At 49.5% G+C, this 135,549-nt stretch overlaps 9 protein-coding genes, 1 long non-coding RNA gene and 2 pseudogenes across 34 annotated transcripts; 6 read left to right on the top strand and 6 right to left on the bottom strand.

Moving 5' to 3' along the window:
• Positions 1 to 14,402: 14,402 nt before the first annotated feature.
• On the bottom strand, positions 14,403 to 21,367 carry PRRT1 (proline rich transmembrane protein 1). Of its 2 annotated transcripts, none has more exons than XM_035728668.1 (5): positions 21,037 to 21,367; positions 18,575 to 18,752; positions 17,123 to 17,338; positions 16,310 to 16,495; positions 14,403 to 16,165 (listed from the first exon to the last, which is right to left on the bottom strand). In XM_035728668.1, exons 1-5 carry the CDS (start codon positions 21,129 to 21,131, stop codon positions 15,989 to 15,991), a joined length of 852 nt encoding a protein of 283 aa, XP_035584561.1. In that variant the 5' UTR covers positions 21,132 to 21,367; the 3' UTR covers positions 14,403 to 15,988. The 2 variants fall into 2 exon arrangements, with proteins under 2 accessions (XP_035584561.1, XP_027457338.1); XM_027601537.2 differs by having other exon boundaries at positions 14,405 to 16,165; positions 17,123 to 17,661; positions 21,037 to 21,362.
• On the top strand, positions 18,724 to 27,674 carry PPT2 (palmitoyl-protein thioesterase 2). Of its 3 annotated transcripts, XM_027601544.2 has the most exons (10): positions 19,241 to 20,430; positions 21,000 to 21,045; positions 21,381 to 21,574; positions 21,828 to 21,981; positions 22,445 to 22,540; positions 22,630 to 22,737; positions 23,475 to 23,558; positions 23,678 to 23,762; positions 26,634 to 26,688; positions 26,870 to 27,674. In XM_027601544.2, the coding sequence occupies exons 3-10, from the start codon at positions 21,389 to 21,391 to the stop codon at positions 27,011 to 27,013; spliced, it is 912 nt and encodes a 303-aa protein (XP_027457345.1). In that variant the 5' UTR covers positions 19,241 to 20,430; positions 21,000 to 21,045; positions 21,381 to 21,388; the 3' UTR covers positions 27,014 to 27,674. The 3 variants fall into 3 exon arrangements, with proteins under 3 accessions (XP_027457346.1, XP_027457344.1, XP_027457345.1); XM_027601545.2 differs by lacking the exons at positions 19,241 to 20,430; positions 21,000 to 21,045 and adding an exon at positions 18,724 to 19,230; XM_027601543.2 differs by lacking the exon at positions 21,000 to 21,045 and having other exon boundaries at positions 19,240 to 20,430.
• A 146-nt stretch (positions 27,675 to 27,820) lies between these two features.
• EGFL8 (EGF like domain multiple 8) lies at positions 27,821 to 31,123 on the top strand. 4 transcript variants are annotated; one of them, XM_027601540.1, is made up of 8 exons: positions 27,821 to 29,284; positions 29,505 to 29,627; positions 29,731 to 29,843; positions 29,942 to 30,037; positions 30,153 to 30,323; positions 30,395 to 30,471; positions 30,551 to 30,704; positions 30,984 to 31,123. In XM_027601540.1, the coding sequence occupies exons 1-8, from the start codon at positions 29,184 to 29,186 to the stop codon at positions 31,058 to 31,060; spliced, it is 912 nt and encodes a 303-aa protein (XP_027457341.1). In that variant the 5' UTR covers positions 27,821 to 29,183; the 3' UTR covers positions 31,061 to 31,123. The 4 variants fall into 4 exon arrangements, with proteins under 4 accessions (XP_027457341.1, XP_027457340.1, XP_027457342.1 ...); XM_027601539.1 differs by having other exon boundaries at positions 27,821 to 29,627; XM_027601541.1 differs by having other exon boundaries at positions 27,821 to 29,627; positions 30,551 to 30,708; positions 30,984 to 31,054.
• Positions 31,124 to 31,287: 164 nt separating this feature from the next.
• Positions 31,288 to 40,301, bottom strand: AGPAT1 (1-acylglycerol-3-phosphate O-acyltransferase 1). 7 transcript variants are annotated; one of them, XM_027601551.2, is made up of 8 exons: positions 40,054 to 40,301; positions 39,555 to 39,664; positions 34,332 to 34,540; positions 33,965 to 34,098; positions 33,474 to 33,649; positions 33,234 to 33,329; positions 33,041 to 33,113; positions 31,288 to 32,511 (listed from the first exon to the last, which is right to left on the bottom strand). In XM_027601551.2, exons 3-8 carry the CDS (start codon positions 34,529 to 34,531, stop codon positions 32,327 to 32,329), a joined length of 864 nt encoding a protein of 287 aa, XP_027457352.1. In that variant the 5' UTR covers positions 34,532 to 34,540; positions 39,555 to 39,664; positions 40,054 to 40,301; the 3' UTR covers positions 31,288 to 32,326. The 7 variants fall into 7 exon arrangements, with proteins under 7 accessions (XP_027457352.1, XP_027457349.1, XP_027457350.1 ...); XM_027601548.2 differs by lacking the exon at positions 39,555 to 39,664; XM_027601549.2 differs by lacking the exons at positions 39,555 to 39,664; positions 40,054 to 40,301 and adding an exon at positions 39,711 to 39,859.
• Positions 40,302 to 40,959: 658 nt separating this feature from the next.
• Positions 40,960 to 43,386, top strand: RNF5 (ring finger protein 5). Of its 2 annotated transcripts, none has more exons than XM_027601553.2 (6): positions 40,960 to 41,192; positions 42,151 to 42,169; positions 42,265 to 42,377; positions 42,489 to 42,543; positions 42,621 to 42,738; positions 42,818 to 43,386. In XM_027601553.2, the coding sequence occupies exons 1-6, from the start codon at positions 41,053 to 41,055 to the stop codon at positions 42,913 to 42,915; spliced, it is 543 nt and encodes a 180-aa protein (XP_027457354.1). In that variant the 5' UTR covers positions 40,960 to 41,052; the 3' UTR covers positions 42,916 to 43,386. The 2 variants fall into 2 exon arrangements, with proteins under 2 accessions (XP_027457354.1, XP_027457355.1); XM_027601554.2 differs by lacking the exon at positions 40,960 to 41,192 and adding an exon at positions 41,344 to 42,045.
• Positions 43,387 to 43,586: 200 nt separating this feature from the next.
• AGER (advanced glycosylation end-product specific receptor) lies at positions 43,587 to 46,762 on the bottom strand. The gene is made up of 11 exons (XM_027601538.2): positions 46,613 to 46,762; positions 46,322 to 46,428; positions 46,000 to 46,192; positions 45,754 to 45,818; positions 45,339 to 45,426; positions 45,063 to 45,245; positions 44,842 to 44,969; positions 44,518 to 44,656; positions 44,200 to 44,223; positions 43,967 to 44,093; positions 43,587 to 43,845 (listed from the first exon to the last, which is right to left on the bottom strand). Exons 1-11 carry the CDS (start codon positions 46,662 to 46,664, stop codon positions 43,749 to 43,751), a joined length of 1,203 nt encoding a protein of 400 aa, XP_027457339.2. The 5' UTR covers positions 46,665 to 46,762; the 3' UTR covers positions 43,587 to 43,748.
• Positions 46,763 to 47,187: 425 nt separating this feature from the next.
• Positions 47,188 to 52,490, bottom strand: PBX2 (PBX homeobox 2). Its single transcript, XM_027601535.2, has 9 exons — positions 52,024 to 52,490; positions 51,004 to 51,077; positions 50,520 to 50,767; positions 50,232 to 50,422; positions 49,946 to 50,081; positions 49,668 to 49,821; positions 49,194 to 49,282; positions 49,001 to 49,087; positions 47,188 to 48,880 (listed from the first exon to the last, which is right to left on the bottom strand). The coding sequence occupies exons 1-9, from the start codon at positions 52,242 to 52,244 to the stop codon at positions 48,788 to 48,790; spliced, it is 1,293 nt and encodes a 430-aa protein (XP_027457336.1). The 5' UTR covers positions 52,245 to 52,490; the 3' UTR covers positions 47,188 to 48,787.
• Positions 52,491 to 53,093: 603 nt separating this feature from the next.
• GPSM3 (G protein signaling modulator 3) lies at positions 53,094 to 55,157 on the bottom strand. The gene is made up of 4 exons (XM_027601555.2): positions 54,863 to 55,157; positions 54,543 to 54,651; positions 54,124 to 54,323; positions 53,094 to 53,900 (listed from the first exon to the last, which is right to left on the bottom strand). The coding sequence occupies exons 1-4, from the start codon at positions 54,902 to 54,904 to the stop codon at positions 53,763 to 53,765; spliced, it is 489 nt and encodes a 162-aa protein (XP_027457356.1). The 5' UTR covers positions 54,905 to 55,157; the 3' UTR covers positions 53,094 to 53,762.
• Positions 55,158 to 57,132: 1,975 nt separating this feature from the next.
• NOTCH4 (notch receptor 4) lies at positions 57,133 to 79,496 on the bottom strand. Of its 10 annotated transcripts, none has more exons than XM_027601530.2 (30): positions 79,316 to 79,496; positions 78,493 to 78,574; positions 78,016 to 78,164; positions 76,193 to 76,540; positions 75,995 to 76,117; positions 75,641 to 75,877; positions 75,369 to 75,524; positions 74,858 to 75,052; positions 73,309 to 73,422; positions 71,944 to 72,057; positions 71,734 to 71,856; positions 70,737 to 70,896; positions 69,760 to 69,905; positions 69,337 to 69,489; positions 68,998 to 69,081; positions 68,692 to 68,867; positions 68,219 to 68,369; positions 67,176 to 67,360; positions 64,790 to 65,042; positions 64,442 to 64,554; positions 63,124 to 63,647; positions 62,144 to 62,527; positions 61,863 to 62,038; positions 61,127 to 61,346; positions 60,893 to 60,974; positions 60,661 to 60,799; positions 59,839 to 60,134; positions 59,475 to 59,622; positions 58,873 to 58,970; positions 57,133 to 58,685 (listed from the first exon to the last, which is right to left on the bottom strand). In XM_027601530.2, exons 1-30 carry the CDS (start codon positions 79,371 to 79,373, stop codon positions 57,972 to 57,974), a joined length of 5,901 nt encoding a protein of 1,966 aa, XP_027457331.1. In that variant the 5' UTR covers positions 79,374 to 79,496; the 3' UTR covers positions 57,133 to 57,971. The 10 variants fall into 10 exon arrangements, 9 of the variants coding, with proteins under 9 accessions (XP_027457331.1, XP_027457327.1, XP_027457328.1 ...); XM_027601526.2 differs by having other exon boundaries at positions 57,134 to 58,685; positions 78,016 to 78,308; XM_027601527.2 differs by having other exon boundaries at positions 57,135 to 58,685; positions 60,902 to 60,974; positions 78,016 to 78,308.
• On the top strand, positions 58,324 to 70,285 carry LOC113926536. Of its 3 annotated transcripts, none has more exons than XR_003521344.2 (5): positions 58,324 to 58,462; positions 58,852 to 59,003; positions 61,153 to 61,304; positions 65,794 to 65,860; positions 70,130 to 70,285. It is a non-coding gene; the product is annotated as an uncharacterized LOC113926536 (long non-coding RNA). The 3 variants fall into 3 exon arrangements; XR_003521343.2 differs by lacking the exon at positions 58,324 to 58,462 and adding an exon at positions 58,577 to 58,716; XR_003521345.2 differs by lacking the exon at positions 58,324 to 58,462 and adding an exon at positions 58,577 to 58,716 and having other exon boundaries at positions 61,085 to 61,304.
• A 23,617-nt stretch (positions 79,497 to 103,113) lies between the features above and the next one.
• On the top strand, positions 103,114 to 123,351 carry LOC113927698 (annotated as a pseudogene).
• Positions 123,352 to 132,454: 9,103 nt separating this feature from the next.
• On the top strand, positions 132,455 to 132,867 carry LOC113927965 (annotated as a pseudogene).
• The last annotated feature ends 2,682 nt before the right edge of the window (positions 132,868 to 135,549 follow it).

The raw sequence follows: 135,549 nt of genomic DNA, 5'->3' as shown, positions 1-135,549 counted from the left end.
TTCCCCCCCTCCCTCCCTCCCTCCTTTCTTCCCTCCCTTCCTCCTTCTTTCTCTCCTTCCTCCGCCCTCCCTCCCTTCCTTTCTCTAAAGTCTACTGTATTCAGATTTCTTACTTTTTGCCCATTGACCTTTTTCTGTCCCAGGATCCTGCCCAGGATATCACATGCCACTTAATCATGTTTCCTTAGCTCCTCTTGACTTGGAGTTTTCTCTGCCCTATTTTTCAACCTGTTTTGAACTACTTTTCAAGAGATGCTCTTTTACTTAAAAATTTTTAAATTCTTTATTTAAATTCAGTTTAGCTAACATTTACTGTATTATTAGTTTCAAGGGCAGAATTTAGTGATTCATCAGTTGCATATAATATCCAGTGCTCATTATATCACCTGCCCTCCTTAATGCCCATCACCCAAGTACCCCCTCCTCCCACCCCCTCCCCTCCAGCAACCCTCAGTTTGTTTCCTTTTTTTTTTTTTTTAAGATGTTATTTATTCATGAGAGACAGAGAGAGAGAGGCAGAGGGAGAAGGAGGCTCCCAAGGAGCAGGGAGCCCGATGCGGGACTTGATCCCAGGACTCTGGGATCATGACCTGAGCCGAAGGCAGACACTCAACCATCTGAGCCACCCAGGCGCCCTCTCAGTTTGTTTCCTAAGGTTAAGAGTCTCTTATGGTTTGCCTCCCTCTCTGTTTTCATCTTATTTTATTTTTCCTTCCCTTCCCCTATGTTCATCTGTTTTGTTTCTTAAATTCCACATGAGTGAATTCATATGATAATTGTCTTTTTCTGGCTAACTTATTTCGCTTAACGTAATACCCTCTAGTTTCACCACGTCCTTGCAAATGGCTAGATTTCATTCTCTTTGATGGCTGAGTAGTATTCCATTCTGTATATATATCACTTTATCCATTCATCTGTCGATGGACATCTGGGGTTTTTCCATAGTTTGGCTATTGTGGACATTGCTGCTATAAACATTGGGGTGCAGGTGCCCCTTCGAATCACTATGTTTGTGTCTTTTGGATAAATACCTAGTAGTGCAATTGCTGGGTCATAGGGTAGATCTATTTCCAACTTTTTGAGGAACCTCCATACTGTTTTCCAGAGTGGCTGCACTAGTTTGCATTCCCACCAACAGTGTAGGAGGGTTCCCCTTTCTCCACATCTTCGCCAACATCTGTTGTTTCCTGAGTTATTAACTTTAGCCATTCTGACTGGTGTAAGGACATATCTCGTTATGGTTTTGATTTGTATTTCCCTGATGCCAAGTGATGTTGAGCATTTTTTCATGTGTCTGTTGGCCATTTGTTTTTCTCCTTTAGAGAAATGTCTGCTCATGTCTTCTGCCCATTTCTTGACTAGATTATTTGTTTTCTGGGTGTAGAGTTTGATAAGTTCTTTATGGATTTTGGATACTAGCCCCTTTTCTGATAAGACATTTGCAAATCTCTTCTCCCATTCTGTCGGTTGCCTCTTAGTTTTGTTGACTGTTTCCTTTGCTGTGCAAGACCTTTTTATCTTGATGAAGTCCTGATAGTTCATTTGTGCTGATTCTGCATTTCTAACGAGATCTTGGATGGTGATGCTGCTGATCCATGGACCACAATTTGAATAGCATGATTCTAGAATAACTCACCCCGTTCTTGTCACGCTTGCTCTGTGCCCCTTCAGTTTGTACTATATTTTGCATATATAACTGGTAAAACCTGCCCCATTGGGTGTGTGAGTGGAAAACTGGTCCTTCTCCTCCTATAAAAGATGTAGGTCCCTTTTGTGATTCAGCCTGCTTGACCAGCTCCCAGCACAGGCTGGGCCACCACAGCTCTTCAGGGAAGGAGAATCCCATTCTTAGTACCTCACTTTGGCTCCTTATTCAGTTTGCTCTCTGATAACCTGACCTTGTGCCCCAGACTACAAGGACCATGCCAGGACAGCCAGAAGGGGAGGTAGTTTCATCAGTACACACAGAACTGTGTCAAGACAGTCCTCTCCCTGTTTTGTATTGAGACTCACGTCACTAACCTAGACTTTTTCTCAAGTTTTATTTCTGGGTTCTGTGTCAGAATAACCTTAGCCCACTGCCACCTCTTCCCTTATGGCTAAATACTCTGATTCTTGTGATCCTTGGCCTCCTATTGAAAATTAATCCACCTTTTCTCCCTTTCCATTTCAAGGATTTTTGGAAAAGGCAGGATGTCTAGAAGGAGTCACAAAAGGTTTGATTGTGCCCTAATCCTTGGACAAAGTTTGCTAATTAGTATTGTGTGCCTTAACTGAGAGGGCCACTATGATGACCCTTCAAAGATCAGCTTCTCTCAATGAAAAGAAACTACTCTGCTACAAATATATTGCTTTGTCATGTTCTCTTATTTTGTCTGTTTATGTTTCAGTTCCAACAGACTCTGCAGGACAGAGGCCTTGTCTCTATTTCTTTTGTGTCATCTCATTCATTCATTCATTCATTCAACAAATACTTCTTGAGCACCTGCTATGTTCCAGGCAGCGTGCTAGGAAGTGGGGATATGTAGATGAATGAGACTGACACAGTCCCTGATCTCAGGGAACTTCTAGTCTGGCCAAGGGAATACTAATTACAGTGGCACTAATTACAGTGGCATAAGACCCATCAGTTTCTTATGGGTCTGTTCCTGCTCCATGGGGGCATTGTTTTGCTTTCATCAAAGATCTAACCTGATGGCAGAAACCGAGAAGAGGTTCAGGAGCTGGTGCATGATAATTTGTGAGCTGGTGGTTGTTACCCGTTGTCTTCAAACACACATAACATGTGAGATGCTATGAGAGTGGATGAAGGATTAGGGGGTATTTCTTGGGGGTGAGACATTTTTTGCTGCCCTTCAAAGAATGAGTTAGAACTGAATCTCAGTTCTATATAGATCCCATATTGAAAACCACTGAATTAAGTGGTCGACTGTGTCTCTTCAGGTGATCCCTTGTCACCTGACTAGAAACACATACAAATATAGGCACATAAACTCCTAAGAAAAGTAATCCAAATCATCCAAAATGAAAATATTTTTATTTTTAAATAAATAAAATTCGAATTTCATCAAAATGAAAACACAGAATTTAAGTTTTACAAAAGAGGACTCAGAATCCTCAGAGGAGAAATCCGTGGATCTTTAGACTCCCCCAGGTTTCAACTTGAGGAGTAGGAAGGGACCAAGATGTGGAGAGCTCAGAAATGGGGAAGAGCATTGGTTCTTCCACAAAGTGTTGCTGCATGAGTGTTAACTGACTCACTGCTTGCTCTCTTCTGGTTCCCTGCCCCTTGAGTCTCATTATGCTGGGGCTCAGCTCCCTAGAGATAGTCACTGAGGAATCAGGAAGAGAAGCAGGGAAACAAGCTAGGAGGATTATATCCCCAGGCCTGACTAGAGAACATGGGATCTGAGGAGGACATAAAAAGAGGATGACAAGTGAAATTTTGCTTACCTGTTGGGGTAGAAGCTTGGATGGGGGAGTGAGGAAGGAGTAATGTTTCCTTTCTCTTTCCCCTAAAGATTTGAGAATGAACTGGAAGAAGAGCAGCCTTGAGGGGAGGAGATGAAAAGGAACCTTCTCCAAGTGACTAGACTCAATTCCAACCTCCTACTACAAATGTCCTCTGTTCTCTTTCTTCTTTTGGTGTTGCAAGGACAAACCTCACCAACACCTAATTGTATGGATGCTTTGGGACATGACTTACCCTGTGTCTGTCTAAGACATTTCCCCTGCCTCAGGTGAGAAGGATGGGGGCGGGGGAGCAGCACACAGGAACCCCTGGAAAGGGAATGAGATTAAGGAAGACTCTATGTTAGGAAAGTCAACGTCAAAGGGACATCTGGGAGAATGGAAGGACTTGGGTGGTGGGGGGGTCACTGCTTCTGCAATCTGTGATTATGGACAATAACTCCTGTGCTGGAAAAATTCTCCCTTCATCCAAGTCATTACAGGGGGCACTTAATGCTGTTGAAGATCATTCTGAGGGAAAGACCCATATTTGACAAGTTTCTGAGGATTTACCTGTAAATGTTTTTAAATCCCACCTGGCGTCACCTCTGTCCGTCTTTCCTTCTTTCTGAGTCACCTCCTTCCAAGGTGGCTCAGAGGACCTAGCCATATTCTGCTACTCTCCTTGCCCTATTCCATAAGGGCATTTTGTGTGTGGGTTTTTTTTTAATTGAAGTATAGTTGACACACAATGTTACATTAGTTTCAAGCATATGATGTAATGATTGGATAGGTCTATATGTTATGCCATGCTCACACAAGTGTAGAGGTCATCTGTCACTCATACAACACTATTATAATACCATTGACCATATCCCCTATGATGTACCTTTTATCCCTGTGACTTATTCATTCCATAACTGGAAGCCTGTATCCCCTGTTACCCTTCACACACTTTGCCCACCCCCCGGCCCCCTCCCCTCTGGCAACCATCAGTTTCTTATGGGTCTGTTCCTGCTCCATGGGGGCATTGTTTTGCTTTCATCAAAGATCTAACCTGATGGCAGAAACCGAGAAGAGGTTCAGGAGCTGGTGCATGATAATTTGTGAGCTGGCGGTTGTTACCTGTTGTCTTCAAACACACATAGCATGTGACACCTGCCCTGGGTGAAGTAAGATTCTTATTCATTCAATAATCTTTACTGTGTACTCAGAATTTGTTAACGAAACATGGAGATACAAAAAGTTGAAAATAGAGCTACCCTATGACCCAGCAATTGCACTACTGGGTATTTATAAGATACAAATGTAATGATCCGAGGGGGCACCTGAACCCCAGTGTTCATAGCAGCAATGTCCACAATAGCCGAACTATGGAAAGAGACTAGATATCCATCAACAGATGAAAGGATAAAGAAGATATGGTACACACACACACACACACACACACACACACACACACAATTGTATATTACGCAGCCATCAAAAATTGAAATCTTGCCATTTGCAATGATGTGGATGGAACTAGAGGGTATTATGCTGAGTGAAATAAGTCAATCAGAGAAAGACAATTATCATATGATCTCACTGATATGTGGAACTTAAGAAACAAAACAGAGGATCATCGGGGAAGAGAGGAAAAAACAAAACAAGATGAAACCAGAGAGGGAAATAAACCATAGGAGACTCTTAATCATAGGAAACCAACTGAGGGTTGCTGAAGGGGAGGGGGGTGGAGGGATGGGGTAACTGGGGGATGGACATAAGGAGGGCATGTGATGTAGTGAGCACTGGGTATTATATAAGGCTGATGAATCACAGACCTGTACCTCTGAAACCAACAATACATTATATGTTAATTAAAATAATAAATAAGAAAAATGGATATAAATACAGAGATCCCCACAAGCAGTCTAATAAAGGGTAAGGTGTCATAGTTAACAAAAGCTCCAGATGCAATAGTGAAAGTGGTAAGTGGCAGGGAAGTTATTTCCAACTGGGGGTGATCTGAAAAGGAGTCCAGAGGGTTGAGCCTTGGAGGATGGCCGTAATTTTGATCTGCAGAGATAGAAAGGATTTATTGCAGGTGAAGGAAGCAATACAAGGCAGGCGAGATAAGGAAATGAAAGCCACTTTACAGTCAGTATTATTCATCTCTGGCTTGTCAATCTCAGCTTTCCCAGACTGTTTCAATACTCAGTGCAGGCTGCCCTGTCACAAGGCATCAAACTGGTTGGAATTTTTTATACCCTCACATTCCCCTGCATTCCATACTCACCACATGGAACCATATGCTGCACTTACTCTCTGCCATTTATCATCAGCATGAGAGACACAAATTCTAGCTTTCCAAAGGCTAAATAAATTTCTCCTTCTGTTTAGCTTTGGTGGTTTCTGTGGTTTTAGTTCTGCTGGGATTTATGTCAAAATTGTTCCTCCCTCCTCTTTGCTCCCAAAACATTTTGCTTGTATATCCCTTATAGGCAGGGTTTTCAGGCAGGATGAAGCTGTGAAAGGCAGACTTTTCCACAGTGAAACATTTAATGATAAAAGCTGCTCTTTACTGAATCTTGACCATGCATTATTGGTATTGACCACAATACCAGGCATTGTGCTGTTTTTAATCAAGTGATGCGGGAAAGCCTCCTTGTGGTGGTGATATTTGTGTAAAGACATGCATGCTGTAAGGGAACAGGTGCGCAGATAACTGGAGGAAGAGTGTCCAGGAAGATAAAAACAGGAGTGCAAAGGCCCCAAGGCAGGAGGGAATAGGATTTTTATGTTAAATTCATAGGAGTTATGAGAACAGCAAGGAGGCCAGAGTGGGTGGAGCAGAGTAAGCAAGGCAAGAGGCGGGAGGAGATGAAGTCAAAGAGGTAGAGAAGAACAAGTTCAGGCAGGCTTCATAGGCCAATGTGAGTATTTTGGATTTTGTTCTAAGTGTATAAATGGTAGCCATCAGAAGGTTTAAGCAAGGTGAGTGATATCATCTGGTGATTTAAAAGATCACTCTGATTTCTGCATGGGGGAAGGACTGTATCAGTCAAAAATGGAAGGAGAAAATCCAGTTAAGGGGCTAGTCAAGGAACAATGGTAGCATGGGAGCTTGGATTAGGGAGTGGATCAAGGGAAGAGTCCTGAGGCCCTGTAATATGTGGGAGTCTAGAAGAGAAGTAGGAGTGGTCAGTGAAGACAGAAGGAGCAGAAAATAAAGAACTAGGGAATATAATACTTTCTTTAATTGGATCCAGAAAGAGTATTAAAGTGAAGAAAGCATTTCAAAGAGGAAGGAGCATTCAGCTGTGTCAAAAGTTGCTGGTGGTCTAGCCCAGGGTTTCTCAATCTTGGTGCATATATATTACAAAGTAATTTAATGAACATCATGCTGCTTAAGAAATAAAATCTTTGGGGCGCCTGGGTGGCTCAGTCGTTAAGCGTCTGCCTTCGGCTCAGGTCATGGTCCCAGGGTCCTGGGATCGAGCCCTGCATCGGGCTCCCTGCTCAGCAGGGAGCCTGCTTCTCTCTCTCCCTCTCCCACTCTCCCTGCTTGTGTTCCCTCTCTTGCTGTGTCTCTCTCTGTCAAAAAAATAAATAAAATCTTAAAAAAAAAAAAAGAAAGAAAATCTTTCTGGGGCGCCTGGGTGGCTGAGTCTGTTAAGCATCTGACTCTTGATTTCTGCTCAGGTCATGATTTCAGGGTCCTGGGATCAAGCTGTGTGTCATGCTCTTTGCTCCTTTCTCTCTGTGCCCCACCCCCTCGCTCTGTCTCTCTAAAATAAATAAATAAATTTTTAAAGAGAGAAAAGAAAATCTTCCTGTTATTGTTAAAGTTCCCTATGTATACTCCTCTCTGATTGGAATTCCTCTCCTGCCAAGGGGTATCCACTATTCTGAATGTTGTGCTTTCACTGCATAGATGAGTAGAAAAAAATGAGGTGGGCTTTTTTTTTCCTTCTCAAAGACGAGGTATATTATTACAACATCTTTGCATGATGATGGGAATGTTTCAGTAAAGAGAGGGAAACTGATTGTGCAGGAGAGATAGGAGTTAATTTCAAGAGTCCTGTTTCTGAGAGGTGAGAAGGGACAGGATCCCAGTACACAGATGGGGTGGTGGCTGGAAGCAGGTCAGCTTCTCTGCAGTAACAAGGAGAAGGCAATAAATACAGCCGAGATGCAAGTGGCCTAGTAGATTTGGGGGTGAAACCAGGAGGAAGTTCTCTTCTGAAAATTTCTTTCTTTTTTTAATTAAATTAAATTAAATTAAATTTAATTTAATTTAATTTAATTTTATTATGTAATGTTATTCACCATACAGTACATCATTAGTTTTTGATGTAGTGTTCCATGATTTATTGTTTGCATATGACACCCAGTGCTCCATGCAGTACGTGCCCTCCTTAATACCCATCACCGGGCTAACCCATCCCCCCACCCCTCCCCTCTAAAACCCTCAGTTTGTTCCTCAGAGTCCATAATCTCTCATGGTTCATCTCTCCCTCCGACTCCCCCCCTTCATTTTTCCCTTCCTTTTCCTAATGTCCTCCATGCTATTCTTTAGGTTCCACAAATAAGTGAAACCATATGATAATTGACTTCCTCTGCTTGACTTATTTCACTTAACATAATCTCCTCCAGTCCCATCCATGTTGATGTAAAAGTTGGGTATTCATTCTTTCTGATGGCTGAGTAATATTCCATTGTATATATGGACCACGTCTTCTTCATTCATTCAACTGTTGAAGGGCATCTCGGCTCTTTTCAGTTTGGCTATTGCGGACATTGCTGCTATGAACATTGGGGTGCATATGGCCTTTCTTTTCACTACATCTGTGTCTTTGCGGTAAATACCCAGGAGTGCAGTTGCTGGGTCATGGGGTAACTTTATTTTTAAATTTTCTGAGGCACCTCCACACTGTTTTCCAAAGTGGCTGTACCAACTTGCATTCCCACCAACAGTGTAAGAGGGTTCCCCTTTCTCCACAACCTCTCCAACATTTGTTGTTTCTTGCCTCGTCCATTTTTTCCATTCTAACTGGTGTAAGGTGGTATCTCAATGTGGTTTTGATTTGAATTTCCCTGATGGCTAATGATGATGAACATTTTTTCAGGTGTCTGTTAGCCATTTGTATGTCTTCTTTTGTGAAGTGTCTGTTCATGTCTTCTGCCCATTTTTTGACTTGATTATTTGGTTTTTGGGTGTTGAGTTTGAGAAGTTCTTTACAGATCTTGGATACCAGCCCTTTATCTGTAGTGTCATTTGTAAATATCTTCTCCCATTCTGTGGGTTGCCTCTTTGTTTTGTTGACTGTTTCCTTTGCTGCACAGAAGTCCCCAAAGTTCATTTTTGTTTTTGTTTCACTAGACTTTGGAGATGTATCTCGAAAAGACACAAAAAGATGGAAAAACACTCCATGCTCATGGATTGGAAGAATAAAATGTTAAAATGTCTATGTTGGGGGAGCCTGGGTGGCTCAGTCATTAAGTGTCTGTTTTTGGCTCAGGTCATGATCCCATGGTCCTGGGATCGAGCCCCGCATTGGGCTCCCTGCTCTGCAGGAAGCCTGCTTCTCCCTCTCCCACTCCCTCTGCTGTGTTCCCTCTCTCACTGTGTTTCTCTCTGTCAAATAAATAAATAAAATCTTAAAAAAAAAACAGTCTATGTTGCCCAGAGCAATCAATACCTTCTATGACATCCCGATCAAAATTCCAATGACATTTTTCTTCTTCTTTTTTTTGTTATGTTAATCATCACACATTACATCATTAGTTTTTGATGGAGTGTTCCATGATTCATTGTTTGTGCATAACACCCAGTGCTCCATGCAGTACGTGCCCTCTTTAATACTCATCACCAGGCTAACCCATCCCCCCACCTCCTCCCCTCTGGAACCCTCAGTTAGTTTCTCAGAGTCCATAGTCTCTCATGGTTCATCTCCCCCTCCCATTTCCCCCCCTTCATTTTTCCCTTCCTGCTATCTTCTTCTTCTTCTTTTTTTTAACATATAATGTATTAATTGTTTCAGAAGTACAGGTCTATGATTCAACAGTCTTACACAATTCACAGTGCTCACCATAGCACATACCCTCCCCAATGTCTATCACCCAGCCACCCCATCCCTCCCACCCCCCACCACTCCAGCAACCCTTGGTTGGTTTCCTGAGATTAAGAATTCTTCATATCAGTGAGGTCATAGGATACATGTCTTTCTCTGATTGACTTATTTCACTCAACATAACACCCTCCAGTTCCATCCATGTTGTTGCAAATGGCAAGATTTCATTCCTTTTGATGGCTGCATAATATTCCATTTATATATATACCACATCTTCTTTATCCATTCATCTGTTGATGGACATCTTGGCTCTTTCCACAGTTTGGCTATTGTGGACATTGCTGCTATAAACATTGGGGTGCACGTACCCCTTCGGATCCCTCCATTTGTATCTTTGGGGTAAATACCCAGTAGTGCAGCTGCTGGGTCGTATGGTAGCTCTATTTTCAACTTTTTGAGGAATTTCCATACTGTTTTCCAGAGTGGCTGAACCAGCTTGCATTCCCACCAACAGTGTAGGTTGGTTCCCCTTTCTCCGCATCCCCACCAACATCTGTCGTTTCCTGACTTGTTAATGTTAGCCCTTCTGACTGGTGTGAGGTGGTATCTCATTGAGGTTTTGATTTGGATTTCCCTGATGCCGAGCGATGTTGAGCACTTTTTCATGTGTCTGTTGGCCATTTGGATGTCTTCTTTGGAAAAATGTCTGTTCATGTCTTTGGCCCATTCCAATGACATTTTTCAAAGTGCTGGAACAAACAATCCTAAAATTTGTATGGAATCAGAAAAGACCCCGAATCACCAAGGAAATGTTGAAAAAGAAAAAGAAAGCTGGGGGCATCACATTGCCCTATTTCAAGCTATATTACAAAGCAGTGATCATCAAGACAGCATGGTACTGGCACAAAAACAGACATATAGACCAATGGAACAGAATAGAGAGCCCAGAAATGGACCCTCAACTCTATGGTCAAATAATCTTCAACAAAGCAGGAAAAAATATGCAATGGAAAAAAGACAGTCTCTTCAATAAATGGTGTTGGGAAAATTGGACAGCTATATACAGAAGAGTGAAACTCGACCATTCTCTAACACCATACACCAAGATAAACTCAAAATGGTTGAAAGACCTCAATGTGAGACAGGAATCCATCAAAATCCTAGAGGAGAACATAGGCAGTGACCTCTTTGACATCTGTCTTCTGAAAATTTCTATTTTCTCACTGAATAGGAAGAAAGGTCATCATCTTGTGAAATTGTGGTCTCAGATTTGGGGAATGTGAACTGCCTGGGGAAATGTGAGCAGGCCATTCTGAGGACTGAAAGGAAGTGAGACCAGTCAATATGACTGTGTGTTTTTCCTCAGACACACTCAGCTGCTGGGTGCAGGTGTGGAACAGGCAGAGTTGCATTTAACCAGGGCTAAAATGTGTCTGAAGGAGAAGGGCCAAGAATATAGGGCAAGGGCTGAGAGGTGATGGTAGTGTTGAACCTTGGGATCTACACTGGGTAATGAGGGGAATGAAAAATTGAGGGGATCAAATATAATGAAGTGTGAGAGAGTTGATGGTTGGAAGATCTTTCATGGGATTGAAGAATTTTGGAATGGGATGCTGAGTGGAGGAGGGGGTGACATGCAAAGACTGAACAGATTTGGGAGAGGTGGCTGTTATTGATGGTAACCAAGTTGAAGGTATGACAGCGGGAGAAGAGTGGCTAAGGAGTGGGGAAAAACCTCCGTGGAAGTGAGGAAGGCCAGGACCTGACCATTATGCTAGATGGTTATCTACAGGGATATCAAAGCCACCCAAAATAATGAAATGACAGAGGTGGTGGTAGAGAGGAAGACAGTAACCTAGGTACTAAATTTTCAATATGAATTAGGGGGAATGATGACCCAGAATCAAATCATGGGGGAATTAAATCTCCCGTGTAGATGTCAGAAGGGGCCAGAGCCTCTCCCAGAGGATGGAATCTCTGTCCATGGTGGTGCAAGAACCAAGAGCACCATGCTGGGAGGGAATTGAGATAAAGTGGGTGGAGAATCAAATTGGAGTATGCCTTCACTTCACTCCAGAATCAAATGAATATGTCTCCAGGCTCCAGGAGTCTGGGTGAAGTGATCTGGAAGAAGTCATTGTGAGTCACTTCTTCCTCTGCCTAATTCTCTTCCATTCAATTGAGTTCAAAGATTGGTACAAGAGGTTTTATCCGATGAGGATCTAAAAACCAGAGAAAAGCCAAATTTGGCTCCTGCCTTCAAGCAGCTCTCAAAGTAAGACGTGTGCATCAAGATCTCAGGTGGGAAGAGATGGGAAAATGCAGATAAAGTAAACAATGTATAGTGTTAGACCTGCAGAACTTTCTGTTAACGAATGTTGCTCTAGTTGAAGCCACACCTTTTGGGCTTCCCCCTTCTCCCTTTGTGGTCCCTAAACTGCCTTTAAGCCTGTAATTCCCAACCTTAGCTACCCCTTGGAATTATCTGAGGATGTCTAAAGAAATATTGATGCCTGAGTCCCACCTCCGGAGATTGTGATTTAATTGGTTCAGGATGTGACCTGGGCTTTGGGATTTTTAAATGCTCCCAGGTGACTCTAATGTATAGCCAGGGATGAGAATCTGTGCTCCAAGGAATGTCTGGAGCTCTGTTTATAGAAACCACTGCTTTAGTTCAAACCATAGGAGAGAAATTCCTTCTGGCTTGAGTCAGGGGGTGAATTAATCTGAGTCCTGAAGTTTTGGCCAAGTGGAGATGCAGATGTGAAGGAGGAGAACATCATGAGCACAAGCTCAGATGTGGTCTGAAACACCTGACAAGCAGCAAACAATTTGGTTTGTAAGAGATAGAGTTTAGAGAATGAGGTCTAAGATTTGAGAACAGCTGGGCAAGGACCTGGGGGTGGGAATGATGAGTAATTCAGTTTGGTTGGAGATTAGGTTGAAGAGAGAAAGCTGGATGTTTTTAAATTATGGAAGGGGTTGAAGGCCAGATTACAATTTTATAAATAATTGAGTAAGCAATAGGGAATCTTGAAGGGCTTTTGAGCAGTGGAGCTATAAAAGAAATGTGTTTAGGGACAGCAGTGTTGAGGGAAACCGGGAGCTGCAAGAGGCAAGAAGTAGGGTGACCTTTTAGAAGAGCTGTTGCAGCAATCCTAGATGAGGTCATTTTTCAGACAAGGGCTGAGGAAAAGTTACGGATTCAAAAGATATTATGATGATAGAATTGATTTGGCTTGACAGTACACCAAAAGTAAAGGCAGGAGGAAGATGGAGGAAGCCTCAAGTTTTCAGACAAGGGTGATGGGGAAATGGTGCCATTAACAGAAACAGGGAAGCAGGTTTTCCATGGCATTTCATAATTTTGGTTTGGAACATGCCAAATTTAGAGGATCAGCAGCGTGGTCCATGTGGCCATATTCCACTGGCGCTGGAAGAATGCCTACATATATATAGGTTGGAGAATGTCTCAGTCAACTCAGACTGCTATAACAAAATACCATAAACTGCGTGGCTTATAAACAACAGAAATGCCTCACAGTTCTGGAGACTGGAAAGTCCAAGATCCAGGTGCTGGCAGACTTGGTATAGGGTGAGAGCCCCTTCTGGGACATAGAAGGTTGAATTCTCACTGTGTCCTCATGTGGTGGAAGGGGCAACGGAACTCTCTGGGGTCTCATTTAGAAGGGTACTAGTCCCATTCATGAGGGTCTGTTCTCATGACCTAATCACCTCCCAAAGGCCCCATATCACACTAGGATTAGATTCCAATATATGAATTTGGGGGAGAACACAAACACTCAGTCTATGGCAGAGAAACATTTAGTTAGAAATGATATCTGAGTCTGGAGTAGATGAGATTTTTAAGGGAACGTCTCAGAAAAGGAAAAAACCTAGAGATGGATACTTAGGAGAAGGGAGGAGAAAAAAGGAGAGGAGAGGAGGAGGGGGATGATTAGAAGTATGTGCGGAAGTAGATGGGGGCAAAGATTACATGTCCCTGGACCGAGGGAGTGGAGAGTCTAGGGTCAAGGGACAGACCTAGGAGGGTTCAGAGAGGCAGTGTGCACATACTCTGCAAATACCATTGATTTTGGTTCTTGGTAACTTCTGGTCATTGGGTACGATCTGAGAGAGCAGTTTCAGTAGAGTGGGGAGTGGAAGAATATTTTAAAGGGTTAAGAAATTAAAAAAAAAAAAGGGTTAAGAAATAGTGGGTATGAAAGAAAGAGACACAGACACATCCCTGACAATACTTATTTAAGGGGGGGGGGTCAGCTAGTGAGTAGGTGGTGAGGAAGCGGAAGCTGCAAATGTGAATTCTCTTTTCAATCTGTTTGGTGAGCGAAGCACGTAAGATCTGAAACGTCCAAAGGAGAGCTCACAATTTCCCTACTCCATCCCATCCTCCTCCCACGGCTCCTGTCTCAGTGGATGGCGTTCCTTCTAGATCCTAAAACCCATGAGGTCAGTGATCGCATCCCTTGTTTCAGCAGATGTCACGCCAGCATCCTGCAGACTCATGTTGTATGAATGCACAAATTCAGCATAGAACCCCGGCCTGCAGGTGTACAGCTGAAGATACTGAGTCCACTGCTTATGCACCGCCCCCACCCCCACCAGAGGCCTCCCGGTTGACCTCAGGCTAGGAGAGGGCAACTAGCTCCAGCTGGACTTTCAGAGCCTAGTGATCTCCTCCCTGGGGCTCTGCTGTGTTCTGAATGTTTGTGGTCCCTCCAAAACTCATATGTTGAAATCATAATGCATAATTTGATGGTTTTAGGAGGTGGGGTCTTTGGAAGGTGCTTAGGTCAAGAGGGTGGAGCTCACATGAATGGGATTAGGGCTCTTATAAAAGAGACCCTATAGAGCTCCCTTGCCCCTTAACCAGTAAGGATACAATGATAAGTCTGTAACTCAGAAGAGGGCCCTCACCCGACTCTGCTATGCTCTCAGACTTCCAGCCTACAGAACTGTGAGAAATAAATTTCTGCTGCTTATAAGCCACCCAGTCTAGTATTTTTGTTACAGCAACCTGAATGGATTGAGATGGCCTCCCTTAGCACTCTGCTCCCTTTGCTTTTACAGGTACAACAAACCACGTAGGGCTCTAATCGAAATTGTTTGCCACCCTCTGGCTCAAAGGCAGGAACAGCTGTAGGCAGTTGGCATCTTTTCTCTGCCACCCTGTCCCTGACCAACTTCCTCAGAACAGTCTGTCCTTTTCTCCTGATTTCCTGGAGTTCTGGGGATAGATATTGGGTCTAACTGTAAATGCTCTCTCTTCACAGCCCTAAGCCCAGTCTAGTAGGAAGTGGGAATGTGTACTAGGGAAAGAAATCCCCATCAAGAATGGACCTCATACCAGATCTCCCTGGTGGAATTCCTAAGGAGATCCCTGCCCCTGCCCCCAGCCCCCAGGGTTGTGTCTGTCTTTCTGGTGTCTTGGAGATCTGCTCCTCCCACTTTTGTCTCTGTCAGTTTTCTTTATCTCTTTCCCTTGGAAGGGAAGCTAAGGGGAGGTAAAAGGGGCAAACAAAAGAGGAGGGTCTTTGCAAGGCTGCAGTCTTTGGAATTGCGGGTGATAAATCCACTTAGTCTCTTTAATATTCTTTCAGAAATTCACACACACACTCACACACAAATCAGAACAAGGTGGGGACTGCCGAGGGGAGCGGGGAGCAGGCTGGCTCCTCCCGACGCTGGGAGGTCCGTACCCTGGGTTACCTTCTGCCCAGCTGCCCACTGGTTGGGATAGGTGGAAGGGAATATTTACAGAGAACGGGGGCTTTCGTCATCCCAGGGTGAAAGGTCCTAAACTGGGAACCTCCCAAATCTCATTCCAAAAATACCAAAAGTAGAGGTTCTGGGATTAGCAAGAAAATAGGAAGAGACCGGGGTGGAAGAGACAAAACTGTACTACGAAAAGATGAGAGAGCGTGGGGGCGTGGCTACCCCGGGGCTAGGTCCCTGCGCCAGGAGAAGGGGAGGAGTCTGTCAGTGTGGGGAGAAGCCTTATGGCCACAACCCAATCACTGGACTGAATCACCCCGCGGGGACAAAAAGAAGGCGGAGCCTGCCGACCTGGAGGCGGGGTTTTGTCGGAGCCGGGGCGGAGCCTAAAGAGGAGGCGGGGCTTTGGGGACCAGTCTCCGGCTGGGGAGCGGAGACCGAAGGAGCTCGGCTGGGGGCGCTGCATTTAGAGGCGGCGGGGGACTGGAGTGACTGAGGGCCGGGCATTTGGCGGGGATCCTGGGAAGTGGTATTTCTGGGGGTGGGGGTTTTTTCGGGGTTCCTGAGGAACTGGATTCGGAGCGTGCCCGCAAGGCGAGAAGTTCCGTGGAGGCCGAGTTTAGGATGTATCGAAATTTGGTGGCCCCAGAGGCAGGTGTGCGGGGCACCCACTGGATCCGCGGCGTGGCTGCAGAACGCGCTTGGGAGGTTGAGGGGCGCGGGGTGGGGCCGGGCCGGGCGAGTCGTTACGGGTCCCAGTAGTTCTCGTGGTGCTGCGCGGCAATGATGATGACTACGGTGAGGATAGTACAGAGCACCATGGCTGCGATACCCACCGCCAGGGAGATGAAGGAGAAGTTCCGGGCCTCGCGTGAAGCGATCTCGGCAGACACCATGTCTCCGCGGGCCAAGGCCGTGCGCACCTGCGGGGGAAGGGCGGAAGCAAGAGGATCAGAGCTGCTGCGCCCTCTGAGATGCTTCCCCCGAACATCCAGCACTCCCTTAGAACAGGAAAAACCGAGTGAGGCCGCCCTTCCCAAACGCCGCCCTCGACTCCCCCTTTGCACCTGCACGGCCTTGAAGATGGCGATGATGCCCGTCGGCCAGAAGCAGCAGATGGTGGTCAGCACCGCGATGGGCATGTAGTCGTGCGGCGGGCGCCTCGGCTCCAGCAGGGCCAACCCTGGGCCCTGGGGCGGCGGGGGGAGCGTGGAGGTTACTCCTGTTCCCCCCGGGGTCCCGCCTGTATAGGGCTGTGCAGGGAGAGGACAGAACGTCATTCCCATCCTCTCTTAGCCCACCAACGTTCTGCGTCTGGCAGAGTGGTTTTTAAGGCACCATTCTTGCACTTTGCTTCTCAAAGGAACTTATCCACTACCCTTCCAGGACACCCATGAATTCGGCGTAGGTCCCTCTCTTCTCTTGGTTGCTGTCATTACCCTGTATTCTTAGCGGTCTCCACACTCCCTCCCCGGAAGGTATGGCCCCATCAGTGCAGCCCCGGCTCACTTCAGGCCTTGTTTCTTCTCCCCAAGTATCTGCCTTCCCTACTCAGTCAGTTCCAGGTTTCTTCTCCTTTCTCCTCCTTGGTCCCCAGATTTCATTTCTTCTCCCCCTCAATCTTTTCCTTCTTTCAAACGTCCTCTGGACTTCTGTGCTCCGTTCCCCTTCTCAGACCCTGATCTCTGATCCCAACTGACCGCCAGATCCTCCCCCTCACCCCACCACACACACACATTCCCAAGCCTTTCCTCAGTCCCTCCTCTCCCTAGGCCTTGTCCTAGGAACCTGCCCGGTCCCGTGGCCCTGTTTCTCTATCCCACCAGCCCCCAGTGTGTCTCCAGCCCTTCCTCCCGGGACCCTGTCCACCCTGTACTCACCGTGCCCACCGGGTAGACCGGCACGTAGGCAGTGCAAGGCTGCAGCTGTAAGGGGTAGCCGGGGGCTACATAGCCCCCCAGTGGCAGCGTGCCTACCGCCCCCGTGTGCGTGGGCACCACGAAGCCCGGAGCCTGGGCAGTATGAGAGGGCGCTGGCGGGGGCGGCGCGGCGGCGGCTGGCGGCGGCGGGGGCAGTGGGCCCTCGAAGCGAGTCTCCTGCAGGTAAGGGTCGGGTGGCATGCGGGGCAAGGTAGCGCAGCCGGGTGGGGGCGCCCCGGCGGCCGGGCCGGGCGGGGCGTGGTGTGGTGGCCGCGGCAGAGTGGCGGAAGATGAGGGACCGCGCTGAGCAGTGGCCGCGGAAGAAGCCAGGCCGCCTGCCCCTAAGCGCGGGAGGGTGGCGGTCCCGGACTGGTGGTAGTGGTGGTGGTGGTGGTGGTGAGAGGAAGGGGCTGCCTGTGGGGGAGGGGCGGGGGGTTCGGCCGGGGGCTGGGGGGCATTATAGGGTGGTGGAGAGGTGTGGGGGACTGAGTCTGAGAGGCCTGGGGGTGGTGAGCGGAGGAGAGGGTATGGGGACAGAGACAAGACAGGCAGAGAAGAGATAAGGAAGGGGGTAAAGGGGAGACACAGAGGGCCAGGGATGGAGAAAGATAATGGGAGAGACAGAGGAGACAGGTGAGAAGCCATCTCTTGGTCTTGGGGCAGGAAAGGGGTTGTATCTAGGCCATCTGTCCCCCCCCTTCTTTTTTTCAATCTAGTTTTGAGGTCGCAACTCTCCTCCACTCTTCTCCATCTACAGCAATGTGCCCATACCTAGCTTTCACTGGCCACCCAAGCTACGGCTGCCTTGGGCTTGCCCATCTGAGCTAGTCCTGTGTGTGCACATGTGTAGACATGCAACACTGTGTTAACATTTGCTCAAGTCAACAGTTGTATAAACACATGTGCGATGACATATTCCACTCTGCCTTCTTGTCCTGGGGCGGGGTGCCCTAGCCTCTCTGGGAATCCCAGTCAGTTCCTCTTTTGGGGCAGATAAAGAAGGGTCTTCTGGATTTCACTCCCCTGACAACCTCCATCTGATCATATCTTTATATATCTCCACTGGATGTCTCCATGCAAGCCAGTGTCATCTGTCCATCTGTCACTCCCAATGATGCTATCCCTGCAGTACCTGGCTGATGCTAGGCCACTCTGTACTTCCCTCACCCTTTCAACCTGTCCCCTTTCCGTGTTGCTGGCAAGGGGATGAGGGCTGAGATTGGAAGGAGGAAAGGAAGAGAAGGGAGGGATATAGAAAGAGAAGGGGGATGGGGGGTTGAGAGCTGGACAGAAGGGGAGTGAAACAGAATCAACCCCCCCCCCAGGGGTAAGGGAGGGAGGGGGTTGGGGCCAAGGATGGGGGGAAGAGTCTGGAGATGGTGGAAAGGGCAGGTTTTGTTGTTGTTTTTTTACCTGACTTTTCCGATGACATGCCTGTGGTCTCGCTGGGACAGGGTCCCTGTAGCAGGAGTCGGGGTCCCTGGCTGGCGTCGGAGTCTCGGTGTGCAGATTGCGCAGCCGGCAGCAGCACAGAGATGGAGAGATGAAGACAGCGGCGGGGGGCGGAGGGAGAGCAGGGAGGGGGGGGGAGCTTAAAGGGACCGAGGAGAGGGAGGGGGAGAGTTTCCGAGGTACCCTCACTCCGTCTCTCCTCCTCTCACCCCGGCATTCAAGCCCCCAGTTTGGGCTCCCTTGGAGTTGTCATGGAAACAGGGAGGCAAGTAAGACCAGGAAGGGCGGGTGGGACCAAGGGAGGGAAGGAGGGAGGGAGAATTCTCTAGAGTCTTCCCCTCTAAGACTGGCTGTAGTGATTATATCGTGGGAGGAAGTGAGCAGGTGTTCAGTGGATTCAGTACCCCAGTCCCCACCGGATCTGGTTCACCCTAGTCAGGGGCCCCCCTCCTCAGCTTCCCTCAGAGTCCCTGAAAGTTCTCAGGATCTTCTTCCAAATCCTTAGCTCTACTTTCCCCCACTTTAGGAAAGATAACTGTGTATGAGGGAGAACTGCAGAGCTGAGACCTGCGATGGCTTGAAGAGTTCCCAGGGTTATGGCCTGGGGTGAACTGCAGGTAAAGTGGGGGGCTTGGGTTTATAGTGGTTCAGCGGGAGTTGGGCCTGTGGCTGGGGCAGTGGGGGTGGGAGGACAGAGAGGAAGCTTGGGGGATACGGAGATACCTTTTCCTCCAGGGTGAAGGAGCTGAGCACTTTGGGAGAAGGAGGGGATGGATCAGCTCATTTCTGGCAACTCTGTTTTGGGAATATGTGCTTGGTCTCCCTTTCCCCCTTTGATAATTGGGCTTCTTAGAGTTCCTGGGCGCGTCAGTGTTCAGATCTATTTTTTAAAATCCAACCCACCCACCCACCACCCCTGCCAAGACGCGAGGCCACCTCCTGAATCGACAGGAGTGTGTGGTAGTGGTGGGGGGGGGGGGTCGGAGCACAGCTGTAATTCCGGTCCTTTATTTGTTCGTCGTATCTTGGGAGCGCTTATATAGGGAGGGAAGGTGAAGGTAGGCAGTCTACTGAGACTTACAGGAGTTGGGCTTTTTGCAAAAACACAGTCCCCGGCCTCCAGCTTCAGATTAGTCCTCCCCATCCCCCGCCTGAGGCAGTCGCCCTCCCGGGCTGTGTCCTTCCCCTCCGCGTCCAAGCGGAGCCTACAGAGCTGAGGCCCTCGCCTGGACCAGTCCCAGGCTCCAGACATTTAGGTCACGGCCCCAAACTGGTCGTTCTAGTTTCCAAGGCGTTCGGGTGCGCTCCTGACCCCCTACCGCCACCCCACCCTCACATCACATACCCCGGGGCACAAATCGGTTTTATTGAGACTTTAGACCTGCAAAGACCTTGTGAATAGAGGGAGGGATTCAGACAAGCTTCGAAAACCTTTTTCCTCAAGGGAAGCGCCTTTAAATGCTAAGTAAAAGCCCACCCAGGTATCGGGAAGGGGTCACAGGCGGAGGTGCCGGGCGCCTGGAGCTCGGGGGTCTGGACACGGTGCGAGGGTCTGCGTCGGAAGCCGCCCACAGGAGCTCCCAGCTAAGGGCAGATTGTGGGGGTCCCTCAAGTTGAAAGACGGGTGGAAACCACGCGAGCGTGAGTCAGCGCTGCCCCGGGGGCCCTCCGCCCCTTGGAGGTGGGTCGTATACCGGGCGCGGAGTAGAGTAGGCCAGGAGAAACTGGGCCAGGCTGCACTTTTAGCTCGAGGGGCCTCGAGGACTCTTCGCGTCCCTGGACACAAGGGCACTACACGCACTTCATAATGAAGAGTTGTAAGACGCTGACCTGGGGCCGGCCGGCGGGCGGGTAGGGGTAGGGTGGGGTCCGCCTGGGCTGGCTTCAGCCCTGATCCGGCGTAGGACGAAATGCGGAGGGCTGCTTTTCCCCGGTCTATTCCCCAGCGCCCTCCCCCCCACCCCCCACCCCCCACCCCCCACCCTGGGGGAAAGAGAACTTCATGTTCCGCAGCGGAGCTGGACGCCTGAATTGGGGGAATTGGGGCGAATCACGGCCAGGAAATCGGACCCTCGGGTCGCTGGTGCAGCAAGGCCTGGACTGGCCTCTCGATTCCCAGGATATGTTTGCCGCTTCTTCCTCTCCCCGCGGGCCTAAATGGATCGCTCTGCCTGCTTCCTCCCCCGCTCCCGGAAGGCAGTGGAATGTTCCATTGCCCCTCCGGTCCCGGCCTGCGTTACAGGGGACGCGGGCACGGTTGCCAGGGAAAGCCCCGGACGTGACGGCGAAGCGCGACCCCCTAGCAGCCTCCCCTCTCCCATCCGTCATTCCCCTGCGCGCGCTCTCCTTACACCCTTCCCCTCCCCCCCCGCGGGTTCCAATCTAGGGAGAAGTAACTAGCAGGCGGAGCCAGGCTCACGGACCTAGGCCAGGTGGGAGCTTGCATTCTCCAGGAGCCTGCGCTGCTGCTCAGGGGTCTTTTCTTGCAAAACCCAGGGTCGTGCATGGCTGGGATCATGCATTAGGAAGATCCTGGGCCTAGGGACTGAGTCCCCGCTGAGTTGGGGGCGGGGTTTCGGGTGCGTGTCCGTGCGTCGACGTGTAGGGGGGTGTGTTTCTCTGCAGCCCTGAAGTAAGTTCAAAGCGGGCTATTTTGTGACCTGGACCTAGTGTGAGCACGGGCGGGAGGTGTCGAATGCCGGGCGTCTGCTCCGAGGGGAGAGCGTGTTGCCATCTGTCTCACAGGCCCTCATCGCCCCCTTCTCAGGCGGGAGCATGCTGGGCCTTAGGGGGCTGCGGCTCTCCCCGGCGGGGATCCTGCTCCTGTTGCCGTTCCTGCAGCCGCGGCTGCTGCCCGCGGCCCCCGCGCCCCATCGCGCTTCCTACAAACCGGTCATCGTGGTCCACGGGCTCTTTGACAGCTCATACAGCTTCCGCCACCTGCTGGAATACATCAACGAGGTCTGGCAGGGGAAACCCGGTTGTGGGGCGTTGGAGGCGTCTGTAGTGACGGGGGGGAAGGAGAATGGGGAACTGAAAGCTGCCCTTCTGGGCCTGCTCTGTTCCTTGAGGAGCTGGTGCCGGCGTTGGGAGAGTCGAGGGATGAGTTGCCGGGTTCTAGCAGGGCGCAGTAGGCATGTGGACGCTGGCCGGGGGGCGGTGTGGAGGGGATTCATAGTCCATCCCCTGTTGCAGCATTGCCCCCTTCCCACAGACACACCCTGGGACTGTGGTGACAGTGCTCGATCTCTTCGATGGGAGAGAGAGCTTGCGACCCTTGTGGGAACAGGTGCAAGGGTTCGGAGAGGCTGTGGCCCCCATCATGGCAAAGGCCCCCGAAGGGGTGCATCTCATCTGCTACTCGCAGGGTAGGCGCCCTCCCCTTCCCAACTTCTAAGCCCTATCTGAGGCTTGATCCTTATCTGAGGGACACTTCCTAGTGTCCCGTTTTCTGAACCCCGATGTTCCAGCCAGAGCCCTAGTACCTGAGACCTACTTTTCTGACTTCCCTCAGCACCTGGGTCTTATCGCTCTGTGTCCCCAGTGGGAGGGAGGCTTCCCCAACTACTGCTCCCTTTTGCCATTACCCATGGTTCTTGGACATAAGGGATAATGGGACAGTAAAAAGCACCCTACAGTTAAGAGTCAGAAGACCCAGAATCTAATTCCGGCTCTGTCACGTACATGACGTGTAACCTTTTGCCCCAGGGTGTGCCTGCTTTCTCTGGGCCTCAGTCTCCTTACGGACTTGTTGGGGGGGGGGGGGCGAGTGGGGAGGCTGTTGGCCTAGCTGTGCCTGAGTCTCAGCCTAATGTGGCATTCTGTTTCCAGGGGGCCTGGTGTGCCGGGCACTGCTCTCCGTCATGGATGAGCACAATGTGGATTCTTTCATCTCTCTCTCCTCTCCACAAATGGGACAGTATGGAGGTGAGTGGGGATGGTGGGCTCTATAGGGGGCCCCGAGGTTTGGGGACACAGAGGTTTGGGGCCACTGGACACTGCTGTTCTCTTGCCAGATACGGACTATTTGAAGTGGCTCTTCCCTACCTCCATGAGGTCTAACCTCTACCGGATCTGCTATAGCCCTTGGGGCCAGGAATTCTCCATCTGCAACTACTGGCACGGTGAATAGGGGATGCCAAACTGGGGTCTGCATGGAGGGGGCACCCTAGGGGTGGGGCCTGCTGCTTCCCTGTACCATAACCAACAGCGGTGATGCTGAAGATAGTTATTTACATGTATTGAGCACGTACTATGTGAATAGGGACTGTTCAGAACACTTTATGTGTATTACCTTATTACTTCAGAGTGTAGTCTGGGGCAGGGGTCAGCAAACTTTTTCTTTAAAGGGCCAGATAGTAAATATTTGGTTGTGACTGTTTTCCTTACCTGTAAAATAATAATATAGTATCTACCCTATAGGGGGTTGCAAAGATTAAATACATTAACGAACTTAATGTACTTTGAACAGTACGTGGCATCATAGGTGCTGGGTAAAGGTGTTTGCTGTAGTGTTTACAATTATTATTGTTGTTACTGTTATATTAGTATTCACCTTGTCTATTATTGTAGTCCCCTGATTGGCCTTCCAGCCTCTGGTCTTGCCTCTTTGCCCTGCTTCTCTCTCTCTTTTTTTTTTTTTAAAGATTTTATTTATTTATTTGACAGAGAGAGACACAGCGAGAGAGGGAACACAAGCAGGGGGAGTGGGAGAGGGAGAAGCAGGCTTCCCGCAGAGCAGGGAGCCCGATGTGGGGCTCGATCCCAGGACCCTGGGATCATGACCTGAGCCGAAGGCAGACGCTTAACAACTGAGCCACCTAGGTGCCCCTCTGACTCTCTTTCTGTTGTTTGTACCTAGACCCCCACCATGATGACTTGTACCTGAATGCCAGCAGCTTCCTGGCCCTGATCAATGGTGAAAGAGATCATCCCAACGCCACAGGTGAGACCCTAGGCTCCTACCTGGGTCCCATTTTCTGCCTCTCTGACCCCCTATGTTTCCCTCTCCAGCCTGGCCCGACCCCTGTGACTGACTCAAGCTCTTTTCTTCCCACTCTTCAGCATGGAGGAAGAACTTTCTTCGTGTGGGCCGTCTGGTGCTGATTGGGGGCCCTGATGATGGTGTTATTACCCCCTGGCAGTCTAGGTAATAAGGGACTGTGTGGCCTGAAGATGGGCTAAGGACATCCCCCAGCCCCCCACAATTTTCATCTCAGGCCTGAAACTGGCCTGTACCTCCCCCTGTCCAGTTCATGCCCCACCCTCCACGGATCCTGTCACTCAAGACCAAAACGTGGGAGTCATCCCTCAACTCCTTGTATCCAGCCAGTCACTAAGGCCTGCAGACTCTGCTTCCTCTCCATCCCTAAACCCTTGCTTTGTTAAAGCTTTTAACTTTCAGATAATTACAAATTCACAGGAAGTTGCAAAGATAGTTTATTTTTTTATTTTATTTTTTTAAAGTGTTCATTTATTTATTTGACAGAGAGACAGTGAGAGAGGGAACACAAGCGGGGGAGTGGGAGAGGGAGAAGCAGGCTTCCCGCTGAGCAGGGAGCCCGATGCAGGGCTCGATCCCAGGACCCTGGGATCATGACCTGAGCCGAAGGCAGACGCTTAATGACTGAGCCACCCAGGCTCCCGCAGAGATAGTTTAGAGAGGTCCTGGGTATGTATCCTTCATCCGGTTCCCCCCATGAGTGCATCCTATGTAACTACAGCACAATATCAAAACCAGGAAATTCTCATTGTAGGATGTGTGTGTATAGTTCCATGCCATTTTATGTTTCTTACCAACTCTTTTACGTACCTGGGCTTCCGTAATAGCCTCCAGCCCTGTCCTTTCCATCCTGTTCCTCAGGAAAATCCATGGCTCCATTGTGCTATGTGTGGGCCTCTGTTGCAGATCATCATGAGTGATCTGAAATGTCACCTAAGCTACTTTAGTCCTCAACAAGTATTTACTGAGCACTGTATGTATGTCCAGGCACTTTTCTGGGCCATTGGGATGCAGCGGTAAATGAAAGAGAAGTCCCTGCTCTTACGTAGCTTATGATCTAGTAGTGCAGGAGACAGATAATAAATGTAAACATACATGTCAGATGGTGGTAAGAGAAGGCAGGGGAAGGGATTGGAAGATGACTGGAGCCTTTGTCAGACGGTGGCCAGACAAGTCCTGGAAGAGTTGCCATTTGAGTAGAAACTTAAGTGAAGGAAGGAGCTGTGCAACAATCTGGGGGGAAAAACGACTCAGAGAAAGGAATAGCATCCACAAAGGTCCTGGGGCAGGTGTGAGGAATAAGGAAGCCAGTGTGGCTAGAGTGCAGGGAGCTGGGGAGAGGGTGGGAGATGAGATGAAATGGGTAGCAGGGAGCCAATGATGTGTAGCCTTTGTAGGGCAGTCAGGCCCTTGATTTTTCCCCCCTAAAATAAACAACATAAAATTTACCATTTTAAGTGTACACTTCAGTGGCATTCAGCACATTGACATTCTTGTGTAACTGTCACCATCATCCATCTCTAGAACTTTTTTTTTCTTCCCAAACTGAAACTCCATAGCCATTAAACATTAACTTGGGGCGCCTGGGTGACTCAGTCGGTTAAGCGTCTGCCTTCGGCTCGGGTCATGATCCCAGGGTCCTGGGATTAAGTTCTGCATTGGGCTCCCTGCTCAGTGGGAAGTCTGCTTCTCCCTCTCCCTCTGCTGTTCCCCCTGCTTGTGCTCTCTCTCTCTCTCTGACAAATAAATAAAATCTTAAAAAAAATAAACATTAACTCCCCATCCCTGCTTCCCCCCCAGCTCTTGGCAGCCATAGCCCTTGACTTTTTATTTTGAGTGAGATGGGAAGGCTTTGGAGGGTTTTTAATGAAGGAGTCATGGACGCCCATGGATGGGATTTATTCTATCTCATTTTACCTCCACAACCCTCTGAAGATAGTAATATAGCACCTTTTGTATGCCAAGGCACTCTTCTAAGTACTTTTCAAATAAACCTTATTTAGTCCTCATAGAGCCAGTGACTGGTGAAGTCAGGCTATCTAACTTAACCATGGGGCTTCACTTCCTCTCTGCAAAGAAGTATTTTTAGATAGGACAAAGAGAGTAAGTAAGATGCTCGGCCACACACAGTTGGGAGTGTGCGGCAGAGCTGGAGTTCAAATCCAGGTCTGTGTGCCCCTGCTGCTCTCCTACACCCTTACCCAGTAATGTTTGTTCTTCATGGCCAGTGCCCACTCATGGCCCATGTCATTAAATAGTACTTTTGAAAAATTTAAGACCTTTTTACTTTGGAATAATTTCATACTTGATAAGTTGCCAAAGTACTGCAAAAACAATCTTACGTGTTCTTCACCTAGACTTTCTGAATGTTAACATTTTACCATGTTTATGCCCTCATCCATTCTCTGTAAACATACACACGGGGTCTAGGTGTGTTTGTGAACCGTTTGAGAGTAGGTTGTAGACATGAGGTCTCTTTATCCCTGAAACTTCGGTATGTCAGTGACTGTTTCCTGTGTATAGGACATTTCTTACATAGCCACAGTACAGTGATGAAAGTCAGGACTTAACATGGATAGGCTACTCTATAGACCTGATTCAAATATTTTCCAGTTGTCCCCATAGGGGGAAAAAAAGATCCACTGCAAGATCCAACCTGGGATCATGAGTCCCAATTACTTGTCCTGTCTTTTTAGTCTTTGTTTTTTTTTCTGGAATACTTCCTCAGTCTTTGTCTCTGACATTGAAATTTTTGAGGTGTATGAACCAGCCATTTTGTAGAATGTCCCTCAGTTGGGGTTTGTCGGCTGTTGCCTCACGAGTAGATTCAGGTTATGCATTTTTGATGGGACTCTGTAGAAGCCATGCTGTAGCCTCTGTATCACCTCATGAGGTACAGGATCCCCATTTTGAGTGTCTTCCTTGCTGCCATGAGTTCCTGAAGTCCCCTAGCCTACCTTGATTTTCTCCACCTCTCCTGATAACCTCCTCCCCTGCCCACCCTCAATCTCTTTGTAGCTTCTTCGGTTTCTATGACGCAAATGAGACGGTCTTGGAGATGGAGGAGCAACCGGTGAGCCCCCTGGGATTCCTTCCCCTTTCTTCATGCACTGCCCCACCTCTGTAGCCCTCCTTGCCGCCGACCCTTGAGAGCGGAAGGGTTCACCCTGTCGGGAGGGGACCTGGGACACCAGCAGGAACTCATTTTGTTTCTCCGTCTGTCTGTCTCCTGTGACCCTTCGCCCACCCTGAAGGTTTATCTGCGGGATTCTTTTGGGTTGAAGACTCTCTTGGCCCGGGGAGCCATTGTGAGGTGTCCGATGGCTGGGATCTCCCACACGGCCTGGCACTCCAACCGTACCCTTTATGAGGCCTGCATTGAACCCTGGCTCTCCTGAGGATGTCCTCAGGGATCCCCCAGGAACTCCCCAGCCCAGAGACCAAGCGGTGGCCTTGGAAAGCAGATGTCAGGCTCCGGTGTGCCTGTGACCACCCCATTGCTCCCACACTGCCCGCACCAACTGGGGCTCCCAGGATCCCTTCCTCTTCTCCTCTGTGAATGACGCATCCTGGTCTCCCGCACCTCATGTCTGGGGTTTGCTCCGTGCTCTCTCACCCTCCCAAGGCCGAGGCTGGGAAGAGAGAAACCAGGTTTTGAACTTGCGGTACTCTGCTGCTCCTCGGTCTCGGGCTGTACCGGAGGAGAACCCGGCCCCTGCCCGCTGCGGGGGTCTCCTTCCAGGCCACTCAGGTCATTTTTAGCTTCTGTTCTCCCCATGTTCCCTTTTCCTCAGCCCTCCCAACTCCCAGGAAGGACTACCCATGAGAGTGGGGTTCTGAGGCTCCCCTATGGGGACAGTTCCGTTCTTGAAATGTCAGTGTTGGGGATTATCTATGGCCTGTGAGGCCCATCTCAGGTTTGGGGATCCCCCCAGTCCCTATGTTCAGTGTTGGGGTACCCCCTGGGAGCCTAGTTTCTTTGAGGCCCCAGCCCCTCTTTTAGCTACCATTGAATGGGTGTTAACCCTGTATTAATGGAAATAAAGTTCCATTTCTTCAGTGTGGCTTGGCTCATTTCCAGGTGAGGGGGACCTGGCTCCCCAAGGAGGGTGGGGATGGAGAGTCTGAGGTCTGGGTGCCCGGATGCCTGGTCTGGGGTGGGACCCCCTTGGTGTTTCCGCTCTCTAAATGCCCATTCTGTGTGGGTTCCTGATTCTCTGTGGGTTCTTTCCTGCAGAGGACAATTCTCTTCCTGTCCCAGCCTAAGCTTGGGGGGCTGAGCCCAGGGCTCCAGTGGTTTGTGCCCCAGCCTCATGGGTGGAATGCGCCTGCCACCCCCAGGCTAGACGAGGGGGCTAAGGGTCAGGGTGGGCATTCGTTGTACCCCTTTTCGACCTTTGTAGGCCACAGTTGGGTGAGGGGCTGGACAATGAGCCTCCTCTTCCTTGAAAGAAGGAATTTTGGTGGAGACAATAGGGCCCTGTCTACTCTCGCATGGGGGGTGGTGGCTGACTCAACTCTGCCCCCCACCCCAGGCCCTAACAAATGTCATCAAGAAACGGGGAAATTTCCCCGTGGTGCCCTGGGCTGTCCCCCTGCCGCCCTTGGCCTTTTGTGACGACTTGCCCTCCTTTCTTTCTTCAGCTGGTCTTGCCTCTTCTCCCATCACCTGACCCTGCTTTTCTCTGCCAGTTCTGTCTCCCTGCCCCCCACTTCTCCCCCAGTCGGTGTTGGGATGAGGGGTGTGGCAAGGGCCAGGGGTACCAGTGGTGTTACAGAGCCAGTAGCCTCTGCTGATTTGGGGAGTCCAGAAATAAGGGGCCTCAGAGGGTTGGAAATTTACTTCTAGGGGGCCCTTCGCTGGGGTGGTGGTGAGGGTAGTGGGACTTGGAGCCCACTGAGCGGATCAAGCAGGAACTATGAAGGCTTGTGGGAGGGGGCAAGAATGGGAGGATTTTGTCTGGCCCAGCCCCTCCTCTCCTTCCCAGCCTGCCCAACCCGCCCACCAGTCTGAGCTGCTGCTGCTGAGGCTGGTCTGCTTGAAGTCTCCCGGAGAGAGGGAAAGACAGGTGGGGAGACCATGTCAGTGGGGGAGGAGCCTTAGAATGAGTGTGAGTTGTGTCCGTGTTGGAGGTAGTAGGGATGTATTTAAGGTGCATTTTCTAGGTGCATGGTTTTGGGTGCGAGGGGGTGTAATGGTGAATATCTGAGGCTTCGAAGATAGAAAACTTAAGACAGAAGAGGGCATGTTACAGATAGGAGGGTCCTGGGGGAGAGTTAACTGTGTTGTGCAGAGGGGAGGTGGAGGGAGTGTGTTGGGGTGTGCCCTTGCATGATGCTGCGGGGACCGTGTGCGCTGAACGAAGGGGTCACGTTAAATGTACATGCAGGTGTAGACGATGCTGGTGGCTAGTGCAAGTGTGTACAAATGAACGTGCTGACTCCCTTAGAGGGCACTAGCCGACTGCTCTTGGAGGGGCTGGAGCTGGAGAGCTTACAGGAGAGGGGAAGGGCCTCCATTAACCTCTTCTTGCCTGCAGCCTGCAGAGTTTGGAGTCAAGGAGAATCATGGGGTCCAGGGATGAGCTGTACACTCTCTTAGGCGGACTCTCGTTCCTCCTGCTACTGATGTCAGTCCAGGGGGCCAAGGGTGGATCCCTTAAAGAGAGGTGATGACAGAGGGGGCGGGGGCAGGTATGAGGTCTTCAGGAAACCGGCTGGGGATGGGACTTCAACAAGTGGCAAAACCATGAAGTTTAGAATGGGGGTGGGGCTGTCACCCCCAGGGAGGGTGGGCCCTCAGTGGAGCCTTGAGGGGAGGGGGATTCCTGGCCCCCAGGGCCTGGCCCACTCAGTGTCTGTCTCTCACCTTCTCCGGCCTGGGTGCAGTCAGGGGGTCTGCTCCAAGCAGATGCTGGTGGTCCCCCTCCACTACAACGAGTCCTACAGCCAACCAGTGTATAAGCCCTACCTGACTGTGTGCAATGGAAGGCGAATCTGCAGCACCTACAGGTGAGGGTTAGGGAGCCTGGACTCTGCAAGTCTTTCAAGAAGAACTTCAAGAACCCAGACCAAAGCCCATAAACCAACGTTCAGAGCCAGGCCTGTATTCTAGGACCACATACCGAGTGGCGTGGAGGGAGGTGAGGAGGGAGGTGCCGCAGACCCACGTTGTGTGCTGCCAGGGCTGGAAGAAGCGGCATCCGGGGGCGCTCACCTGTGATGAAGGTGAGACTGGGTCTTCCCAGGCCTGGGGACGGGGCGCGCTGCAGAGCTGGGGAGGCTGGCTGTTGGTCCTGTTTTGAACCGCCCTCCTGCACCCACAGCCATCTGCGCCAAGCCCTGTCTGAACCGAGGCGTCTGTGTCAGGCCAGAGCAGTGCGAGTGCGCCCCGGGCTGGGGTGGGAAGCACTGTCACGTGGGTGAGTGGCCCCCCCCCCCCACCCCGTCCCCACCTCCAGCATCGCCAGGACCTCACCACCCTCGGGGAACCAGCTCGCCCCCACCCTTTAGCCCTCTCCTCTTTCCCTTAACTAGACGTGGATGAATGTAGGACTGGTGTCACCCTCTGCTCGCACCATTGCATCAACACGGCAGGCAGCTTCACCTGCCGCTGTCCCCGAGGTCTGGTGTTGGGCCCAGATGGGCGCACCTGCACAGAGGGCACCCTGGAGCCCCCAACCGGTGCCAGCGTCCTCAGCGTGGCGGGTGAGTGGGAGTATGGGTGGCGGCGAGGGCCTGGGCTCGACTAGGCAGTGGGTGACACTCTTTTGTCTCAGTTCGGGAAGCAGAACATGAGCGCGTCTTGAGGCGGGAGATCCGGGAGCTGCGAGCGCGCCTAGAGCGGCTGGAGCACGTGAGTGGAGATGGGGGCCAAGCCCTCCCGGCAGGGTGTGTTCCACCCCAACACTCCTGAGGTGTCTCTTCCTTTGTAGTGGGCTGGTCAGGCTGGGGCCTGGGTCCGAGCTGTGCTGCCCATGCCACCGGAAGAGCTACAGCCGGAAAAGGTGGCAGAGCTATGGGGCCGCAGTGACAGGATCGAGTCTCTCAGCGACCAGGTGCTGCTGCTGGAGGAGAGGCTAGGCGCCTGTGAGTGAGTCCTCCTGCCCTTCTCTGCTTGAACCCTCATCGCCCAATAGCTGCCCCCAGCTCTCCGAGACACCTTTCCCTAGATCGCTTTTCTCTTTTCCCCAAGCCCTTCCCCAACACTTCAGTCTTCCCATACTGTCCCTAGATATCCACACTTCACCCATTCTTCTGGTGCCCTGTCCCCAGTCCACTTATTGTTGGGTGAGAGTCTCTCCAGTGCCCTGGTAGCCCCAGAAGTCTACAGCCAATGTGTCTGCTTGCTTCCTTGTCATTCACCAGGCTCCTGTGAGGACAACAGCCTGGGCCCAGGCCTCAATGGGCCAAAAAGGAACCTCTCCAGAGCTCCGGTCCCCTAATTTATACAGAAACTGGCCCTGCTAATCCTGTGGGATCGGCCAGGTGGGGAAGTGCAGATAAGGTTATCTGCCACTAAGAAGCAATGAGTGATGGAAACTTCTAAGAGCTGAAGGAAGGGGGGGAAGATGGGTGCCTTAGGCCCACCCGAGTCTTCTGGCTGGGGCAGGTTGCCTGGGCGAGAACTACTTTAATGCCTTCACAAATGCAGCCAGAAAGTGCCCAGATCTCTCTCTCTCTCAGTCTTTATTCTCGGTTTCTTGCTGTTATTCAGATAATTAATAAAAACCAACCACGCAAAACTGGGTCCCGCCCTCTCCTTTTGCTCCCAACCCACCTCCCCAGTTTGTGGGCACAGGTCTGGGGTGGGAGGCAGGAGTGGTTAATGCCACAGGGAGGAAATGAAAACTGGCTCAGAGAGGGGAAGCCTCAAAAGAAAGAGAAATAAATTAAAAGCCCTCCCATCCTGTCCAGCCAGGGTTCAGTTCCTTTCCCCAATTCCCCAGGGAGCAGAAGTGATGCAGCACCTGATGTCTGCCTCTTCCCTTGTGTGTGGTTAGAATGGTACAGCAGGGCTGCAGGGGGCTGGATTGGGGCCCGGACCACTGAAGAACCGTACCACAGGGACAGGGGGAAGCAGAAATGTGGAGACCAAACTGGCATCTAGGAGTATGCTCACCCCTGGGCACCTGGGTATGGGCAGGATGAGACAGACCTCTGAGTAAGAAGAGTCCAGCCTCCACTGACAGGCTCCATGGGAGGGAGTGTGAGGGTGCTGAAGAGTGTTCCCAGGATAAGCCAGGAATGTTTCAGGCATTGCTTCCAGCCACAGTGTGAGGAGTCCTCACAAATGGATAAGTCCACTGAATCCATGGACTTGTGGGAGGGTATTGTTCCACAGAATGGATGAGTCCACTGGCCAATGTGGGGTGGAGAGGGAGAGATCACAAAGGAAGAGGGTCCACTGGGGGAAGGATGGCGTGTTCCCACCCTCGTGTAGGTGAGCCACTGGAGATGAGGGGGGAGGCAACCGTCCCACAGACAACATGGCACAGGAGGTGGGTGGGGGTCAGAGTGGAGACTGCACCGAGGCAAGAGAGTCCGTGGGGGAGAGCTGGGAGGGGGCAAGGAGCGGTGCTGTATCCACATTCACTTCAGAAGTTGAAGATTCCCAAGAGAACAGTGGGGAGAGGAGAAACAAGGGAGAGGATCAGGGCGCACTGGGCGGGCAGGTGTGGGAGGGAGGTGGGGGGAGATGGGAGGGGAGTTCAGAGCCGGGCCTCGCCCACCCCTCCAGACTTCTTCAGATAGTCACCACCGCCCCGGCCATCAGTGGAGATTTCCCGGAAAACGGTGAGCATGGAGTGTCGGACTCTGTCAGCCAGAGCTGGGACGTCATCTGGTGTCAGCCCTTCTGTGGGTACCGGGGGCAGCACCCGTACCTGACATCGCCCTGGGAGGGGGTGAGCACCATCATGGCCCGTCGACTTGGGCCTTTGCCCGCAGGTGGGGCACAGTTTCTGAGCTCTCCTGCTCCTCCCTCCCCAACCCTTCAGTTCTCTTCTCCCTACCCTGGACAACTGGCCCTGTGCTTGCCAGCTGCCACCTGGTCCGAGGCCCTCCTGCACAAAGCCTTCCCCACGTGCCCAGTCCAGACACCTCCTCAGCACCCTTTCAGCCTCCATCGTCTCAGCTTAGCCTTTACTGCCAAGTGTTACTACAGCCTTGTGCACACAGGCCTTCTCTCTCCCACTGGACATAACGGCCCCTCCTGGAGGGACCGAGTGTTACCCGTGTAGCAGGGTATGGTGGGTGCTTAATAAATATTTATTGGTTGATGTGCGGTCACACTGGATGATCCTTTGGACATCTCAGTTCTGACACCGACCCATCCTCCTCCCTGGTGGGGCCAATCCCTCTAACCTCTCTCATCCATGGCCTTTCCGGCCACCCCCAGCCCCAGGTCTACTCAGAGCCCTCACCGGAAGTGAAGCGGCGCTCCTTCTTGCAATAGAAGTCTTGATAGGAGGACATGACTATGGGGACAATGGGAACCTGGGGGAAGGGAAAAGCAAACAGACCACAGTTCCCTTCCAAGGCCCTATGACAAGCCTCTGCCAAGAAAGGATGGTGGAAGCTGGGGGGCTCAGGAGCAGAAGGGGAAGTAGTCGTTACCTGGGCTTGTACTGCAAGGTGGAAGGCGCCACGTTTGAAGGGCAGCATGGAGCCATTGTGGTTTCTCGTGCCCTCAGGAAAAACCCAGACCCGCACCTGGGGAACCACACACAGAGGGGTCAGAATATGGTTGTGACGCTGTAATGGGACCTCTGAGGCCCGCTGGCCCTGCATCTCAGTTTATTTACAACTGCTCTACTCCACAATGCCCCAACCCTCCTTTTCCATAGGGTGACTCACGTCCTGGGTGAGCAGGGTCTGGGCGACTTCAGACATGACACTGATGGCATCCCCTGTGCGCTTCCTGTCGATGAAGATGACTCCTGCCAGCCAGCATGCTAGCCCAGCAGAGCCGGCCCACAGCAGCTCACGCTTGGCAATGGGCACACAGCGGCCTGGCAGTACCTCCATCATCCCTAGGGCAAAGGTGGGGTGGGTGAAGGGTGAAGGCCAAAGGAGGCAGTGTCAGGGTAAGTGGGGCATTGGCCACACTACTAAGGACTGGAGATAAAGGAAAAGGGAGACTGAGGGGAGGAAGAGGTGATTAAACATATATTAGCCCGCCTATGCGGGTGAGAAGGCCTGGGGGGGGGGGGCGGGAAGGGGAGAAGGGAGCCAGGGGGCAAAGTTGAGATGAGGGGGAGGTGAGGACCCCTAGAGGAGGAGTTTCTGGGGAAGGAGGAAGGGCATGGAAGGGGTGGAGGGGAGGTGTGCCCTACAAGGGATCTCACCAAGCAGGTCCAGCGAGCTCTGGTGGTTGGAGACCACAACGTAGGGCTGGGAGGGAGGGAAGTGGTGAGCCCCGCGCACCTCCACTCGGATCCCATATAGGTATTTGATGTGCAGCAGCATCAAGCGCAAGATCCTGTGGGGTCATGGCAAGGGGTTCCAGCAGGACCCACCGCGGTCCGTCAGCAGGCCTCCGTTCCCCCATCCCGCTGTCTTTCCAGGCATCTTTGCAGTCTTCTGGCCTTCCTTTCCCCTGGGCTTTCTCTGCTTTCCCTACACACCCCACATCCTCCCCATCCACTGCTCACTTCTGACTCGGAGGTTCTCTCATCACCCAACGCCACCCCCCCCCCCCCCGCCGGCCCTCACTTCATGTTCTCGACGTTTCGCCCTCGCACGGCGCACACGGGGATGGCGAGCACAGCCAGGAAGAGGATCCAGCCGTTGTAGAAGGCCATCTTGAAGAAGTATTTGGCACTGGGGCTGCAGAACCACAGGGCGGGCAGCAGGAGAGGCAGCAGCAGGAGGAGGAGCAGTGGCGCGGTCCACACCCCTGGCCACAGCTCCATTCTGGCCGCCTGCAGGGGACAGGGAAAGGGACAGTGGGCCTGGCTCCTGGGGAGGGGCGAGAGGGGTGGGCAGGGCACAGAAGCTATGCGGACAAGGGCCAGAGACACAGGGTGGGGTCAGGGCTCCCAGCAAAACCTGCCCAGGAAGCCTCTCCGGGATGGGGGTGCGGGGGGCTGGGAGTTCAGGACTGCTCTCCCACCCCTCTCCTGGAAGGCTCCAGAAACATTCACAAAGACAAGAGACATGAGACGCGGCCATCCACAACTCAGACACACGATAAGAGGACAGTAGTAACCGCAATAGCTAACACTTGAAGCTGGTAAGGTCTTAGGACCGACTGTCTAGTGCGGTAGCCACCAGCTACATATGGCTACTGAGCACTTGAAATGTGGCCGGGTTTGAACTGAGATGTGCTGGAAGTGTAAGATACACATTAGATTTCAAAGACTTTGAATAAAAAAACAATGTAAAATAGCCCACTAATAATCTTTTATATTGATTACATTTTGAAATCTTAACCTTTCAGAATACTGGCTTCGATAGAACATATTATTAAAATTAAATTCATCTTGTTACTTTTTACCTTTTTTGATGTATCTACCAGAAAATTAAAAATTACAGGTGGCTTGCATTATATTTCTGTTGGGTTAGGGCTGATCTACAGACTATGTTAAACCCTTAAATACGAATCACACAATTTACATTTTATAGGAGATAGGCCCAGAGAGGTTAAATAACTTACCTGAGGTGACACGGTTCCTAAGAAGCACTTCCTCGTTTAAACCTAAGCAGCTTGTATTCCTAACCACAGTTACGCTGCTCCCGTATATATACACAAAGGTGTACACACAGCAGATAGAGTTAAGGGACAGAACACCCACAGACATTCTCAAGAGCACACTAGCTAGAATAAAGGCTCTGTCACTAATGCAAACACAAACCCACACAGTCATACAAAGACTGACCTGCTCACACCAGAAGGCAAACTTAAAATCTCGCCCAGTAACAGATGAAGGAATGTGTAGTAAATGCATAACCAGAAAAACCCTTCTCCCCCAAGGTAGCCACCCCCACCCCCCTTCCCATTCCCAGATAAACCCACGGACATACCAGGAGTAGCTACCATCTATCAATCCTGCCTCCACAGGCAGGCAAACAAATCCTTTCTGCCCCCTTCCCCCCCTTCAGGGATACTGCAGGCTACCTGGTCAGGCAGACACAATACATAAGGCCTGACCAAGTGAAAAAAAAAAAAGAGGGCAGAGAGTAAAAGAGACATCACACCACCTGCCCTGGGAGAGGAAAGAGTTCAGGAGGAAGAGGTGCAGGCAGGCGCACAGAACCTGCCTTATAGGTTCTTCCTCCTTCCTCCACTCTGCCCCACTGTTGGCGGCAGGGTCAAAAGTCACAAAATGGTGTTCAGGCAATACCTGTCACTCCCAGCAAGGCTACAGGCACTCCCTTCCAATGACAGGAAGGTCTGTGTTCAAAGGTAAGTCCGTTGCCGATCAGTAAAGGTTAATAAATAGGCACTAGAGAAACAGTCGTCCACATGGCAACCACAGAGATCTTTCTGTGACACAAATCTGAGCATTTCCCCGTCTTGTCTACAGGCCCTTTAGACAAGTTGACTTCTGCTTCCATCTTCGGCCACACCCCCACAAAAGCCTTTTTTGCGCCAACTCCAGTTCCTCAGACACACCACAATCTTTCATGCTTCTGTGCTGTGAACAGGCTGGAATGCCCTTCTGCCTCTTCATTTGCCTCACACAGCTCAGCCTCACGCTTTGGAAGCTTTCTTGAACCCCACCTGGCCTGAGTTTTCATTACACTTTTATCTTGATCACTGGTTCTCAAAGTGTAGAGATGCATATTCTTGGACCTCACCCCAGATCTCCTGAATCAGAAATTCTGGGCCTTGGGCCCAACAATCTGTATTTTAACAAGCCCTCCAAGTGAGTCTGGTGTGCACACAAGTCTGAGAACCACTGATTTTGACACCACAGTGTATGTAACTGCTCACTGGCATTTCTGTTCCTTCCCCAGTCTGTAAGTGGCTTGAGGGTAGGAACTCCCAATACCCAGGATAGAAGGAGGCAGAGAGGGGGCTCAATAAACATCTGTGGAACAGATTATAAGGCTGAACACATAACCACACAGCCATAATTAATGACAGAGATGATCAGGAATCAAATAGCTACACTCTTGAGGACTATTAACTGTGAAAAGATAAGTCACCAGAAAACAATGAACATAAGAAGCCTAACAGTAAATCTACTCTGAATATGCACATACAATATCCAGTCACATTGAAGGGAAAGCACCAACAATCAAGATAGCGCATCCCATCTCACACAGAAGAGAAACATACAGAATGGGGATTAACATGCCACAGGGGAGAGATGCTGCTGTCATCAAATACATGCCAACAGTGCAAAAAGCGTGGGGAACAGATAATGTGCACAGCAGGGCTGACCCTGTGGCATGCACTGAGCTCCACGCAGACAGGCTGTCCATAGTCACTGGAAAGAGAAAGTATGTGAAGAGACACAGGCCAGGCCAGGAAGGTCAGCAAGGTAAGGCATATGGGGATGGTTCTCTGGGGACATGAAGGCGCCGTCACCTTTTTCTCTAATACACGACATTAAGTGACCCTCTCCAGAGCAGAAATGTCCAAGGATTGATAATTAGTACCACGGAGTGCCAAATGGGTTAATGTGTGAATATGACTCACAAAAATATACTGCCAATAAAATTATGAAATAAATAGTATGTGTAACCAGAAGCACAGATGCTGTGGACATGTCACATCAGCATAAACATGATAAATATGTAAAGGAGCACAGCACACATAGGTGTGGTGTGAACCCTGACTGGGAAAACACATGCAGCACACAGGTCAACCTGATCACAACAGGAGTGTGCACTAGTCAACTAAACCACAGGATCTCACACACGAAGACTTACTGCATATGACAGGATCGTGGACATAATATATGATATATGAACCAAAACCAGTAAGGGATAATCTTTACATGCAAAAGTAAACATGCAAAAGCATAAAATGTGCAAGAAACATGAAACCACATAATGGATGCAATATATAAAAACTCACACATTTGAACAATGTAAAGACTGGACAAGATAGGAGAATGGGCAATTCTGATGGAAAATAACACATCATTTCTCCACAATCCATGGATAGCATAGGGAGAAGCTAGCCGCACATAAGCCATTAAACATGTCAAAGGCACAGACTCAATGTAGAAAACATGGCCCCCCACAAAGCATCTGTGTGTCAGTAAGGATCTAGCCCAGTGTGGATGGCCACTGAGAGAGGTCCCGTGCCTAGATGGAAATAGAGGTGTCTGAGGGGATTCCTAGGAAGCAAATTCTGCTGGGGGAAGGAGGACAATAAACCTCCTTCTCCCGGCCACAACCCCCTAAGAGTCATGTGGGGCCAAAGGGCAGGAAAAGGAATTGGGGACGGTGTCAGGAATTCCCTCTTCAGGACTCTCTGTCCACACCCCCATCCCAAATTCACAGGGTCTCCGGGTCTCTCCTCCCTCTGTGTCTCTTCCATCCTTCCTCCCTCTCAGGGCCCCTCTCCTTTCCCCAGCAACCCTCTCCCCAGTCCACCTCCCAGACCCAATCTCTCCCCCATCCCCTCCTCCAAGTCCCTCTCAGCACCCTCCTCCCACTTCCTCCCATCCCTTTCCCGCCCCCACCTCAGTGGGGTGGGGGGCCCGGGGGGCTGGCCCCCTCCCCAGCCAGGCTGCGGCAGCGGTGGTGGCGGGTGGCTGTGTCTCTGCCTCGGTCGGGGTGTCGGTGCCAAGGGGGCGACAGGATTTGGGGGTGTCCTAGCCCCGGCCGATGGAGGGGAGGTGAGAGTGGGAGGCTGGGCCCATTGCAGTAGGAATGGTGGGGGGGTTGTCCCCCCAGCTCCCTCCCTCCCTCCCTTCCTGCTGTCTCTCTGAGGGCTGGGGCTGCTGTTGCCGCTATCCCCCCCCACCCCTCCCCACGCCTGCTGGTTTCCGGGGCTGGCCAGGAAGTAGGGGGCGGTGACGGGCGGCCCGTTTTGCCAATCGCCTCCCAGAAACGCAGGCATCTCCCCCCGCAGCGACCAGTCTCCTCTTGGTAGCTCCGCCCCGCGAGAGCTCCGCTGGGCTCTGCCTGGGTCTCTGGCCTTCTCTGGCTCCAGCTGCGTCTTTTTTTCCTCCAACTCCCTTTCAGTACACATGGCTTGTGTATCCCTTGGTGCTGTATTCCTTCCTTGGCCCATTCCTTCTTCATCAGCTCTCCTCTTCCCGGAAATTTCACTTGGTTTCTTCCATTCTCCTTAACTCCCTTATCTGCTGTTTATTCCCTCCAACTCTTCTCCAAATACCTCTTTCCTGTCCCCCATTCAATTCCAGATATTTTCAAGCACCTACTATATGCCAGGCACTGAGTTCTCCACCTGTCGTCTTCTTTCCAGGGCTCCATCTCCCTGACCCTCCAGCTCTCGCTGGTTCTCTATGACTTTTGCCCTCCCCCTACCCCGTAGTCCAGCTCCCTCCTTCAACCCCCTCAGGTCTTTAAAGTGAAGGGATACTCTCAGACAGTCTCCCTGCCGCTGTCCTCCCACGCTCTTTATTTAACCTCAGTACTTTTGCTTTTCTAGTTCCTTCCTATCGGTCTTCTTAGTCATTAAAGCTGAGACAGTCCCTCTCCCCAACACAGAATCTGAGCGCATCTTTTCCAATAGAAACTGGGCATTAGGTTGCTTTTAAAAAAAAATTAAAGAAAAAACGCTAGGTTACTCTGGGATGCGCATGCCTCGTTAATTCTGTAGTCCTGTATCTCTTCCCTCTCCAGTCCCTGATCTCTTCCCCATACTTCCATTATCCCTCTACCGGGATCATTCCGTCACTCCTCTCCTTGGTTTCCACCTCTTCCTCACTAACTTTTCTCCTAAACCCGTACAGGGATCCTGTGCCTTCACCTCCCGCTCCCTCCTCTAGGCAACTCCCAACCTCTCACCTTGCCTCACTTGAGTCACGTGGGACCTTTTATCTGGGTGTTGAACTGCCCTCAGCCTCTGTCTGTCCCCGCTGCCAGACACACCTCCGCCCTGCTTGAGTTTACACGCCCTGAAGTAGAAGATGTAAAGAACACTGGTAGTGGGAGGACTGTTACCTAGTTCTGCTCCTTGGGCCACAGTGAGGATCACTGACTGTAGAAAAGGCCCAAACTCGTACAAAAAACCCCAAGCTCTGGCTTGCCCAAGTCCCAGGGGTCCAACCCAGGAGGAAGACCCCAGTTCTGCGGGACACGCTACAGGACGGAAGGGGCGGGCCTGACCCCATTCCACCGCGCGTCGCCCAAAAAGGGGCGGGCCTTAGCCCCCTCGGCACCTACTCACAAAGGGGTGGAACTAGGTCTTTCCTGCTTTTAAGGTTTAAAACGGAGTCGAGATCAACTCTGTCATACTGTGTCACGTTAAAAAGGTGCGAGCCTTTAGTTCTGTTCTGCAAATCACCTAAGGAGGAGCGGGCTGAGTTCCCCAGCCGAGGGAGATGGGTTAACACCAGCGCCGCAGATCGATGCTCGCACCATCCAAACGTCGAGCTGATCCCAGTTCTGCTCCCTTCTTCACCAAAAGGGAGGGGCGAACCCAAGTTCTGCTCTCTACGTCACCGAAGGAGGCCGGAGCCATTTTGAACCCTGTGACCCTAGTATTTGCTCTCTTGCCGAGCTCTTCGCCGTCTTTTCCGATCTCGGCCAATCAGGGGTGAAAGAAACTGCCCAATCAGCCTAGAGAGACCACAGCCGGAGGACCCGGATGAGGCCGAGCCAAGGCCTTTGAACCCCAAACCCCGCCAATCGTAGAGCAGTCACCATGGCGACAAGACAGAGGTGAAGGGGTGGGACCAGAGAAAGCTTAACCCTCACAGGATTGGCTCACCCCTTCCCGCCGCCTGCTGCGCACGCGCATTTCACCTAACCACCATTTTTCCATCGAGTTCCGGCCAATCAAGTGCTTTGGAGCCCTACGCTCCAAAGTCCAATAGGAATCCGGACATTCTCTGAAAGGGGAAGTGAAGGAAAGAAAGGGGGCTTGTAATAGGCGAGGCCTGATGTAGTCCCGAGCCAATTGCTTCTGGCCTTTGGTTATGACTGGCAGCTAATCAGACGAATAAATCTCTCCCTGGTCGGGCGACGGGACGGATCGAATTGTTACCAATCCCATCGCATTGCATACTGACTGAGACTGTATCAGCCAATAATCATTGTGCAAGGGCCGGACTGCGCGAACCTTACCCCTACCCTCTGGACCAATCATTTCTTTTGAACTGTGTGATTGTCAGTCATTCAGGCCAATAATGCTTAGAAAACCTTGAAGCCCGCCCAACGATCGCGGGCTGGAGGCGGTTTCTCGTTGTTGGGGCGTGTGTGTGTGTGTGTGTGTGTGTGTGTGTGTGTGTGTGTGTGTTTGGGGGGGGATTAAGGGGTACGTGAAGGCGAAATAGAACCGGCCATGGCAGCAGCAGAGGAGGAGGACGGGGGCCCCGAAGGGCCAAACCGCGAGCGGGGCGGGGCGGGCGCGACCTTCGAATGTAATATATGTTTGGAGACTGCTCGGGAAGCTGTGGTCAGTGTGTGTGGCCACCTGTACTGGTGAGAATCCGGGAGGGGGAGAAAAGAAGTTGGGCTCACCTCCTTACTGCGGGGGCTGGGGGCGGACTGGCATGCAATCATATAGATAATCGGAGGGCACATCCCCATCGCTGAGGCCCGAGGAGGGGACTTACGTCTCTTTGGGTATGTGTGGGCGAGAGGGTCATGTCTATACAGAGGAGACCCGTGGGACGGAGAGTCATAGGAACGAGGAGCTGAGGGGTATGGTGTGTTAAGAGGAAGTGGGGCGGGGCGGGAGCACAGCACATCTGTACAGGTGAGACCCGAGCCACCTTACCCCAGAAAGTGAGGGATCTTAGCTGTACACGTGTTAACAGATTAGACTCAAAGGTTAGGGGAGGCACGCCTTATTAGTTGAGTAGGGGAGACCTAGGGAATCTGGGATCACAATCAGATGAGATATTGGTAGGGAGTGGTATGACAAACCTGAGGACAAGGGCACTGAAGGGGCAACCCAGAGAAGTTAAAGGATGGTGGAAATAGGGACTTTATTGAGCGAAGAAGAGAGGAAAAGGAGTAGTGGGGGCAGGTGCTAGTAAAGGGGGTTTGGTTTGGGACTGATAGGGGCAAGGGTGGGGCTTGGGCTGAAAGAGGAGATCTGGAAAGCCCTGGTTGAAGAAACCTGAAAACTTAAGTCGAAAGGCAGAGAAGGGAGGGGATGGGTGTGTGAGTGTGTGTGTGTGTGTGTGTGCACGTGCGCGTGTGTGTTGGGGAAGAGAAGAGGGTTGAGCATGTTGGGGATAGATGCTGCTTTACATGTTGTAAGATCAGAGAAGAGGGAAGGCCAAATTGGCTGGCTTGGTAGAGGTTGTCACAACTATGAAAAGAAACAGTAGGTAATACCTGGGAAGAGGGGGTGAGGTCGGACTCTGTGAGGTCGGGTCCGTGTCTGTCTTTTCTGTAGCTAGTTTGACCTTCTTTTTTTCCCTCCATCCAGTTGGCCCTGTCTTCATCAGGTGCGTACTCAGAGGAGAGGAAGAGGGAAATGGGGAGGTCTGAGGAGTTGAAAGACCCTGCTGTGAACTGGCAACCACTTCATTTTCTCCCTCAGTGGCTGGAGACGCGACCAGAGCGGCAAGAGTGCCCAGTGTGTAAAGCTGGGATCAGCAGAGAAAAAGTGGTCCCTCTTTATGGGCGAGGGAGCCAGAAGCCCCAGGACCCCAGGTGAGAGAGAGGGGGTGGTGCTGACGGAAGATGGAGGGCTTCTGCCCCAGGGAGTGGGGCGTGGAAGGGGGAGAGGACGTTCTTGTGGCTAGCCCCTCTCCTATTCTTCAGATTGAAAACTCCACCCCGCCCCCAGGGCCAGCGACCAGCTCCGGAGAGCAGAGGGGTGAGTCTTGTCCAATTGTGTTCCTTCCTTGTCAAAGACCCTGCCCAGTTCTCCTCTGACTTTCTCCACCTCCCTAGGGATTCCAGTCATTTGGCGATACCGGGGGCTTTCACTTCTCATTTGGTGTTGGTGCTTTTCCCTTTGGCTTTTTCACCACTGTCTTCAACACCCATGAGCCGTTCCGTCGGGGTACAGGTAAGAGCCTTCCCTCAGCTCAGGCCCCTCCCCAACCCAGGAGTGGATGCTTCTTCCACAGCTTTCCTCTCTCCTACAGGTGTGGATCTGGGACAGGGTCACCCGGCCTCCAGCTGGCAGGACTCCCTCTTCCTGTTTCTCGCCATCTTCTTCTTTTTCTGGCTGCTCAGTATTTGATCTTTGTCTCCCTCCTGCCCACCTCCAGCCAGAGGAGAATCAGTATTGGGGGTCCTTGCTGACCCTTCCTTACTCCTGGCCCCTCCTCCCCAGCTCCTCCATTTCTAACGGCTAAGGCCAACCCTGGCCACTTTCTAGGAGGGTGTGGGGAGGAGTGACATCTGTGCAGAGAATAGGAGAACCTTCTGCTCTGAACTCACTGAGGAGCGTCGTAACTCCCAACTCTGGTACAGGAGGACAGAGAAAAGAGAATGTCTGTTTCTTCTCTCTCCTGATCCTTTGCTTTCCCCCACATTTATTGATTTGATATTGAAAGATGGGCAAGGCTCCCTCTGACTCTCCCCTACTTTTCCCCTGTTAATTTAACTTAATTTCTCTCTCCCCAGTGTCTAATATGGGTTCTGACTCTTAAGTGCTTTCTTCCCCTCACTACCTCCTTTATTATAAATTCAATAAACAAGGTGAGATATATTGATGGGAGCTCTGCCCACCTTTGTCCTTACCTCCTTCCTTCCAGGACAGGAGCATCTTCTCCCCAACTTGAGTAAATATCTGTGTGGTGTGGGGAGGTGTGAGGGTGAGCCCCTCTTCTTCAAGGCTCTCAAGGATTCAGGGGGTGAGGGTGTCTCTCTCTCTCTCTCTCTCACACACACACACACGTGCACGAGAGCAAACGGGCGAGGTGTTTACTTATCACTATGGGAGGCTCTGGTTGTGGAAGCAAGTTTGGTGAGGTGGGGTACAGGTTATACAGGGGAGAACTGCTCTGGGGCCAGAATGGAGCAGGGGGAAGAGAAAAGGGGGCTGATAGATGGGGTCTAGCTGTGTGCCCCTCAAGGCCGTGCTGCGCTGCTCTCAGCTGCTTCTGGCTCCTCTGGCTGATTCAGCTCTGCGCACTCCTCCTCCTCCTCCTGGTTTTCTGGGGCCTTCCTGGGGAGGGGGATTGGGGAGAATTCTGCACATGGTTTCTAGCACTCCACGATTCCTCCCACACACCCCTCCTTGCTGCCTGGAGGTCCCAAGCCTGAGGGGTTTGGCTTTCTTCACTCACCTCTCCTCTCTTCCACGTCGCTGTCTCCGCCACTTGATGGCCCCAATGAGCAGGGCGGCTATCCCCAGGCCTCCCAGGATCCCCAGGACCAGGGCTACAGTTCCCAGTTCCTGCCCTTCCACAGAGCCTGTAGAGAGATGGGGAGAAGTGAGGGCCCCCACCTCTCACCATTCCTTTCTTGTCGACCACCCATCCCCCAGTCACGTTGGGGCCATCTGCTTCCAACCCCTCACCTGCGATCGGCCCCTCCTCTGCTTCTGAAAGACAAAGTCAGAGCGAGTTAGAAGGGAAGGTCTCAGTTTGAGAGAAGGCTATTCAGTGGGAGCCCTGATGGAGTCTTTCCCTTTTTTTCAGTTCAGAGGAGAGAGGGGACCGGCTGGGCTGCTCTCTTGGGAGGGTTTGGGTGGGGCAGAGGAGGCCTGGATGGGGTGCACTGGGGAGGGGTGGGGTGGTTCTTGGGGACAGGGCCAGGATGGGCTAGGGAACTGAAGTCTACACTGTCCCTTAACCCAGCCCCAGGATCCCTGGGGTTTGGAGAGAGGTCTCCTCACCGACGATGACATGGACAGCAGGGCTTTCCTGGGGCCCATGGCTGGGATGGGTGGCGATGCAGCTATAGGTTCCCTGGTCCTCACGCTGCACCTCATGCAGGAGCAGCACAGGGCTGGGGGGAAGGTGCAGGGGCGTGCCCTGGGGGGAGCAGGGGGGCAGAGACTAGTACAACATCTCCACACATCCCACACGCCTGTCTGTCTTCGCACCCGCAGATAGTCGGTCGTCTTCCCCAGCTCCTTGCCTGCCTCTCCATGGGCCTCCTGTTCTAGTTGCCAGTGATGTGTCTGTCTACTTCCCGGCCCCCTCTCCAAGTCACTCACATCCTTGATCCAGTGGATTTGAAGGGAGGACTGGGTAGGGGTTTCACAGGTCAGGGTCATGGTACCACCGAGAACTACTTTCCCACCTTCTGGCTGTACCATCACTTGGACCTCCGGAGGCACAGGCTCTGGGGCAGAGGGCATGAAGTTGAGAGTTAGACCTGTGTGTGGTCCCAGTGGCCGTGGGCTTAACTCTTCCCTCTCTGAGGGCCTCCACTCACCCCAGACTCTGAGCTGGATGGGGGCCGTGTGTAGGGCTCGATGCCGGGGAAGTCCAGGGCTGAAGCTACAGGAGAAGGTGGGGTGGGGAGCTCCTCCCCAGGCTGGGGTCACCGTCAACTCCGACTGGAGTGTGAAAAGCCCTGTCTCAGGGTGTCTCCTGGTCTCTTCCTGCACAGACACTCCTATGGCGGGGAGGACAAGGCAAGATATCCTGGGGTGGGTGTGGGAGAGGGATCAGAAAGAAAGCAGCTGGCAGGGGGGACTTTGGGACTTACCGTTGCCATCAGGTATGAGGGGTTTCCCGTCTGAGTGCCAATTAAGAGTCCCTGCAGGATAGCCCCCCTCGGACACACATGTCCCCACCTGGGGAAAGAGTGACCTTCATCATCTTTGAAAATAAGAGACTACACACACACACACACACACACACACACACACACACACACACACACACACACACACACCTGGGGAAAGAGTGACCTTCATCATCTTTGAAAATAAGAGACTACACACACACACACACACACACACACACACACACACACACACACACACACACACACACCTGGGGAAAGAGTGACCATCATCATTGAAAATAAGAGACTACACACACACACACACACACACACAGCTTACACCCCCTTCCTCTTCTCAGGGCTGCTTTCTACTGCCCCCCTTTTCTTCCCCTACCTTACTGGGGACACCAGCCATGAGTTCAGAGGCAGGATCGACAATTTCTGGCTTCCCCGGAATCTCTGAGGGAGGGAAAGTTTCAGTCAGAGGCTGCAGCTTTGAAGACTGTCACGCATGGGTATGGGATCTGGGGCCGCTGAAGTCACAGGTTCTCACACACCAGGGCCAAGGAGTCAAGGGCTGGGGTTGAAGGATTTTCCTTAGATGAGAGGTGGGCCATGGAGAAGGCCCTGGAACTCTTACGGTAGACTCGGACTTGGTAGGCAGACCTCGTCTCCTTTCCATTCCTGCTTGTTGCCCGGCACTGGAAAGTCCCCTCATCCTGGATCCCTACTGCCGGCAGGAGGAGGGAGCCATTGGGGAGCACTCGAGCTACGCTATCCCAGGAGCCTCCCTGGGGAGACAGGACCTTCCAAGCTTCTGTCCGACCTGTGTTCTGGGGACAGAGGAGAGGGGCCTGAACAGTGCAAGTCCTTTGGGAAAGGACTCATGAGACGGGGAGGTGGGGAAGCGAATCGTTCCTGGTCTCTGGGATTGGGGAGGCTGTGGCAGGAGCCCTGCTTACCAGTTTCCATTCCAGCTGTTGGGGTGGTTTCTTGGGGGCCCCCCTACAGTTCAGCACCAGTGGCTTCCCAATCCGGGCTGTGATGTTTCGGCCGCCTACTGCTGCCCCTGGGAGACGGTACAGTGGTGGAGGGGTAGGAAGGCAAGGCGGGGGGGCTAGACTAGGACAAGGTGGGGGAGGGAGCTTGAAAAGCAGTGCCTGGGTTCCAGGAAAGTTCTGGGCAGATTTGGGGAGGGGGATGAATTGCTTTCTGTGGGGAGGGTTGGTGTGTTGGGGGGGGGAGTGGCTCACCCCACAGACTGAGGACCAGCACCCAGGCTCCCGCTGCTGCCCCTGCTGCCATCCTGCTTCCTCCCCAGGCTCCTGGCTCTGTCTGCCGGGCACTGCTGTGGCCAGCGCCCTAGCCCTAGGTGGGGCTTGCACCCTCTCCCCTACCCCCATCTTCCCATCCTCTCCCGCCACAGGGAATGCTAGGAATTCATGCTTCTTGGACAAGAGTCCTTCAGGTACGAGGAGAAACAATTATCACCCCACCCTTAGGCACTGCCAGTCTCTCTGGGCACAGCCACATCCTTGGGGGCAGGGAGTGGACCTCCTAGGATCTGTCATTACTCACGGCCCCCAACTCATTCCATCAGTTCACTGAGGGCTTGCCTGGTGGATGACTGGAGCCTCATACTGCTAAGGTCAGGTTGGGCAACAGGGTTCAGGCCTGGCTGTCGTCCTTGGGGAGGGTTTCAGATGAACCCTGGAGCCTGGGTGGTGAGGGCAAGGCTGGGAGGAGTCGGGGGAAACACCTGTTTGGGGCTTTATGAGAGATTTTATTCTGGGGTTTCTCATGTTTTTGAAAATAATGCTCCACTAAACCCAGGGAAAAAAGAAATTTCTTTATTTAAAACTGTTTTTTTTTTCTTTTTTTTCTGTGAAACTACAAGTTTACAAGTGAGGAGAGAACTGCCCCCGGCCCATGCCTCCCGCCCACCACCCATCACACATCTAATCTGCTCCCCTCCAGTCCTGTCTGGACCTTTGACAGGAGAGGTTCCCCACTATGACAGTCGTATAAAATCCTGAGGATGTTTGAGGGGCTCAGATGGTGGGGTTCTGGCCAAGGATGGGACATCGGTGATTTCACTTTCCCCCATACCTGGCTTTTTGCAACCTCCCTCCTCTCTCTCCCCACCCTCTTGATTTTGGACTGAGAAAAAAAAAAATGCCTCATTTCTGGGGAAATTGAGGGAGATTCATATACAAGCACCCCAACCCACATTTAACATATTTGGCAATAACCCCTTTCCCATTCTTCCTCCTCCAATCTGCAAATAGTAGTTTAAAAAGAAGATTTAAAGACATGTCACTCACAGGGGAAGGTGGCACTTCCTCAAAACTACTGAGTCCAGCCCTGCCCAAGGGTTGCGTGCGTGCGTGCGTGCATATGTGTAGGGTGAGGGGGATACGTCAGCAGAGCAAGCCCCTGACTACCTCCACGCCAAACACAGCAGAGAGCAGCCTGCATAAGCAAAGAGCACATAAGTGATTTCGGGGGGAGGGGGCAGGCTTGGTGCCCTGCTAAACACACTTTCTGATGGACAGGACTGGAGCCAGGTGGGCCTCTTTACAAGTTTGTTCCCCTTTCTCTTATGACCCCTTTGGCTATCACCCCTAACGTGGGAAAGCAAGAAATTAAAAAAAAAATCAATATATTTATAAAAACATCTACTTCCCCAAACTAAAAATTAAGAACCGATAACAGCAACAAAAAATTTATAAAGTACAAATGGATCCCAGGGTTTCGTTTGTTTCCTTTAAAAAAAAAACAAAAAACAGTCAACCCCAAAGCCCAGTCAACAATTCCCTAAAGTAGCAGAAACTCCCTCCGAGGTAGATATCTGAGTCAGACACTCTCGTCCACCGAGCGATTCTATTGGTTTAAGATGAGCTGCGTATGAGGTAATAAAGCCATCTGGAGGGGCAGGGGGTGGGGAGGCACAGGGTTCATGGCCCATGTCCTCTGTCCAGAAGTTGTGTCCCCAGTTTTGGCATCTCTGGTCAGGCAGGGCTGGCTTCTCCACAGATTCCAGAGCAGATAAGTGGGGTGGGGAGGGGCAGTGAGGGAGCCCAGAGAAAGAGACAGAAACGGAATATAGTATGGCAGGTAGAACAAAGGGAAAGCGATCTGAACAACAGGATTCTGGGTGTGTGGTCTGTGTGTGAGAGAGAGGGAGAGGAAAAAAAGACTGAAAAGAAAAGGGGAGAGAGACCCCACTCTCCCCTCAGGGGCCCCCATTCTCCCTGCCACGTAGTCAGCACCGCCAGCGCTGGAGAGTCTGGTCAGGGAAGGGAGGACTCCATTGGCCCTTCTCTGTCTTGTGCTTCTCCTGTGTCTGGGGTTTGTCCTCTGGATGCCTGTGTCCTCTTCAAGAGTTGCCTTGTGGGCCCCCACCCCTGTGGCCCTGAGGGGCAAGATCAGTTGGAAGTGTCAGAGTGAACGCTCCCTGGTCCCTCTGTGGGAGAGGTCACTGAGGACGGGGTGACTGCCTCCTGCCAGCCACCATTTGCCTGGAAAAAGAGAGAGTCGGTTGGGGCAGGGCAGTCCGGTGTGGGAGACAGCGCTGCCAGGGGAAAGGCCATCCTGTCTGGGTGAGAGGTGGACAAAGGGAGCATCAGGTGTCCACTCACCCTCATTTCCCGAGGGCTGTACATCTGGCCTCCCCCAAGGTTATCCCCGTAGCCCCCTGGCCCCATTGAGTGTCGGAGTGATTCCACCTGCAGGCAGCAAAGAAGGGCATGGCACAGTGAGGAGTCTCGTACCCTGAAGAGAGGGAAACCAAGTTTGGGGAAGCCTTACTTGAGGGGAGGTGGACCACCTGACCTGGGAAGCAGAGTAGGAATCTCCGTTGAGCCCGGGCATCCCCAGAAACATGTCTCCAGATCCTGAGAGATTGAAAGAGCCGCCAGAGCCTTGGGGGAGCAGAGAGGGGAATTAGGGAAGAGTCTAACAGAGCCTGTTATGGCAGACAGGAAACACCACAGTTCTGTTTCCAAAAAGCCCTCTGAACTAGTTTGGGGGTGTGCCACTGTACGCAACTTATCCCTAAGACATTGCAACACTCAGAGAAGCAGGCCGTGTCTGGGCCTCCCCCTTCCTCCCTGGCCACTTGCTGGAAGACAGGCAGAAGTAACTTCACTGGGGTGCCCTTTGTCCCCTGACATCTCTACCCCATCTCAGCTGGGTCCCTCTCACCCCAAAAGGCCCGCTCTCTGCTGTGATCCTGCCTAGATAGGAAGTATGAACAAAGGCAGGAAGTGTGCAAGATAGCCAGCCAAGCTGGCAGCGGGGGTCCACCTGCAGAGGAAGGGGGTGTCGGGGAGCTGGTGCGGCTGTGGCCTCCCTGGGTGACTGACACGGCGGTCTTGACGGCATAGATGTTTGCCTCCTCTTGGAACTTTCCAATATTTTTCTTATAGCGAATCCGCTTGTTGCCAAACCAGTTGGAGACCTGTGGGGTGTGGAGCAGAAAGGAGGGTCGGGTGCAGACCTTTCTTCTTGTAAGCCCCTCAGTCAGTACAATCAGAGAGCTTTTAACCTGAAAACTACTCCCCCACCCCGAGCCTCCCCAATACCTGAGAGACAGTGATTCCACACTTCTTGGCAAGCTCCTCCTTAGCCTCCTCACTAGGATATGGATTACTCAGGTGGGAGTAGAAATACTCGTTGAGGACCTCAGTAGCCTGTTTGCTGAAGTTGCGGCGTTTTCGTCTGCAGAGGAGAGAGATTGGTGGTGAAGAGGCCGGCTGTCCTGGCAGGGCCTCCATCTTGCACCACTCTAGAGGGTGCCACTGCCACGGAGTATCATGTTGTGTAACGTGGTGGCCCAGAGGCTTGGAGAAGAGTGGGAAGGAGCCCCACCTCGCATCCAAGAAGCGGGAACGCAGGATCATGACAGCCTCACAAGTGCTCTGCTTGAGCTGCATCTGGATGGCGCTGAACTTCCGATGGATGATGCTCACCATGCGCTCCATCTCCTTGGGTGCCACAGGCCGAGTGCGGCTCTGCTCCCTCAGCAGGTTCATGACGTGGGTCGTGAACTCGTTACATGCCTGCAGCGGGGGCCAGTGGCTGTGAGGAGGGGCCCTCTGGCCTTGGGATGCCCCGCAAGAGCCTCTCCTCTCACCCACTCCAGCCTGGTCTCCTCACCTGCTCATACTTCTCCAGCTCTGAGTGGTAGATGTGGCGGATCTGGGCAAGTTTGCTGCGATAGTCGGAGTGTTCGATGGAGTTGTCAGGGGACACGCCGCCCCCGGAGGCTGCAGCGGCTGCAGCTGCTGCCGCTGAGCCCCCCCCTTTCTCAGGCCCAGCCACACCCTCCGCCAGAAGCATGTTGTCCAGGCGCATCAGCTGTGGGTCCACCGGCTCCTCCTCTTGGGAGCTTCGAATGCTGAGGCCTAGCATGCAGGCGAGTGAACTTAGGGACCCAGGGAACCCACAGCCAGCGCTCAGCCCTCCTGTTGTCTCCTGGAGACCCAAGTTTCCAGGCTTCAGTTCCCTCCCCAATTCCCCTTAGCAACTTCCCTAACCCCTACTGTCCTCAGGGCCCCAAGATGTCAAACTCTTGGCCTGAGTCCTATAAAGAACAGGGTTCAGTCCTCAGAGGTGAGGAATCAGTGGGGGACCCACATACCGGTTTTCTCCTTGATTTCACACAGGACACTAAAGAGAGCAGGCTTCATGCGGTGGCAGTTAAGGGCGTGTTTCCTAGGGAGGAAGGGGAAAGAACAGTTGAGGAGCTACAGGAACAGAGGCAGGGCAGGGTGGTGGGGGGGGACCATGAGGGTGAGGGGGAGCCTGGGAACAAGAACGGAGGTAGAAAGTGGGGGTGAGGACAGGACGGAGTTGTGGGGGGATTCTTGGGGAGAGATCGGCTCCTGGAATGTGGAGATGTGGTGAAGCTGCTTGGCTTTAGGAAGATGAAGGGAAGGTGCGGGCAGCAAGATAAAGGCACCGTGGGCATGCACGGGGCTGTGGGAAACGGGCCTAGAGGGGGATAGAAGGGGAATTTGGGGGTGACTGCCGACATGAGGGTGACTAGGTAGATTTCAGAGGAAAAGAGATGGAAATTGTGAGAAGAGTCAGAGTTTGAGGTGCCAGAGAAGGGGTGGGGGAGTTCAATACAGAGATGTATGGAGGGTCCTGGGACTGAGCAAGGCAGGAGGCTCTGAAACTCCTAGTGTCTGGCTGAGCAGGGGCCAAGGGCTGGATGAGGACCCTTGGAGGCTGGACCATGGTGGAGAGGACTGGTAGGAGCTTTGGGGAGGGCTGAGGGCTGGAGGGGATGGGGGTGGGTTGGGGGGAGAGTTAAGAAGACAGCATAGCAGTTTCTTAGTCTGAGAGCCAGAACCAGGCTCTGGAGGTGGAAGGATGTTCCAGGGGAGTATGGGGGGGGGGTGTCAGTGAAAGGTGGGGGGGGGCGGTGAGACCACCCTGGGCTTCCCTCTTTGAAGGTTTCAGGGTCTGGTGGAGAAGGGAGGTTTGAGAGGGATGGCTTATCTTGGGGCTCCCAGGAGTAAGGAGAGAAGAGAGCTGTAGGATCCTGGAGAGGATCCTGGAGTGGGGGGTGGGGGTGGGGACTCCCAGAAGATTCAGAGCTTGTGAATGGGGCTTCAGCTGGGTCTGTGTAGGGTCCCGGGGTGGGGGCACTCACTTGGCCTGGGCCTCGTCCAGGCTCTGGTCGGTGATGGTCATTATCTGCTGCAGAATGTCCCCGATGTCTTGCTTCCCTCGGCCTCCCGGGACCCCCCCGCTACCCCCACCGGGGTCTCCGCCGCCGGGAGGCTCGCCAGGGCCCCCAGGCTCCCCACCCACCAATCCCAGGCCCCCCCGGCCTCCGCCTGGAGGGGGCGGCCCCAGCAGCCGCTCGTCCATAGTTGGGGGGGGGCCCTGAGGCCCCCTCCCTGCTCCGCCCCTCCCCCCGCCTGGTTACTTCCCCCCCCAAACTCGGTGGGGCCGCTGGTCCCTCCGCCCCAACCCCCACCCGTTTTCCCCCTCCCGACTCCCCCGGAGGTTCACCCTGGCCCTGAAGGGAGACCTGGGGTACCGGCTGGGCCCCCCACAGGAGACCCCGGCCCCCGGCGGCGGAGAAAATGGAGCCGGAGAGAGAGAGGAGGCCCAAGCGGGGGTGTGTGTGAGAGAGAGAGGGAGGAGGGAGGAGGGAGAAGGGGGGGAGCGAGGAGGGAGCCTGGGGGAGGGGAGCCGCGGAGGAAGAGGAGGGGAGAAGAGAGGAGGAACAGGGAGGAGCTGGGGGCGGAGAGAGACACAGAAACAGAGGAACTGGGACCGAGTGGAGGAGGGGAGAGGGAAGAGGGGACGAGGGGAGGAGACTAGACCTTCGGGGAAAATACGCGAAGGCCCCGGGGCTGCGTGTCGTCGGCCTGGGAAGCGGGGCCTTGTTGGGGCTAGGGGGCCGCCAGCTGGGTTCCGAATTAGGGATCTAGGTGTTGTGGGCTCTGGCCGCTAGAATGCCTGGGTTCACAGACAGCTCAGTTCATATTTCTTGTCCTAATGACTCCCCTCCCTGTTCTACTTAATTAAAACCAGGAGAGGGGGGCTGGGGGGTATAATTAGGGAGGTCTCCAGCCGTTGCTTAATGAGCCAGTAATTAACCAGCCAGGGAGGGGAGCTGGCCTCTCGCCAGACTAGGGAGAGAGGCGGCCTCTGGCCTCACCTTCCTCCCTCCTTCCTTCGCCCCCCCCCCCCCCCCCCCGCAGCCCCAAACACCAGTCTTCTTCAGTTCGGAGGAGAATTAACATTTATTCATACAACCAAAACATCAGACTCAGAGCAGCAGTGGGGAGGCGGGGGTGGGGGGGGATAGGGGTGGGGGGGTGGGCAGTGCTAAGTGTCCATTCACAGCCTGTAGGCCCCTCAGTCCTGGGGCTGGGGGTGCTGGGGGTGGGGTGGGGGAATGATCTCTCTCTTTGCAATGCCCTCTCTCCCTTATTACTGAGAAGGAGAGTGGAACTGTCTGTCAGGCCCTAACCTTGGGAGATTTGCCTTTTTTTGGGAGATGGAGGCCTGAGCCCTCAGATTCTGCCTAGTGGCTAGACCACTGGGGGTGTCTCCACAGCTCAGGACTTACTGCCACTACTTGGGATCAGGGGAGGGGGTGGGGTGTCCCTCAGTGGCTGGGATCCTTTCACTGCTTCAAGCTCCTACATACTGGGGCAGGGAGTTAAATGACCATCCTACTGACTATGCCCAGGGTTTGAGGACTTTCACCACCTCCATTCCCAGGAAAGGTGGATGAGGGTGATGAATATTGAGATTTCTCCTGGGTCCTCCAGTCTCTGGTGTCCCTGCCAAGCAGGAGTTGAGGGCATGCCGTGGGCTGCCCAGCTTTGAGCCCCAGGAGTGCGGAGTGGCTGGTAGGGGCGGGCTCAAGTCTCAGCAGGTATGTGTGGGGGGCCGGGACCTTTGCTCCTCCATTCGACCCCCACCCTGAACTCTCAGCAGCAACTCCAGGAGCTCCTGTCCCCCTGGGGGTAGGGGAGGCTCTGACCGCTGGGCTTCCATCCGCTGGCACTGAAGGAGTGGAGGGAAGGGAGGGTGTTTGTGAGGTTTTAAGAGGAACAGACCTTGAAAGGAGCCAAGGCTGGTGAAGGGGAATAGGGGACACCTGTAATGGGCACGGGGGGACTAGGCCTGGCAGGGGGGCAGGTGCTGGGGAGAAGGGGTAGGGCTCAAAAGACAACAAGGGCCAAGGGACCAGGAAGCCTCAGTCTTGCCTTCTGGGGAGGTGTCTCACCTGGTGACTGAGGATAGTGCTGTAGAGCTGTTCTCTGTCCTCAAGAGGCCGGAGTGGGGCTGGGGCTATGCTTGGGAGGTTCTGGGGGATGTGGAAGGTGGCTCTCTGCTCCTCTAGGCGGCGGGACTGGGCCTCAGCCACCAAATCCAGAAGGAGCTCAGTCTGTAGGGAAAGCAGGGAGGCGGAGCGGGGCCCCAGGGCTGGGGAGAGGAGGGGTAGGGCTCAGAGACCCAGAGAAATCGGCAGACAGGAGGGTTGGTAGTGCAAGGTGATTAGGCACTTGGGGTCAGAGCTGAGGGGGTGTAATGGGGAGTCAGGAGGAGCTGGGGAGAGGGCCCACAATGGAGTGGGCCTTGGTAATGGGATCAGGAAGGACGTGGGCACCAAGGTCAGGGAGCTCCCTGGGCGGGTGAGGGTACCTGTGTGGCGGGTTCCTGGAGGAGGAGGGGATGGAGGAGCAGATCGCCAAGGCCGAGCGGTGGTGTTCACAGGGGGCCAGTCAAGCTCATCCTGATGGGGGCCCTGATCCTGGGAGACATCCGGTCCAATTAGGCAGGGGTGTGGTGGGCAGGGGGCTAGGCCAACAGCCCATTTCCTCTCTCGGTGTGTCTCTGTTCCTGCCTCAGTTTGCCCAAGCCCTTCTAAGTCCCCTGAGTCCCCTGTTACTACGTCGCTGCCCCAGGTCTTCTCACCTCCCTTTCTCCCAGTGTCAGCCTCCCCGACCCGGTGCGCAGCTCACCTGGTCACCTTCCTCTTCTTCCTGGGGTCTCTCGGCCTCCATCCCCTGCGGGGGAGAAACTGATGGGGGGAGGGGTAGCTGGGATTTGGTAGGAGGGCTGGAACCCTAGGTTCCTGAGGGGAGTGGGGGCTGGAAGGGGTGGGGGTGCGCCAGGGGCTAGATGCCTGGGTACTGAGCAGGAAGCTGGGTTCCTGGTCAGCCCCCCCACGGGCCCCGCCCATCCCTGTCAACTTCCTCCAGTTCTCTTTTCCCACCCAAACTGCTTGCTCGACCTCTCTTGCCCCAGGGGAGCACAGAGACTGTGAAAAGCTCTTCCAGCTGCAGTAGTGGAGGGGGTTCATGATGGGGAAGGACTCTTGGCCTTCTCGAGTCTCAGTAGACCCCCAACCCCAGGCTCTGTTCTCTCCATTCCCCTCCTCCCCTTAAGCTCTTTCTGTCAACACAGGAACTAGCTACACAGGAAGTGGTTTTACTCCTCAGAACCCCCCCTCCCACCCCCAGGTCCCTTTCCTAAGAGGACCCCGATGTGGGCCTTGACCCTCCCCTGTGTCCCAGCTTCCCACAGACTTATGGGGACTGGGAGGGGCATGGTTCCAGTGGGAAGCAGAGGACTGAGAACCAGGGATGTTGGGCCCTCAGACATATACATATACCCCTGGCAGCGGCTCCAACACATGGTGAGTATTCAATAAATATGCGTTGAATAGTTATCCCTGCCCTCCAGGTGCTTACTGTCTATTCAGGGTACAAGGTATGTACCAAATGTGAGACGAGGGTCAGGGGAAACTTTCCTCTGGTCATGAATGAAGGATATAGAAATAGAAAAGGGAGACAACCACCTCCGTGGCTTGGTCCCAGTGCTGGTCAGGCTGCCTGGCACCAGGGTGGGAGCAGGACTGAGATATTTTAGGACCTCTAAATGGCAACCTGCCATACTGTGTTAACAGCTGAGTGGCTGGGAGCATGAAATGTGATGAAGAGATCTGGTTCTACCACTTAATGCCTTGAAATCTTGGGCAAATAAAATCTCTGTGCCTCAGTTTCTCAAAGAGTAAAATGGAATTTTGACAGCACCTGCCTTGTAGAGTTGATGTGAGGATTAAATGTGATAAAAGTATTTGGCGTATATTGAATGCTCAATAAATGGTAGTTACTATTGGCTTGAAAGCCAAAATGCCTCATGCCTCCATGTCTCAGGCCCATCACCATTTTTTTTTTTTTAATTTTTTATTGTTATGTTAATCACCATATATTACATCATTAGTTTTTGGTGCAGTGTTCCATGATTCATTGTTTGTTCATAACACCCAGTGCTCCATGCAGAACGTGCCCTCCTCAATACCCATCACCAGGCTAACCCATCCCCCCACCCCCCTCCCCTCTAGAACCCTCAGTTTGTTTTTCAGAGTCCATCATCTCTCATGGTTCGTTTCCCCCTCTGACATACTCCCCTTTTCTTCCTCTCCTGTTATCTTCTTTTTCTTTTTTCTGAAAATATGTTGCGTTATTTGTTTCAGAAGTACAGATCTGTGATTCAACAGTCTTGCACAATTCACAGCGCTCACCGTAGCACATACCCTCCCCAATGTCTATCACCCAGCCACCCCATCCCTCCCACCCCCAACCACTCCAGTAACACTCAGTTTCTTTCCTGAGATTAAGAATTCCTCATATCAGTGAGGTCATGTGATACATGTCTTTCTCTGATTGACTTATTTCACTCAGCATAACACCCTCCAGTTCCATCCACGTCGTTGCAAATGGCAAGATCTCATTCCTTTTGATGGCTGCATAATATTCCATTGTGTATATATACCACATCTTCTTTATCCATTCATCTGTCGATGGGCATCTTGGCTCTTTCCACAGTTTGGCTATGGTGGACATTGCTGCTATAAACATTGGGGTACACGTACCCCTTCGGGTCCCTACATTTGTATCTTTGTGGTAAATACCCAGTAGTGCAATTGCTGGATCGAACGGTAGCTCTAATTTCAACTGTTTGAGGAACCTCCATACTGTTTTCCAGAGGGGTTGCACCAGCTTGCATTCCCACCAACAGTGTAGGAGGGTTCCCCTTTCTCCACATCCCCGCCAACATCTGTCGTTCCCTGACTTGTTAATTTTAGTCAGGCCCATCACCATTAAGGAGGTATAACCATGTTTCTGAAAGGTGGATAATGTTTGAGACGCTCTCTCCATCTTCCTCAATTTGAGGCTTTAGGAATAACTAAATGCCCTTGGAAGAAGACAAAGGATATGCATGGTCTAGTGTGTGTGTGTGTGTGTGTGTGTGTGTGTGTGTGGTTTCTCCCTGGGCTATGAGAGATTCCTGCCTTCAGATGATACTTTAAATTAACACAGTACCCCCAAATCTACTTATTCTTGTTATTGAACTGTACTTAAAGCTCCATCCAAAGGGATGACTTTGACCTTAGGGCACAAAATTCGGAAAACACTATGCAGTCATTTCCATATTTTTTCCCATTCCACTCAACTCATCCAAAAAAAGGTTGACTTCAAATAAGCTTTATTATGGGTTGACAGTTTTTCTTAAATACAGTGGTGACCAGAAGAATGGCGCCTCATCCCTGCGATGGTTTGTTGAGGAGGAAAGTGGGGAGAGTGCAAGGAATCATCAGCCGGAGTGGTCCCTGCCCCCCCCCAACTTCAGCACCTACACCAGTGCCTGGCACATAGTGGGCACTCAATAAATATTTGTCAGCCATTTGTGGGAGGTGGCTGTAATGGGTGATAGAGGCTTCCTTTGGATACCATATACAGGAAAGAACGTCTTACATCCTATATGTCTGCAGTTACTGGTTCCAGTTCAGAGGTACTTCCCCAGTTCCACTTCACCCTTCGGTAGCCTCTCACCCTTATTTTCTGGGAGAAGGGCTGGGCCCTCGTCATTCCAGCACCCTAAACCCTTTTTCCAGGGCTGCAGTTTCTCTACGTGGAAGACGGAGTGGGCAAACATTCATTTGGGGAGGACAGCATACTCATGACCCCTCACTTTTGGGGCTTCAGGATCTTAAAATCTGGAGTCTTTCCAGACTGTCCTATAATGGGTGCCCACTTTCAGAATCCCTCCCTGTCACGTAGCGTCCTATTTTTGACACTCGCCTCCCGCGTTTAAAGGTATTACTTGGTGGGTCGGGGGACCCCAGGCAACTTGAGGGGATCCCCGCTCCGGGGACGGCGTAAGACAGGGAGGCGGGATCGGAGTGTTGGAGGTGGGGCCGCAGGTTCCCAGGGTCACCCAATCGCAGGGCCAGTCATCAGCCGAGGCCATACCCCCGCTCCCGGAAGCGACCCCGGATCTTCCTTGCACTATCGCTGGGTTGGGCCGAGGCCCGCGCATGCCTGCAGAAAACCTACGGGCTCCGGGGGGCAGGCCGCCTCCTGCTCCTCCTTTCGAAAGACTCTGGCAATGAGAGTAGGCTCCGCCCCCACGCGCGGCCCATTCTACGGACAAAGTCTGGGCTTGCAGACATGCTCCGCCCCCACGCGGGCCGGCTCCGGCCGACAGCGTCCGGCAGCGCGACAGAGCCCCGCCCCCACGCGGGGGCAAGCTTCCCGACGCGGTCCGCGAGCGGGGTAAGGGGCCCGCCCCCCGGCCCGGCGTGGTTTTGTGATGCGCCTCCAGTGACCCCGCCCCCTCCAGCAGCGTCAGCAGATCCCAGTGGTTGCGCTGGCGGGCGATGTCCCCGGGCGCTAGCCCAGCCTGGTCCCGCAGTCCCCGGGCTGCTCCCAGGCCCAGCAGCAGTTGAGCTACCTCCACCGCCCCTTCTCGGGCCGCGAGGAACAGGGGCGTCTGCTCCTATGCCGGAAGAAATAGCCAGGGGGGCGAGGTCAGGGAGGTCCACGCCCACAGGGTGGCTCTTCCGGGCTCCACCCACTTGGCCACTGGCCCTTCCCCCTTCAGGTTGGGTGGCGTTCCCGCGCTTTCCGCCTCTCCCACGCCCCGTTTTGTTTTGTGTTTGTAGGGAACCAGCTCCCGGTCTAACCCTGCTGTCTTGGGCGTCTTTATCGGCTCCGGCCTGGAGAAGGGAGCGGGCGGCCCGGGCGTTGTTCACGGCGGCGGCCCAGTGCAGCGCGGTTTTTCCTAGAAGACGACGTGGGTGGTTGTTACTCTGAGGTTGGGGAACAGACGCCTGCGTTCCTCTTTCCCACGGATTCTGGTTTTGGGGGAAGGACTTATTTGGGCCCGCGGGGTTACCTCAAAGGCGGAAGCGTTGCCCGGGTGACCGCCGGCCGGCAGGAAGCCTTGCTTCTCGTCACGTCACCGGCGCGCGGGAGGGACAATGGGGCATTGTTCTGGGCTCGGTGGGACCGGGAGACCTCCCCCCACTAGACCTCTGCCCCTTCTCCCAGACACTCCTTCCTCAGCCTAGTTTCCAGTGGGCTAGGGCGGTGTGTGTATGTTGTTGAATAGGGATAGAGTTCCATACTGACATCGCCCCGCATATTTACCACCGGGACAGCTAGGTGGGAGGGAATCCCCCAGTCTCCAGTTGGTCCCTCTGCTGCTTCCTTTTTTTGCATCTTATCTCACACCCCATCTGTGCCACTTCTCCATAGCACAACTCCAGCCTCTCCAGATCCGTACCCCATTTATCTCTCGCCCCCACATCTGCTTGGGCTGCGATCAGTTCTTCAACCAGGTCCTCCACCGCCAGCCTGGCGGCCAGCATCAGGGCTGTTGTCCCGTCCTCTGTCCGTGCATCCACTGCAGTCTGTCTGCTGCGGAGTAGGAGCTGGGGGTCCAGAGAGGGCCAGTGACCCTGGTATGTCCTGGACAGCTAGCTCACACTCTTAATCAGCTCCAAATCCGTATATGGTCATCTGTTGTTTCTCTTTCAGATCCCCAATCTCACATCACCTTCCTCTCTGCCAACCCTAGGGGATGCTTTTCCTCGCTTTACTTAGGAGTTTGCCCCCTGTTCCCCTTAGCGACCCCGGTATGCACTGACCTGGCAAACCTCCCGAGCATCAGCAGCCACAGCGGTGTGAAGAGGGGTGCGCCCTGCTCGGTCTGGCTGGTTGGGGTTGGCTCCAGCCGCAAGGAGGCGGCGGGCAGCGGTTGGCCGGGAGAATCGGGCAGCCAGGTGTAGGGGCGTCTCCCCAGTGCCCACAGTGTGAGCCTGGGGACAGGCCCCTCCACCCAACAGGGGTTCCCAGGGCTCAGGGCTTCCCAACCATGACCCCTGGAAGGTCCTGGACTCCACTCCCCCACAGCAAACTGCTGACATCAGGGGTGTCACCCCATCTGTGGGTGGGAGACATGAAGAATGGGAGACAAGTCAATCAAAAGGACATAACTGGGAGAGGAGAGCATAGAGGTTCAGGGAGAATCGTAGCCTGAGGTGTCAGGAAGCCCAGCGCTGGCTCTTGATTTTGTGTGGCTTTTGTCAAATGACTTTTTTACTTTTCTCTGTGCTTCAGTTTCCTCATCTGTAAAAGGAGCCGGTGGGCCTTAATTCTTAGACATTCTAAAGCAGTGGTTCTCAAACTTGAGTCTGGATCAGATTTACCTGGAGGGCTGGTTACAACACACATTCTCCAATGTCTCAAATTTCTGAGTCAGTAGTTCTGGAGTGGAGCCTGAGAATGTGTATTTCTAACAATTTCCCTGGTGATGCTGATTCTTCTGCCCTGGGACCACACTTTAAGAATCACTATTCTAAGGCACTAACTCTAACATTAATTTTCTCAGTTCTAATATCAAAAGGCTTTCTGATTCTAAAAGAGTCAAAGGGAGTTTTCCTTTTCTTGGTCTGGGTTGGCTCACATACCGGGTCCACGGGTGTCCACGTCAGGGACATCCATCTCCGATTCCTGGGGAGGAGTCAGCATGGCTGCCTGGGGGAGCTCCTGACAGTCACCGCTCAGAGGCCAGAGCGGGCACTTGGAGGGTGAGGCCGTTTCTTCAGCCTTAGGATCAGAACAAAGATCAGTGAAGGAAGGATGACTCGTCCCTTCAACTCTGCCATTACCTCAGGACCATTCCTGCCCCAGTGCTTTCACCTGGCCCACCTCCTCTCCTTCCTCGGGGCCTGAGCACATCACAACTCCATCCTCATCAACTTCTGCATCTGGCTTCAGTGCCCTGGAAGGGGGTGTTTGGGTAGAGGACCGTCAGGGTCCCCAGGATTTCCAGCAGCCTTCCTCCCCCTCTCCCCTTCCTCTGTCAACTTCTGATCATAAATATCTCCACAGGAAAGAGTCCCCTTCTTGAGTCCCTTTCCTCCTCACTCTTACTTGAGGCCAATGCTGTCTTCACCCAGGGGAGGCCGGCGTCTGCGGGGAGCTGGCTGAGTTCGAGGCCTTCTAATGAACCCAGGGGGCAGCCAGAGGGCCCCGTGCTCTCGGCGCCGCCTCCGGATGAGCTGAAGGACGAGAAGAGCCCCAAGGGCCAGGAGAAGCACCCCGGCCACTGGTGAGCACAGCACAGGCCAGGGAAGCTGGTTGGTGGGTGGTGCTGGCGGGAGAGACACAGTCACAAAAAGAGACCATTTCTCGTGAGGCTGGGCACTACTCTGAGACTTTTGGGCAAGTGCAGTAACTTCTTTCATCAGTTTCCTCATCTGCAAAGTAGGAATCATAATAGTACCTGCCACATGGCATTGTTGGGAGGATTAAATGAGTTGATACTGTAAAGCCCTTAGAACAAGGCCTGGCACGTAGTAAGTGCTATATGGGTTATGATTCTTTCGTGTCCCGTGAGCTGTGTGACAGAGGGATGATTGGATTTAGTAGAGAGGATGGACCAGATGATAAAGGTTAGGATAAAGTACGTAGGGAAATGAGGAAGGAGATTGAAGAGCAAATGGGCCATGAGGAGATCCACTTAGAGAATGAGAGGTTCACGAGGGTCAGTCTCCACACAGAACATTTGGGGTCCCTGCAATCCTGTGTCATTTGGCTTCCATTGCTGCTTGCTGGCATGGAAGTGGGTCTGGGAGCAAGGTCAGGGGAGATGAGGGGGGTCACCTACCGGTGCCAGCACGAGGATGGGCAGCCAGCAGGGGGCCCGGCAGCAGGTGCTCCAGGGCCCCCACTGCCGCCATGGCGGCCAGGAAGCGGAGCAGGAGCCCAGGATCCCAGGGACAGCGGGATGCAGGGTGGTCAGGGCCACAGCGGGACAAATCCACACCCATCACCACCACAAACCTGTTGGGGAGGCGCCACAGAGACGCCTGTGTTGGTCCCTGGCTCTCTTCCCTCCACCCATCAAAAAACCGGTGTCTGCTGCATCCCCCTGCCCGGCCTTCTTACCCGGTGCTGAGAGAGTCCGTCTCCTTGCCCACAGGCTGTGTGTGAGGGGTTGCTCTCTCCTGATGTGAGGGGTCCAGGGCTCCTCCTAGCTCCTCTTCGGCCTGGGCCCCAGGATAGGGGTACACCATGTCCTTGCCATCACTATCCTTCCTTACCCAGAGCCCCACTCTCAGAGTCAGGGATAGGACCCGGGCCAGGGCCAGCAGCTGCTGGTCCAGGGCTGGGGGGCTCAGCACCACCAGCAGGGCCAGGGAGGGCCCCCATTCTGAATCCCCATCTGTAGGCCTGCAGTCACCCCCATCCCAGCCACATTCGGCAGTGTTGCAGCCTTTCTCGCAGTGCCCGTTGTGGAAGTGATCGTGGCAGTACTGGTCATAGGCTGGACTGTGGGGTGAGGAGAGGGGGACTCAGGATCCCCAAAGAAACCTGACCTCCTTCTTCATTCCAGAGAGATGCCTGATATTCCACTGCCTCTAGGGCACTGGTTGCTAAGTGGGGAGAGCTCCGGAGCAGTGGGCTTGGTCAGGCCCTGGATGGCAGGTAGCCCAGACCCTCTAATGTCTGTGATGCCTTTGTCTCCTAAGACTGTCCCCTCTTCCTATTGTCCCAAGCTCTCCTGTCTCCCTGAAGGAGAGTCCAAGGCCCTTTTCCCTCAGGGGTGCTGGTTGCTAGGGGAGATCCTCCATGGCAACGGGGCATAGAGAAAGAGGCCTGAGGCCAGAGCTCCCACAGCTCTTAGAGAGGAGCCCAGACAGAGGCAGTACCCTCCTTCCTGGTCCCCATGTTAAATATTGATGCTGCCCTCCTCCCCTGGGCAGGAGCCTAGTGTCTTCTACCCCTACTTAGCAACAGTTATTAGGGTGGAAACTCCCTGGAGCCTGAGGCTGTGGTCACACTGCAACCTAGAGGCATCTGTGTCCTTCCTCCTGCCTCACCCTGCCCTCCCCGCCCCCACCCCCAAGTCAGGGTTTCAGGCTCACGTGCAGGCCGGAGGAGTCTCACAGTCGTAGCCATCAAACAAACACTCTGCAGAGTCGCACTGCGGGTGGCACTGCCCATCCCGGAAGAGAAGCCAACACCGGGAGTGGGAGGGGCAGCCCTTCCAGGGGTCTGGGACCCCCAGGGAGCAGTCTCCCCCATCCCAATTTCCTCCAGGGCCGCTGCAGCCAGCGTCACAGGCCCCATCTCCACCTCTGCCTTCACATCCCTTTGCTCCGGGCCTCTGACACCGGGGCCCTGGAGAGCTGGGAGGGCAGGAGCATCGGAAACCTGGGGCCCCCAGCCCAGGGGTCTCTAAGCAACTGCCATTGTGTAGGCATGGAGAAGGAGGGCCACAGCCGTGAGGAGCTGGTGGGGTCAGGCAGTCAGGGCCCCCGTAGCCATTGAGGCAGGCACAGTGGGGTGGGAAGCCAGGCTTGGGGGAGGGCAGACACAGGCCACCATGGTGGCAGTAATGGAGGCCGCAGGAGGGGGCTCTGTGGCTGCAGGTGGGGCCCTCAAAACCCTGTGGAGAGGAGAGAAATATTGGTGGAGGCCCTTGTATTATTCTTTCCACCCCCCGCCAAGCAAACTCTTGGGTTAAGATAATTCAGAGGGTTCTATAGTCTCATATCTGGAAGGGGCCTCAGAGAACATCAAGTTCATCATTTTACAGATGTTGAAACCATGGTCCATGGTATTTTCACACAATGACATATTACACAGTGATGAAAATGGATGAACCACAGCTGTGGCAACAACCTAGGAGACTAAGCACTTAGAGAGTGGTAGTAATTAAATTAATATTATCTTCATCTTTGGACTTAGGATTATATACTTTCTCTTTCTCTGGAAGGGGAACAGGATAGAGAAAGACATAAGTGCATGAGTTATCACTGCTACGGTAATTCTTAGGTTAGGTTTATGGGGTGTTACGTTATAAGAAAAATACAAAGAAGGCTGTGCACAAACCAATGATGTTACTGTATCATGATCCAAGGCTTATGATTAACCTGATTTCATGCATCTGAGGTCCATAAACACACACACACACACACACACACACACAGGTAAAAGAACTTTCCAGGGTCTCACCCAGCTTGACTTTGGGGCCTTCTCTTAGGCAGTGCCCATGATTTCTGAAAATTCCATTTGTGCTACCACCTGATCCTGCCTTTCCCCCTGAACTGCTTCTGAGTCACTCACCCCGTAGCATGGGCTAGCTTTCGCCAAGAATTCCCCTCTAGGACCCCAGCTCAGGCATTCTCGCCTTGCATCAGTGCTGGGGGCAACAGGGAAGACAGCTTTGCAGTCACTCACCTGGGGGCAGTGACAGGTGAAGCCCAGGGGTGGTCCCACTGTAGTCTCACAGGACCCCCCATGGGAGCAGGGCTGGCTCTGGCAGGGGTCTGTCTCCACTTCACACCACTGGCCTGTGGTGGGGTGGGATTAGATGTCACATACGGCTTTGGTCGCTGCCTCCTTCCTAGCTCATTCCTGGGAATTGACCCAGCACTACATGCATGGGCAGAGGGATCCTGGGGCTTATTCTCTGGGGTGCGGTGTGGAGGCAGGGGGATGGACATGTTGACTAGGTTGCCTTGTGGGTGGGGATTGTGAGCTCGGTTGTGCCACAGAAGGGACTGCACACACCTTCCCAGGCCTCACCTGTGTATCCAGGCAGACACTGGCAGTAGAAGGCATTGGCCAGAGAGTGACAGGCTGCCGTGCCTGTGGGGTGGCAGGGCTGGTCCAGACACTCGTCTACGTCCCCCTCACAGCGCAGCCCCACAAAGCCTGGAGGGCAGGTGCAGGAGAAGCCTCCAGGTTTGGGGATGCAGGTCCCATGGTTGTGACAGGGCTGGGATTGACAAGCATTGGATTCCTTCGAGCAGTTCTGTCCACTGTAGCCTGGGGCACACTGTGGGCAAAGAGGGTCAGACGGAACCAGTCATCCAGCCCATCCCAACACTACAGGGGACCCAGCTCAAGATTGTCTGCCCGGCTCTCTCCCACCTTCCAGTTCAAAGCATCATTTAACTCACCATCCATCACAGCCCTGTGTAGCCTAACCCTTCTGTCTCAACTCCATGATACACAGTCGTTTAGTGGTGTGCAACTTAGCCCCTCCAGCAGTCCCAAAGCATCTTATGGTGCATTGCCACTAAACAATAGCTCTGTTTTTGGTAAGATCTCCCTCCCCCAGCCACACCTCCACCAGGCTCTGTCATGCCTTATTAATTTTTTTTAAAAGATTTTATTTATTTATTTGACAGAGAGAAACGGCCAGAGAGGGAACACAAGCAGGAGCAGGGGAGTGGGGGAGGGAGAAGCAGGCTTCCCGCAGAGCAGGGAGCCTGACAAGGGGCTCGAGCCCAGGACCCTGGGATCATGACCAGAGCCGAAGGCAGATGCTTAATGACTGAGCCACCCAGGTGCCCCTTTATTGATTAATTTGTAAGCATTTACTGAATGCCTACTTTGTGCCAGGCACTGTTTTAGGCACTAGGAACATGAAGAGAATTAGAACTCCTCCCCACTTCCATGAAGTTCTCATTCAACCAGAAGAGAGAGACTAGCTAGCATTTATTACATGATTTTTATACATAACCTCATAAAACTCTCCCCCAAACCCTGCATGTGTGTTATCTCATTTGATTCTCACTTTACAGAAAAGGCAAACGATTCCTGGAAATACTGAGTGACTTGCACAAGTTGGTGGCAGAGCTTGGATTCAGTGTGAGTCTGTGATGTCCTAACCGGTGCCCTTAAGCATTTGGGGATTGTTTCATGCCATTCTGCTAGTGGGAGAGGGGTCACTGATGAAGTTCTGTACTGTGGGCTGAGTTTTTGCAAGAGCAAGGAGAGCACAGTGCCAGCAAGGCTTCAGAAAGGTGGAGAAAGAGGGGATTACAGAGAATCCGGGGAGTGGCCAGAGGGTTGGGAGAAGCAGGTGAACGGGGTGTTTGGGGATGTCTGACGGAAGGAGTCTCAGGAAAAGGGAGGTAAAGCTGAGTCATGGGTGCAGGGGTGTTCACTATTAATTAGTACACTGCTTTTGTGTATGTTTGAAAATGTTCATAACAAAAAGTTAAAAAAAATTAAAAAATTAAAGAGAATGGTTAGGGGATCCACATCATGCCTTTTATTCAAAGTCAGGGCCCTTTTTTTTTTTTTTTTGAGAGAGAGAGAGAGAGACACCGACACCTCCCCCCCAAAAGAGGGTGAGGGAGAGAATCTTAAGCAGGTTCCATGCCCAGCAAAGGAGCCTGATGCAGGGCTCGATCTCATGACCCAGAGATCACGACCTGTGCTGAAATCAAGAGTCAGATGCCGACTGAGTCATTCAGGCTCCCCCAGAGTTGGCATCAGGCATCAGGCTGCTCGGACTTGAATCCCAGCTTTGCCTCTGCTGTTCAGTGACTGGAACCACCAGAGAGAGGCCCAAACCCAGACTGGAGAGAAGTTAGGGGCATTTTCCTGAGCAAGGTGCTTCTTGGGCACCATCCAGTGGAAGAGGGGTGAGGAAGGGCACAGAAGAGCCAGTAAACAGGGTGTGTAGGGAAGCCAGCCGCAGCTGGAGCAGAGAGTAGGAGGGTGGGGGTGGGGCGAGATAAGACCCAAGGGTCAGGCCAGGCTGGGTCACTTGGGCCTCGAACTTCACTGTCAAAGAGGTGGGCAGCCACCGAAGCGTTTTAAGCAGGGGAGTGACAGGTCAGCTTAACATTTTCCACAGAGCACCCTGATGGTTGAGTAAAGGCTGAGCCTCCAGGCAGACAAGTTTGTGGGCAGGGACAGGGTGCTCCAGGCCTGCACAGATTATGCCCCACAGGCAATGGGACAAAGGGTGAAGGAGGAAGGACAGAGTTGAGAAAGATTTAGGATGCAAAAGGACAGGGCTTGGTGGTGGGTTGGATGTGTGGGGTAAAGAAAGGAAAGGGAGATGAATCCATTAGTGCCCCTCCCAGTGGCACTGCCCTAGTGCCCCCCCCCCCCCCGCCCTGTGCAGCCCACCCTTGTCTCCCCTCCCCAGCTCTTCTCTAGACCTGCTCACCTGGCAGAGATACCCACTGGGCTGGGCTATGCAGGTGGCCCCGTGCTGGCAGGGCCTGGACTCACATGGGTTCACTCTGTCCTGGCATATACCGCCTTGGAATCCAGGAGGGCAGCGGCAGAAATACGAAGAGCCACTGTCGATGCAGAGGCCTCCATTCTGGCACAGGGAAGAAACTTCTGTGCCTGAGGAGAGAGGCAGACAGGGATGGGCACAGCTAAGTGGGGTGGAAAGGTTCTTGGGGCCCCAGACGGAGCAGAGAGGCTCTTGGGGATCACTAACATTCCTGGGGTGGGTGGAGGCCACTTGGAGCCTGAGGAGTCAGTGACTTCTGGTGCTGAAGAGGTTATAACATCAAGATCCCCCTCCTGCCTGTTCTGCCAGAATGGAGAGAGATACCTCTTGTTAAACTTATTAGACCATTATAAGCAACTGTATTCTTGGTTTAAAACAAGTCTCAAGCAAGCAAGAACTCAAAGGAAACTTTGGGGGTGGGGGGGTTAATTAATGGCTCAAGTCTGTCCCCTGAATTTGCATCCCCTGATGTTTTCTCACTGGGATTCCCATCCCCTAACCCCACAGGAGGCTCCTTCCTGAGTTCTGCTCATATTAAGCCTCATATGAATAAGGGGCGTATTCTTTTACAAGGGGGTTGACATAACATCCAAGTGAGTGGGGAGCAGCAGTTGAGTTGAGTGCAGTTGGGTTCAGTGTGATCTACTCTAGATGCCTTATGATGGTAATGACAGAGTTGAGTTGCTTCACGTTGAGTTATGTCCCAGTAGTTGTGTTAACCTGGAGTCTTGTTGGCTGGACTGGTTGGTGTTGCTTGAGTTGTGTTGAGCATGGTGATAGAAGTTGAGTTGTGTTAGGTTGCCCCGAGGGTGAGGCTGTAGAATCAGTCATAATGTTTGTTCTGTGTTACTTTGACTCTCATTTGGTTGTTTTGGCCAAATGTTGTGTGTGGATGCCCTCAGGGATCAGGTAGAGGGGGACACCCTTTCTCTCTTTATCTGCTCCCCAGTTGGTCCTTGGGTTAGTACCTTGGCTCAGAGCGGCCTTCTGACAGGACAGTGGCAGGTTGCAGAGAGGCCCGGTCCATCCTTGGAGGCATAGGCACTGAAAGGAGGGCCCAGTCTGGAGGCAGTAGGAATTGTGTAGACAGGGCTTCTGGGCACATAAGTCCATCAGAGTCTGAGGTTTGGGAGGGAGCATGAGGCAGGACAGAATATCATGTTTCTCGGCCCAGAGATGGTCTTCGGCTAGCTCCTCAAAATCCTCACCTCCCGGACTCTCTCCTGAATGGCCTGGGGCCAGGTGATAGCTCCCCTCCCCCACCCTGGTTTCCTGTGATACTCACGTCCCTTCTGTTCCATGCAAACCTCAAGCTAGACCTCCACTCCCAGATCCCAAACCCCCTTTCCTGTGGATACTTCTCCCCAGCTCCCTGCTCTGTCTTCTAGAACCGGAGACCCTCCCACCACCGCCTCAGCACACTTGGCTCAGCACCCCTCACCTGGCAGCTGCCTCCCGTGTAGCCAGGGGAGCAGAGGCAGTGGGGACCCTGAGGGCCATCTTGGCAGGTTGCCCTGTTCCTACAGGGGCTGGAACAGGACAGGCACAGGGCACAGTGGGAGGAAGTCCGGGCAATCAAAAGGGAGGGCGTGTGGGACATGGTGGTGAGATGGGGAACTAGAAAGGGAGGCAGGGTGAAAGGGTGTGGGATATGGAATGTGAGGCAGCCTGGAGTCCCAGAGGAGATGGAGAGGAAGGGTGGGGAGGCTGAGGGGCCCCCTCCCTTCCTCTTGGGGTCTTTGCTCACTTGTCTGCACAGCTGGGACGGGTCCTTTCCTCACAGCGTGGGCCCTGGAAACCCGCAGCACAGAGGCAGGAGGAGGTGCCAGGCCTGTTCACACAGGTACCCCCGTTGAGGCACGGGGCTGGAGAGAGGAGGCTGTGAGGGGTGGGGTTCCTTGCCTGTAACCTGGCCTGTGGCCTTAGTCACACCACGCACAGGACATACGCACCCCCCACTGCTGCGCCCGTCAAAACAGCACCCCATCATGGTGCCCAATTAATTTGTTTTCCTACGGCACAGACACACCCTGACCAGTTCCTCTGTCCTCCTGTGGCCCAGCGGGAGGACACAGTGGGCACTCACCAGAGGCACAGTGGTCAGTGCTGGTCTGGCAGCGGGGCCCAGTGTGGCTCAGAGGGCAGGTGCAGGAATAGCCCCCAGGCCTGGGGTTACAGGAGCCACCGTTGAGACAGGGCCCTGAGTGACAAGCTGTCACCTCCTCGCCGCAGGTAGGCCCTGAGGGAAATGAGTGGGGTCTGAGAAAGGGAATCCTCTACTTCCCTGCCCCTTCCTTTCCCTCATTCCCATCTCTGTTTTCTCCCATCCAACCTTTTGTCTTTTCTTACTGTCTCCCGCACATCACCTGTGTTCCCTCCCTGCAGCTCAGGCCCTGTTCTCCTTGGTGGTGACCCAGACCCAGAGACCTTGGACACATGTCTCCACTGGCCTTGCCCTTGATTAGAGGGTGGCCAGCCCAGAATGTCTGTGGCTTAGGGAGGGCCTCACCTGTGTAGCCTGGGGGGCAGGTACAGTTGTAGCCAGAGGGCTGGGGGTGGCAGGTCCCCCCATGGGCACAGGGTATGGAGATGCAGCCCCCCAGCTCTGCTTCACATTCTGGTCCTGTCCAGCCCACATCACACACACACGAGGATCTGGTCATGAAGAGAAAGGGGAGGGTTTTTTCTTCTTCTGGTGTTTTTCTCTTCACCTCCCCTCACCAATGGTCAGACCCCCTAGGACCTCTTTTTTGGTCCTGAGACTCTGGCCCCTTTCCTCAGTGGCTCTGCTCTCAGCATTGTCCCCCTTCCATGCTATATGTAAGAATATGTATGTGTGTTTCTGCTATAACTGTTTATTGTCTGTCTTTCCTCATTAGAATGAAATCTCCGTGAGAACAGACGTGCTCGTGCGCCTGGGTGGCTCAGTCAGTTAAGCGGTTAAGCGTCTGCCTTCAGCTCGGGTCATGATCCTGTCCTGGGATTGAGGCCTGTGTTGGGCTCCACCCGCGTTGGGCTCCCTGCTCAGTGGGGAGCCTGCTTCTCCCTCTCCCTCTGCTGTTCCCTCTGCCACTCCCCAGCTTGTGCTCTCTCTCTGTCAAAATAAATAAATAAAAATCTTACAAAAAAAAAGAACATTTTGTCTCGTTTGTTCTGTGCAGTTCCCCCAGTGCCTAGAAAAGTATCCACACATAGTAGATGCTCAATATTTGTCTAATGTATGATGAATTGGCCCTGGGATCTAATGCTTTTCTTTCTGCTCTGACCCCCTAGCCCTCGGTTTCGCCCGTGATTTATGAACTCTGCCCCCATGGGACTGCACTCATTAGTCACGCCCTCACATTGGCGGTGAGCTCAGCACTTTGCCATCTCCTTCCTCTTCCCTCTTGGTCATTTCCCACAGGCTGGCGGCTCACTGGCTGTCTTCTCCTGCCCTCGCTGAGGAGGACCGGAGGACGGTGCAAGTGGGGAGGCCTGGAGGGTTACCTGTGACAGCGCCCATGGTGGCAGGTGCAGTTGTCTTCAATGGGGGCACAGCCGGGGCTCCCGTTGGGGCAGAGGCAGTGGGCCTTGTCCTCCTGATCATAGCACTCTTGCCTGGGCTGGCACAGGTTGGGGGCACACAAGGGAACCTCACAGAGATGACCTGCGGTGGGGAGATGGGGCAGAGAGGAAACAAGAGTCCCTCCGTGTCCTTGATGGGGCCAAAGCCACTTCTTACATATAACTTGCTCACTCCCCATGAAGCTGTCCTTCAGTGGCTCCCTATTGCTTCAGGATATGGTCTAACTTCCTCAGGATGATACACAGGGCCCTGTGTGACACGATTTTCCTATAACTGCTGCACTCCTCAGGTTTGCTCTGTCATACCCTAAGCTCAGGATGTCCTGTGGTTCCTTAAGTAGGGTGTGCTTTTCTTCCCTCCACACCATTGTGCATGCAGTTACCTGCAGCTAAAACAAGCGCTCTATCATGACAAACTCCTACTCATTCTTCAAGACTCAGCTCAGCCATCACCTCCTCCATGAAGCCTTCTCATCGCTGGTCTTTGTGCTCCTATAGAATCCTATGCAGTCCTCTCCCAGAGCACCTTTGGACCATAACCGACAAGAGACTTCTTGGTCTCTCTGCACTAGATTTAAAGCCAGTTGAGGGGAGCAACTCTCTTATTCCACTGTGTCTGTGTCTGGCAGAGGAGACAATACGCTCCTGCTAAATAAGCAAATGAATGGCTTCCTGTTGAACCCCATCCTGTTTCTGAACCCTAATCACACCATGTTGGGCTCGCTGTGGGCCCTACAGATAACATCTGCAGTCAGCCCAGCTTGTGCGGTTGTGCAGGTTGTGCATGGAATAACTCATGGGGGTTCCAGTCTCTTTCTCTTCTCACATCCCAACCCTCAAAAACCCAGCAGTGACCTCTGCCCCACCCCAAATGGGCTCAACTCTCTGGCCAGTCCCTTCTAACACCTCCCCTGCTGACCTGTGAAGCCAGAGGGGCAGAGGCAAAAGAAGGTTCCGGGGAGATCCAGGCAGCTGGCTCCAGCGGGGCATGGGCCGCTCAGGCACTCGTCCACCTCTGCCTGACAGCGTGGGCCTTCAAAGCCTATGGCACAGCAGGAAGATCAGGGACCTGCCTGGAAGTCTGCTCTTTTCCCCCACTCTCCCCTCCAGCGTTTGAGCCCTGGTTTACCTGGGAGACACTCGCAATGGAAGGATCCGGGCTGGTCCTGGCACTGCCCCCCATTGGCACAGGGAGAGCTCCCACACTCGTTGATGTCCTCCTCACACTGCAAGCCAGTGAATCCTGGTGGGGCCAGGAGTGAGTGTGGAGAGATGGCAAAGGTTGTCTTCTCCCTTCCTTCCTTCCTTCCTTCCTTCCTTCCTTCCTTCCTTCCTTCCTTCCTTCCTTCCTTCCTTCCTTCCTTCCTTCCTTCCTTCCTTCCTTCTTCCTTCCTCCCTCCCTCCCTCCCTCCCTCCTTCCCTCCCTCCCTCCCTCCCTTCTTACCTTCTTTTCTTTTTAGTGACTTTCTCTAGATTTATTAGGGAGTTTGTCACAAATATTTGTGCCTGAGCTGTACAGGTATGATTTCATGGATTTAAACAAGAAATTTAGAGCTAATACGGATATTTAGTCTTCTTTTTACATATATAGAAATAACATCGCTACAAATTATAATGGAGAGAATCTTGTTTCAGATGGCTTGGTTTGGGGGTTCATCTACATGTTTCATTATATAATGAGGCACCAGTTTGGGGGCTTCTCAAATAGTGATTTGAGTTTCAGAACATAACAGAGAGTAACTTGGTGACTTTGTTCTTCATATAAATAAGGTATAACTGGGGTATTTGTGTCAATGCTGAAAATCCATTATATCCAAAGCATAAATGTAAGTCCTGGCCCTTCCCCTCACCAGGAAAGGTGAACCTGGAGGGCTTCCCAGAGAAGACACCCGGGGCAGGTGGAGATGACAGGGGGATGATGCTCAGCCCCCTGCCAGCCGCGTGACTTTGGGCAAGCTACTCAAGCTCTCTAGGTTCCAGTTTCCTCCTCTGTAAAAGGGGAATAATGGAACCGACCTCATGGTGTCATTGAAAGGATTAAACGAGGGAATGCCTGAAAAGTACCCAGCCAAGGGCCTGGCCTGGAGTAGTCAATAAACATCCATTATCATCAGAGCAGGGAACAGAGGGGTCTGGGAAGCTGGAGAAGGAAGGCCTGGGGCAGTGTTGCCCGGGTCCAGGGGAACTCAGGGCCACTCAGGCACTTGAGCAGTGCCCAAGACCAGCCCGGGATCTCCAGGAGCAGGGAGGGCACACAGAGGACTCTGGAGGAGGCTAGAAAGTGTGGTTTGGGCAATTTGGCAGGACAGAGATGAAGGTGGGTGAGCATCCAGGGAAGATTTGGGGAATGTAAAAGAGTTTGGGGAGCAGAGGAGTTGGAGAAATGAGGGCCTCCTTGGCCAGGCCAGAGTGAGCTTCAAGAGGCCTGGGGTGATCACGGGGCCTGACTGTGGGGCAAGGGTGGGGCCGGGGGCTGGAGTGGGTCCACACTCACCGGGCAGGCACTCACACCGGAAGCCGTTGAGCAGGTCGTGGCAGTCCGCCCGGTTCAGGCACGGAGCCGAGGCACACTCGTCTGTCTCCACCTCACACAGCTGCCCTTCCAAGCCTGAGGACATGGAGGTGTGGTGCGGGCTGAGGCTCAGCCAGGTCAGCCCTGCCTGCGCTGTTCGCCCCTTCTGCCCCGGAGGCCGGGGTTCTAGAACCAGCACGTGCTCCCCATCAGGCAGCCCCTCCCAGGGTGCCCTCTGCCTGCGGGTTGGGGAGACGAGCCTGGGGTTCCTGCCGCTCTGTTGTGTGTAGCCCTGCCCCCTCCAGCTGTGAAAGCTCAGGAAACAGGGCACCTGCTGGGACCTGTGGGGGCAGCAAGGAAGTACCTTTTGGGGCCATTCTCTGCATAGAAGATAGGCTCACCCGGCTGGGCTCATGAGCCCCCTCCTCAAGGTACAAATGGGACAAATGGGCATCTGCTTGGAGCTGAGTCAAACCTCTTGTTCTACCCGAGCAGGCCTCTGTGCCAGGGAGACCAGGAATCTCCAAAGGGGGTATTTGAAGGGCGTTTGGGGAGTTTGTTGGTCCCATATTTGTCCTGTATCTTCGGGCTTGTCCTGGTATCCACAGTCCCACCCTGAACTGAAACTGGATCAGTCTCCAGAACCTCAGCTGTCTCCCACTTCTTGCCTGGGGAGTCTGCTTTTGCAGTTCCTTGCTTGGATTGCTGGACCGTTTTCTCTGCTTTTGACCTGGGATGCTGCTCAGTTGAGAAAGGCTGCTTTGTGTAGTGGTTAAATCTATGGAAGCCCTGGGTTTGAATCACGGCCCTGCCACTTACTGGCCGGACAACTCCCTTAACCTCTCTGCGCCTCAGTTTCTTCATTTGTAAATGGGCACAGCAACGATGCTTGACCTCACAGGACTGTTGCCAAGATGACAAAAGGCAGGTCAGATGCTCAGGTGGTACCTGGCACAAAATAAGCTAGTATTTTTCTGGTTTCATTCAGCTTCCTGGTATTGGCTCTGTCTCTATGTCCCTGGAGAGACTTTTCTCCCCCTTAGAACTAGCTTGGAGGTAGGTGTAGCCTTGTGGCACTTTTTTTTTTTTTTTTTTTTTTTCTGTTGTACCAAATCCAAGCACACAGGCCCTTTGGGATTTTAGGGGTTTACTCGATCTCTATAGCGGAGAGTTTTTCTGTGATTAGGAGGAACGTTCTGAGTTGGCATGAGCAGAGGCTGGTGTTCTGCTCTCCCTTGACCGGCTTCTGTGTGCAGCGGACCAGGCTGTGCACTTTACAATGACTATGAAATGAATGCTGCCCCCTCACCCCCAGACTTGAGCAGTGCACAAGCTCACTATCATCTGTGGCAGGCCTTCTCCTAGGAGCTGCAGGTTTCCCAGAGTTTTTATCTGGGGTGGGGAGATGAGAAGCATTCTTTTGTAACTGTCCCCAACTGGCCTGGGGCCTTTTGTGTTCTGCAAGGGTCATGCCTGGGGCGTTCAGGGTTAGCCCCCTGATCCTCTATCCAAGGCCCCATGCATCTGGTACCTGGTGGGCAGAGACAGTGGAAGGTGGCAAGCAGGTCCAGGCAGGTGCTGCCAGGGTGGCAGGGCTGGGACAGGCACTCATTGTGATCAGCCTCGCAGCGGGAGCCCGTGTAGCCAGGGGGACAGAGGCAGTCAAAGGAGCCAGGGGTGTTGAGGCAAGAGCCGCCGTGTTCACAGGGACTGGGGCCTTGCTGGGCTGGGAGGAGAGAAGAGTCAGGAGTCCGAGGGGGCCCGGCATGGAAGGGCAAGGAGGCCGGACTGCCAGGGAAGGCGTGAGGGCCTGTTCGTGGCAGATGAGAGCAAATCAGAGAAAGAGCCGGTGTCTTTAAGATGGAGAAGGACTAAATGGGGCCTGGAGGGCTGAGCATTGGTGAGAAGACCGTGCAGGGAAGGGATGCCAAATCCGGACAAAACCAGGAAAAAAGAGATGATTACATATTTCATTTGAAAAACAATTTGCAGAGGCTGCCTGGCGGCTTGGAGAGGCTCTGATGTGGGCGGGGGTGACGCACCCATCTGACACTCGTCCAGGTCCTGGTGGCAGGTGGGCCCTGAGTAGCCAGGCTGACACAGGCAGAGTGTGGAGCCCGTCAGGGGGTTGGTGCTGCACTGGGCTTCCCTGTGGCACGGCTGGCTCAGGCACATGTCCTCCATGTGGCACAGGAGTCCTGGAGGGAAGGGCGGCCGTGAGGCTCCCTGGGGCCGCTTGAAGCCCCCAGCCGCCCTCCTGGTGCCTCTCTCACTTGCCATCTCTACCGCCACCTCCCCGCGCCCGCTGTCACACCTGTGCGGCCAGGTGGGCAGAGGCAGGAGAAGGAGCCCACGCGGTCAATGCAGGTGGATCCTGGGGCACAGGTAGCGGCAAGGCAGTCATCTAGGTTCTCTTCGCAGCCCACGCCCCCCCAGCCGCTCACACACACGCAGTGGAAGCTGCCAGCCGAGTTCTGGCAGGTTCCCCCGTTTCTGCAGCGAGGAGGACCCTGAGCCTCACATTCGTCCACATCTTCAGAGCAATCCCAGCCTGCAGGGGGCGGGGTGTGGAGGGGACAAAGGCTGGAGCTGGGAGCCCTCTGAGGAGGAGAGGCCAGGGGCGGACCATCTGGGCCGCAGGTGCATGGACTTGGCTTACACGACTCACCTGTCCAGGCCTCTGGGCAGAGGCAGGCGTAGGTGCTCAGCCCATCCTGGCAGGTGCCCCCATTCTGACACTGGTGGCCAGCACAGTCATCTGGATTCACCTCACAGCCTGGGCCTGTGAAACCTGACAGGGTCACGAGATTAGCTGAGGGAAGGGAAACTCCCTACCCAGGGAGAGGGGCTGCAGATGAGGACACACCTTGGGGGCAGAGGCAGAGATGGAAGGTAGAGTCTCTCCCGGGAACCAGCTGACAGGTGCCCCCATTGGAACAGCCACTAGCGGGGCAGGGTCCTGGCTGAAGGTCACAGTGTGGACCCTCCTGCCCAGTGGGGCAGAAACACCAGAAAGATCCCAGGGTGTTATGGCAGGAAGTGCCCTTGGGGCAGGGTCCAGGGTCCAGGAAACACTCGTTGATATCGTGTTCGCAGGCATGGCCCTCGAAGCCGGGTGGGCAGAGGCACTGGATCTGGGGGTGTGTGGCCAGACACACCCCTCCATTGATGCAGGGGTTGGCCGAGCAGAAGTCGTGAACCTGGCACTGCTCGCCTGAGGCAGAGGACAGAGGGGGCTGTCGGTGGCACTGCACAAATCCCAGCTCATCCGAGAGAACCCGGCTCCCTGCCTGGGTTGTCTCTGCGGCTGATTTTCACGTTTCCTTCCCTTTCCTCCCATACCCGCTTTGCCCTGCTCCACCACCCCTTGCCTCAGTTTGGCCATTCTGGAAAACAGGACCTGTAGTTGTTGGTGGGATTGGCCCTGCTGGCCCTGTTGACTGATTGGCCCTGCCTGAGAAAATCTTGGTCCTTCCTGTGGTGACCTTTCCTTGGTGGGGAGGTGAGAACCACCCCCCCCGCCCCCGCCACCCCGGCCCCTGCAGGCAGGAGACTTAGCACTTTGCTGGGCCACAAGTGGCTGTGTGCCCTTGGCCAGTTGTCTGGCCTCCCTCTTCTGGATTCCTTAATCTTTAGGTGGGTGCGGCGTTCCGGATGATGAGGAGACGCCCCTCGCAGCCGTTGGCACAGGGGCAGTGGCCGCGGTGGCGGCTGACACTGAGCTAAGCCGGCACCTCCCGAGCATCGCCCCCGGTCCTCAATACGGACTTCAGCTGACAACGAAGGATGTGGAGAGCTAGTGCGAGGGCACATGCCTCCGCAGTGGCAGGGCTGCCACTGGGCCTGGGAAAGGGCTGCCCAGAGTCCCTGCTCGGAGCACTGGGTCTGGCAAGCTGCCACTGATGATCCTTGTTGTCACACAGCCTGCTCTCTCACTCCGGAGTCCTCAGGATTACCCGGGCAGTTAAAACATCTCCATGCCTGGACCCACCCCAGCCCCACTACATCAGCCTCTCTGGGATGTTCAGGGCTTCCCAGGTGATTGCTGTGCGTCGCCAAATTTGAGAAGCCTTGTTTCTAGTCCACCGCTCACAGCGCACTTTCCCGCCCCTGTGGCCTCCACTGCCCCGTCCGGTCCGCTCCATCCCGGTGGGTCAGAGGAGCCTTACGCTCCAGGGGCTCTCTGCTGTTCCGCACCGCTGACCGCTTCCTCAGGCTAACACACCTTGCCCCAGGGCTGCACCCCTCTTCCCAGGACTGACACCCATTCCTCTCTCTGGGTCAGATCCTTTCCACCCTCGTTACCCCTCCCACCAGCGCGTCTTTCCAGGTGCTATTATGGGCTCCCTGTTCTCAGTAATAGAGGCCATTCAGATGCCCACCACCTTGTGCTAGGTGTTAACCCTCTAGCTGCTGGGTGGAGGGGCCAGGAAAGGGGCCAGCGTGGGGCACTAAGGGGGCTATGGCCGTGGCCATTCACTGACGGGTTTGGAAATACTTCAGCATTTTAACCACTGGTATGGCCGGGCTGGAGAATGTCAGTCTCCGGTAAATGGTCAGCAAGAGTCGGCTTCTTGATTCTCACAGGCTCTGTCCTCAGAAGGGCTCCCTGTCGCTCAGACTCCAGTTCTATCTTTCCCAGCCCCCTGCTCTTGCCTGTCCCTTCTCCCCCACCCCTGCAGTGCTCACCTGTCCAACCAGGCAGGCAGGAGCACTGTGGGCGGCCTGAGGCCTGGATGTGGCAGCGGCCCATTTTGGAGCAGAAGGAAGAACAGGGGTCCTGGAGCTGGGCCTGGCATGTCCGGCCAGTGAAGCCAGAGGGGCACGTGCAGGAGAAGCTGGGGGCCAAAGGAGAGGGAAGGCTGGGGGAGCCTGGGAGGGTGGGAAGCAGGGCTTGGCAGCTGCCCCCATTCTGGCAGGGCTGGGCATCCACGCAGGGGTCAGGAAACTGGCATGTCTCGCCCAGGAAGCCAGGGGCACACCTGAGTGGGGGCAGGAGAGAGGAAGACTCGCGTCCCTGGGCCCTCTTTGCCCTCCCACCTCCCTCCTTTGCTTTCCTTTCTCTTCGGAGCCTTCGCAGCCTCCCTTTCTCCTTCCTTCCCATCCCGCCTCCGCCCTGCGCTCCCTCCCCCTTTCCAGTCTCTCTCTCCCAGGAGGCACACTCACTGGCAGGTCCCTTGTCCCTGAGATAGGTTCAGGCAGGTGCCTCCGTTGGCACAGGGTCCTGGGAAGCCCCCACAGTGCAGCGCTGGGGGTGGAGATGAGGATGGCATGGGACTGGGGCGCTTTGTGCTCCCCGGCGCCTGCTCTGGGTGCTCTGGAGGGACCTGCCTGCAGCAGCTCCACACATGTGCTGTCAGCCACCGTCCCCGCTGTTTCTGGTCCCCACGCCCCGGCTGCCCCTCCTCCCAACCGCAGGCTTCTAGATCCTCTCAGCTCTTAATCCCCAGCCCCTTTCCTGTTTGTTCTCCAGCCTCCCAAGTCCAGCCGCAGGCTCCATCCCTGGGAAGCAGGACAACAGGGCTCAGGAGGGGGGCCCCAGGGACGCCAGGAAGGTGAATGGCTGAGACGTTGAAGGGATTTCCTCCCGGAAGGGCCCAGCATTGAGCCATCTGGGGGGTGGGGACAGCTGGACTGGGAAAGGGACTTGGTCAGCCCTTGACCTTCCCATGTCTCCATCTCCTGCTTTCTTGTCATAGCCTCCCCTAGCAGGTGGTCAGTTTTTTCCCCCTTCACCTCCTGAATGTGATTGCGAGGGCCTGCTGTCCCCCAGCTCCAAGGTCAGCTGGGTTCTCCCCGGGGGCGGGCACCCTCCCACCCATCCCCTGATGTCACCGCCCCTGGCACAGGCCCCAAAGCCTGGTTTGTGCAGCTCCAGGGGCAGAGTCCTCCCTCCCTGTGTGAAACTCTCCTCCATCCAGTGTCCCCTGCCCCCAACCCACTGACACCCTCTCAAGGAAGCCCCCACCTCTCCCGCCCCATGCCTCACCTCTGCTCTCGACGACTGAGTGACACAGCAACAACAGCAGCAGTGAAGGGGGCTGCATCCCAGAGCCCCTGCCCCAAACCCAGACCCCTGGCCGCCTCAGGCAAGGACCCTGAGAGCCCTCACTGAGGCAGCAGCCACCTCCTCTGCTCTCACGGCCCCTTCCTCCTCCTCTGCCCGCTGCAAGCCTCACGTCTGAGCTGTTTCCTGAGTCACACAATGTCCTGGACACCCTAGCGATGGGAGGGGGAGGAGTGCGGGAACATTGAGGGGGATGAGGGAGGGGCCTTCTGTCCCCGACAAACCCTGGGGAGAGGGCGGGTGGGACTGTGTGGCTGCAGGGTAGGTGATAGAAGGCGAGCACCGGGCTGGTGGGGAGGCTGGGACTGAACCCTATTGCGTGGTCTCCCCTTTCTAGAGAGGAGAATGGCAAGGTGGCTGCCCCTTGCCTTGGGAGGGTCAGGACCGGCAACAGAGGTGTGGGGTGCTGAGACTTCTCTTCCAGGTCCGTATCCGTGCTTCTTGGACAATCTGCAACTTTCCATAAGTTGAAACCACTAACTTTGGCAGAGGGAACCCAGGGCACTGCTTGCCCTTATCTTGGCCCTTGCTGGGGGCTTAGTTTTCTCCTTTTGGGGAATAGGCAACATACTGGGTTGGTTCTGGGGGGAAATCTAAGCCTGCCTTTGTTGGGGAACGTGTAAGGACATCATCAATGATAAATGAACATTGTCGATACTAAAATCTGCAGTCTGGATTATCCACAGCAAACACTACATTTGGGTAAGTTCCCTTCCCCTCCTCCACCACAGAGATCCCTGGGACGCAAGGAATGCCAGTGTTTTTTTTTTTTTTTTAAGATTTTATTTATTTATTTTGAGAGAGAGTGTGAGCGGCGGGGGGGGGGGGGGGGGGGGGGGGAAGGGGCAGACGGAAAGGGAGAGAGAATCTCAAGCAGACTCAGAGCTGAGTGCGGACCCCGATGCAGGGCTTGATCCCACAACCATGAGATCATGACCTGAGCTGAAATCAAGAGTCGGATGCCCAAATGAGTGGACACCCAGGTGCCCCAGGAATGCCAGATTTTGAATTCAAAATTAGAGTAAATAAAATGACAAAAGAAAAGTCATGGCCTTGAGTCATCCTACCTTTGTGAGTCAACCCAGGACAGCTTTGGGGTCAGCCGTACACTGAGTTCCTCTAGTAGCACTGAGAACTGAGAGTCTGGTTGACAGGAGGTGTCATCCACAGCCATGCACAGCCCCCCAGCACTGGGGTACCCAAGGCTGCAGCCTGGTATGCCCAGGGTACCTTCCTTTTTTAAAACCCTTTTTACTTGGAAGTCATTTAAAGCTCACAGAGAAGGGGCAAGGATATAATTCCAGGGTACTCTTCACTCAGAATCACCCATCAACATCATGACCACAGTTGCTCAACCTGATTTTTCTAAATACGCGGTACTTTTTTTCTGAGCCATGTGAGAGTAAGCTGCACACAAGGTTATTTCTTTACTTATGAACACATGGCTGTGAATATCTTAAGAACAAGAACATGTTTTACAAAACCACAGTACAATGATCAAAATCAGGAAACTTAAATTGATACAATACTATAATCTACGGTCCGTATTCCAAACTTGCCAGTTGCCCCATAATGTCCTTGGTAATGAATTTTTTTCTTGGTTCAGGATCATGCCTTGCATTTAGTTGTCATGTCTTTTCAGCATCGTTTAATATGGGCACAATTCCTTGGACTGACTTTGCCTTTCATTATATTAACATTTTTGAAGAAGACAAGTCAGTTGTTTTGTAGATTGTTCCTAAGTTTAGGTATATCTGATGTTTCTTCAATTTATGCACTGTGGGCCAGGAATACCACCGAAGTGAGGCTGTGTCTTCCTCAATGCAGCACACCGGAAGACCCATGGGCTAGCATGTCTTAATGGTTAACCAGTACCCCACTGTTTGATAAACGCTCATTCATTGAAACCACTTTCCCATTGTGGGGGCATTTAGGTGGATCTCAAACCTTAAAAATACTATATGCTGCAATAAAGATTCTTGAACATATTTGCATGGTTGTCTAAGTTATTTCCTTAGGCTGAATTCCTAGAAGTGAAACTACTGAGTCAAAGGGTCAAAGGATAGACTTATTTTAAAAGCTTGTAAGTGTTGCCCAACCAGTCTCCAGAAAGCAGACAGGACTGCACCTGGGTGGTAGTCTCTGTGCATGCCCTTACTCTTTCCAGCCCTGGGGATCCGAATACTTACCACTCTGACAGGTGAAGTGGTGTCTCATTGTTTCAAATTGCACTTTGTTGTAGGGCTAACATTATTTTCCTCTGTTTAGTGGCTATTCTTGTTTTTTCATGAGTTTCCTGTCCATGTTTCTGTCCTCTTCATGTCATTGTCACTTTCCTATCACCTTTCTTAATTGGTGGCAGCTGTGCGGATGGAGTCCTGTGCAGAAAACACCTAGTGTGAAAAGTCCCTGCTTTTGCCACCTTCTGGTTTGCTGACTGGTGGGCGGGCGTGGGATTTGGTGTTTGTGAGAAGGGGAAGGAAAATAGGGACACTAGGGTTCTCATGGAACTATGAAGACCTGAGTGGAAAAACCGAAGCTCTCCATTTCATCCATGTTCCTGGCCCTGCTTTTTTTTGTGAAAAAGGAGGCTGGGGCACTAGGCTGCAGGTTGAGAGAAGAGGAGACGGTAACAGAGACAGGGAGGGATGGAAGGGGAGCTAGGGGCACGATAGGGCAGAACTTGAGTTTAAAGACAGTGTTCAGGGACACCTGGGTGGCTCAGTCGGTTAAGTGTCTGCCTTTGGCTCAGGTCATGATTTCAGGGTCCTGGGATCGAGTCCCACATCGGGCTCCCTGCTCAGCGGGGAGCCTGCTTCCCCCTCTACCTGCTGCTCCCCCTGCCTGTGATCTCTCACTCTTTCTCTCTCTCTCTCTGACAAATTAATAAATAAAATCTTAAAAAAAAAAATAAAGACAGTGTTCAGCAAGGTGCACAGCTCACTTCTTGCCTTATCCCTGCCTGAGGAAGGCAGTATGCACCTGCTCAAGGTGTTATGAGCTGTGCTTGGGTCCCAGACACTCTCCTGGCCCCTAAAATCTTACGGTCGGAAAGAAGATTGATCCTTCCCTAAGAGCTTGTTTCTCCATCCCAGGAGACAAAGAAAGTTCTTTCTTGTATAAAATGACCTCATTCCTTACAACAGCCCAACAAGTAGAGGTTTGTTTTACTCAACTGACTTTTCTTACATCGTATATCCCCTGAGGAGGATAAGCTTGCCAATCATTCGCACTTTAGTCCTGCGGACTTTTGACCTTAAGAGGATCCATCTCTGAGCTGGGCCTTGATAATGTGACCAAACATAGAGGAAATCATAGCTTGTGGTAGATGTAGAAATATGCAAGTGTCCCACCCTGAGAGATTACTTGTGAATCTATAGTTCAGGAGACTTGGAGCTGCTCTTGTTCCCTCAGACCCCCTTCTGCTTCCCTGCTGGTGACTTCTCATCTCCCTAGCTTCTTACCACTGTAGTGTCCATGGTGCAATCTCTGGACCTCTTCTATTTTTTATCTGTCCCTAGGTGATCTGATCTAGTCTCATGCTCCTGCCAGATTTAAATATCACCTATGAAGACTAGCTTTGTGTTGATAACTCCCAAATTTGTGTTTCTAGATCAGACCACTCCCTTGAACTCTGAATGTGTACTTCCAGTGTCTCATGAGTACCTCAAACTGGTTACGTCCAGAACTGACGTGAGCTGCCTCTCTAAACCTTCTCCTCCCTCCCAACGGACTTGGGCTTTGCCATCCTATTCTTTCAGTTGTTCAGGGCCAGATCCTTGGAGACATTGCTGACTCCTCTCTCTCACACTCTACATCCAATCTGTCTTAAATCCTATTGGCTTACTACTTCTCATCTCTTCTCATCCCACTGGCAACACCCCAGGCCAAGCCACCCTCATCTCTTGCATCTCCTAACTTCCCTCCTTGCTGTTGTTATTGCTCCTTTGGTAATTTGTCTTTGCGGCAACCACAGTGAATCTGTTAAAATACAAGTCAGACCATGTCACTGCTCTGCTCAATACTCTCCAATCACTTCTGCATTCACTCAGAGTAAAGCCAAATTTCTTACAGGGCAGGCAAGGCCCTACATATTGGCCCCCTCCCTGTCCTGACTTGTTTACCTCTCTGACCCCGTTTCCTATTACTCCTCCGGTCCACATTGGCCTCCTAACTGTTCTTTAAACAGGCACACTCACACCTTAGGGCCATTGTACTTGTTCTTCCTACTGACTGGACTGCTTTCCTTCCCAGCTATCTGTATGGCTTGCTCCCTTAGCTCAAAAGGCCTCTTAATTCATAGGGAAATATGAAGGACTTAGGATAGCCAAATGAGTTTGAAGAAGGAGAACAAAACGGAAGATTTATACTTCCCAATGTCACAAGTTACTGCAAAGCTATGGTTATCAAGGCAGTGTGGTATTAGCATAGGTTTAGACATAAAGCTCAATGCAATAGAATTGATTTATAGTCAACTGATTTTCAACAAAGGTGCTGAGACAATTCAGAGGGAGAAAGAAAAGCCTTTTCAACAAATGGTACTGAGACAATTGGTTTTCTCCACATGCAAAAGAATGAATTTGGACACTCACTTCACATGATAAACAAAATTTACCTCAAATTCAATCATAGACCTAAATGTAAGAGGTAAAATTATAAGACTATTAGAAGAAACCCTAAGAGTAAATGTCATGATCTTGGATTAGACAATGGTTTCAACATATGACACCGAATGCACAAGCAACAAATTAAAATTTTGACAAATTGGACTTTATCAAAGTTAAAAATTTTTGTGCTCTGTAAAGCACCTCAAGAAAATGAAAAGATAAGCAGCAGAATGGGAGCAAATATTTGCAAATCATATATCAGATAAGGGACTTGTATCCAGAATATATAAAGAACTTATAACTCAATCATGAGAATTAGAAAATGGGCAAAATATTTGAATATGCATTTCACTAAAGATATACCAATGGCCAATAAACACATGGAAATACGCTCTTTTGGATTCCCTCAGCTTCCTGAATCCATAGGTTTGTATCTTTTGCCAAATTTGGGAACTTTCAGTCATTATTTCTTTGAATATATTTTTCTGCCACAGCTTTTCTCTCCTCTCTTTATACTAGGGGAAAATGCCTGCTTTATACTTTATGTGGAAAACCCAAAAGACTCCACCTCAAAACTGCTAGAACTCATACAGGAATTCAGTAAAGTGGCAGGATATAAAATCAATGCATAGAAATCATTGCATTTCTAGGGACAGGGATCAAACCATTCTGAACACCTACGAACTCAACAGGAGATCGAAGAAAAGAATAGCAACAACTCTCTGAACAGAGAAGCGACCACTTTCTGGAAGGTAGGACGTGCGGAGAAGTGAATCCGAGGCGATATTCGGGAGGATAGACGCTGGGGGAGGGGGCCTCCGTCGGCCGCTTCTGGCAAGTGATAGAGCCGCGGAGCACAAAATCGGAACTTTTAGAAGTCGGCTCTGCTGAGGGACGTCGCTCCAGTGGCTAAGCAGGGGATGGAATCCTCCCGGGACAGTGGGGTCTCAGGACCCTCGGGGTCACAGAGAGACCGGGGGTGCCTGAGTGCGGCAGAGCTCCCGGGTATCAGAGCGGGGAAGCTGGCTGCAGAGACAGAGCCGAGGCGCGGGCTCTCAGCTCGGGGTTGCCATAAACCGTGATCCGTGGCCCAGTCGGGCCACTGCTCCTCCAGCAGGGACCCAACAAGCGGCAGAGCCGGGGAGACTTCCCTTTCTCCCCTGGGAGGAGTGGCGCGGGAACGCACCGCAGGGATCTGCTGGGTTTGGAGACTCCAAATGGGGTCGGGTGCCAGAGATACAAACGCTCGGTCACAGGCCGGGTGAGCACGGAGTGTGGCGGGAGACCAGGGAGACGGGAGTGACTGCTTTTCTCTGGGAGCGCAGTGAGGAGCGGGGCCCCAAGTTCTTGGCTCCTCCCGGGTGGAGATTGGGAGGCCACCATTTTCACTCTCATCCTCCAAACCTGTACCGAAAGCTTGCAGGGAACAAAAGCTCCTGAGAGCAAACCCGAGCAGATTACCTAGCCCAGACCGACAAGGGCGGGGCAATTCCGCCTCCGGCAAAGACATTTGGGAACCCCAGCAACAGGCCCCTCCCCCAGAAGATCAGCGCGAACAGCCAGCCAAGACCAAGTTTATCGGTCAATGAGAATGGGAGAACTCCAGCGCTAGGAGAATACTGCACATAGAATTCATGGCTTTTTTACCATGATTCATTAGTCTTTCAAAGTTAATTTTTTTAACTGTTTTTTTTTTAATTTTTCTTTTTCCCTTTTTCAAACAACATCTTAGCAATCCCTTTTTTAAAAAATTTTATTTTTCATTTTTAGAGTCATATTCTATCCCTTCATAGTAGTTACCCTTATTTTTGGCATGTATATATAAGTTGTTCTCTCTTTAAAATTTTGAGATACAGTTTCTTCTAACAGATCAAAATATACCCTAAATCTCTAGTCTATGGCTTTGTTCTAGTCTCCTGCCTGATCACATTCTCTCCGCCCCCCTTTTTTTTCTTTCTTTCCTTTTTTTTAAATCCTCTTCTTGGGTGCCTGGGTGGCTCAGTTGGTTAGGCGACTGCCTTCGGCTCAGGTCATGATCCTGGAGTCCCGGGATCGAGTCCCGCATCGGGCTCCCTGCTCAGCAGGGAGTCTGCTTCTCCCTCTCACCCTCTTCCCTCTCGTACTCTCTCTCTCTCATTCTCTCTCTCTCTCAAATAAATAAATAAAATCTTAAAAAAAAAATAAATCCTCTTCTTTCTTTTTTCAAACACCTTATCAATTCCTTTTTTAAAATTTTTTATAATTTTCATCTTTACAGTCATATTCCATCCCTACATTGTATCAACCCTTATTTTGTACATATATAAGTCTTTCTTTCTTTAAAATTTTAGGAGGCACTTTCTTCTAACAGACCAAAATACACCCAAAATCTAGTGTGTGGCACTGATCTATGCACCAGCCTGATCATATTTGATCATATTCTGTTTTTTTTGTTTTGTTCTGTTTTTGTTTGTTTTTATCTTTTTTTTTAAAGATTTTATTGATTTGAGAGAGAGAGAATGAGAGATAGAGAGCACGAGAGGGAAGAGGGTCAGAAGGAGAAGCAGACTCCCTGCCTAGCAGGGAGCCCGATGCGGGACTCGATCCCGGGACTCCAGGATCATGACCTGAGCCGAAGGCAGTCGCTTAACCAACTGAGCCACACAGGCGCCCTGTTTTTATCTTTTTCTTTTTTTTTTTCTCTTTCTTTCCATTTCTTTTCCCCTGATTTCAGGTCTTTTCTGATTTGTTTAGAGTATATTTTCTGGGGACGTTGTCAACCTGTTAGCATTTTGTTCTCTCATTCATCTATTCTCCTCTGGACAAAATGACAAGATGAAAAAAATCACCTAAACAAAAAGAACAAGAGGTAGTACCATCTGCCAGCCACCTACTCAATACGGACATTAGTGCAATGTCGGACCTAGAGTTCAGAATCGTGATTTTAAAGATACTAGCTGGGCTTGAATAAAGCATGGAAGTTATTAGAGAAACCCTTTCTGGAGAAATACAAGAACTAAAATCTAACCAAGTCGAAATCAAAAAGGCTATTAATGAGGTGCAATCAAAAATGGGAGCACTAACTGCTAGGATAAATGAGGCAGAAGAGAGAATCAGCGATACAGAAGACCAAATGATGGAAACTAAAGAAGCTGAGAAAAAGAGAGATAAACAACTACTGGATCACGAGGGCAGAATTCGAGAGATAAGTGATACGATAAGATGAAACAACATTAGAATAATTGGGATCCCAGAAGAGGAAGAAAGAGTGAGAGGGGCAGAAGGTATATTGGAGCAAATTATAGCAGAGAACTTCCCTAATGTGGGGAAGGAAACAGGCATCAAAATCCAGGAGGCACAGAGAACCCCTGTCAAAATCAATAAAAATAGGTCAACACCCCGACATCTAATAGTAAAACTTACGAGTCTCAGAGACAAAGAGAAAATCTTGAAAGCAGCTCGGGAGAAGAGATATGTAACCTATAATGGCAGAAACATTAGATTGGCAACAGACCTATCCACAGAGACCTGGCAGGCCAGAAAGGAGTGGCATGATATATTCAGAGCACTAAATGAGAAAAATATGCAGCCAAGAATACTATATCCAGCTAGGCTGTCATTGAAAATAGAAGGAGAGATTAAAAGCTTCCAGAACAAACAAAAACTAAAGGAATTTGCAAACACGAAACCAGCCCTACAAGAAATATTGAAAGAGGTCCTCTAAGCAAAGAGAGAGCCTAAAAGCAGCATAGACCAGAAAGGAACACAGACAATATACGGTAACAGTCACCTTACAGGCAATACAATGGCACTAAATTCCTATCTTTCAATAGTTACCCTGAATGTAAATGGGCTAAATGCCCCAATCAAAAGACACAGGCTATCAGATTGGATTAAAAAACAAGACCCATCAATATGCTGTCTGCAAGAGACTCATTTTAGACCCAAAGACACCCCCAGATTGAAAGTGAGGGTGTGGGAAACCATTTACCATGCTAATGGACACCAAAAGAAAGCTGGGGTGGCAATCCTTATATCAGACAAATTAGATTTTAAAACAAAGACTGGAATAAGAGATAAGGAAGAACACTGTATCCTACTTAAAGGGTCTATCCAACAAGAAGATCTAACAATTGTAAATATCTACGCCCCGAACATGGGAGCAGCCAATTATATAAGGCAATTAATAACAAAAGCAAAGAAACACATTGACAACAATACAATAATAGTGGGGGACTTTAACACCCCCCTCACTGAAATGGACAGATCACCTAAGCAAAAGATCAATGAGGAAATAAAGACTTTAAATGACACGACCAAATGGACTTCACAGACATATTCAGAACATTCCATCCCAAAGCAATGGAATACACATTCTTCTCTAGTTCCCATGGAACATTCTCCAGAATTGATCACATCCTAGGTCACAAATCCGGTCTCAACCGGTACCAAAAGATTGGGATCATTCCCTGCATATTTTCAGACCACAATGCTTTGAAACTAGAACTCAATCACAAGAGGACAGTCAGAAAGAACTCAAATACATGGAGGCTAAAGAGCATCCTACTAAAGAATGAATGGGTCAACCAGGATATTAAAGAAGAATTAAAAAAATTCATGGAAACCAATGAAAATGAAAACACAACTGTTCAAAATCTTTGGGATACAGCAAAGGCAGTCCTGAGAGGAAAGTATATAGCAAATACAAGCCTTTCTCAAGAAACAAGGAAGGTCTCAAATACACAACCTAACCCTACACCTAAAGGAGCTAGAGAAAAAACAGCAAATAAAGCCTAAACCCAGCAGGAGAAGAGAAATCATAAAGATCAGAGCAGAAATCAATGAAATAGACACCAAAAGAACAGTAGCACAGATCAACGAAACTAGGAGCTGGTTCTTTGAAAGGATTAACAAGATTGATAAACCCCTGGCCAGACTTTTCAAAAAGAAAAGAGAAATGACCCAAATCAACAAAATCATGAACGAAAGAGGAGAGATCACAATCAACACCAAAGAAATACAAACAATTCTAAGAACATATTATGAGCAACTCTATGCCAGCAAATTAGATAACCTGGAAGAAATGGATGCATTCCTAGAGATGTATCAACTACCAAAATTGAACCAGGAAGAAATAGAAAACCTGAACAGACCTATACCCACTAAGGAAATTGAAGCAGTCATCAAAAATCTCCTAACACACAAAAGCCCAGGGCCAGATGGCTTCCCAGGGGAATTCTACCAAACATTTCAAGAAGAATTAATACCTATTCTCCTGAAACTGTACCAAAAAATAGAAATGGAAGGAAAACTTCCAAACTCATTTTATGAGGCCACCATTACCTTGATCCCAAAACCAGACAAAGACCCCATCAAAAAGAATTACAGACCAATATCCTTGAAGAACATGGATGCAGAAATTCTCACCAAAATACTAGCCAATAGGATCCAACAGTACATTAAAAGGATTACTCACCATGACCAAGTGGGATTTATCCCTGGGCTGCAAGATTGGTTCAACATCCACAAATCAATCAACGTGATACAAGATATTAACAAGAGAAAGAACAAGAATCATATGATCCTCCCAATAGATGCAGAGAAAGCATTTGGCAAAGTACAGCATCCTTTCTTGATCAAAACTCTTCAGAGTATAGGGATAGAAGGTATATACCTCAATATCATAAAAGCCATCTATGAAAAACCTACAGCGAATATCATTCTCAATGGGGAAAAACTGAGAGCTTTTCCCCTAAGGTCAGGAACTCGGCAGGGATGTCCACTCTCACCACTGCTATTCAACGTAGTATTAGAAGTCCTATCCACAGCAATCAGACAACAAAAAGAAATCAAAGGCATCCAAATCGGCAAAGAAGAAGTCAAACTCTCACTCTTTGCAGACGATATGATACTTTATGTGGAAAACCCAAAAGACTCCACCCAAAACTGCTAGAACTCATACAGGCATTCAGTAAAGTGGCAGGATATAAAATCAATGCACAGAAATCAGTGGTATTCCTATACACCAACAACAAGACAGAAGAGAGAGAAATTAAGGAGTCGATCCCATTTACTATTGCACCCAAAACCATAAGATACCTAGGAAGAACTCTAACCAAAAAGGCAAAGGATCTGGACTCAGAAAACTATAAAATACTCATGAAAGAAGTTGAGAAAGACACAAAGAAATGGAAAAATGTTCCACGCTCATGGATTGGAAGAACAAACATTGTGAAGATGTCAATGCTACCTTAGAGCAATCTACACATTTAATGCAATCCCCATCAAAATACCATCCACTTTTTTCAAATAAATGGAACAAATAATCCTAAAATTTGTATGGAACCAGAAAAGTCCCCGAATAGCCAGAGGAATGTTGAAAAAGAAAAGCAAAGCTGGCGGCATCACAATTCCGGACTTCCAGCTCTATTACAAAGCTGTCATCATCAAGACAGTATGGTACTGCCACAAAAACAGACACATAGATCAATGGAACAGAATCGAGAGCCCAGAAATGGACCCTCAACTCTATGGTCAACTAATCTTTGACAAAGGAGGAAAGAATGTCCAATGGCAAAAAGACAGTCTCTTCAACAAATGGTGTTGGGAAAATTGGACAGCCACATGCAGAAGAATGAAACTGGACCATTTCCTTACACCACACATAAAAATAGACTCCAAATAGTTGAAAGACCTAAATGTGAGACAGGAGTCCATCAAAATCCTAAGGGAGAACACAGGCAGCAACCTCTTCGACCTCAGCCGCAGCAACTTCTTCCTAGAAACATCGCCAAAGGCAAGGGAAGCAAGGGCAAAAATGAACTATTGGGACTTCATCAAGATAAAAAGCTTTTGCACAGCAAAAGAAACAGTCCACAAAACCAAAAGACAACTGACAGAATGGGAGAAAATATTTGCAAATGACATATCAGATAAAGGGCCAGTATCCAAAATCTATAAAGAACTTATCAAACTCAACACCCAAAGAACAAATAATCCAATCAAGAAATGGGCAGAAGACATGAACAGACATTTTTCCAAAGAAGACATCCAAATGGCCAACAGACACATGAAAAAGTGCTCAACATCACTCGGCATCAGGGAAATCCAAATCAAAACCTCGATGAGATACCACCTCACACCAGTCAGAATGGCTAAAATTAACGAGGCAGGAAACAACAGATGTTGGCGGGGATGTGGAGAAAGGGGAATGCAAGCTGGTGCAGCCACTCTGGAAAACAGTATGGAGGTTCCTCCAAAAGTTGAAAATAGAGCTACCCTATGCCCCAGCAATTGCACTACTGGGTATTTACCCCAAAGATACAAATGTAGGGATCCGAAGGGGTACGTGCACCCAGTGTTTATAGTGGCAATGTCCACAATAGCCAAACTATGGAAAGAGCCAAGGTATCCATCAACAGATGAATGGATAAAGAAGATGTGGTATATATATACAATGGAATCTTATGCAGCTATTAAAAAAAATGAAATCTTATCATTTGCAACAACATGGTTGGAACTAGAGGGTATAATGCTAAATGGAATAAGTCAATCAGAGAATGACAATTATCAAATGATCTCTCTGATATGAGGAATTTGAAAAACAAGACAGAGGATCATAGGGGAAGGGAGGGAAAAATGAAACAAGACGAAATCAGAGGGGGAGACAAACCAAAAGAGACTCTTAATCTCAGGAAACAAACTGATGGTTGCTGAAGTGGAGGGGGGTGGGAGGGATGGGGTGGCTGGGTGATGGACATTAGGGAAGGTATTCACCAGGGTGAGCGCTATGAATTGTGTAAGACTGATGAATCACAAGCCTGTACCCCTGAAACAAATAATACATTATGTTAATAAAAAAAATACTTGCCTGCTTTAAAATATGTGTCAGATAATTCCAACATCCAGGTCATCTTGAGTGTTGATTGTCTTTTCTTATTCAATTTGAGATTTTCCTGGTTCTTGCTATGACAAGAGATTTTTAATTGCATCCTGGGTATTTTATATATCATGTTATAAGACTCGGGATTTTATTTAAATCTATTTTAACAGATACCCTCTGACACTGTGCTGGTAGGGGAAAGAGAGTGCCGCCTCATTGCTGTCAGATGGAGGTAGAAGTCCAGGTTCCTCATTTGGCCTCTGTTGACACTTCTGAGGGGCATGTTAATACTGCTAGGTGGGGTTCAGGTTCCCCACTAAAACTCTGCTGACACGCTCTGAGTGGGAGCGTGAAGCACCTTTTTTACTGTTCCCACTGACATTGTGATGGAAGGGGACTTGTTACTACCAGGCAGGGCTGGAAGTCCCAGCTTCCCACTTGGCCTTCTCTGACACCATGCCAGCAGTAGGGAGGAGCACTTTGTGGATAAATGTGAGTGTCTAGACTGCCCACTTAGCCTTTGCTGGAAGGTTTTTTTTTTTTCCCCCCTGTGATATTTGGGCTGGAGTGTGGCCATTATTGTCTAAAAGTTTTCTGTCTAGCTAGGTTGTCCCTTTCTTGGCTCTTCGGCTAGAGACTTTTGGGCCTGTGTGTGTGTGTGTGTGTGTGTGCATGTGCCTGTTAAGACTTTCCTGGTTCTGGCTTTTCTAGCACCCAGTCTCATGTATATGAGGCAAAAAGAAAACCTAGGGAACTCATCATGTTGTTATTTCGGTCTTGAGATTCCTAGCCAGTCTGCCTTCTCTCCATCTTTCAGAGTCTTCTTAAGCTTGTTTTATAAATAATCTCCAGGGTTTTAGCTGTACTCACTGGGAGGAACTAGAAATGCATCTACTCATCTTGTCCTAGAACTGGAAGCCAGTCTGACAAGTCCAATAAAATGCTCAACATAGAATTTCTATATTGACCAGTGATTCCCTTTTTAGGTATCTACCTAAGATAAATGAAAGCATATGTCCACACAAACACTTGCACATGAATGTTCATAGAAGCATTAAACACAATAGTCATAAAGGGGAAACAACTCAAATATTCATGAACTGGTGAATGGATAAACAACATGTTTATATCCATACAATAGAATACTATTCAGCAATAAAAATAAATGAAACACTGATGCATGCTATAATATAAATGAACCTTAAAAACATTATGTTAAGTAAAAGAAACCAGACTCAAGAGACCATATATTGAATGAGTCCATTTATATGAAACCTTCAGAAGGCAAATCTATAGAGACCGAAAACTGTTGCCAGGGCTGAGGGTTGGCACGGGTCATAAATACAAATGAATATGAGGTTTCTTTGTGGGGCGATGGAAATGTTCTAAAATTAGGTTAAGTATATAATATGTATTATATAAGCTATATTCAAACTATAAATATACTAAACTCATCGAATTGTACACTTAAAATGGGTGAATTTTATAGTATGTAAATTATGCATTCATAGGTCTGTTTCAGAAGAGAGAGAGTGGGAGGAGAGGAAGTGGAGACATTTTCTATTGTAAACTTTATTAAAGAATTTTGCTGTTAAAAATGTAGTTATCTGAAGAGGCACCTGCACCCCAATGTTTACAGCAGCAATGTCCACAGTAGCCAAACTATGGAAAGAGCCCAGATGTCCATCAACAGATGAATGGATAAAGAAGATGTGGTATATATATATATGCAATGGAATATTACTTAGCCATCAAAAAATGAAATCTTGCCATTTGCAACACCGTGGATGGAACTAGAGGGTATGAGTGAAATAAGTCAATCAGAGAAAGACAAATATCATATGATTTCACTCATATGTGGAATTTAAGAAACAAAGCAGAGGAGCATAGGAGAAGGGAGGAAAAAATAAAATAAGATGAAATCAGAGAGGAAAACAAACCATAAGAAACTCTTAACTCTAGGAAACAAACTGAAGGTTGTTGGAGGGGAGGAGGGGTGAGGGAATGGGGCAACTGGGTGACGGGCATTAAGCTGGGTCACTTGATGTGATGAGCACTGGGTGTTATACGCAACTGATGAATCACTGAACTCTACCTCTCTAGAGCTAATGCTACATTATATGTTAATTAATTGAATTTAAATAAAATAAAATTAAATTAAATTAAAAAAGAATTTTGCTGTTAAGAGTTGCAGGGAAAGGATGGATAGCAAGAGGGGTCAAGGGAAGATAATTTTTAAATTATCATTACAGAAAATTTCAAATACACACATAAGTGGAAAATCCCCATATCCCCATCATCCAGATAGTATAATCGTTAACTCAGGACCACTCTCTTTTCACTCACCCTAGGTTATTTTAGAACAAATCCTAGGCATCATATTATTTCTATCATAAATGTTTCATTATCTCTAAAAGATAAGGACTCTTTAAAACATCACCACAGTATCATTATTCTGTCTAAATGTTCACAACATGCTTAATATCCTCAAATATGCAGCCAATGTTCAGATTTCCCAAATTGTCAATAACTACATGTTATTAGTTTGTTTGAATCAGGATCAAATCCAGATTCACTCATTGCATGTGCTTGATATGTCTTAAGTCTCTCTCTCTTTATAAAAATACACTTTATTTTTTATTTTTTTAAAAGATTTTTTTAAAAAAATATTTATTTGACAGAGAGAGATATAGCGAGAGAGGGAACATAAGCAGAGGGAGTGGGAGAGGGAGAAGCAGGCTTCCCGCTGAGCAGGGAGGCCAATGCGGGGCTCGATCCCAGGATCTTGGGATCATGACCCGAGCAGAAGGCAGATGCTTAACGACTGAGCCACCCAGGTGCCCCAAGAGTCGGACACTTAATGGACTGAGCCACCCAGGTGCCTCCCTATTACTAACATCTTATGTGAATATAGTACATTTGTTCTAATAAATGAAACAATATTGATAAATTATCATTAAAGTTCACGATTTTTCTTTCAAAGTTTTATTTATTTATTCGACAGAGAGACACAGCAAGAGAGGGAACACAGGCAGGGGGAGTGGCAGAGGGAGAAGCAGGCTTCCTGCGGAGCAGGGAGCCCGATGCGGGGCTCAATCCCAGGACCCCGGGACCATGACCTGAGCCGAAGGCAGATGCTTAACGACTGAGCCACCCAGGCGCCCCTAAAGTTCACGATTTCTTTGGACTTACTCAGTTTTTACCCAATGTTCTTTACCTGTACCAGGATCCCACCCAAGATACCACACTACATGTATTTGTCATGTATCTTTGGCCTTTCTTGGCTGTGACGGTTTTTCAAACTTTTCTTGTTTTTGATGATCTTGACAATTCTTGATCAGGTATTTTGTTGGATTCCTTTCTTTTGGAATTTGGTGTTTTTCTCATGGTTAGACTTAGACTGAGAGCTTAAGTGTCTTTTAATCTTTCAGGATTTTTCTTGTCATTTATTTGTCGAATGGTTTGTTTCCTATAGAATTTTCTATATTCTAAATTTTGCTAATTGCACTGCCTGTGTTATTTACCATGTACATCTCCTCCACTTTTTTTTTTTCATGTAAACTGGTAGTTACATTTAAAGACCTGATATGATTCAGGATTTTATTATTTTTTTGGCAAGGATATGTCATAGGTGGTGTTGTGCTTTTTTTTTTTCCATCAGGAGGTGTATAATTCTGGCTGGCAGCCATTGATGAGCATTGACTAGACCCATTATTTTACTAGGGGCTGTAAAGTGGTGATATTCTACTTCTATTATTCTGTCTTTGTTTATTTCATTTATGCAAAGAAACATTTACGATTTCAGCATAATTTATTTAGGAAACGGAGATTAATGCCTTTCTTTACTGTTTATTTTCTGGTTTTCAGAATAAGTCCATTCTCTAGCATCTTCCAAAACTAACCCATGAATTTTTATTTAGTATAACTATGAATAAAGACATTTTAGTACAGTTTAATCTCTTGCAGTGAATCCCTTTATTGATGCTCAGTTTGTTCCATATGTGGCTAGTGTGAGCCTCAAGTTGACATGATCCTAGTGTCTTTGATGGCCTCCTTGCCATCAGGGTCATCTCTTACATATGATTCTTTTTAGTGGAAACAGTACCGAGGTACCTCAGTTTGGGTGCTAGGGAAGTTTATTACTTATTTACTTTTTAAGATGGGTATCTGATACCATGTTAGCTTGCTGATGGGTGTGATCTGCAGAGGGAAAGCAGCATTGCTGAAGAGGGAGGGTTGCTGGAGGAATGTCCTTGAATAGGTGGGAGGGGCTGGGGTTCAGTGCCCAAGTGGAGGAGTTGGCTATAAGTTGAAAGTAAAGAGGAGGGAAAGTGTGTGACTAAGAAGAAAATGTGAAATAATTGCCTTGAAAGTTTGTGTGAGTAACCAGGAAAATGCTGTGTCCTCTTTGGCCAACTTGAAGTTTCTGATTATAAATATTCTATAAGCATGTTTGAGTATTTCTATCCAATCACTTGGCTGCTTGGATGCAGGCATGGAGTAGGTGGGAAGTTTAGGCAGAGCCAGGCTTTTTCCAGGCTGGTATGACAGAGAGAGTGAGGACAATGGGAGTTGAGTGTGCAAGGTAGTTATAACAATGGGTCATGAAATCTAAGTGGGGTATTGTTGAAATGGGGCAGAATCTCTTACTGTCAGGGTCAAAGGGTTTGGAGGACTGGGAAGAGGAAAAATTGTGGGAGAGGGGGTGCAGGAGAGAGAATGACTTGCAAAGATAGGAGGTGTTGAGCACAGTGTGGGATACTTAAAATTCATTCAGTATTTCCTAATGACCTCCTTCCAGCTTCAGAGAAGCTTTTCCATTTCCTGGGTCCTGGGGTTTTGTGAATCAGGTGTATTGCCTTCCTTGTAGGGACTGCTCTCTGCACATCCATCTCCCAGCTGCCCTGGCCATCTCCCCACAGATGACCATTACAGGGTTCTTGGATATTCTGGGGAATTCGTCAGCTGAAATGATTGCTCTGTGCTCATGGAAGGTGTAGATAAAGGCCCTTGGGACTTTTGGACAGTGACTCTGAAGGTGACCCTGATGGTGCTGACATCCTTTCATGGTGTGAGAGCCCACAATAGTTGCTTCTAGAAAGCCTGACCTGGGAGGGGGAGGTGGGCTGGGGAAACTGCCACCTCTTCAGAGCTGGGATCCAGAAGGGGCTGAAAGCAGCTCCTACCACAACACAGGGTGTGCTCTTCCTAAGTCAACGAGCTGTGCCTGACCCTTCCCCCCCATTCACCTGCACACAACTAGCCCTGGGCACTCAGACCTTGGCTGGGGAGGTCAGGGGCTGGTGTGGGTCAGTGAGTGGGTGCTGGATGAGGATCATGGGAGATGGACAGGGAGATACATGGGTACTTGGCCAGTGTCCTAGAAGACCCTAAACTGGAGCTGTGGGTGGTGCAGCATTTTGGATTATTCCTGTCCCAGAAAGATCAACAATTTAACCCTGAAAATAGACTAAAATTTTTACTGGACACATGATCAAGGACTGATTCAGAAAGTCCTCCTTTTTTTTTTTTTTTTTTAAGTAGGCTCCATGTTGGTGTGGAGCCCAATGCAGGGCTTGAACTCACAATGCTGAGATCAAGACCTGAGCCGAGATCAAGAGTTGGACGCTTAACCGCCTGAGCCACCCAGGCACTCCAAAAATCCTCCATTTTAAGTTTAGAAACTATTGGATAAACAGGCCAAATTTAAAGATAGCATAATGCCATAACCTGGCATTCACAACCCTCCCACCAGGACTTGCCTGCTTCAGCCTTGACCTTGGATGGGCCCGACCTACATGAGATTGGGAGAGTGACTACATTCTTTCCAGGTCACTGACTGAGTCACCATGTGGGCAGTACATGCACTCGCTCTCTCTGAAAATCATTCACTGACATCGCAGGGACTGGGGAACCTGCTTGAGACACTCTGGGCAGACCTGTGTCCATTCAGGTGTCTTGTCCCAGATATATCAGGGCCGAATTTGAGGAGGAGCTTGCCCCTCCCTTTTCCCCGCTCCCTTCCTCCCTCCCTTCTTCCTTCCTGTTCTTCCCATTCTTTCTTTTTCCCCTGCTCTTTCCATTCTTACACCATCTTCCTCTCAGCTTCCTTTCCTTTTAATTTCTTGTCTATCTCTCTCTTTTTTTTTTAAGATTTTATTTATTTGACACACACACACAGAGAAAGCATGCACAAGCAGGGGGAGCAGCAGAGGGAGAGGGAGAAGCAGACTCCCCACTGAGCAGGGAGCCCAACACGGGGCTCAATCCCAAGACCCTGGGATCATGACCTGAGCCGAAGGCAGACGCTTAACCAACTGAGCCACCCAGGTGCAACAATTTCTTATCTATCTTTTGCTAATTGATGAGTGTAATAACATTTATTAAAATTTCTATAAAATGCCTTTCTCCCTGGTCTCACTCCTTTGTTTCCATAGAGCTCAGACAGCTTGGGTGGGAGTGATGCCCCTTCATGTCCCTGGAATCTCAGACTTTGGAAGCAGAGTGGCTTGCCCACTCAGAGGGTGCTGGGGCAGGTGCCTGTGGCCAGGTGGGCTTTGCAGCCAACCTCTGGGTGGGCCTGGCCAGGTCCATTCCTGGGAGTGTGTAAGGTCTTAGGAACTCTTTGAGGCACCTTTGGTTGGATATTTCAGTTATGGGATGACAGTCTCCCCTGGGAGGGACTGTGCTCACCAGAGACGCAGATGTGCAGGCTCAGAGGATAGTGATCATTCCCACTGAGCCCTTGGTCTTGTCCTCGGCAGTCTGTCAGGGCAGAGCTCAGCCCACGAACCAGGGTCATGCTGGTTAGAGGAGGAAGGAAAAATTTTATTTAAAATCAATTTAATTAGTGTATTATCAGGCTCAGGAGTAGAATTTAGTGATTCATCAATCATATATAACACCCAGGGCTCATTAGATCACATTGCCCTCCTTAATGCTTATCACCCAGTTACCCACCTCCCCTCCAGCAACCCTCAGTTTGTTTCCTAGAGTTAAGAGTCTCTTACGGTTTGTCTCCCTCTCAGTTTTTATATTATTTTTCCTTCCCTTCCCCTACCTATGTTCATCTATTTTGTTTCTTAAATTCCACATGAGTGAAGTCATATGACATTTGTCCTTCTCTGACCGACTTATTTCACTTAGCATAATACCCTCTAGTTCCATCCACGGCATTGCAGATGGCAAGATTTCATTCTTTTTGATGGCTGAGTGATATTCCATTGTATCACATCTTCTTTATCCATTCATCTATTGATGGACATCTGGGCTCTTTCCATATTTTGGTTGTTGTGGACATTGCTGCTATAAACACCGGGGGTCATGTGCCCCTTTGAATCACTATGTTTGTGTCTTTTAGACAAATACTTAGTAGTGCAATTGCTGGGTCATAGGGTAGCTCTATTTTTAACTTGGAAGGAAAAAAAATTTTTTTTAAAGATTTTATTTATTTATTTGACAGAGAGAGATGGCGAGAGAGGGAACACAAGCAGGGAGAGTGGGAGAGGGAGAAGCAGGCTTCCCCGGGGAGCAGGGAGCCCGATGCGGGGCTCGACCCCAGGACCCTGGGATCATGACCTGAGCCGAAGGCAGATGCTTAATAACTGAGCCACCCAGGGTGCCCTTGGAAGGAAAAATTTTAAAGTCCACACAGAAACTATCACCTTGTGTGTGTGTCATGTGCATGTATGTGTGTGTTTGTGTGTTTCCTGTTATTTTTCACTTTTTTCCAGATACCAAACAAGCGGAAAATGCCTCTTAAAACTTCCCTGCAGTAGAAGATAACCCAGTGATCCTTCATCTTAACAGTGTCAAAATAAATTAAAGCTCACCAGATTGCAGTTTTCTAAAAATGGGGTTTAATCCTTTCCACCAAATGTCACATTTTAAAATTACAATTCTTTTTTTTTAAAGATTTATTTATTTATTCGAGAGTGTGTGTGTGTGTGTGTGTGTGTGTGTGTGTGTGTGTGCGCGCGCGCGCGCGCGCGCGTGCACAAGTCAGGGGAGGGGTAGAAGGAGAGGAAGAGAGAGAATCTCAAGCTGACTCCACACTAAGCATGGAGCGCCCCAGGACCCCGAGATCACGACCTGAGCCAAAATCAGGAGTAGGATGCTTAACTGACTGAGCCACCCAGGCATCCCTAAAATTATAAGTCTTTTTACATTAGCCATTATTTTATGGCTTAGGTATTTATCTGAAACTGTTTCAAAAGCACTTGAAGCAACTCAAGATAAGAGGTAATACATGGCTGTTAAAGTAGAAAGTATAATATTAACCTGGTTAGCATCAGGATAATTTACACCTTAAGCAAGAAAAATCATTTGTGGCCAGTGAATAGTGTTTGTCGATAAACAGGTGGACCGGGAGCCTGATGAGCTGGGGGAGGGCAGTGAGGTTTGCTGTTTGGTGTCCTTCCTGCAATGTCTCCAGGTGTCCTTCCAGTGTCCTTCAGGAAAATCTTCCTTATGCTTTGTCTTTCCTTCCCCTCCCCTCCCCACATGGGCCGGCATTCAGGGGAGATAAGCTTCCTGGCCACATCACTCTGGGCCATTTCTGAGTCCAAGGTCCTTCCTGCTCCTCTTTCACCCTGAGCGGTGTGGAGCTGGGGGCTGGGCTGGGCTTGAGGACTGGGGTGTGCAGGGGTATGGGGGGCAGTGTCCTTGCAGCTCCAGCCCTCCCTCCTCTGAGAGGTTCCTGGATGAAAGTTTACTTGGTGGTAGAACTCATGTCTTCCTTCATCTCTGTTGGATGTGTGAGAATGAAGTGTCATAAGTACAACTTGTGTAGCCCAGGTCCTGGTACTTAGTAAGTACTCATTGAAATTTGGTTTTCTTCCCTCTGACTTTTCACAAAACTCCCCTAATGTCTCTCAGGCTTTGAGGAGTCTCCCCGTTGGGCAGGTGAAGGTGGTGGCAGTGGGGGTGGACCTGGAGGCTAATATTGGTCCTTGTTCATTCATTATTTTTCAATTAAGATGGATTTTCCCAATATTCCCGTGTCTAAGTGGATTTTAGCAGAAATAAACCTTTGTGGATGACAGCATGGGATGTGTTCAGGTATATCCAGATGTCCTGGGTTTGCCCAGAGTTTTATTTTTTATTTTATTTTTAAATTTTATTTATTTATTTATTTGAGTGGGGGAGTGGGAGAGGGGCAGTCGGGGAGGGGCAGACAGGGAAGGAGAATGACAACCAGACTCAGCGCCCAGTGGGGAGTCCAACACTGGTCTTGATCCCAGGACCCTGAGATCTTGACCTGAGCGGAGTTGGAAGCTTAACCGACTGAACCACCCAGGCACCCCTACACCCAGAATTTTAATATCTTAGACTAGACATCTGGGCTGAAAGCAGTCACTCCCAGGCACCAATGAGTCAGTCAGTCCTTGCTCCATGAAAAAAATTTAGTGGATCATTCAGGACAATCAAGAGTGAACAAAGGCTGGGAGAGGCTCTGCTGGGTGTGTGGTTGTGGAACTCTGAGAGACTGGTTTCCTCACCTGTAGAATGAAGACAATAATGACAACTCTACAGAAGTGGCACCAGGGAGGCTTTAGCCCAAACTAGTGTCTTAACACCTGTCACTTAGCAAATGAACACCGGAGCACTGGGCCGGTTTGAGGGAGCAAACAAGGTGGTTGAGTCTGATGTTTCTAGCCCAGTGATGTTTCTGAGAGGCATATGGGTTTGGGTAGGAAGAAAGAAAGATCGGGGAAGATGGTGGAGGTGTTGTATCCACCCAGGGGCTGACTTGTTTAGGTCAGAGTTAACGGTCTTCCTGTTTCTCGGTGGACTGAAGTGTTTCCCGAATTTGGACAGGGCTGAGTAGCCAATGTGCTGCTGAAGTGAGTCCTCTGCACATGAGCTCGAGCAAAGTTTCCTGAGTGTTTACTGTGTGCCAGACAGGTGAACAGGGCACACAGTGCCTCCCTTTGTGGATGCCACAGACATTCCACAGAAGATCACGTGTCAGGGCTGTGGAGGAGAACAGGGTGCCACTAAAACCCCAGTAAGCATGTGTATGGGGCACATATGGGGATGAGCAGGTTGGTGAAGGCCCCTCGGAGGAAGGTCCCTTTAGGATAGATGGGAACAGTGAGGAATTTGGGGGATGAGAGAGAGAGTAGGAACATCCAGTATTTCATGAGATGGCCGGAGGCTGGGAAAGCTCCATGAACTGGAGGAGCCCACCCAGGCCAGTGAGGGAGCAGTGGAATGAGGTTGAGAGGAAGCGGGGGCCTGGGAGCCACAGACAAGAGGTATAGCAGGGGGATCCCTGGAAGAGATGAAGCAGAGCTGACATAAGCTGACTTGAGAGGATCATGACTTTGGAGAGAAAATGAACTTGAGGAGGCGAGGCTGGAGGTGGGCAGGGGACACCCATGGGGAAGCAGGGACACAGGCGAAGCCTGGGTGAGGGGGGAAGTGAGGTTGGTGTGGAGCTAGAAGGTGGCCATGGATATGGATTCAAGGAAAGTCTTGAACTTTTTGGTACATTGGAAGTAGATGGGTGGGAAAGTGGAGTGTCAGGAATGACCCTTCAGTTTCAGGCAGACATAACTGGGTGAACCCAGGTGTCCCCTGAGATGGGGAGCTGCAGGAAGGGAGGGGCTGGAGAGGTAGGTCCAGTGCTCCATGGTTTTCCTTCAGAGACCATAGAATCTGCCTTTCCTGGTGCACACTGCGGCCTGGCAGGGAGGGGCTGAATGGTGTACCCAGGCCATGTGTGATAGTAAAGTACCAAGAAGCCATAAGGTGCCATCCATTCAGCTGGGCAGGGCCAGAGTCCTGGAGCTGGTCCTGGAAGAACCTGATGCTCAGTCTTAACCCCTCTGTTGCCAGGCTATGGGAAGCACCTGGGTCATCTCCTGATGAAGAAAAGCAAAGCAGCTACACTGAGGGCTTTTCAAAGACTCTTGCCATTAGGATTCACAAACTATATAGACTATTCTTGGTAGTGAACAGTCCCGTGCAAAGAGCGAGGTATTAGTCGTATCTATGCCACACACACTCCCTGCTTCTGGTCTAGAAACTAGCCAACCTGGAGAGTAGCAGTTGTTCAATAAAGGATTGCTGAGTCTGCATCTCTGTGTGTCCCCCTGCAGAGTGGGTCAGTGTTCCTGTCCCTGCCGTGTTTCAGTGGCTCTGATCATGCTGTTTCCTTCCTGATAACTAGGGTGCACCATCCAGAGGGCAGGGCAGAGTCTGCTGCGATTTCTTGTTGTAAGCTTTCACTTTCAAATGGTGGAAGGAGTCAGCACAAGGAGTGCTGAGTGCCCCAGCTCCCTGTTTCAGGACAGGCCCCTGCAAACTTTCTCAGGCTCTGCTTCTCTCCTCTCCTGGGAACCACCTGCCTCTCAGACAAGAGAAGCCTGTAGCACCAGGGTTGGATCTGGAAGCAGGGTGTGGGGCTCGAGCAGCGAACTGCAGGTGCAATTTCTGAGAGCAGATTTAGGGTCGGCTGAGATTCTGGATGTTTTCACACTGTTGAGGTAGAGATGCTTATGAAGTCCCAGGTTTTCACGCAGGTGAGTGGATTCTGAAGATCCTTGTTGGACAAGAGGAGGAAAGCTGGGAGCAGCTGGCTGTGAGGAGGAGGCTGAGATCGTGGTGGGGCTGGAGGTGGTGGTGCTGGATAATAATGAGGCTCTGAGAAGACCCAGGACAACTACAGTGAGGGCTGCACTTCATTCTCTTATTTAATGACAGCTCTGTAGCATTCCTAGGACCAGGCACTGTTCTAGTGACGTGTACTGACTCTCCATACATAAATTCATAGGATTCTCCTTATACCTTGGGAGCCTGTTACCATCTGCATTGAGGAACTGAGGCAGAGCAGCTCAAGAAACTTGCCTCAGGTGATCCCACAGGAAGGAGCCGAATCTGGAGGACACGTCAGCAGTCAGCCCCAGAATCTGTCCTTCCCAGGACCATCGGTTGCCCGCCCCTCCCTCGGCAGTAAGTGGTTTGAAGTCCTTCTTTCTCACCAGAGCTCATTTTAACCTCTGCTGTTCCTGCTCTGCTGGGATCCTCTATCCTGAGGCAGAAACTCCTCAAGGAGAGAGAAGATGAGGATTAACCTTTCATGGGGAATTGTCTGGGCCTCAGCTATGAGCAAGGCCAGGTCCTTGGTCCTGAGCAGGAAAGAGCTGGGGAAGGGAGGGACCTGAAATTCAGGTGAACTCACCCAGTAAAGGACCGGAGGACAGGGTGCGTGTGGTGGGAGCCACAGTGTCCTTGAGGAGGACACAGTCTGACCCTCATGCTTCTCAGTCATTCCCTGGTCATAATTAGGGGGCAGTAGAAGAACAGCACGCAGGAGCTGGTGTGTCCTTCATGGGGAGGGCCCTGAGTCTGGGCCCTGTGCCCCTGTGGTGGCCTGTGACTCATGCAGACATGGAGGAGGCCCCTGTGCTGAGGCAGGAAGGTCTGGTCCTGTGGGCAGAGCAGGCTGGGAAAGTTTCCAAAGGGCTGGGAGGGATTTCTTGGTGTTAAAGTTGTGGAGGCCCCCACCCCACCAGCATGATGAGCAGTAGGAAAGGCTGTGCTCTCCTGCTGGGGACCGTTGCCAGCCCTGAGCCCTGCTGTCTGCTCTGAGGCCCAGAGCCGTGGGCTGGCCCTGCCTCCTCTCTGGAGGTGTTCACCTGCCTCCTGCCCTGTGTCTCCCCAGCTGTGAGGAAATGGAGGATTGCTGCAGGGGCCCTTTGCTCTCCCATCTCCCTTTCCTGCTTCTCCTCTTCCAGCTGCCCACTGGGGGGTCTGCAGGTGAGTGTGTCCCCTCCCCCTTCCTGTGTGTCCTTGGGGAGGGTGAGAGCCCCCGGGGAGCTCTGCTGGTGTCTCCTTCAGGACGGATGGCTATTGCTGGAGACCCTGGTTCTAGAAAGATCTTTGTGGTCCTCCAACTGCTAGTTGAAATTAAACATTTAAGAAGAATCCCAGAACTGTAAAATAAGGACAGGGGACCATGACAGTTGTCTAATGAGGACTTTATGTCTTATAAAGTAAAAAATGTGAATTTCACTATGAGAAGAGTAAAAATAAGTTTCCCCTTATTTTTTGTTTCCTGGCTTTATTGGTTTTTATATTCCACAGATGTTTATAGGGTATTGAGTATGTGTTAGGTGGTACTCTATGTAGAAACCCGACAGCCTCTATCTTCACAGAGCTTACATTCTGGCAGGGACAGCGAGTACTAAATTCAACAACCCCGTATAATCTCTGTCTGTTAGAGGAGTGGAGAGCATGGGACAAGAAAGTAGAGCAGGCGGGGCAGTCAGGGCTGCAGGAGGGCTGTGGGCAGGCAGCAGTGCTCCATAAGGTGGTCAGTGTAGGCAGGGAGATGGGAAGGAAGACATGGAGAATGTGGAAGGAGCCTGTCTGGATCCCATGGAGAGGGCGTCTCTACAGCAGTGAACAGCCAGGGCCAAGCCAGCAGTGTGCTTGGGTGTTCAAGGAGCAGAGGACGCAAGTGTTTGCCGGAGCAGAGTGAGCGAGAGGGAGAGAAGCTGCAGTTGGGGATCAGAGAGCATGGAAGGTCATCCCTAAAGGGCTTGGGGTCACTTGGGCAACTGGAGAAGCATTGAAGGGCTTTGATAGAGGAGGGACATGGTTTTGCTTACAGGTGTAAAGGGTCACAGACATTGATTGGAGAGAGCATAGTCACAGGGAGCCTAGTCACTGTCATTCCGCAGTTTAGACAGATGGTGACTTAGCCAAAGTTGAGTAGCACAGGAGGTGAGAAGTCGGTGTTTGGATGTCTGGTGGGGTTTGTCCTGCAGAAGTGTCCTGCTGTGACATGTCTACCAGGTCTCAGAAGACCAAGGTCTGTGAGGGGTTGGGGGCAGTGGAATAAACCTTCCATTGTAACAAGTAGTGATTTGGGTCCTGTGAGCAGTGGAGCGAGGACAGATTTTAATGGAAGTAGCTGTGGGCTCTAGTTTTTAGTGTGCACGTAATTCAGCAGAGGACAAAGACATGGGCAGAAATAATAAAATTAGGAGCAGGTGTTGGGAAGTTCCTGGGTGTGGACCAATGAGCAGAGAGGTCCCACCTAGGCCACAGGTGTGCTGTTTGGTCAGTTTTCAGTCCTGCCCTAAGAGGAGGCAGGTTAGAGCTGTGGATCTCAGAGTGTGGTCCCTGAACATCAGTATCAGCATCCCTGCTACCTCCTTAGAAATGCACATTCTTGGACCCACCCCAGACCTACTGAACCAGGAGCTCTGGGGGTGGAGCCCAGCAGTCTGTGTTTCTCAAGCCTTCCTGGTGATTGTGATGCCCGTGGAAGGTTAGAACCACTGAGTTAGAGAGTCCTCCATGGAAGACCTGGAGCCAGGAGCACAGGCTGCTGAGGGCGTCTCTTTGACATCATTTCTGGGTCTCAAAGTTGTGGTTGAGGATCTTGCTCTGATTCAGAGTGGTCAGAGCTGAGCCCCTCAGGTCAGGGCCTCCCACCTGACAGTGTGTTCCCTGCCCCTGTCCTGCACCTCTCCAGCTTTCTCACTTCTATGTCTGTGTCCACAGAAGAGTTCGTGGTGATTGGCTCCCCGGACCCCATTGTGGCAGTGCTGGGTGAGAACATCATGTTGCCATGTCGTGTGTTCCCAGCCATGAGTGTGGAGAACATGGAGCTGCGGTGGTTCCGCTCCAAGTTCTCAGAAGCAGTGTTCATCTATCAAAACCAGCAGGAGCAGAGAGAGGAGCAGCTGGCCCAGTACACAGGGCGGACCTCACTGGTGAAGGACTTCCTCACCTCGGGGGAGGCTGCTGTGCGCATCCACAATGTCCAGGCTTTCGACAACGGGCTGTATACCTGTTTTTTCAGAAAGGGAAGCTTCTATGAAGAGGCTAGTTTGGAACTGAAGGTGGCAGGTGGGTTGCTGATCTATATTTAGACACTTGCAGTATTGGAATTGGGAGCAACCTCAGGGTCTAAGTAAATATGCCCTCAATTTATAGATGAAGGAAAGGAGGGTCTTTCACTCATTCATTTATTCAGTACAGATATATGGAACCCCTAGTACGTGCGAGCTACTGTTCTCTGCACCTGGATACATCAGTGTAACAAATAAAAATCCCTGCCCTGCAGAGTTTATATTCTAGAGACAATAAATAAACAAATAGATAGGTTATAGACGATAATATAGGTGGTAAGTAGTGATTTAGCTAAATAAATATTTTGGCGGTGAGAGTTTCAAGCAGAGGAACACCCATGTGAGACCCCTGAGGTAGGAGTGTGGCAGGTGAGTCTGGGCAGAGAGGGAGGCCACATGGTTGGTGATGGAGGTGAATAGGAGGGTGGTGAGAGGTGACTATCCGGAATGAAGAGGTGTTCCTGGTCCAGGTGCACAGAGAAGAGATTGATCAGGAAAAGTCCATGAGGAGCACACACTTTAGTGGGCATTTCAGTGAACCAGTGTTCTGAAATAGCCTTCTGGTTGATAGATCTATGGTGGGGCATAGATAGCATGGTGATTGTGGTATGAGCAGTTAACCAAATGGTCCTGGAGCTGGAGCATGTCCTTCCTGACGGGTGCAGGTGGTGGGACTGGGGAGGAAGTCGACAGGAGTCTTGTTTGGGGGGTGATGGTGATGCCAGACCATTAAAGGCTTCATGTGCTGTGTTGTGCAGTTTGGGTGCAGAGCCGAGGGAATTTTAAACAGAGCGGTGGAGGGAGGTATGTGTGGGCAGGTTTCCTTTGGCAGCTTTGTGGAGGGTGTATGGAAGGTGAGCAAGACTGGAGGCCCGGATGTAGTTATGGGGTAGAGAGGATGGCCACCTGAATTCGTGCAGTGGCAGTGGGGTGGGAAAGGAGCTCTCCAGCATCAGAGAGTTTTGGAAAGTAGACCCAGCTGCGTGAGGAGATGTGGGGACAAGGAGAGTTTGGAGGAATGGAGAGAAGGGACTGCAGAGACTCACAGTTTTTCTTTTTTGGCAATTGGTTGTTTAGTAGTAGAAATACTGATATTATGTGTAAGTTGCCGATTGCTGTCATAATGTTGTGTAACACAGACATAGAAATCTCAGTAGCCTATTAGCAACAAGCGTGTATTTAATTTGGGCTTAAAGGGAGTTCAGCTCATCTGGGGTGTATTCGGCGAATCTTAACAGGGCTTACTCATACATCTTCGGTCATGTAGGGGAAATATAATTAAAAACATAATCTTCCAACCCCGAAATCCTCTTCTCAAAGATAGTAGGAAGAGAAATCCTTTTTATTATTAAATTTGCATTAACTAGAATGTGATGTGCATCGCAGAGATTCTATCAAGAAATGCAAAGACAGAAGAACTCTCATCTTTTCCATAGCCATGCAGAAACAACTCATTCCATACATGTTCTCAGGATCAGCAGTTATGAGCCGTAAAGTAGATGGACTTGCCAGCACTTTTTGTCCTAGACGGTGCACCCTATATTTACTTGGAAATTGGGGTGACCATCTATGTTAGCTAATTGGCTTTATTCCGAGGAAAACCAAATTTTCCTACCTTAAAAATTAAAAAAAAATATTTCCAGGGTAGTTAACATATAGAGTTATGTTCATTTCAATAGTGACTCAACATTCCACATATTAGTGGACTTTTCAACAGAAACTCTGCAGGCTAGAATGGAGTAGTGTGATATATTCAAAGTGCTGAAAGGACAAAAATTTGGAGCCAAGAATACTCTATCCAGCAAGGGGATCATTCAGAATAGAAGGAGAGATGAAGAGTTTCCCAGGCAAACCAAAGTTAAAGCAGTTTCTTTTTACAAATTCTCCTGTCTTTATGACAGGAGGTGGTTTTACACATGGGTGGATCCTGGTGCCCACTGAGGTTAGGCTCCTACCCTGGCACAGGAAGGGGGAGAGAGGGGAGCTGTCTTCCTTGGTGTTAACACTTCAAAGAGAGGGTTCCCAGGTCCTTGAGAAAGACATTCCTGGATCTCAAAGCTGACAAAAGGCCTATCTGTCCCCCCGCCAAAGGGCTTATATACATTTCAAAGAGGGGAGAAAACACCCACAATCACAAGTTTCCTCAAGTAAATGCTATAAGAAAAGGATGGGAAGGGGCTTTCTTATTTTCAACAGGGACAATAAGCCTCTTACTTTTATTTTTATATTTATTTATTTATTTATTTATTTGATGAGAGAGAGAGAGAGAGAGATCACAAGCAGGGGTGGGGGAGGGGCAGAGGGAGAAGGAGAAGCAGACTCCCGGCCCAGCAGGGAGCCTGATGTGGGACTGATCCCAGGACCCTGGGATCATGACCTGACCCGAAGGCAGATGCTTAACTGACTGAACCACCCAGGCGCCCCAGCCTCTTACTTTTAATATATTTTGCTCTGACAGTGAACCTTGGCTGGGTTTGCTCACAGAGCTGTTTTTCATCCGGCTGTTGGCTGATCTAGGACAGCCGCAGCTGGAAAGGCTGTGCTAGCCTGAGCATGTCCCCATGGCAGAGGGCGAAGCAATGGCACAAGCAGTTTCCAACCTCTGCTAGAGTCACATTCCCTGAACTTGCAGTGGCTGAGTCAAGTCACACGATGGAGCCCAGAGGCAAGGTGTGAAGGCAGTAAAAATACATGGTGAGGATGAGCAGGAGGATGTAAAGAAGGCTGAAGGACTGGGAATAATTTCATCATCAGCCTATCACAGATGGGGCAAATATCAATCAGTTTAGGATTTGAGTTTGAAGCATCTATGAGCAATCCTGGCAGAGCTAACCCCAGGGATGTGGATCTTAGGGAGGGAGCTCAGGAGGTTGGTAGGGTTATCAAGGATGCAAGTCATGTACCAAGTGGTAGTGGGTGTGTAAGCAGATGCCCAGGAGAGTGTGTGAGGTGAGAAGAGCAGAGAGAGATGGAACCTGGGACCAAATTCCTCCTTCCTTCACTCTGGGTGATGGATCTCCACCCTCATGGTTGGGGAGAAGAGTCCCACCCTCTGTGCCTGCTGCAGGTTCCCCTGAGCTTTCCTTCTGTTCTCCTTGGCAGGACCCTTTACTTTAATCCTTGCAGGGACCACTCCCCCAGGGAACCCCCAGAATGTAATGCTGTCCCTGGAGTTGTGCACAGGAAGACTCTGCTGGCAACCTTGGGGTCTGGGTAGCCTCCCTGTGCTCTCCAGCTTCTCTTTTGCAGGTGTGGGCTCTGCCCCTCAAGTGCGCATCATGGGACCAGAGGAGGATGGGGTCCGAGTTGTGTGCATGGCCTCGGGGTGGTTCCCAAAGCCCCAGGTGCAGTGGAGAGCTGTCAGTGGAGAAAAGTTCCTGACATTTTCTGAGACCCAAGCCCAAGATGCTGAAGGGCTGTTCACCATGGAGGCCACTCTGGTGGTGAGGGACAGCTCTTCAGGGAATGTGACCTGCTTAGTCCTCAACCCCATCCTGGGCCAGGAGAAGGGGGTGGCCATTTTCATCCCAGGTCAGTACTACTTCCCACTCCCAGAAGGGCGGGATGGTCTTGTTGGGGGTCCCCGGGTGTGCTGGGTTGGGCTGTCCTGGGCTGTGACCCTGATGGGGTGTCTGGCTGGCACAGAACCCTTCTTCCCCCGGAGTTCTCCTTGGAAGCCGGCTTTCATGGTGATCCTGACTGTGCTGATGCTCCTACTCCTGGGGGCTGCCTTTTACATCAAGAGAGAGCATACTGCAAAGCACCGGGAGAGACAGGAATGGGAGAAACTGCAGAGGGACAAAGAGGAGGACCGGCTGACAAAGGAGGAGGCACTGAAGGCCAGAGGTAAATGCAGGACAGGTGCCATGGTAGGCCAGTGTGGTAGCTGGTGTGGAGGAGAAGCGGACAGCAGGGCCCTTGGCCTGGAGCAGGTGGCTGAGGAGGACCAGAGAGGGCAGCGGGGGCCGTGGAGGCTCCAGGGGTCTGGAGGTAGATCTTCTAGGAAATGGAGAGGTCCTCTTGTGGGTTTTCCAGGTGCAGTCTTTGCTGTTCTTAGTGATGGGAATTCATGCTTATTTTTCACTTTCTTTCAGATGAACTCCAAGCAGATCTTGGTAAGTTGTGTCCTTTTCCCAGAAGTTTCTGTGTCTCCTTTGTAGGAGACATTCTGTTCTCAGCTCACCTGTTTCCTGTGTTGCCTTTCAGACTGGAGGAAATCGGTTTACCTGGCTGGTGAGTGACTGCCCAGATGTCCTTGGGTCTCTTGCCCCCACTAAGCCAAGGTGTCCCCTCTCCTTGTTTCAGGCAGAGACATGTGGACCCTTCCCTGGGGCAGAAGTGGAAGCTGGTGGGAGGCTGAACACTGCTCCATGGACTTTCCCCATATGGGCAGTTGTTTCCCACCCAGTGCTTGGGAACCTGGGGATTATGTGGGTCCCTGGAGTATATCATGCATCTTAGGTTTATTCTAATGCTGACCTGCCCGCCCCATTTCTAGCTTTTTAGCCTTCAATGCAACTAGTTCTCAGTCAACCTGGATGCTCTGAGATTTTGTTAAAGAAGCTATATAAATAAATGGGGTCATTACGTTTAGGAGCATGATCCTTCCACATAACACCAACCAGGCAGAATCTTTTCTCTCTAGTTCCTGGAGGTGCTGATCATAAAGTGTTGGGTAGAGGACTGGGCAGACCGCGGGTGGGAATGTGGTGGGGTGAGCTGTCAGTGGTCCAGATTAGTGATGTGTTTTCTGAGAAAGTTTGGCCACTTTTACCCTAGAGTTCAGCTAACATCCCATCCTAAATTCATCTCCCCTTTTGTGTTATTTTCCAAATATCTCTTCACTGGAAAACATTGGATATAATAATGATTTCCTACATTTATGGAATAATGTATACTTAATTTCCTAAAATATTTTCATCCATTGTATAATTTTTGACTTATTAAAGCAAAATTGAGAGCAGATAGAATAAAAATTTTGGGTTTTTTTTTTTTTTTTTGAGGGTTGTAAGGCTCAGGACACTAACTTGGCAAGGGTCACACAGCATCAGCAGGCAGGGGTGGAACTCAGGCGGCAATGCGGGCTCTCTGACCTGTGGTCCGGGGAATTTCCCACAGCACCCTGCTGTCTGCACATGGCAGGAGAGATCTCCTCTCCAGCCTCTCTCCTTACTCTCTTGGTAGTGTCACCTGCAGCACAGAGGGGAGGCAAGGGCTGGTAGATCAATGCTAAGCTGACTCGTTCTGGCTCATGTCTCACCAGAGTGTGTTCCCTTTCAGCCTTGAAGAAGGCGCAACTGTATGGAGGTAGGTGACTCTGTTTCCTGTGGTCTTACCTCCCCAGCCTCAGCTCTGCCCCCTTCTCGGTCAGTGGACCCCACACCAGGATGGGGTTGGTGTCCCTGTACTCCTTGTCACGTTTGTTGTCTCCTTCTGAAGACTGCAGAGATTGTCCTTGGGAACACAGATCGGCCTCTATTCTGACCCATCCTCTACTGTAGGTTGCTGTTAGAGTTGGCAACACCCTCTGAACACCCCTTGTTCAACTGATAGTTTTGTTGGTGCAGTGACAACAGAGTGGTCATTTGTAAGGACAGTTGGACCATGGCATTGACTGTGTAGATCAGAATTTGCTGTCTCTAGAAGATTTCAGAAATCATGCTCGCCTGCTTAGGACTCAGGTCTTTCTAAGGGGATCCTTGCTTCTGAATACATTTTACCCTGAAATTCCTACCTTTTTTGGGATCTAATTTTGGTTTTCTTGTTTTTTTTTGCTGTTTCTCTGGAACGTTGGTCTTCATTTTGCTTCCTCATGTTCTGACTCCTTGTCCAAGTTGAGTTTTTTCCTCTAAACCTCTGTGGTTGCTGTGAAGTACTTTCTTTAGGTCAACTGTTCTGAATCTGAAATCCAGAGCCTCCAGGATGTTTATGGAGTCCTGGTGGTGTGTTTGTGAGCTACCTGCAATTATATACAAAATCCTATGTATATGTTTGTGTTACAGAGTTAAGAAATTAAATTTTTTTTAAAGGACAGTAACTTATAATTGTTCACAACCATAATGTCTCCTTTTAGGAGAATTCAGGATTTACCTGATGGGCTCAATAATGGTTGGGTTTATTAGGGGCAATGTGTGAGGATTTCAACAGGAAAAACCCAGAGGAGTGAAAATTGTTTACCAGAGAAAAGTTGGGAGCAAATCAGGGAAGGAAAAGCTGGTTGGGGAAGAGAGGAAGAGATGAGAAGGAGGGTAGAGAGCTTGTGATTTCTCTTGGAGAGACTTTGGGTGGCTCAGAGTGGTGGAAGAGAGACCACAAATCACAGCCGTGGTGGTTCGAGTGGGAAGTACACAGAGGATGTGCAAGGTATTTGGGTGCATGAAAAGCAATAAACTCCTTAACACTTTGAGAGATTTCTGAAAAGACTTACATCTATTTTAAGCTGTTTTGAAGTAATTTTTTAAGTGGGTTTGCTTCTAATAAGGAGACTATCTCAACCTTCCATTAGTAGTCGGGGCAGGAGTGTGAACCAGAGGTTCCTAATGCAATGATAAGTTATCCAGAGCACCCGTTAGCATTGGGGTTGGTTAAGAATTTGGGCCCTCTGAACCTGTGTAACGTGTGCTTTCCTGTCCTGGCTGTTTCTATTTATGATCAGGGATATAGACTGTGAGAGCAGAGAAGGGGAGCCAGGGGTGCAAGAGTCTAGGGGACCAGATGTGTGAAGAAAACTCCTTAGAGAGCCGTGCTGATTCTTGGGATTTATTTGTTAAAAATGAGGATTAAATAGTCTTCTTCTAGCATCACTTCCTTCTCTGCTGGATTGAAATTCATGTGTTTTATTTATTTTTTACTTATTTATATATTTTGTAAGATTTTATTATTTGTCAGAGAGAGGGACGGAGCACAAGCAGGGGGAGTGGGAGAGGGAGAAGCAGGCTCCCTGCTGGGCGGGGAGCCGGATGCAGGACTAGATCCCAGGACCCTGGGATCATGACCTGAGCCAAAGGCGGATGCTTAACTGACTGAGCCGCCCAGGCGTCCTGAAATGCATGTGTTTTAAAGTATACCTTGTATACCTTCTTTTTTATAAGGATAGACACCCTTACGGTAGTAGAATCCATATTTTCACATTGATGAGCTCATAGTATGAGGTGAACAAATGTCTGATCTCATCTTATTCATGAAATTGGAAGAATAATTTATAATGAAAGACTTGCTGTGGAAATAAAGTGAAGACTGCACTTGAACCACTGAAGTGCATAGCATAGCTCTGAATGCATCATAGAGTCTCAGAATAGAATGCCAACTCCCTTTCTCCTCTTCCTTCTTCTCCTCCTCCTGATGTCTCTTCTTTGCTAATCTGTGTCAATTGTCATAGAAATGTAGAGCTGGCTGTCAACTAATGTCTGATGATGAACAAGTAAAGTTCCCTTTTCTCAAAAGGTGACATGGGTCAGCCCACTTCATGTGATCTGTTTGTATAAGCAAATCAACAGAGCAGGACATACCACTTTATCTGAATAAACCTGTATGAGTGAGAATAATGGTCACCTGTTTTCACCAAATGTTCAAGAAAATGTCCTGTTTTTATTTTTATAAGTGCCCTAATTTTGTTCTGCAGTCTCTGCCCTATTGGAGGTAACAGCTTTCTCAATGCAGACTTCTCAGGGTCTTATGACATATATACGTTTTGCTTTGATCAGTTAGCTTCCTTTCTTCTTCTGAAAAGGGAGTATGAAGGTCAGAGGAGTTTATGCCTTGTGTCACTGGGGGAGGGAGTCCCTGTGCTCTCCTCTTGATCATTTCAGGACCTCACCCTGTAGAGGATAGCTTGATATGATCCTTAGGATAATTGGGTTTGGGGTTCCAACTAGGTGTTTGGAGGCATTGCTCTTCCCCCCCCAACCCTATCTCCGGTTCCTTAATCTTAATCACATCTGTAAAGTTCTCTCTGCCAAAACATATTCACACTTTCTGGAGCACAGGACACAGCCATATTTGTGCGCCAACCACGTGAGGTGTCTCCTGGTGTTTTGGATCTCTCTGGGTGATATAGGGAGAAGCAGATGACTAGACCCAATATTTTTGGGTTTCCCCTTACATATAGGGATATTTTTCCTCCCGATGCCCCATGAAACGGGGAAGCAAATTCAGTACTTTCTGTCCTCTCACTGGATGTATGTCTTTCCTGCTCTGAACTTCTCTCTCTCCTTTCCTTGAAAGCTCTCCATTACCTCTTGACTGGGCAAGATTTCTCTGAAGCCATATCCTGAGTTCTCCTCACCCATGGCTGATAGTCATCCTCCAAGTGCAGCTCTGCCAAGTTGTATTGTCTCTACCATGGCTTCGAGTCAACCTATAAGTTCAGCTCAGTCAGTCCTTTATTAGTAAATGGATGCCTCAGAAATTTTGATCTCCTCAGTTCTTTCTCAAGAAAACCTAGCTTTCAGGATGGACGTGTGGCTAGGGATTGAGGAAGCATAATTTGATAGTGAAATCTGTGTAGAGAACCTTCTTTTTGGGTCAGTGTCCAGTCTCTCAGTGGTGTTAAGCTTTATGGCTTGGCTTTCCTGGGAAGATTGTAGCAGGATGGCTGTGTGTGTGTGTGTGTGTGTGTGTGTGTGTGTGTGTGTGTAAGATAAATTCGTCAGGTGAATGTTTCCCAAAGATTTTTCCCTATAACTCTTGCATCAGTGTATTTCAGAAGATAGATACTAACACTGGTCTGTACAGTCCCATCAAATCTCTGATTTGTTGTTCACATTTGTCAAATGTGGTTTTCTTGTAGATTGGCGGAAGGAGAAGTTCCAGGCCTGTGAGTTACTTTGAGTTCTTTCTGGGTGCTTCTACTGCTGCCCCATGGCTGCTGACATCTCCTTCAGCTTGCTGTGATGATACAGATGCTGGCCCCGTCAATGGTGGTGGGCTCGGATGGGGCAGTGAACGTCACCTAGCTGGGATTGATGGGTGTGACTGATATTGGATGCTAAAGAGATATCCTTCAGTCTTGGAGTCCAGTCTGATCCTCAAGTGCCCTGTGACATATCTAACTCCCGAATCATTCTTATAGTTCCTTCTCTTGTTTGGAGGGCTATGGGCTTGAGTCACAAGACTCTTCTCTCCGAAGGCTTAGCCCTCCCTGCATGCAGCTAGGTGTCTTGGGTGATGGTGGTGGTCGTGTGCTTTGTTATGGGGCAGGGAAAGGCCTTGCATGATTGGAAACTCTCTCTGCAGTGCCTGTCACTCTGAATCCAGAGTCTGCCCATCCCGACCTTGCTGTCTCTGAGGAAAAGACTAGTGTGACCTGGAAGGAGACATCTGACAGCACAGGAGATACCTGTAGCATCTTGGGTCATGACGGCATCACATCAGGGCGCTGTTACTGGGAGGTGGAGATCAAGAATGGAGATAGAAGTGAGTGGGCTCTGGGGGTCTGTAGGAGAGGTGTGCAGAGGAGGGGCTGGTACCAGGAGTCCCCCCAAAAGGGGTTCTGGACTGTGGGGAAGAATGGTGATAATCTCTGTGCCTTCACTACTAAGCCTCACAAATTCTTTGGAAAAATTCCTCAGAGGGTAGGGGTTTTCCTGGACCTCAAGGGAGGGGATGTCTCCTTCTACAACATGACTGATGGCTCCCACATTTTCTCTTTCCCTCTAGCTTCCTCTCCTGAGACTCTGTTTCCATACTTTGGGTTGAGGACAGGAAATGTGTCCCTGACTGTCTGCTCTGTGGTGGGCAGGCTTGCAGAGACCCTTGTACCCCTTAACAATCCTTCTTCTTTGGAGGAGCCTGTGAGCCTCTCAGGGGTGGGGTTCAACTCAGTCTCTTGTGTTGATGGTGCTCCCCCAGGGGCTGAATCTCCATTACTCCCCTGCAGCCCTGAGGCTATGTCCCCATAGAGTCCCAGCGCTGTCCCAGACTCCTCATGGTGGCTCTTCCTGGAGCTGCAGACTCCCTGGGGTAATAGCCTCTGAGGTTAGTCCTGGATGACCTGGTGTCTCCCGTTCTCTTCTGGGTGCATACTGCTGGGGTGTGGTATGAGAATAGTCAGTTCATGCCTTATGATCAGGTATTAGAAGATAAATGTTGACTGAGCTGATATGGGATAGGCTGAATTTTGCTTTTGGAAGTTATGTTTCTTTTGGTCATGAAAATTATTTCATGGAGTCTTTGTATCGTTTTGATATGAAATGAGATGAAGTCTGAATTACTCTGAAGAATGAAATGGTGTTTATTTTATGCAGAATTTTAAATTGTGCAGACGAACCCAGAGGCTATGGGTGGGTCACCAGCTCTATTTTGGGAAGTTTTGGGAAGTGTGCACTCTGACTAGAGACTTCGGCCATCCAAAAATTTCTGAATACATGGATGGCTAATGGACTTTAAGAGGAGTGTAGCGTAGTATTCTTTTGTATATGCTTCCTATTCTGGGATGGACAAAACATACTTATCTTACCAAACCTTAGTAAATATCTGTTATTTGTGAAATACTAGCGGTGCACTAATTCAGTGACTGGAGGATGAGAATTTGGGTTCCCCTGTGTGTCAACACAGTTGGAGAGAACAGAACTGCTCCCAGAATAAAGATGTGAATGAAAAAGAGCATTTTCAGACCCTGGGTTAATTTCAGAAAGCTTTCATCATGAGTACAGTTCCAGGATCTATGTATTGCTTCTCAGTATTTCCAAGTCCAATTGTAAAGGTGGATAGAAACCACAGGAAACAAAAGGAAGCCAGACTATTGAGGACTCAGACCTTCAGGAATGAAGGTGTGTTCACTCCTGAGGTAGAGAACTCCAACCTGCTGTGATTCTGGGAGAGATAAGACACAGAGTTGGAAGTGGAAGAAGGAAGTCACAAATCTCAGTTCCTGCCTGTGACCAAAAAAAGGAAAAGGACTGTAGTAGCTTTGCATATTTTCTCTTTCTTGTCACGTAGATGTGTCATTTGTATTAATTATCTATTTTCTTTCTCCCTTCTTCTTACTAGTGTGATTTTATTCAAGTTGTCAGTGGTGATATTTAAAATATAGTCTCTAAGTAAGAGAGTGGTCCAATGATTGTGGCTGGACTTAAGGAATAAATAATATAACTGGTCGATTCAATGCCTGGGACTGCCTGTCTCTTCCATTTTGGGGAAAGAGTGAGAACTTTTTCACTTGTAAGTGTAGCTCTGTAGATGAGTAAAATGTGGAGTTGTTGTGTTGTTATATGGAAGTTCCAATGTGAGTAAATGGTGTTATGTGGAAGCTGAAGATCTAAAGATGTGGACTGTGCTCATTTTCAGTTCATTGCCCTTTGATTCAATCTACCCTGCATTTGCCCTACTTGTTGATACTGGTGCTGGATGTCATAAATGTTTCATTTTTGCCATGTGGCTCTCTTGTTAGCCTTTGTCAGTCAGTGCACTGTCGGGGTTGGCCAGCAAACCCTGAGATGGTGAATGAAAAGATTACTCCAGACACCTTCGTAGGAAAAAGGAGATGCCCGGGGACCGGAAGCTCTTGTGGTGAAAGGCCTCAAGCCAAGCTTCATCTCCATTTTTATTGGGGTCTTATCAATACACCACGTGCAAGGGCAAAACAAGGAAAGTGTAACCTTAATGATCAGGATAATAGTATATGGAGCGGTGTGTGATAAGGGCGAGGAGGCAAGGAGTTCGTGAAGTACATGACCACCACAGGTGCCTTTCTTCAAAATTTAAACATTACTCCCTAGATGAGAACCTTGAGCCACAGTAAGAATCTGGCAGCTTTCAGCCCAGGAACTTCAAAGGAGGCCCAGCGTTCGGGGCACTCCTCTTTTGTTTTTCAATTAGTCTCATCCAGGGAGGCATATACAAGTCAGATTTTGTCTATCCAGGCACTGTGAATTCCTATAGTGCACCACAGGGAACACAGCAAGATGTAGCAGGGGAAAAGGCTTTCTTCTTCTTTTGGTGTTTTTTAAAACAATATTTTATTTATTTATTTGTCGGTGTGCACAAGCACAGGGAGCGGCAGGCAGAGGGAAAAGCAGGCTTGCCTCTGAGCAAGGAGCCCAATGAGGGACTCTATCCCAGGACCCTGGGACCATGACCTGAGCCAAAGGCAGATGCTTAACCGATTTAGCCACCCAGGTGCCCCACTTTTGGTGTTTTTTCCCCGTGATCCTATGATGTGACTGCCAGTGGCCTGGAGAAGGCCTAGCTTCTCTCACCTTTGGGTGAATGAGTACGGCATTGCAATAGGGCCGTGATCTAGAGGGCTGCTTCCCAGGGAATCTTGGGAGTTTTCCTGCTCAGCAGGCTTGGCCTGTGGCCTGTGGGTGAATTTCTTTCCTCCCTGGGGACCCTGGTCCCACCTTCTCCAACAAACAGAATGTCAGTCTTATTCTCTCAGATGTCTTCCTTTGGGTGCTCTACCCCAGCCCTGGGGGTAGCGTCTGCTTCCTGTGACTCCTTCTGGTTTCCTCAGAGCTTTCTTTTACCTCTTTCATAGTTAAACACCTTTTGCTTAATAATTCTTTCGATCACATTTCCCCTGTTAAAATGACTGATGTGGTTTCTGCCTCCTGACTGGACACTGACTGATATGAACATCTAAACTGAAGCGTATCTTGGAGGAGGGCTCTGCACTGCTCACAGTATGTGGGGAAGGATAGTGGAGGAATTTTCAAATTTATTAAAATGTTCACCCTAACAAGAAAGCCATAAATATACTCTTTGTGTCTTTGTAAATATTTTAAATACTCTGTATGTTAATCTATTATCTGACATGTTCATCTCCTCCCTCCATATGGCTTGTGGCTTTGTGACGCTGGATTACTTTTGGATGGGCTATGGGCATATTTCCTTTGAAATGGACAGGAAAGGAAGGTATGGATGTGATATGAATTATCCACACAAATAAGAGGAATCTTTTGAAACAAGTGGGCCAGTTGCCCGTGTGGAGGGGCCCATGGGAGGAGTGAGGTCACCATCATGGCAAGAACGAACCCTTCCATTTGTCTTCCCCTTCCATTGACAACTACTAGGATTCCAAAATCCAATAGAGTTTCCGCTACAGAGCACGCCAGACGCCAAAGAGATCCATCCATGTTTCTAACTGGAAGTGTGTGGATTGGGCCTCATGGAGACCAGAGCCCAGGCAGCAGTGGTGGGGCCTGTTACCCTGGTTTCTACAGTGGTGGCAACACCTGCCCGTGACTCCTCAGGAAGAGAGGGTGGGGGTCGAGAGGGGTGAGTGAAAGGCTACCTGGCCCTGTGGGCTGCACCTGGAGGACCCTATAGCTCTGAAGCCACAGAGCAGGGTCCTCTGAGGCAGGGCATCTGTGACTTTGTGGGGTGGAGGGGGGAAGGGAAAAGGCAAGGGAAAGAGGCACACAAGAAGAAACCCTTTATGCACTGTCTGCCCTGAGAGTTCAGCAAGAGAACACCCAGCACCACTGGGACTCCCGAACTTGAGGATCCTCCTCCTGGAGTGTGGGGCACACCCAAAGCCCAAGGGCTTAGTACATACTGCCCCTACTCGGTTGCCAGCCTCCCACTTTTTTGTTGTTTTTGAGCCTGGTCTAAATAGCTACCAGGGCTGCTCTGGTAAGAGAAGCCAAAAACTTGTGCTATTCTGCCACCTGCTGGAATACTAAAGAAGGGCCTCTAACTGCCCACCTGTGGAGTGTTAGGCAATTCCGTGAACTCAGAAATAAAATGAATGGACAGAAGGAGTATTTTACCAAAGAGACTGAAATTTTAAAAAAGAACCAAACAGGAATTCTGGAGCTTGAGATCTCACTAAATGAGATGAAGAATGCATTAGAAACATCGGAAATAGAGCAGATCAGGTGGAAGGGAGAACACACGATTAGAAAGATGGAATCTAGAAATGATTCAAGTGGAAGTGGAGAGAACTACGACTTTTTTTTTTTTTAAGTGAAGAAACCCTGGGGCGCCTGGCTGCTTCCATCAGTGGAGCATCTGACTCTTGATCTCTGGGTTGTGACCTCAAGCCACACTTTGGGTGTAGAGATTACTTAAAAGAAAAAACAAGCTTAAAAAATGAAGAAATCCTGCAAAAGCTACCAGTCTCCATTAGGAAAGCCAATCAAGAATAATGGGTATACCAGAAGGAGAAGAGAAGGAGAAGGGGACAGATTTGTTATTAAAAAAATATTATCTGCCTTCTCCTAATGTCCTCCAGGCTATTCCTTATGTTCTACAAATAAGTGAAACCATATGATAATTGACTTTCTCTGCTTGACTTATTTCACTTAGCATAATCTCCTCCAGTCCCATCCACGTTGATGTAAAAGTTGGGTATTCATTCTTTCTGATGGCTGAGTAATATTCCGTTGTGTATATGGACCACATCTTCTTTATCCATTCATCTGTTGAAGGGCATCTTGGCTCTTTCCACAGTTTGGCTATTGCAGATATTGCTGCTATGAACACTGGGGTGCATATGGCCCTTCTTTTCACTACATCTGTGTCTTTGGGGTAAATACCCAGGAGTGCAATTGCTGGGTCATAGGGTAGCTCTAGTTTTAATTTTTTGAGGCACCTCCACACTGTTTTCCAAAGTGGTTGTACCAACTTGCATTCCCACCAATAGTGTAAGAAGGAAGGGAAAAATGAAGGAGGGGAAATCAGAGGGAGAGATGAACCATGAGAGACTATGGACTCTGAGAAACAAACTGAGGGTTTTAGGGGGGAGGGGGGATGGGTTAGCCCAGTGATGGGTATTAAGGAGGGAGCACTGGACATGTAGGTTTACAGTGCAGGGATGGATGATGATAACCCAAGCTAATGGTACCAAAAAGAGACCAGGTGTAGCCATACTTATATCAGACGAGATAGACGTCAAGCCAAAAATAATGACAAAATACAAAGAAAGCCATTGTATACTAATAACCAGATCAATTCACTAAGAAGATGTAACAGTTGTAAATACATATGCTCCCAACACCTGAGTATTGAAATACATTAAACAAATACAGATCTTAAGGGAGAAATAGACAACAATCCAGGGATACTAGGGGACCTCAGTATCCCACTGTCAACAATGGATGGATCGTCCACACATGAAATCAGCAAGGAAACATTGGAATGAAACCACACTTTAGAACAAATGACAGACATTTACAGAACGTTCCATCCAACAGCAGAGGAATACATAGTCTTCTCACATGCACATGGAACATTCTCCAGGATAGATCATATGATGGAGCACAGAAATCTAGGGAGCTGTCCTCATCCTCCTCCCGACTTCGGTCCTGGGACCTCCCTGGAATTAACTTCTTTAAATCTCCTAACCAGCCTGTCAGTGTGCATGTCCTCCCATCTGCCATGAATACAGGAGGCTCACTACCTGATCTCACCAACCTGAACTTTCCCCTGCCACTACCCACCCCTTGGACCCTGAGGAGACAGTCTACCCCAGCCTGAGTGGGGGCAAGAGTACCTCCAGTCTGACCCTACCATGATTCAACTTGGTGTCCGCGGGGCCCGGGCCCGGGCTCAGGATATGATGAGCCAGGACTTTATTCCCTGTTCGGCTACCCATCCTGCAGTCCTCCCTGAGCAATCCCAAACCTCCAGGCTTCCCTGAGCAGTCTCTAGCCCCAGGTCCAGGGCTCCGACAGCCACCCCTCAGTGTCTGCCTTCTCCCTGGGCCACCCCTCACTCAGTGCCTCAGCTGTCTCCTTCTCCAATTCCTCCTCCTCAGCTTCCTTTCCTGTGCTGGGTGGCCCCCCTTACCCAGCTTCTACCCCTGGCATCTCCCCCTCCCACCACCGTGTGCCCCTCAGCCCCCTGAGTTTGCCCATGGGCCCAGCTGACACCAGAAGGTCCCAACAGCAGCTGCCCAAACAGTTGTCACCAACAATGTCACCCACCTTGTCCTCTATCATGCAGGATGCCCCCTGGATACCTGCAAACTGCCCACCGACCAATGGCGGCCTCCATACCCATTCAGCTCCTTGAGTATGGTTCTGCCCACCCAGCCACCCACCCTGAAGCCTCTACATCAGCCAGGGCTGTCTTCTCAAGCCTGCTCAATACAGCTCTCAGGTGGGCAGCCCCTGGGCAGACACCCCATTATGGAACACTGTACCCACCCAGCTCCAATCTTACCACTGGCCAATGAGTGACTTCAGCCTGGGGACTGTCTCCTCACAGCATGCTCTTTGATGACTGCTGCTTTGACTCATTCTCTTCCTGGCATGCACAAGCTCTGTCCCAGCAGCTGGAGCAGTCCAGCAAGGGAGCCCATCAACCTGCGTGGTGCTGGATCCCCCAGCTTTTCTGAAGGCCCTGGATTTTTAGGCGGCGAGGGGCCAGTGAGTGGCCTTCAGGGCCCTTATGCCCTCAACCACCAGAACTTGACCCATTGTTCCATGGCTCAGGGCCCAGCATGATCCTCCCAGGAGAGTCCTCCCAAGTTTCTCTAAGGAGATTTTTGGCAACCCTGGCTGGTGTGCCTGGCTTTGAGGTGTCAGCAGCCTGGCTGGGGCTGGGGTTGGGACTGGAGAGGAGCTGCACATGGAACCACTGGGCCTGGATGGGCTCCACATGCTAAGTGACCCTAGTGTCTTGCTGCCCAATCTTGCTGTGGTGGATTCATTCCACAGTGAGCATCTGCAGTGAGGAGCCTCATCAGGATCCCTCTTCTTGGCTCTGCCCCATCACTGTTCCTTTCCTCCCTTCCCACTGGCCAGTAGAGACTTCACTCTGCCCCCAGATCCTCTTTCTAACATGAATGAGAGATCCTAAGCATGAGAAAAAGCAAGGGGTTTGTCCACTTCAATACATAAAGCAATTACTAAAGGACATAAGGAGACAAAGTGATGTAACACCACAATAGTAGGGGACTTTAACCCTGCATGTACATCAATGGATAGGTCATCAAGGCAAAAAATCAATAAGGAAATGGTGTCTTTGAATGACAAATTAGACCATGAGGACAACACTGATGTATACAGAACATTCCATCCCCAAACCACAGAATACACATTCTTTTCAAGTGTATATGGAACATTGTCTGGAATTTATCACATGTTAGGGCACAAAACAGGCCTCAATAAATTTAGGAAGAGGGAAAGCATACCAGGAAAATATTTTGACCCCATGGTATATAACTAGAAATCAATCACAAGGAAAAGACTGGAAAACACACACACACGTAGAGGCTAAACAACATGATACTAAACAACTAGAGAGTCAACAAAGCAATCAAAGAAGAAATAAAAAAATACATGGAAACTAATGAAAATGACAACACAATGATAAAAAAATCTTTGAAACACAGGGAAAGCAGTTCTAAGGGGGAAATGTTGAGGGATGCAGCCCTACCTGACGAAACAAGAAAAAGCTCTAATAAATCACCCAACATAAGGAGCGAGAAAAGAAGTACACATGAAGCTCAAGGTGACTAGAAGGAAGGAAATCAAAGATCAAAGCAGAAATAAATCCATAGAGACTAAAAATCAATAGAAAAAAATCAATGAAACCAACAGCTGGTTTTCTGAAAAGATACAGAATTGATAATCTGTTAGCCACACTCCTCAAGAAAAAAAGAGAAAAGACCCAAATAAATAAAGTCAGAAATGAGAGAGGAGAAGAAACAACTGACAGCATGGAATGCAAAGGATTATGAGAGAATGATGGCAAGCTGTATGCCAACAAGTGGAAACCTAGAAGAGAGGGATAAGTTCTGTGGAACATACAATCCTCCAAAATGGAGTCAGGAAGAAATAGAAAATCTAAGCCAACCTATTGCAATGGAAATTGAAATAGTAATAAAAAAATAACTACTAAAAAACAAAAGTTCAGGACCAGATGGCTACACAGATAAATTCTACCAAACCTTTAGAGTTTTCACCTATACTCCTCAAGTTATTCTCAAAAACAGAAGAGGAAGGAAGCTCCAAATCTATTTTATAAGGGCAGACTTAATCTGATACTGAAATCAGGGAAAGACACCACAAAAAAGAACACCACAGGCCAATATCTCACATGAACATAGATGCAAACCACATTTAACTGTGCATTAGAAGGCTCATTCACCATTGCCAAGTGGAAGTTATTCCAGGGATGCAAGGATGTTTCAATATTTGCAAATCAACTAATGTTACAAATTCCATTGGAAAAACAAAGGAAAATATCATGTGATCATCTCAGTAGATGCAGAAAAAAATTCGTTTGATAAAATTCAACATCTATTTATTATAAAAACCCTCAACAAAATGGGTTTAGAGGGAATGCACTTCAACATAACAAAGTCCATCTATGAGAAACCGACAGTTAACAACTTACTCAATGGAGAAGAACTGAGATCTCTTCTACTAAGATCAAGAATAAGACAAGGATGCCCACTCTCTACACTTTTATTCAACATAATACTGAAGGTTCTGGTTACAACAATCAGACAAGAAAAAGAGATTAGAGGCATCCATATTGTTAACAAAGTTAAACTGTCACTATTTGCAGATGACATGATAGTATACATAGAAAACCCTAACAATTCCACCAAAAAACTCCTAGAAATTAAATGAATTCAGTAAAGTTACAGGGTACAAAATCAATACTCACAAATCAGTAGTGTTTCCCTACACTAATAACGCAGTAGCAGAAAGAGAAAGAAAACAGTTCTGCTTATAATTGCACAAAAAGACTAAAATATCTAGAAATAAACTTAACCAAAGAGGTGAAAGACCTGCACCCTGAAAACTAGAATATATTGATGAAAGAAATCAAAGATCACACAAACCAATGGAAAAATAGTCTATGATCATGGATTGGAAGTATTAATATTGTTAAAATGTCCATATCTACTGCCCAAAGCAGTCTACAGATTCAAGGCAATCCCTATAAAAATGCCAGTAGCATTTTTCTCAAAACTAGAACGAATAATACTAAAATTTTTATGGAACCACTAAAGTCCCTGAATAGCTAAAGCATTCTTGAGCAAGATCAAAGCTGGAGGTATTACAATTTCAGATCTCAAGATACACTATAGAGATGTAGTAATCAAAACAGCGTGGTACTTGGAAAAAACGGACAAGCAGGTTAATGGAACAGAATAGAAAGCACAGAAATAACTCCACAATTCTATAGTCAATGAATCTATGACAAAGGAGGCAAGAATACACTATGGAGAAAAGACAGTCTATTCAAAAGAAGATGCTGGGAAAACTGGAGAGCTACATATAAAAGAATGAAACTGGACCCTTCGTAGCACCATAAACAAGAATAAAGTCAAAGTGGTTTAAAGACCTAAACATGAGACCCGAAACCATAAAACTCCTAGAAGAAAACATAGGGAATAATTTTTTTTTAAAGATTATTTATTTATTTATTTGAGAGAGAGAGCAGAATGAGTGAGAACATGAATGGAGGGGAAGGGCAGAGGGAGAGGGAGAAGCAGGCTCCCCGCTGAGCACGGAGCCCGACGCCACGGGGGCTCCATCCCAGGACCCCAGGATCATGACCTGAGCCGAAGGCAGACACCCAACTGACTGAGCCACCCAGGCACCTGGGAATAATTTTTTTGACATCAGGCATAGAAATATTTTTCTAGGTATGTCTCCTCAGACAAGGGAAAGGAAAGGAAAATTAAACGATTGGGAATACACTAGACTAAAATGCTTTTGCATAATGAAGGAAACCATTAACAAAACAAAAAGGTAACCTACTGAATGAATGGGACAAGATATTTGGAAATTTTTAAAATTTATTTTTATTTTTTATTTTCTTATTTTTTAGATATTTGGAAATTATATATCCTAGAAAGTGCTAATATCCATAATACATAAAACCATTATAAAACTCAACACCAAAAAAACCCAACCAATCCAATTAACAAATGGGCAGAGGACCTAAATAGATATTTTTCTAAAGAAGACATACAGATAACCAATAGACACATGAAAAGATGCTTGAGATCACTAGTTATCAGGGAATTGCAAATCAAAACCACAATGAGATACCACCTTACAACGGTCAGAATAGCAAAAATCAAAGAAAAGAAGTAAGAAGTGTTGGTGAAGATGAGGAGCAAAAGGAACCCTTGTACACTGCTGGTGGGAATGTAAATTAATAGAGCCAGTGTGGAAAACAGAATGAAAGTTTCTCAAAAAATTTACAATAGAATGACCATGTGATCCAATAATATTACTATGGGTATTGATGTGCAGCTGGTGAGCAAATGGTCAAGAAATAATTCTTGAGATGTTTTTGGTGCAAAAAGGTGATTTTATTTTAGCACAGGGACAGGCCCGATGGGCAGGAAGAGCTGCATGGGTGTTGTGAGGTGCGACTGATTATATGCTTTTTAGTTAGTGGGGTTTAGAGATAGTGTAAGTCTCTAAGGAATTTGGAAACAAGGCTTCCAGCACCTTGAGGTGCTAGCGGCTGTTAAGATAAGGTTATTTGCTAATCCAGTCAAGAAATGGGCAGAAGACAAGAACAGACATTTCTGCAAAGAAGACATACAAATGGCCAACAGACCCATGAAAAAGTGCTCAGCATCACTCGGCATCAGGGAAATACAAATCAAAACCTCAACGAGATACCACCTCACACCAGTCAGAATGGCTAAAATTAACAAGTCAGGAAACGACAGATGTTGGCGGGGATGTGGAGAAAGGGGAACCCTCCTACACTCTTGGTGGGAATGCAAGCTGGTGCAACCACTCTGGAAAACAGTATGGAGGTTCCTCAAAAAGTTGAAATTAGAGCTACTCTGTGACCCAGCAATTGCACTCTTAGGTATTTACCCTAAAGATAAAATGTAGTGATCTGAAGGGGCACGTGCACCCCAATGTTTATAGCGCGATGTCCACAATAGCGAAACTGTGGAAGGAGCTGAGATGTCCATCAACAGAGGAATAGATAGATGTGGTATCTATACGCAATGAAATATTACTGAGACATCAGGATGAAATCTTACCATTTACATCGATGTGGATGGAACTGGAGGGGATTAGGCTAAGTGGAATAAGTCAATCAGAGAAAGGCAATCATCATATGGTTTCACTTCTATGTGGAATATAAGAAAGAGTACAGACGATCACAGGGGAAGGGAGGGAAAACTGAATGGGAAGAAATCAGAGAGGGAGACAAACCATGAGGGACTCTTCACTATAGGAAATAAATGGGGTTGCTGGAGGGGAGGTGGGTGGGGGATGGGGTAACTGGGTGATGGACATTAAGGAGGACAGGTGATGTGATGAGCACTGGGTATTATACGCAACTGATCTCTACATCTGAAACTAATGATGTACTTACTATATGTTGGCTAATTGAATTTAAATTAAAAAAAAGATAAGGCTATTTACTACTGTCTAGTAAAACATTAGTCTTGAGACCCTTCAGATGTGTATAGTGGGCCATATGTTTGAAGGATGATTGCTAGTATACATCTTGGTGGGGGGTGTTTATATTTATCACAGGAAAGTAACACGAACAAGAACAAAGCTATAGTGGTAAAACATGAAAGGAAGTCCTTGAGGGAGCTGTAGGAGTGTTATAATCTGAAAGTCTCAGGAATCCTGCCTGGAGACTATGAGCCACAGGAAAGTCCAGGCTTTGTTCCTTTTTCTCCCGTCATTTCCCCCCTGAACAGTTTGACCCTTAAATCTTTAAGGTTGTTGAGGGTGGAAGGTCTTATCTTCTATAACTTCTTCCTGCTGAATAGGGGTGTAGAGATGTCCCTTCCTATGGGTTTCAGTTGGTCAGTTGATAATTTAATGAGTTAGGAAAGACTGAGGCAGCTCTTATGTAGAGTTGATAACATATGGGAATCTCGAGTGGAAAGGATCATCTGTTGGCTTGAAGGTATGGCAGTGAAAGAGTTTCAGCACCAGGTGGAGAGACATTGGGCAAAAAACAGCAAAACATGATTAAAATAACAAGAAGAAGTCCAGGAAAAGACCTCTGATAGTTGACCAAAATCCTCCTCCAGTCCAGGAGTTTCGCCAGTCATTAAAGGAAAGGGAGGGATTATTTAAAGCATCAATTTGACTATTCATATGTTTTAGCAATCCTGTTACATTTTTGTGATGATCTGAAGTATATACATAGCGTTCTGTTTTAATAATGGCGCATATTCCACCTTCTGTAGCAGTTAAAACATCTAACGCCATTTGATTTTGTAGAACTGCTTTATGCATTTGGGGCCTGCCTGGCTGGCTCAGTTGGTAGAGTGTGCGGCTCCTGATCTCAGGGTTGTAAGTTCCAGCCTCACGTTGGATGTAGAGATTACTTAAAAGTAAAATCCTAAAAAATAAAACAGAACTGCTTTAAGCATTTGAGTTATTGCAGTGTTTAATAATGTAATGCTATTTTGAGAGTCACTTAAGGCCTTAATTGTGTAGCCGGTGGTGTAGCCATCGTATAGATTCTGTTTTGTTAGGCAAGCAATCAGGTCATTAATAAGAGGCCCTTTTATGGAAACCGAAGAAAAATACAGGTTAATGGCTGGAGCAAATGACAAACCCCGTGTCTGGGTCCCGAGTGCTGCCAGGGAGAAGATTTTCAGACTCAGGCCTGAAGCGTCCGCAGAGGGATTGCGAACAGGCCGCGGGAATCAGATGGGCTTTTCTGCTTTGTAATTCACCTGTCTCTGCTGATCCTTTTGACCAGCCCAAAGAGAAGCAGTCACATACGCAATAGATCGTCTGTACATGAGTTCTGTGGCAGTTTCTCTGAGCTGACCTCAAGTTGTCCAGCATCAGCTTTCAGGGCTTTAGGGAAAGGGCAGTTTTAGTTTTTAATGACTTTAAGTTAAGAGAACGGAAGAAGATTGGAAACCTCAGTTTGGAGAGCCATCGCCAGATATTTCAGGAAACCAGAAGAATTCAGGATCTAGCCTAGTTTATAGTCAATAGTATTAAAGTCTAATATCTACAAATATGTGTTATTGAAACATATTTTTCCTCTAATAGTCACCCTCATTTTATCAAAGATAGCCATATCAAGATTAATTTGCTTGTAAAACATGTCCAGTTTTAACGAATTTGGCCTACTTATTTACATAAGCTAGCAAGAATAGTGACCGACCATATAGATCTTTTAAAATCTGCTTTGCTGGAACTTTTTATAAGGAATCTCTAGATTGAACAATTTTAAGCTCTCGAGGCCAGAAACCAAGCCAAATACTTGTTGTCAGATATGTCTGCAATATCTGTAGATTTGGGCAAATTTCTTTTCTCGAAGTCCCCCAAATATCTTGAGGTTCTTGCACCTGCCAGGAACGTACATTTTTTTACTCACTTGCTGAGGCTGTGGGACCTCTGTGAGTGAGGTGCCAGAATGACATTTCCAAGGGGCTTTATTGGCTCCATAAAGTCAACTTTAGTACCTTAAAGCTGTTTGATCATATCTGAGTCCGTGCATGTCTCTCTCAAATCTGACATTCATTCCAGTCAAAGCCTTGGTAAAATAACCAGTGTTTCCAATGGTGTCCTGTTACAAGGAGAACAGATTCTTATTGAACTTATGAAAATAATTATAATTGCCATGGAAGAAAGAATACTCAATGAGAGTTTCTGAATTTCAGAGGGTTCAGGTAGGGAAAAAAAGTAAAATGCTTCAATTTGTTCCCAAAGGAATATTTTATCATATTTCTGTATATCATGGATATCTTAAGAGAAAGTTTCCTTAATCTGGGGGAGCTAACATTAGAGAACGTTTCCAACAACACTTATAAAAATATCATTTTCTCAATTTATTTAGTCCCATATTAATTCTTATTCTGTTTGAATGCAGCTTTTTTCCCATTAGTTCTGGAAATTTTCATTTGGCTTAGTTTTATGATCTTAAAGATATCAAATACCTGTATTTGCCAAAAGTTCTTTTCATGGGTCTCCTTGAAGACAAAACACATTTTGTAAGAGCATCAGAACATCTATAAGTGACAAGAGACTCAAAAATGGATATGGTTAAAGATCTGATGAGAGTTCATTATAATGCAGTTGACAAGGAAACCCAGTTCCTTCTGTGCTACACATAATCAGAATGTCGAGTGCTGACCTTATACCAGGATCTATGAAAACTTTAGGGATTTCATATAATTTCTAGAAGAGTTATAGCATTTACCCATACAACATAACCTAAAGTTGTCATCAGTTGTTTGACAATGCTTTCCATGTAATTTAACAGACCAAATAAACAAACCTAATTAGTCAAAAAGACTTCATTTACAATTCAAATCTTGGGGAAGTTTTTTAAAACACTCAGAAAGTTTTAAAGCACATGCCTAAAGAGGATTACACATCATTATAACACTTAAAATGTGATTATTTATCTCCCCAAGGTGATAATAAGCTATTACAAAGACAAACAGGTAGGGTTATATAGTTCTCAAAATTTAGCTCTTCTGATATTGAGAAGTTTTAACTTTCTTAAGTAACCAAAGACCTGATAAAGACAAAACATAGAAACTTTGTTTTTCTGGGCAAGGAAAAGACCACAACTTTGTTTATAATTTCTTATCAAGTGGAAACCAACAATCCAAGAAAACTTTGTTTTTTTTATCAGAGAAAAAAGCAGAATTTTAATCGTGTACCAGTGTATCTTTAATATCTATTTATTTCAGCCTTAGTCCTGACCATACATAAATTTTTTCCTAAAGTATTCCCTTCACAAACCTTCTACAACTGTTTTTTTTTTTTTAATTCAGATTTTGTCCTAAGCCTTTTCTCTCCAAACAACCAGTCTTATTTTAGGACAAAATTACTCGTTTCCCCCCTCAATAAAATGTATTCCCATTCCTTATATCTTTCTCATCAAAAACACATTTTTTCTTGCAAACAGAGTTGCTTTCTTATCTCCAACAGTCTTAATTACATTTAGCGGAATTTTAATTCTTACAAACCTTAGTCTCCAGGGAAAACTAAGTAGTAATTGACTGTGAACTGTGTGTTACACTGGAATTCTTTAGATCTGAAATTTATGAATACATTTTATACTTTGTACAAACATGTTTTTCCATAGTACCATCTTGATAAGGCATCAAGTATGTTTACCAACAGACTGAGTATCCTCAGCTTCTCTGCAATAGGAAGCCCAAAGCGAATAAACATTATGTTTAGTAATTAATGTTTCACTATTTTATCTTATTTGGAAAGACTTAGATAACCAACGAATTCAATCTGACTTGTTATCCAAGTAAAACTTTAAAGTTTCAGGTTACCAAAGATTGTGAAAGCTGTTTTCACAGTTACGCATGAAAACTTTGAGACAGACAAAATTAATTAACCATTTGAAGCCATCTTTTGTTGACAAATTGCAAGAGATTACATGAGCCTTTTTGACCTTCAGCAAACCTTGGTAGAATAAAAGTGTTATAGTTAATGTTGACAACTAATTAAGATAGACATGTCTACCTTAATTAAACCAGCAAACTCAAATTAGCTTTAATACGAATATGTTGCACCTATGTCCATTTAAAAGTCAATCAGTTTGTTCCCCATTGTCAATTTTTTCCACCTGGGGCACCTGTACGGTGCTTTAAGTCCAAGGGGGTGCTCCACGCTCCTTGAGAGTGAGGGTAGGAGGAGCCGAAGGCCACGGTGGCGGGGGTACCCACGATGGTATAGGAGCCGGTCGTACAAGCTGCATCCATGGTGGTGCAGAAACGGGGAGGGGGAGGGGGAGGGGAGGCAGGGGAGGTGAGGTGCAGCAGGCAAGGCTGGAGGTGGATAAAAGTTCAGACAGAAGAGACCTTCCTTTCTGCCTCTGTTGCGCCATGGTGCCCGTGGAAAAGCTTGTGATTGTGGGCGGGGAGAAGCAAGTTCCGAAGTCTACCCTTAACTGTTCCCACCCAGTAGAAGATGGAATCCTGGATGCTGCCAATTTGAAGCGGTTTCTTCAAGAGAGAATCAAAGCCAATGGAAAAGCTGGGAGTCTTGGTGGAGGGGTTGTAACCATTGAAAGGCGCAAGAGCAAGATCACCGTAACTTCTGAGGTGCCTTTTCCCGTAAAGGTATTTGGAATATCTCATCAAAAAAATATTTGAAGAACAATAATCTACGTGACTGTTTGCACGTAGTTGTTAAGAGCAAAGAGAGTTACTAATTGCATTACTTCCAGGTTAATCAGGACGAGGAAGGAGAGGAAGAAGGAGGATTAAAACTCATTTATCTGGAAGATTTTGTATGAATTCTTGAATAAAACTTGGGAACTAAAATGGTGGTTTTCCTTGTATGGAAAGGAATGGATTGCAAGTATGGGTTGACCAGAAAATTGAAGATCATAGTAAACGAACTTCACTCAGGCTGCCATTCTCTTACTTGTAATTAGACTTTTTTTCCTGCTTGAAAATTTTAGTTATTGTGGTAATAATACCAAAACAGAAGTAAGCTCCTTTCAGAGAATTGCTGGTGATTTGACCTTGAGCAGGTGGATAAGGGTGTGGAGCTGCGTGCACTTTAGTCAGTCACTATTTTACTTTAAAAAGTGAGAGTTTCATCTGGTGGTTTTCTTAGAGATTCATTTATACAAACATGGGGGCTCCTAATTCACTGAAAGCAAAACCAGTGACTTTGAGGTTCTCTTCTTGCAGGAAAATGTCAGTGTTGACAAAAATTCAGGGTTCTGGGGGCATTTACTTCAATTTTTTATGACAGTTTACTCGATGCACATAATTATTATGTATGCTAATCCTTTTTCTTCCTGTAGAAATAAAATGTCCTTTTGTGCTGCTGCATATTCTACTACCTTCCAGAAAAGAGTTTGGAGAGCCCAGGGCAGGACACAGGAGACAGAAGTTTACTGAATACCCTGCTAGGGAGTAGCAGGCAGGGCAGCAAAGGAGAGAGCCTGCCTGCCAGGAGGCGGTGGTGGGGGCTACAGTTAATGGGGAAGTGAGGAGGTGTGGGAACGTATGGAATATTCTGTTTTTGGTACCCGTGCCCAGTTGTAGTAGCCTATTGGTCAGCTAGGGCTTCTGGCTGTTTTGAGGTGGGTCACCTGATGGGCCTGTTTGCACTCAGTCTGGTGGTCACCATGGGCCTTTCTTCCTTACTCAGGGTTTCAGGGCTCAAGCCTGCTGCCTGAAAGCACCCTCTACACCAGGTTTTAAATTATGTAAAAGTGCACAAAAATGAATTTGTAAATAATCACTGTTTCTGCAACTTTTTACAACAAACTGTTGCTTTGGCCCCCAGCATGGGGAGCTGGAGATGAGCAATAGTAGAGCTTCCAGAATTGACATGTGTGCATCTCCTGGGGATTGGAGTCTTTTGTGGGGATGGGGCGTGAAGGAGAATCGATTGAGAGACTGTTCATGCTGAGGAGATGGGGAAAAAAATGTGGATATGCCCAGGGAATAGTAGCTTCTGTGTCATTTAGGCCATGGATGGATTTAATGTCAAGTCATTCTACAAACTGACATTAAGCTGGACCAGATGGGAAGTGGTATTTTGTTGCCTTGTGTGCAGAGGCTAGAGATCTGTGAGAGATATTAAGTTGTAAAGATGTCATTGTTGCCAATGAAAAATCAAGAGTATTTGAGAGTGACTTTGAAAAGACACCCTGATGCCTTATTATGCCCCTCTAAAATCTAAACAGCTTTGCAGAAATGTCTGCATTGTATTAAAATTACAGAGTATATTAAGGAGCGCACGTGTTGTGATGAGCATTGGGTGTTATATATAACTATTGAATTGTTGAACACTACATCAAAAACTTATGTACTATATGCTAACTGAACATAATAAAAAAACAAATAAATAAAATAAAATGACAGAGTATAAACTCATGTTTTTATAGAGTTTGCCTACAGCTAATTTCTACACCTGAAATTCTTGGGCTCTGCTAGTTGCATAGCTGGAAATTAAATGTTTGAGTCCTACCTTTGCTTCAATTTACTGTTTGGTGCTCCTTGGATTTAATTTAATGTGTTGAATGTTTGCAATTTCATTTGTGGCAAAGGATCTAGCATTTTCTATTTCTGTGCAAATTTCTTGAAGCAGAATTGTTTGCATGTTTTTCTGCCTTCACAGAAGGCGAGGTTTCTTTCTGATTTAACTGAGGCAACAGCTGGTCTTTGGCACTGTCCCTTACCATGATTAGTAAGTTTGTTAGTGAGTTTATGACCTGGATTTGTAAATTGTATTTGTTTGTTGCATTGAGGTTCACCTGTAGTGATTCTTTGTAAAATATTAACCCTGGGCTGAAATTAGGATCTAAGTTTTTTTCAAACTACTCCCAGTTTTTAAAACTTGTAATAAAATTAAAACTCATTGGTTTTCCTATGTCTTTTTGAACTCATAATTGAGTTTTGATCACATTTTATAGTAAAGTGGCTAACACATGGTTACCAAAAAAAAAAAAGCCCAGACAAAAGAAAAAGGACTCCCATTCCGAAAGCTCATCAGCTCAGACAGATGAGCAGATGCATTTTTTTCCCCCCACCAACATGAAGTGAAATTAGGGAGTCTATTTCGGGCCAGAGAAGACAGGAAACGTCCTTGAAACAAAAGGAGTTTTGGCACCTGCTTGGGAATATTCCTTAAAGGCCCTGTCCCTCGGTAGACTAACCAGAAAATTGCCTCCACTTATCATAACCATTAATCCAGGAAATGAATGAGGGAAAAGGCCCCACATACAACAAGAATAACCTGGGTCTATTAGGAGGAGGAACAGTAAGAGAGTCAGTGTCCCCTTCATTAGGGATGGCCTGTGATTTTTCTGGCAAGCTGCATTTATTAGGAGGCCTATTTAGATAATCGTCATCCAATTCATCGGTGGGGGGTGGTGGTGGTTATTAGCCTTGTTGGTGGCCAAACATATTCTGCAGAGGTCAGGATCTGGATTTAGGGTCATGAAGGCCTGGACATA

This window comes from Zalophus californianus, chromosome 7 (assembly GCF_009762305.2).
Source record: "Zalophus californianus isolate mZalCal1 chromosome 7, mZalCal1.pri.v2, whole genome shotgun sequence".
In the NCBI taxonomy this organism is placed as follows: Eukaryota; Metazoa; Chordata; class Mammalia; order Carnivora; family Otariidae; genus Zalophus; species Zalophus californianus.
Note: the sequence above shows the minus strand (reverse complement) of the source record. Positions and strands in the feature narration are given on the sequence as shown.

Coding starts and splice junctions, on each gene's coding strand:
- AGER (XM_027601538.2), bottom strand. CDS start 46,664: ATGGCAGCAGGGGCAGCAGCGGGAGCCTGGGTGCTGGTCCTCAGTCTG. Junction 46,193..46,321: donor AACAGCTGGAATGGAAACTG/GTAAGCAGGGCT, acceptor CTCTGTCCCCAG/AACACAGGTCGGACAGAAGC. Junction 44,970..45,062: donor CATCCAGCTCAGAGTCTGGG/GTGAGTGGAGGC, acceptor CCTCTGCCCCAG/AGCCTGTGCCTCCGGAGGTC.
- NOTCH4 (XM_027601526.2), bottom strand. CDS start 79,373: ATGCAGCCCCCTTCACTGCTGCTGTTGTTGCTGTGTCACTCAGTCGTC. Junction 71,857..71,943: donor CCATTGCGAGTGTCTCCCAG/GTAAACCAGGGC, acceptor GCTGTGCCATAG/GCTTTGAAGGCCCACGCTGT. Junction 60,800..60,892: donor AAGGAGAGGAGGTGGGCCAG/GTGAAAGCACTG, acceptor TCTGATCCTAAG/GCTGAAGAAACGGCCTCACC.
- EGFL8 (XM_027601539.1), top strand. CDS start 29,365: ATGAAGTTTAGAATGGGGGTGGGGCTGTCACCCCCAGGGAGGGTGGGC. Junction 29,628..29,730: donor CGAATCTGCAGCACCTACAG/GTGAGGGTTAGG, acceptor CCTGTATTCTAG/GACCACATACCGAGTGGCGT. Junction 30,324..30,394: donor CAGCGTCCTCAGCGTGGCGG/GTGAGTGGGAGT, acceptor CTTTTGTCTCAG/TTCGGGAAGCAGAACATGAG.
- RNF5 (XM_027601553.2), top strand. CDS start 41,053: ATGGCAGCAGCAGAGGAGGAGGACGGGGGCCCCGAAGGGCCAAACCGC. Junction 42,378..42,488: donor CAGAAGCCCCAGGACCCCAG/GTGAGAGAGAGG, acceptor CCTATTCTTCAG/ATTGAAAACTCCACCCCGCC. Junction 42,544..42,620: donor CAGCTCCGGAGAGCAGAGGG/GTGAGTCTTGTC, acceptor CCACCTCCCTAG/GGATTCCAGTCATTTGGCGA.
- PPT2 (XM_027601543.2), top strand. Junction 22,541..22,629: donor ACAAATGGGACAGTATGGAG/GTGAGTGGGGAT, acceptor TTCTCTTGCCAG/ATACGGACTATTTGAAGTGG. Junction 26,689..26,869: donor TGGAGATGGAGGAGCAACCG/GTGAGCCCCCTG, acceptor CCCACCCTGAAG/GTTTATCTGCGGGATTCTTT.
- GPSM3 (XM_027601555.2), bottom strand. CDS start 54,904: ATGGAGGCCGAGAGACCCCAGGAAGAAGAGGAAGGTGACCAG. Junction 54,324..54,542: donor TCCAGGAACCCGCCACACAG/GTACCCTCACCC, acceptor TCCTCTCCCCAG/CCCTGGGGCCCCGCTCCGCC. Junction 53,901..54,123: donor GCACTATCCTCAGTCACCAG/GTGAGACACCTC, acceptor CCACTCCTTCAG/TGCCAGCGGATGGAAGCCCA.
- PBX2 (XM_027601535.2), bottom strand. CDS start 52,244: ATGGACGAGCGGCTGCTGGGGCCGCCCCCTCCAGGCGGAGGCCGGGGG. Junction 50,768..51,003: donor TGAAATCAAGGAGAAAACCG/GTATGTGGGTCC, acceptor CCTGCATGCTAG/GCCTCAGCATTCGAAGCTCC. Junction 49,088..49,193: donor ATTCCTACTCTGCTTCCCAG/GTCAGGTGGTCC, acceptor TGCTGCCTGCAG/GTGGAATCACTCCGACACTC.
- PRRT1 (XM_027601537.2), bottom strand. Junction 16,496..17,122: donor CGGTCTACCCGGTGGGCACG/GTGAGTACAGGG, acceptor CTCCCTGCACAG/CCCTATACAGGCGGGACCCC. Junction 16,166..16,309: donor CCATCTTCAAGGCCGTGCAG/GTGCAAAGGGGG, acceptor CTTCCCCCGCAG/GTGCGCACGGCCTTGGCCCG.
- AGPAT1 (XM_027601551.2), bottom strand. CDS start 34,531: ATGGAGCTGTGGCCAGGGGTGTGGACCGCGCCACTGCTCCTCCTCCTG. Junction 33,650..33,964: donor GAGCTCGCTGGACCTGCTTG/GTGAGATCCCTT, acceptor CCTTTGCCCTAG/GGATGATGGAGGTACTGCCA. Junction 32,512..33,040: donor GGAGCGCCGCTTCACTTCCG/GTGAGGGCTCTG, acceptor ACCCCCTCCCAG/GGCGATGTCAGGTACGGGTG.